The 144,179-nt window shown below is 39.0% G+C and overlaps 4 protein-coding genes across 11 annotated transcripts; 2 read left to right on the plus strand and 2 right to left on the minus strand.

The window, feature by feature from the left end:
* Positions 1-3,556: 3,556 nt before the first annotated feature.
* On the minus strand, positions 3,557-27,536 carry LOC136241555 (disco-interacting protein 2 homolog C-like). Its single transcript, XM_066032782.1, has 43 exons — positions 27,418-27,536; positions 27,136-27,198; positions 26,632-26,841; positions 26,035-26,351; positions 25,740-25,929; positions 25,623-25,690; positions 25,506-25,572; positions 25,311-25,381; positions 24,673-24,796; positions 23,778-23,863; positions 23,612-23,722; positions 23,435-23,561; positions 23,132-23,235; positions 22,860-22,962; positions 22,726-22,790; positions 22,467-22,560; positions 22,290-22,415; positions 22,122-22,236; positions 21,613-21,752; positions 21,207-21,343; positions 19,796-19,873; positions 19,349-19,561; positions 18,305-18,355; positions 18,198-18,245; positions 15,451-15,542; positions 15,357-15,394; positions 14,979-15,088; positions 14,839-14,919; positions 14,489-14,612; positions 14,397-14,438; positions 14,028-14,167; positions 12,134-12,295; positions 9,022-9,152; positions 7,445-7,536; positions 6,898-6,974; positions 5,306-5,473; positions 4,881-4,942; positions 4,774-4,831; positions 4,649-4,723; positions 4,225-4,399; positions 4,049-4,172; positions 3,883-3,997; positions 3,557-3,832 (listed from the first exon to the last, which is right to left on the minus strand). Exons 1-43 carry the CDS (start codon positions 27,479-27,481, stop codon positions 3,695-3,697), a joined length of 4,776 nt encoding a protein of 1,591 aa, XP_065888854.1. The 5' UTR covers positions 27,482-27,536; the 3' UTR covers positions 3,557-3,694.
* On the minus strand, positions 27,510-33,675 carry LOC136241557 (mutS protein homolog 4-like). 6 transcript variants are annotated; one of them, XM_066032785.1, is made up of 31 exons: positions 33,557-33,675; positions 33,381-33,504; positions 33,143-33,279; positions 32,989-33,074; positions 32,755-32,817; positions 32,585-32,708; positions 32,470-32,536; positions 32,368-32,392; positions 32,116-32,317; positions 32,028-32,066; positions 31,494-31,549; positions 31,416-31,440; positions 31,067-31,257; positions 30,900-31,019; positions 30,816-30,828; positions 30,711-30,770; positions 30,066-30,262; positions 30,000-30,012; positions 29,900-29,945; positions 29,725-29,849; positions 29,266-29,360; positions 29,169-29,216; positions 28,865-29,032; positions 28,791-28,817; positions 28,694-28,739; positions 28,574-28,638; positions 28,458-28,528; positions 28,391-28,409; positions 28,255-28,339; positions 28,122-28,210; positions 27,510-27,780 (listed from the first exon to the last, which is right to left on the minus strand). In XM_066032785.1, exons 1-31 carry the CDS (start codon positions 33,585-33,587, stop codon positions 27,583-27,585), a joined length of 2,655 nt encoding a protein of 884 aa, XP_065888857.1. In that variant the 5' UTR covers positions 33,588-33,675; the 3' UTR covers positions 27,510-27,582. The 6 variants fall into 6 exon arrangements, with proteins under 6 accessions (XP_065888857.1, XP_065888856.1, XP_065888855.1 ...); XM_066032784.1 differs by having other exon boundaries at positions 30,717-30,770; positions 33,336-33,504; XM_066032783.1 differs by having other exon boundaries at positions 33,336-33,504.
* A 159-nt stretch (positions 33,676-33,834) lies between these two features.
* LOC136241559 (uncharacterized) lies at positions 33,835-55,352 on the plus strand. Its single transcript, XM_066032793.1, has 5 exons — positions 33,835-34,003; positions 39,657-39,948; positions 41,491-41,712; positions 43,352-43,412; positions 54,742-55,352. The coding sequence occupies exons 1-5, from the start codon at positions 33,989-33,991 to the stop codon at positions 54,932-54,934; spliced, it is 783 nt and encodes a 260-aa protein (XP_065888865.1). The 5' UTR covers positions 33,835-33,988; the 3' UTR covers positions 54,935-55,352.
* A 647-nt stretch (positions 55,353-55,999) lies between these two features.
* Positions 56,000-64,082, plus strand: LOC136241558 (uncharacterized). 3 transcript variants are annotated; one of them, XM_066032791.1, is made up of 5 exons: positions 56,000-56,650; positions 56,747-56,820; positions 56,919-57,087; positions 58,454-58,565; positions 63,361-64,082. In XM_066032791.1, exons 2-5 carry the CDS (start codon positions 56,818-56,820, stop codon positions 63,929-63,931), a joined length of 855 nt encoding a protein of 284 aa, XP_065888863.1. In that variant the 5' UTR covers positions 56,000-56,650; positions 56,747-56,817; the 3' UTR covers positions 63,932-64,082. The 3 variants fall into 3 exon arrangements, with proteins under 3 accessions (XP_065888863.1, XP_065888862.1, XP_065888864.1); XM_066032790.1 differs by lacking the exon at positions 56,747-56,820 and having other exon boundaries at positions 56,002-56,650; XM_066032792.1 differs by lacking the exon at positions 56,000-56,650 and having other exon boundaries at positions 56,660-56,820.
* The last annotated feature ends 80,097 nt before the right edge of the window (positions 64,083-144,179 follow it).

Consider the following 144,179-nt stretch of genomic DNA (forward strand, 5'->3'; position numbering starts at 1 on the left):
TGACTTGCTTGTAGTTAAATTGTCTATAAGATTAACTGTTTGTAACTGAACTCCCTACAGAATAACTTGCAATGTAATATAATTCTATAATGAAGTAAGTTATAAACGTAGCTGAATGCTCTATTAGGGTGACTGTTCTATTAGAGTATCTCGATCTCGCATACGCTACGCGTAGTTGGCTTTGGAATCAGAACTCAGTGGTTTGTAATCCGATTCTTCTGTACTACTGCAAGGACTTTCTTTGATAATTATTGTATTTGTATTTGTATTTGTATTTGTATTTGTATTTTAAGGATAAAGGCTTATGCCTGTACATCCATTTTAAAATATTAAAAGATAATAACCAACGTTTTGACCAGTCAAGCAAGATATTTATGTCATTTTGCAGTACAAGGCAGTCTTCAGAAGAACGGATGGTACGATAGAGCTTTATATCATCTGCAAACATCAGTAACTGACTGGAGACAAGTGACGGCAGTTCGTTAACATATAGAGAAAACAATAACGGACCAAGTATTGAACCTTGTGGGACACCACTGGAAACCTGTATCCAAGATGACAAGACACCATTAATTTTAACACATTGACGTCGACCCATAAGAAAACTTTTGAACCAGCTCAAAAGTTGACCATTAATTCCATATGCTTGAAGTTTCAATAAAAGTCTAGTATGTGGGACGCTGTCAAATGCTTTTGAGAAATCAAAATAAACTACATCAGTAGAGAGACGTTCATCGAGTGATAAGGTCCAATCATTTAAAGCATGTAGTAGTTGAGTACAACATGATCTTCTAGGAACAAACCCATGCTGATTAGGTGAGAGTAAGTTATTGTCGGAGAGGTAATTGGACAGAGTATCCTTTATAATAGATTCAAATATTTTAATGACAATAGACGTTAGACAAACAGGACGATAATTATCTACTTTAGTCTTGTTACCCTTCTTGTATATAGGTGTTATGTAACCAATTTTCCAATCATCTGGTAGTACACTACTTTCTAAAGATTTGTTTAAAAGGATAGACAGAGGGACACATAACTGATCTGCACACTGTTTGAAAACCTCCGCTGGCCATCCATCTGGTCCAGGTGCCTTACCAGTTTTAAGAGAAGCCAATTTTTCAACCACAATAGATGGATCTATGGTAATACTGGATAATGAGACATTATTCCAGCTACACACCGATTTTCAGCTCACTGCTCTAAGCGGTTTGCCTGGTAGGCGTGAAAACTAATAGTTTTTTTATTCATAAAAATCGATCGCGTAATTGTGACACAGGTTGGGTTTGTGTCATATCTCAATGGCCTTTAACTGGATTCCTTTCAAACCACATAAAGGCGCTCCTACGATAGTTACTCCATCTACATAGCAATTTTCAGCTTATTCCTCCAAGCGGTTTACCCTGTGAGCGTGACAGACCTTCGACCTTATTTTATGCAAATAATTGGTCATAACTCCGTGAATGTTCATCGGATTCCTACCAAACATGGTACTGAGATTCGCCGTAATGAGCCCTGTAAGTGTGCCAAATTTCAGCCCGATTGGAGCACGCATTCGTGTTTTATGGCGGATTTTGCAAAGTGTGCGAAAAGAAGTAGAAGAAAAAAAACGAAGAAAAAAAACCAAACTTTGGCCGCTTGTATCTTGGAAATGGCTGGAGCGATTTTCTTCAAATTTGGAATGTGGACTGCCCTACCTAGCCGGCACTTCTGCAGCAACTTTGGTTTCAATCGGATAAGGAATCATGGAGCTGCAAAGGTGTGAAAATCGCGTTTACTTTCTTCTTGTAAATATACTCACGGTGTGGTGCGCCGGCTTCTTAATTGGGCTCTTGATATAGCTAGCTAGAGCCTAAAAAAACTATATTTTAGGCCCAAACCTGATCATGAGTTAGTAGTACATATAAACAAAATTTGCTTTTGCATTAGAATGACATATTTTGTATTTTGTGCTCTATAGTATCACAATTAATTGCTGTGTAGTGAAATGTCCACAGTGAAGGAAATGATTGAAGAGATTTCAGGGGCATGCATATTAATTTTAATTGCGGCAAGGGGAAACAATTTGAGATAACTGACTGAGATCTGGAACTAGGAAATAGCAAACAAACTTACAGTGACGTACAAGCCAATTCTTCAAATCAAACTATAGTGTTATATATTAGTTTTAAGGGTTTAAGGCAATTATTTTATGTCAATAGTGGACTGTGAAAATGACCATAACTTATAAGCTGCAATTTTAGTGGACCACAAATGGAAAATTTTTGAAAATAGCAATCTCAAGACTAGATCTTGAGGTACTTTTAGTCAAATTCCTTCTTTACACCGTAAACATGTACAGCACATGTAAAATTATGTAACTTTTGACTTTATTCTTTTCTGTGGTGCAGCTTGCTATTTTAGTCTGACTTTTATAACTAGCCAAAAGTCATTTACAACTAGCTGGCTAGAGTTGTTGTCTTGTAATTAGCCACCCATATGTTTGTCACCTGTATTTCAGTAGAGTTCCTTGTAGTCTGTGTTGGGTGTGAATTTATATCCTGTAAGATACTCTAATAGAGCAGTCACTTACTCTATAATACAACAGACAGGAAAGCTGATATACTTTAATAAAGCAGTCAGCTCCTAGCATAATTTTGAGCATAAATTAGGGAGCACAGAAAACCAAAGCTCAAGTGTATCACACACATGGCAAATTGACCTAGACAGACACCACAGTACTAGTACTAGTCCCAGACCAGAGTACAGGTCATGACAGAGCATAACTGACTGTCTTAGAGTAACAGATTAGACCATGACTCAACAAAATTAATGAAACTTGGTACATCCATTAAACTACATTTCTGCTCACTACTGACCAAACTTCAAGTCATAGCTTTTTCCAACCTGATGTTATGAATCATTAAAGTTGGTAAATTTGAAGGAAGATCCGATCAGATAATACTCTTTGTACATTTGCAAATACACACCTTGAGAATTACCTTTGCCCACAAAATTTACTCAGTATAATATAGTACATACTTTAATAAAACCTGGTGCCACAAGGGCCCACAAAACATCTTGCAGCACTTCATCAGCTCCCGATATAACACATTACACCAGTTTCCACAAACAGTTACTATTCACTAGCTGTGCAGTAGTAATAAATTACTGGCAAAACAAATCTCATCATAATTTACACATTGTAATGTTGTTCAGTACAATGCTTCTGATAGAACTAGTACACTTATTAATAACACAATCTTACTGCATGTCATTCATTTACTTAATGAACAGTCTATAAGATGTAGCTGTGTTCACAGCCTCTTCAGGTGGATCAATTCAATTCCAATGTTTATAATAACCCTTCAGTAAAAGCTGCGCTAAGAAAAAAAAGTGAATGATGCCATGCTTTGAGGGAGTAGACACCATTTGCTATACCATGCCTGGGAGGGGTGTTGGATTGTTCTATTAGTACTGTTTTGAATTGGCAAGTTTTGTATAAGTAGCAAATGATCATATTTCATTCCCACACAGCTCAGTGTGGTGTCAGTTATCTCACCTCACTTCATGGCGATTCAACTGGTACAGAAAATTATAAACAATTAATAGTATACCAAAGTGTGTGAAGGATAATAAAAAATGTTTATAACTATTAACCAACAAATCTCTTTACTGTTCTGGAACTATTATTACAGAAAAGATGGTCAATATTTTATAAGTTGTAAGAGACATAAATGGGATCCAATTCATCAGCTAAGAAAGAATCACGAAGGTGCATCCGCTGCTTCTCTCCTCTTGAATTGATTGGAATTGTACCAGGGTCAACTACCACCACAATACCAGTAACAATCTGTAAAGAATAACCACATGACAAGGTGCCATGTATTCTAATATTTTCACCTGGTGTTCTTCAAGCAATGAGCTGGTTACTACTGGTACTATGTCAAGAGCTGCTTTCTCATCAGCTCCCAGTTCTGCCACGACCACAAGCAGTTTGGTCCAAGTGAACACAGCACTACACAACACAACATCAATTTAGTACAAAAACACTACAGCATTGACCTACCTCTCCACTATGTTCTTGTGGCTACGAACAACTGTAGACTCAATATCCACTGGGTGATATCGTAATCCTCTAATATTCATGGCTTCATCTCGTGATCCAACCACATACAGGGAGTCAAAGTATGCTACAAGACACACACAATGTTGTATTACTCAGTACAACAGTATTGTCCTCACATCCATCGGGAGCTGTCTTGTCAGATTTCTTGATAAAGCCGAGGTAGCCAGTTCTGGCATATACGGTGGAAGGATCGGAGGTGATGGTAGTTTGAAAATGATCAGCTGACAACTGATCGTTGCTATCCCCAAGACCGTAATATCCTGAGCCATTGTGCGGACAACTGACCCAAATCTGTGAATGAGAAAAACAGTAAAATGTGTACAAGCTAGTTGAAGCTACATGGGTACAGGTAGAGTTTACACAGTTCAGTTCAAATACTTTAATAGAACATACACTTGAAAAATATTCTAATTGAACAATCTTTTAAAGTTCAGATAACAAGCGTACTGATAAACATTAAGCATCTCTTACTCCTATGTACACAGTCAAAGGTGTTGGATACATGTAATATACTACATTATATTAGTGGTGGGTTGTTACCTCTCCAAGATCAGTAATGGCACATGGCTGCTTGGTCTCAGGGTTCACAATGGCTACCTTAACACTTGGCATCAGCTGTATGAATAACATGGTGAAGACTGTGTCATTACATTAGGGTGAAGTACCTTGCCACATTCTTGTAATCCAACACTGTGGGGGCTTCCCCTCTCTAACACAGTTACCCTATAAGAAAGATGACAACACAGTCACTACAACAAGGTACAACTCTTACCTGTCAACTCTTAATGCTCTCTGATCAACATAGACTGTGTCTGCCTCCGGATTGTGTATACCCTAGTGTATTGGAAGAGATCATGTGATGTTTGTGATAAAAATATGATGTCACGAAACCTGCTCTAATTTGAATAGTTTTCTGAGCAGGTCACCACATTGTGTTTGTATACAAATGATACATTACCAAGTTGGTTGGTGACCTAATTAAACAGGTGGCTACAATAGATGTAAACAGGTGACCTTTATTAAGCAGGTGGTTACACTAGGCATTCAGTTTGTACAACACTCTGAAGTAGATATAGAACAGGTACCATTGAAGCTGAAAAAAGTATCTAAAATGCAATCCTTTCAATACCACTTCAAAAATATTGATTGAACATAACATGTACAACAGCAGACTATTAACACATATACCACTATTACCTGTAGACAGATTGCTGGGTTTACTCGGCAGCCAAAACTAGCTGTGACTGCTTTTGTGGACAATCCCAGCTGACTGAAGAGATGAGAAAAGGAGGACAACAGTGACATACGAGGACGTTCCTCTCCAGTCACTATGATACTACGAACACTGGACAAGTCAACTTTAGGCTATAGAAAAATAATAAATTAAATACACAATAAATACAGTACATCCACTATTATAATTACAGTATTATAATTACACTATTATAATTACAGTATTATAATTACACTATTATAATTACAGTATTATAATTACACTATTATAATTACACTATTATAATTACACTATTATAATTACACTATTATAATTACACTATTATAATTACACTATTATAATTACAGTATTATAATTACAGTATTATAATTACACTATTATAATTACACTATTATAATTACACTATTATAATTACACTATTATAATTACACTATTATAATTACACTATTATAATTACACTATTATAATTACACTATTATAATTACACTATTATAATTACACTATTATAATTACACTATTATAATTACACTATTATAATTACACTATTATAATTACACTATTATAATTACACTATTATAATTACACTATTATAATTACACTATTATAATTACACTATTATAATTACACTATTATAATTACACTATTATAATTACACTATTATAATTACACTATTATAATTACAGTATAGTTGGAAAATAAAACACATTAGGACACAGGGCAGCTATTATTTAATATAACAGTACAGGATGGAACCAGAAGGATTATGTAGTTATATGGTACCCCAACAGCCATGTTTCTAGCTCAAATACTCCAATACAATATACAGTGGGTGACAAAATACTTTAATTGAACAGCCACGAATAAATCTGTGACAGAACAGCAACACAACAGTTCGCTATAGACGATTTAAAAAAAAACATGAAAATTCACTTAGTGAATACATATAGAGATCCATGAACAAATGTATTATATTAAAAATGCTATTGAATAGAAAAATGAATAGTCTTTTAGCCAACAATTATGTTTATAGAGCTGAGCGATAGTGCAACTATGGTATCACAATATCACTACTAGTTATCAGAGACACTCAACCTCACCATGAATTATCCAATTACACATCACGTATCTGCTTTCTAACACTGTATTGGTAAAATGTGTTATAATATTACAAATGTAATCTTTGTTATGCACGCTCTACTGGACTTTCACAGTTACCTTAACTTTAACAATATCACGTTTACTTCTTTTTTGACCAATCATGATTGTTACTCACTATCATGATAATCAATAGATCACAACTATCGCTCAGCTCTATATGTTTAAAAGTGATTGTGTGTCTGCATATTTTACAAGTTAATTATTTAATTGTTTCAAAGGTAATACTAATAGTAATCCAATATCCCGATATGTTCATGCTATCCCCCAAGCCCTAAATTACAGAGATGTCACTTCACACACACACACGCAAGCACACACACACACGCAAGCACACACACACACACACACACACACACACACACACACACACACACACACACACACAGAAAGTCACTACCTTCATGGTACTAGCTGTACTGGCCAGTTCTCTGATACAAGTGTCCATCACACTATAGGAGCAGTAGCTATCCCGAACTGTGAGAATAATACAATACCACAATTAAACCAGATAAAACTATAATTATTAATACCCTGATGGGCCTACAGTTAATAGAACAATTCCACTACTCCATTAGTTTACAAAGCAAATAACCATTTAGTGCTGTCAGGTAGGGAATAATATGATGGAATCCATCTAAATCAGTCCTTTGAGCTGGCCTTAATAGTCGGGTGGCTGGTCTTTAGACAGGTGGATTATACGCTAATGTCCCAATTGAGGAATGTATAGTATGTTCTGGATCCTGGAAAACAGCTAAAAATGAAGTGGATTTTTTTCTCTCAAGAGAATTAACATTTCAGCCAACCAGATGGTTAAAGGTAAAGTTGTTAGCAACAGACGTGTGTGGTTTAGCTGTGGAACTCTTTCCCTAAGGTTAATATTGTGTGCAACAGATTCAGTCGCAATGGGACAACAGAACATCTTTTCGTTAACATCATTTAGTTACCTTTATGTTGACTGATGGTGCTCAACCACAACATGGGGTTGTTCTCCATCTCATACGGACTGATGAGGTAGGTGTGGTGACCAGAGTAGACACTGTGGAATAGTGAATATCACAATATGAATGATCACCTAAACTCCCTAATATAGCAGTTGCTACATTTAGTAATGGGAACAAAGTTTACAGTACTACTGTAATTCCAACTTATACATACATGTAAATACTACATGTAAATACTACATGTAAATACTACATGTACACACACTGAGCAACTCAGTAAAGGTACACTGAAATGGTAAAATACACTTTGGCTATTATTAATCCTTGCTATTAGTGGGATAGGTTGGTGCATATGTTTTAGTCAGATTTTGTTTTGCTTAGTAGATAATACATTTTTTAGTGTATTGTGGTTTGTCAATTATATTACATCATAACGTATTATACAAAGAAACTTTAGTACGCATGAGGTGCCATTAAAGTGACAGAAGTGTTCATGTACAGCTTGATTCACTTTAGTTTCACATCATATTTACCATAACAACTTGAAACACGGTAAGAATTTGTACTGCAGCCAGTCACAAGCCTATGGGAGATAGTTAGTGAATTTACGCTGGTCTTGTGGTGAAGAACGCTTGAGAACGTCTGCTAAAGGCTACACCTATCTGTTATATGGAACCCTTAAATGTATTCAAAACACCCAAGAAATAAACTTAGCACTTCGACCGCTGTACTGTTAATTTATGGTCTCAAGAAATGCGAGGAAAAACAATTACAATGGCACCACTGGACTGAAGAAAGTGTAACATAGATACCACTGTTTGTTTCATGGTACTGCTAACCCAGCTTTGTAAACAAACTGACTTCAGTGAAGCATGATGAGCTTCGATAGTGCAATGCACCCCAAGCAACTACAGAATAACTCAGCTATTGTATTGCAGCACACAAAAAACAACCTATTTATTCAATAAAATGGCAAGTGACTTTTCCATTTCAGTAGACCTTTAAAAATGTGAGGACCACAACGCCTGCCCCAAACATCTATACACTCCCTCAAACTTGTACATTAATTACTATACACACAACATACTCACTAGTGTTGAGCAGTAGTGTCACACTATGACGATAAATATTGAAGTATTACTCACAATACGATAATATCGCGATAATCACACTGTGATTGAGGAATAATGATCTTCAATGTATTTAATTGCATGGGTGGCCAAAATTTCAACAAGTTCTATTGAACTATCAATATTGTCGCTCAGCACTAAATTACTCACCCAGACAGACACCACACACTACTACACACGACACACTCAGACAGACACCACACACTACAGTAGGACCTCCATTATCTGAACACCTGTGTGCCAGTTAAATCATAAAAGTGTTTAGATAAGTGAATTTGTTTGGATAAATGAAGCCCATTCATTTACATACAGAGTTCTGTTCAACTACTCTAATAGAACATACACTTACTCTAATAGAATGATCACCTACTGATGAAACACTCTAATAGAGCAATCACTTATACTGTTCGGATAATCGAGGTTCTACTGTACTACACATGACACACTCACCCAGATAGACACCACAGTACTAGTCCCAAACCAGAGTATGGATCAAGACACAACACCAGCTCACGAGATGGGTACAACTCTGTACATTGTTTGTGTGCTCGACAGACATTGATCACTGCAGCATGTGACATCTAAAACACAAACAAAAAATGAAACAGCATTGTCATTTCAATATGGTGAGATATGCAACTTTATGTGTACTGTATGATGGTATGTATAGATTTAAAAGGCTCTACATGTCCTTAAAACTTAACATACACTGGAACTTGTTAATGTGGATACTTGAGGACACCTACATAATCCAGACACTTAGTTAAGGTCCCAAAGTATCCCTTACACCCACTACCCTCTAACCCTGGTAGCACATGGCATGGATTGCAGTGTAAATCAATCAGGCCGTGCCGAACGGGGTCCAGCATGGCACAATAAGGAGAGGTGGGCTAGTATGGGTTGGACCGGGATAGGATACAGTGTGAACGCATTCCGAGCTAGCCAACTCAGGTTAACAATATAACTTGTTTCTGTTGGCCACACAGCAAGTATATTCTATGCTCTAAAATTGTTCTTCAAAATGGCTACTACCTTGGCTATGACGTACCGTAGTTCTGGTAGACTTTGTGACAGTTACACTCGAATGACGCGTTAATATTCCTGGCAAAAGGAGCACCCACTAGCTTAAACATGGCGCCTGTAACATTATATGACTTATCTTAGCTGGTTCTACGCTTCTTCGTTACAATTCTAGTGCCTTTTTATTAAGCGCCTAAATAATCAAAAGCTTGTGTGCTTGTTTTAGCTAAATATTATTTGGAATTCACACTATCGAGCTTCTGTCAGATGCAGTAGTGTGAACAAGTGCCAAACTGAGTTCAATAACCTGAATTGAAAACACTCTGGCTAACCCAGGATAGTGTGAATGGGATGTTAGTATAGTGCTGGACATCATAACTTTCCAAAAGTTGTTTACTGCGTTTGTGGTGTCATGACTTCATTTGGGTTTGGTCTATGTCAATGAAATTTGGACAGGTGGAGCATGTAACCATTGTGGTTACACAAATGGAAGTTGAAGCCATACCAAAGTAAACTATTCGTGTAATGATGTAATAAGTCAGTATTTCACATCTTTCACTTTTTCTCACTGTAGGCATAGGCAATTCTAAGGGTGGGGGCTGAAAAACAACTTTTAAAAATCTTGGGGAAAAGTTGCAGTATAGATTGGCATTGTTATATTTAGCATTTAAAATGTTTTAGCATAAGTTTTAGGCTGCTTGCAAGCCTTTAAATTGCTACAGCTTAGACCCCCCCCCCCCCCCCCCCCCCTGAAATTCTACTTTATACTACAGTCGTACAGCAATAGTTGTGCTGTTCCCTACTTGCCCCCCCTACGTCAAGTCTAGAATCGCCACTGCCTGTAGGTACTAGCCACAAGCCTGCAACTCTGTGGGAATAAAGTACTGTGATAGCTCCAAAAAAGTGTAGATCAGATTTTTGATATCTTTTTTCATTTTGATTTTATTGTGAATAAAAGGCTAACACAAATGTCACTTTTTCTCAGCCAATAATCCAACAATGACCGTGAAATTTGCCACACAGACATAATTAAACATGCACAAAAAATCTGTAGATTATAACTAGTCAAAAGTTACAAGTTTTTAAAACATAGAAGAACCAGCCTTACCTTTAAAACCACTTATAGAACTTTGCATGGGCGAGATCAAAGGAAAAAGTGTACTTTAAATTTCATAAAGTACATTCTCAGCCGGCCAACTGCTTCATCGACCACAAAGAGTGCTTTATTGTACCACAAAGAGTGCTTTATTCGTTCAATAAAGCACTCTTTGCGGTGCAATAAAGCACTCTTTGTGGGCAATAAAGCACAGTTTCCCACGTGCCTTAGTGTAGGCTAATAGCCTATGGGGCTCACGCCAGTACGACTAATCACCCAAGCCGGTGAAGGCTGATAGCCTCGTCACGCTGAGTGATCAATCACCCCAGCCAATACGAGTTCCACCACTGGATTGCTTTTATAGACATACCTAAATGCTTCGATGATGGGTGGGAGAAGGTAACGTTGCTGTTACGTTTGTTAATGTAAACGGACAAGTCCTGGAGATATCACGGAAATACTTCACCATGTGACTCACAATAGAATCGATTGTGGGTTGCGAGCAAAACCTGCCAAAAGATGCAATGAACGTCTACTATGCCAAACTATGGTGAAATACGCGTGAGTTACTTTGTTAAACTAGTTTGTGTGCATTCAGGCTGCTAATAGTTCATGCAACGCTTTTTAATTACGAGTCCTAGTGTATGGTGAAGCTACACGACTAGAAAGTTCCATAAATCATTTAAAGCATAGCCGCGAGTGTTATATGAAAAATAAAGTACGAGGCGCACGGCTGAGTACTTTATTCTTCATAGAGCACGAGCAAGGCTATGCTTTAACATATACATTATTTTTTTGAGGAATGCTTGTTTATACAAAACAGGCTGAGCTATATGGCCAGGATACTTGGTCTTCCATTATCCTAATACCAGATATCAAAAGAAAGCTTATTCGTTAGAACTACTAGGAGAAGGCTAAATAACCACTGTAATAACCAGCTTACTTGTTATAAAGTGATGAAGAACAACAACCGGTTTTATCACAATGTCAGATTCCACGCATTGTCCACCATATTTACTAGCATTTGAATTACGTAATCTATATATGGTCTTACTCACCATTGAATGGCGAATCAGCCAGCGGTTGTTTGGAGTGAATGGGATCAACTGGCAATAAGTAATGGATCATTTTCTAAAGGTATGTAAAGGATTTGCGTTCCTATAAACTGAAATATATTTTCATGGCCTTATACTTTCATTGTAGGGTAAATCCCTAGGTATCATTTTAATCCTTATTACATCACAAGTATAATGGCGTCGATTGCGTAGCCATAGCATAAACACTTCTAAAATTACAGCACCTTGTTTACAACCATGCATAGCAGCCGACCAAATTATACAACGCTTTGCGTTTTTGGAAAGTTATGATGTCCAGCACTATACAACATAAACTGACCCTGGACACCTTGATAACCAAGCTGTCCATATTACACAGCAATACAATTACCTTTACTCCAGAGAGGATACCGGTGGTGGATACACTAAAGTCAATGTAGGATATCAGTTCAGCAGTTGGAGCTTTATAGTATCTCTCCAGTTTCTTTTTAGGAACATCATCTGTCTCAAATACTGGTGGAATGTTCTTCAGGTCAGTAACAGCTTGAGCCTCCTGGAGATAACAGAACAAGGGTAACTTAACTGTATGAGACATAAAGGCACAATGGCTAACACATACATACCACTAAAACTCAACTAACCAAACTCTACATTAACAAAACAGTGACTGTTCTATTAGAGTATTCTGTCAACTCTTGTACATCCTATCAAACACAGCACTAGTACTGTTTAGTTCTTCAAGTGAATGGCACCCACCAAATGCTACCTTCAAAAACCACCCTAGCAATATTATACGTGACAAGGAACAGTCTTAGCACATCTAACATCAAATCCAGCATTAAAAATAGAAAACACAAACAGAAGAGAAGTCTGAATATTAAAATTTTTTAAAAATCGTTAAACCCCATTTCGTCAAAACACCACAATAACAAAATCAATGTCTTTTCTGGTTCCAACGAATGTGTACTTTGTCTTTCCTTCTTCAATAAGCACTTCAATTTTTGGTCTCCAAATACTAGAGGTGTACCGATAATCGGATTGGCTGTCGGTTATTCTGCAACTTTTCAAACACACCTTATGTAGCTAAAGTCTTCAGCACTTGTGCTGTAAAGCATAAATAAATAAATATTGGCTATATCGGTCCTCAGTATCAGATCAGCAACATGTGCAAATCCATAGCCTTGTATATCATAACTATGGGCAGTATGGCACTAGTAAAGCCATTTCAAATTTGATGATGATGATGACCAAATACATGTTGTGTACACAATCAGAAATGTACGGAAATTTAATGTGTTTATGGTAGCATTAAAACATGACTGATAAGAGGGGAGGACCATTGCAAATATTTAATTCACTGCTTGAGAGAAAATCATGACACGAGAGTTGGAAGAACATGTCAGTGTTACAATATTAATGTGTACCATTATTATCTGCTAATGTAGTTAACCTCATCCATGGGATATGCTATTACAATATGTAACAAACTAGTGCAATAAGAAATTATTAATGTACAAAACATGAAATGGGTTCCAGTAATAAAAAGTAGTGAAACAAGTCATACGATGGTAGCTATTACAACACAGCTATGCATAGGCGGCGGAAGAGGGGATGATGGGGGTGCTCAGCACCCCCAACTATTTTACTGGGAGTGCTGAGCACCCCCAACTTAAAAGCTATATTGTGCAATAGTCATCATGTGAACTCCTGCAAGGTTTCCAGAAACTGGTCAATCACGATCGAGATACTCTAATATAGCAGTCACCCCAATAGAGCTGTCACTCTACTACAACAATCAAGCATGTATTAAAATAGATAACATTTCATTGACAGCTAAATCCACCAAAAATGCCCCCAAATTCAATCTCCTGATACTTAATTTTCACAATTTTCCTGGGGGACATGCCCCCAGACCCCCTAGAAATAGCATGCTTTGCATGCTGGGTGTGCTTCACATACTTACTACTACTAACATAAAGTTTGGGCACCCCCAAAATCTAGCACCCTTCCGCCTCCTTTGCTATGTGAGAAAATCTCTACATTGGTATTGAACAGATGGTGGTAAGGATTTCCCCACAAATTTATGTTGTAATAGCTACCATCATTATTGTCTTGTTTCACTACTTTGTATCATTGAAACCCTACTTCATTTTTAATGCAATGGTTAGATCTAATGCACTACCTCAGGTTATACAAAGAATTGGCTCTTGTACCCAATTTCTCTAAACACTTTGTGATTGAGGAGGGTACCATTACACCCTATATACATATTCAAGAGATATTACCTTTGATTTCAGTAACCGACAAGTATTGTGGGTGGTGAGGATGGCAACTGACTTGCTGATCTCCAGGGTGATCTTGATGGTTGGGAGTGCAGCTTGTAAGTTCTGAGCAGTTGGAGGTCGTATTAGAATGGGTACCATACCTGAATGGTGTGTGATAAATAGAACTGAATGGTAACTATAGAGCTGTGAAAACAAGACTTTCATGCTTTATCAGCAGAATAACTTATTTGGTAATTAGAGTAACTGCCTTATTAGGAAAAGAGTTTTCAAAATTCTACAAGCCATCAATAGTAAATCAGCTATATATTTGTACAAATGTTAAAAAAAAATTTGGTGGGTCAATTCACAGCTGCTACCATAGTAACTCACCAACATACAGACAAGCATAGAAGGACACAATCAGGTCAAGTCCTACAACAACACATCATAAACACTATTATATAACATTGTTAGCTGGTTACCAGGTGGATATAGGAGGGCTACGTGATCGCCAGAGTTACAACGAGCTTTCTCTTGTAAAAAGTGAGCTACTCTCTCTACCCTTTTGTGTAGTTGAATGTTAGTGACTTTCTGAGCAGCATGACCCTATAATATATAAGTAATTACAGTATACAAATGTGTATGTGTGTGTGTGTGTGTGTGTGTGCGTGCGTGCGTGCGTGTGTGTGTGTGTGTGTGTGTGTGTGTGTGTGTGTGTGTGTGTGTGTGTGTGCGTGCATATATATAGCGTGTGCGTGTGTAGTGTGTGTGAGCACGTGTATCACACTGTACATGCATGTAGTTGCAAAGATTATTGTTCATGATTAATCACCTTTCCATCAAGTTGTGTAAACAACTGATTATCTGGCTGAGCTTGTGCCCTCCATCTTAACACTTCAGCAATAGATTGCATCTTCACCAAACAACACAAAATACAATCCCACAATCAATAATAACACCAGTAGTCACTACCTTGCCGATTCCTTCACTGTCATCGTACACTACAGATTGATAATGACTGATTGACTCAGCCGTCCGTCCTGTCACCAAATCCCCGATGATTTGAGCTGCTCCACTAACACCTATTGGGGTGGGATGGTTGATAGTGACTAAAAGTTTACATTAAAAAATAGTATGTCAGCTTGTATGTACTGTCTTCTTCTCTGGTTGAATCTTTAGCTAAATGTTAGCATCTCTTAGTATCATGCTTAATAGTAAAACTAAAACTTGAATTCCAACCAAATACAGATTACAGTACTATTACTGAATTCAAAATTTAAAGTTATAGCCTTTAACTCTCCATGACTAGGATAACGGAACATTTAATACACTAATTGTGTCGTTGCTTACTTGTGTGATGTTTTGGTGTCGGCAGATTGGTGACACATCTAGCCAATGAAACGAGCTAATAAAGCAGCAACATAGAGGGGTGGGGCACACTTACAGATGAGGACACATCATAAGGTTTACAGATTGCAGACAACCCTCCTGGAACCTCGTCTTGGTCTCCTGTACATGTACCGCTCCTTTGGAGTCCTGTAAATATTAAACAGCTGAAGTCATGAAGGTGTTGCGTGAGTAGCGTGTGGAACTAGTGTTATGTGGACAGCTTGGGACCAGCCGATAGTGTCCTGTGTACCAAGGAATACTCTGTACAGTTCGTACAAGGCTTCCCAAGACATAGTCTGTTTTGCACTAAAAGAAATATTATGGTCACTTAATTAGTCTGTGACATGTTGACACATTTTAGTACCCATAAATTAGGTATCCCATAGCAACAAGCGCACACATCTTGCTATTCTACACCCTCTCACTTAAATTAGAACTACTCCATCATGTTTAATCCAATGGACATGAAATTTTCACACAAGCTACTTTAGTAATTTTTCCAAAGAAGAGTGTTTGCCATTTTTAAATAGCAAGTTCAGATGATGAATAACATGGAAGTAAAGAAAAGGATTTCTGGGAGTGTCAACCCGAAAGATAAATATGTGATGAATGAGAAGCTAAAAGACAAAAATAAAAACGCACAATGGTTTGTGCCGTTTAGTATAGTGTATCATAAAAGTATCAAGACTCTTGTGTGTAAACTGTAGGACTAGTTCTAGTATAAAGGGAAAAACTGTAACTCATGTTCTAAAGCAAATCTAGCAGTTGGGTTTGGACTAAACTGTGTACTAGTGTTAGCTTATATCCAGTAAAAAAGTACAGAACATTTGTTAAAACCATTTGTAAGTTATTTCATGGGAAGCCATATAAGCGGACTATACAGAGCACCCTAATAATTTCATGACGTTTAAGTACAATTCCACTTTTAATTAGTTAGTAGAAAATTATCAATACTACAATATAGCCTGCTACCTTGATAATTCTTTAATTAGTCCCACTCAAAACTGTACAACTGATAGGTCATCAATTTAACACCCACACACTACACAAAGGTGTTGAAGTAGTAGTAATCATGAAGTGTAGACTATATATGGCCTCTAGTGTCAACATATTAAGCAAACAAATAGCAAACACACTGAACTACAAAACCACAAGGTAGAGATGTAGGGCTTCAGTTATACCAGCACTGTAAGTGGTATACTGGTGTGATGGTAGTAAGAGGATATTACGATATTACAGCTGTCAATTGTTGATACTGCCTTTTTAAGAAACACCACCATACCCAAAATTAGTACCACTGCTATGGATTGTGAGATAAACAGCCTAGCCTTACATGAGTATCATTCATGAGTCACCTTGGCAGGTTGTTCGAATCTTTTGGTGCTAGTAAGCAAACTTCACCCACACAAATAAATGTTGAGCATAGTATTTTGTGTTACTACTTGCAATAGTCGTGATAATGTGCTCCACAATGGGAGTAAATTAGGCTTGGAACAAATATTGAAATTTACCTAAAAACATTTGCTAATAAAATGTTCGAACATTCGAAGCTTCAGTGTTAGCTTTCAAGTTTCAAGTTTTCTTGTATTTATGCACATCCTTCCTAAGTTTTATCTTTCTAATCCTATTTGATAAGTTTGTAAGCATTTGGAAAGTGCATAGCAGCAGTACTGAATGACGTGATCAATCGATTGCAAATGGGCGTGTCCGCTATACTACAATTATGCATAAGTAAACACCAACTAATGGCTAAAAGGACATTTTCCATGCATTATCTATCACTTTATAAGGTGTTTAAAGGCTAAAATTATGGTAGCAAGTTAAACTGCAATGGTTTAAAAGCAGGTGTGGCACATGATCGACTGTGAAGAGATGAACATCAATAACGCAAGAGGAATGAACAAGCAGCTGCAATAGAGATAACAACAATTTTTTGTAATTCTTTCGTAGACTATGAGTGCATTACAAAGCTTTGAATAATTTGAAGTTTACTTAACCTCCAACCCACGAAACATTCGAAGCTTCGTCCCAGCACTACAACCCTACCGCAAGAGGAGGTTGGGCACACCTTAAGCGCCACTTATTGCCTTTAATTGCATTAGTTTCATACGTGACCCTCAATAGTTGCAATACAAAATAGCAAATGATGTTAATATTCAGACCACTCTTCATGTAAGCTTTAAGGAGATGTTGAGTTACCAACATACAATTACAATAATGGGTGTGATGTCATACATGCCCACAGACAGTAGAATACAATCCCAATAAACAGGTGTAGCTCCATGCACATATGCCTACACACATTCTTGAAAGACAGGCGTAGCTTCACGTAAGTTTCTTGAGTATGTACGACTATATTTCCATCAATACAATTCAAGCTTGTTAATTTATGGGTTGTCTTCAGGTGTCTCTTCACTATACTTTATTTCTATGATCCCTAATCGAACTTAAAATTGTCTTGTGCTTGTAATGCTAAAGGACACTACATGGTCTACTCTGGTAAGCTTTACATTCTCATATTATTCAATTTGTGGATGGTAACAAATCAAGACCAAGTGAACATGAATGTTGGCCATAAAGGTTACAAGTGTAAGAACTAAAACTGAATGCTTAATGATGTCACCACAATGACAACACTCTTAGATTAACCATGATTATCACCCTAATAAACACACTCAGTAATTCTAGGCCATACATATGCGACCCATGATGCAGAAAGAGAATGTTAGACACACATACATGTTACATTGCTACTACAATGTATTGTACAAAGTACAGTACTTTCAATGAATGGACTCATACCTTAGGTAGCTTGCCGTTAGTCACCAAGAAGACACCATATAAGTTGAACTGTATAATGGCAACATCATGGTGACCTAAATCATAAGAATACACTTAGATGTACTAACCCCGTGAATGGTCTCCACAGCTTTCACCACATTGTTCATCCACTGGAACGCCTGCCACAACATACCAAATAACAGACAGTGTGGAATACAGTAGAAATAAAAAAAAGATTTGATAAAAAATCCAGGACACCATTTTTCATTTATTTTCTTTTAAACTCTCATTACATTTTAGTTCTAAAAGAGAACAACCACCACATAATTACTACATGCAGCTGCAGCAAATGGGTAAAAGCTATTGCTTCCAAAGTATGGTGGTCTTTGTTAGCTGTTCTTCACTTTCGTTCGCATACATATGGGATACGCCCTCTTTCCAACTTGAAGGGACAGGCTATTAAAGAGGTTTATAACACTGTCACAATAATGTGTACACACACTAAGGCTCAAACGATTAGCTGAATATTCGGATTAATATTCGTTTGCTTTGTAGCTGAATAATAAAATTAACAAACGATTATTCACATGTGATCATTTATATGGTGACACGTGATTAGCTGTAAGTAATCAACAAAGTGGAAGATGATGCTAATGAAAGTAACAAAAAGGAAAGGACCATGGCAAAGAGTAGTAAGGACCATGGCAAAGAGTAGTAATAGAATTAGACAGCCACTAATTGGTGAAGATGTACTAATTCAACGGTGAATCAAATCCCTGTAAACGCAAGACTTCATACGGATTTGTGGCTTACTCCAGGTACTTCTACTTTGTTACAATCACTTTCTATTACAGTATCGCTGTGACAATCCTTTCAGAAAGGGAACTATGGCATCTCTTTCTTAGTAGAAGCCACAAAGCTGTTTGTGGTTATTTGTAGGCTTCTTGGTATTGGCCACCTTCATTACTGAACTGCAATGAAACCTTACGCTGATTATTCGATTTCGTTAGAGCTGAGCGAATATTCGAATACAGTAAACCAGTATTCGTTTGAGCCTTCACACACACGCACGCACGCACACACACACACACACACCCCCACACACACACACATGCGCACACACCCACACACGCACTCACATGCACATGCACAGCACACACATACAAACTCACATCCTCGTCAGCACAACTAGGTTTCTGTTCAGCAGCAATCACAACACGTTCATCTCTCAACACAGTGATTGAGAACACTGCAATACGTCCTTTGTACACAAACGATGGTGGATCCACAGCAGTCACTGTAGCGATGAGATCCTCGGTATTGTGACGTCGTCCACTCACTTGTAACAACCCATCCAATGTGCCACATATAAACACCAGACCTCCCTATAAAGTGAAGTGTTAATAACTACTACAACACAACAATAATGGTGATAGCAAGGAGTGACACAAAGCTTGATGGGTCATTTAAAGCAAGTAATTTTGGCAAGTGGCTTCTGTACTGAAAAGGTACAGCAAATTTGTCTGACCAAAATGAGTATTAATTGGTCTCAGCCAAATGTTAGGTTAAAAATATGGTCAGTGGCCAACTCAACTCAACCACTACACTAATGTACTTACTGTTCCCATAAAGCCAAGGAATCCAGTTCGGACGTAGTAAGCATCAGCAGGCTCCTCTCTCTCATTGAGTAATTGAACCTGTGGAGAAACCATAACAGTGTTATGGTAACTTGACATGTGAGTAAAGCTGCAGTGAATCTTAATAGTTCAGGAATATGAACAGTTTAAAGTTAATGTGATCGAGCAATTAAATAACATATCTGTAATACTCACCAAGAGTTAAAGAACTTTGTGCGGGCAACATCAAGCAAAAAATTGTTCTTATGTTCCATAAAGCACAGTTCATAGCTAACCAACTGTACTTTATGAAACTTCAAAGCTAAATAAGGTACAGTTGTGACAGCAATTAAAATACAGGCATCAGCAGTTTGTGTAGTCAACAACCCCTCCCCCCGATGTGTAACTCAATGACCAACAGTTTAGTTCACAGAAAATTAGAACAGGCTTGTTGAACAAATTCACAGCCACACTGTTGTAGCTGACTGGTTGCAGCAGTGATAGTGAGTGTGCTCAAATGTTTGCTCCATAACTGAACATGCTTCACTCCTAACCTACTCATTAGAAAAGCAGTCACTGGAAGGGAGTCCCATGGTCCAACCAGCTATACCACAACTGGACAGTGTACCATACTCCCAACTGTACTGTGAGTGATACATGGACACCTTTGCAACCAACCAGAGAAGGTTGGATACACTTTAAGCACTGCTAAAATAAATTATACGGAGTGGAGTGAACAGTAGTGTTGGATATAAATTTAAGCAACGAGACATCATTTCTGTTTATGATTACGTAAACGATCAGTCTGTAATTTTAGGTGGCGCTTAAAGCATGTCTATCTTCCTCTGGAAACCAACCAACAGTGTTCTCCTGATCATCAAGGTGGTGTCCTGATTATCAAGGTGTCCTGATTATCAAGATGTCCTGATTATCAAGATGTCCTGATTATCAAGGTGTCCTGATTATCAAGGTGTCCTGATTATCAAGATGTCCTGATTATCAAGGTGTCCTGATTATCAAGGTGTCCCAATTTTCCAGGTCAGTTTATGTACTAAGAAATACTTTGGGACCTTAACTAAGTGTCTGGATTATGTAAGTGTCCTCAAGTGTCCACATTAACAGGTTCCAGTGTATTCTCTACATCTCATCAACTATCTTATTGGTCCTAACAGTTGAACATTAACAATACACAGAAGCTGACACACGTTCACATTCTTAACATGGTTGACAGAAATTGATCCTTGAAAAGGATAGCAACATCTTAAAACAGAGGCCTGTAAATTACCTGTTGAAAGTTCATTTGAACATGAATGGCTTCCAATAAGAATGTACTAACTGTCACACCATCAAACAAACTTTCCCATACATACAGACATGATTCAATCCCCCAATTGTGTCCTTACTAGTTACTCACCTTGAACGTGGCACTGGATTTCCCAGACAGTCCCCAGTATGCTGAACCGGTGGAAGGACTCTGGATAACCAATTCTCCGACCTCGTCTGTCTTGCAAATGATTGGACTACCTCCAGGTCTGACCACTGCTATACGAGCTGTAAGGATAACACAGTAACTCAAAACCACAATTATAACCAACTACAAGTAAGGGACCATCTCAAAGAGAATGTCCACTAAACAAAACATCAGAAGTTAGAACAGGATAATTGTAGACATAACTAATACACTAAAGAAACTAATCCGAATGAAAACAGCTCAAAAATACATTTCAACCATTATGTAACTATCCACTACTCTAATTATCAAAGCAAGAAGAAATTCAGGCTAGCTAGCTCTTATTAAAATTATTCTAATAATTGCACACCTCCAGGCATCACTAGACCAACATCTTGTAGGGTCAGTGAGGTCAAGTTGCCAGGCTCCTCCACCCTCACAACACCATAACTCAGTCCTGTCATCGACATTACTCCACGACCTGTTGTATTGCTACCAGACTTCATCGGCCTAGAAGTGAGATGTACAACAAGATACATAATAAATGGAATTAAGGAGGACATGATTGCATGTACAGGCCAACACCCTGCAGCCTGTTGTCTTGCTGACAGGTAATAAAAATCTATATAACATGTACCAGAAATGACTTGCATATCTCATAATCTATGTAGTACATCTGATTGTTAAAATAAAATTCACAAGACTCGATATACATTAAGAATATTAGTGATTATTAGCCTTCAAACACTGCTAGGCATCATAAAAGAGTATGGCTACATTATGGTATAGCACACAAATGAGATAGTCTCATATACGAGGCAACGGAGTACACACTGGGTCCATGGTTGACTATACAGTACACAATAATAGCTACATCACCTTCTTAGTGACAATGTGAGAGCCTCTGGTGAGCCAGCACAAGGACACATCGCATCTCTGCTCAATCCCTTTGGTGCATACGCATCAGCAAAAGCATCATTAGTAGCTAAAGACCCTTGAAACACAACAACATAAATGGTGAACAGATTAATAATAACAAGTGCTTACAAGGATTGGCACCATCTCCAAGCAGGAAGAACCTTACAGAGTCCAAAGTGACGTCCCTCATTTCCTTGTTTGCCACCAGTGATATACAACTACTGATGGCTCGGGATGAACTGACGATACAGGAAGCTGTGGAAGGAGAAGATGGATCACAGTGGGCAGGATGGAGAGAGCAGTTACCTTTATGTTTTGAGACTGTGTGCAGCCATGCTGCAGGCTGAGTGGTCATCACTGAAGGTGGTACAAATATTGCGTGCATTCCAGCATAGGCCGCCTAGATGGGAGTATAAGGAGTGGATGTACAGCGTAGTGTGTGTGTGTGTAGTGTGTGTGTGTTGTGTGTTGTGTGTTGTGTGTTGTGTGTTGTGTGTTGTGTGTGTGTGTGTGTGTGTGTGTGTGTGGGTGTGTCTGTCTGAAAGTAAACGCCACATCAACTCACAGTAATCACAGCATGCCACAATCCAATTCCACTCTTCTGATCCTCAGTACACACCATCACTTCTCCTATAAAAAGAATACACAATGAAGCAACTTTTACCAACAACACATACACAAACACACACACACACTGACCTTCTCTGTACATACAAGTAGAGACAAGAGCTCTAGTGTGGCTCAATACAGCACTTCTAGTGATCACTACTCCAAGAGCTGAGCCATCCTTTGCTGCCGATTGCTACAGTATTTTACAAAGAGTTTGTAATTCAATAGCAAGTTACACCAAGCCATGATATTAACTTTTAATGATTAGCACATAATTCAACACTATAGGAAGTCTGGTGTGATAACGAAACTGATAGAAATTTGATCTAGAATTAAACTATCATGTTACGATGAGCACATACCTCCATGTACATTGGAGAGTCTGATGCAGGCCTTGCTGGTGGGGTCCAGTCCTTGGGTGGCTTAGGAAGATGATCAGTTATCAGCCATGTTAGCTTTGGCCAGCCTGATAAGACAAACACCACACACATGTAACACACAACACACTGTAAAATACAAACAATCAAACAGTTTATTCCTACTACACTGGAATCTTTTAAACAGTATCCTAATTTGTAAACATCTTGATAATCAGGACACTTGTCCATGGTATATCCAGAATAGCTCAGGTTTCACTTATTCTATCTGACAAAATTTTATCTCACCTCTAAAGTGAACAATGTGATCTTTCCCCTCTTCCTTAGGTAGCACCTTGTTAGTTATATCACTGGTGAGAGCTACGGACACTCCCAAGCTGCCCAAAAGAAATCCAATTTGTGCACCACCAGGATCCTGTAATGTGATGGTACAGGATGGAAGGGACATACAAAACATTTCCTCACATCTTTAGTTTGTGGTGGCTCCACAGCAATAGGCACACAGGCTGCAAACACACAACCAAAGAAGGCAGATACAAAACTAGCTGGATCAGTGCGGCTATAAACTAGGGCCACCTAAAATTACAGCACATACCAGAATATAAGACACACCATGGCCAAAATGTCTTACCCTGTCACCTGGAACCAAGGCACGACCTCCACCCAACTTGTTGAGCAGGTAATGTGCCACTCTCTGAGATCGGCTAGCCAGTTTACCTGTAACACAAAACAAATAATTTCTTCCAGAATCACTTTCCAATCAACAATATTCATAATGAAAGAGAAGTGTTAATAACAATTACGTATTTATCAAAGAACACAGCAAATTATTTCAGATCAGAGTGAATGATATACTGATGAAATTAACACACACACAACCAATTAGTCACAGTAAGTGTTAAAGCATTTAAATTGTTTGAATGTTCCACTCACTCATGCAAACTCTTTGAATTAGCCCAACATGAACATACAAGGGTACTTCACATGGAACATAATACATGAAGTTCTATTGTTACTCACTACAACATATTCTATGACAGTACACACCAGCTGTTATGAATACTACCCACTAAAATGACACTTAGTAAGGACAAGAGATTAAGTGTTGACAGACTAGTGTCTGCCAACAACAATAAACTATTAACTCTAGGAAACATGAGATTTACACATTGTGAGAAACCTCCTAATTTGGTAATACTACAGTATTGTGTATCTCATTACTAAACTTGAAAAATGTGCAAATACACCAATACCTCTCCTATTTCAAAGAAATCACATGACTGAAAAGCAAGGAAGTGAACAACTTCACTGATGACCAAGCCACATACTCAAGACACTTGGACAAAGGTTTCAACATAAGTTGATCACTTGTACCTCCAAACATGTAGAATACACCCTAAAGCTTTTTATTACACATTTAAACATGTACATAACAAGCACTTGACACATAACAACATTATTAATATGACCATGTTTCATGTAATAACACAATGAGGGGAACTCCCTCTTCACAGTACATTACTTACTGAAGGAAAGAGCCATGTTACATTTGCCATGTTGGTCTACAACACTGATGGCAGGTTGTTTAGGTAGTGTTGTGCTGTACTGTTGTATGGCTGCCTCCAAGTTACGTGGCCAATCAGACCGTGACTGAGTGAAAACACACACACAATGGCGTGATATACAATTACTGTACATTCTATCAGATCTCACTGTACACACAAACACGCACACATACACACACGCATATATGCACAAAGCAAGATCTTTGGCTACTGTGATAACATGGTCACACCTACCCACTGAACCAGCACTGGGACACCTGTGCGCTACTCAGGTGCTAGGAGTCAGCACAGGCAAATCCTCCTAGGGCAGGACTAGTAACCCACAACAGGCTATACTATGTCTCACAAGAGAAGATGTGGGCACCCAAAGTCTCACCTGGACCTTCACTTGTTGTGTGAGACATGGACAGGTGAGCTGCTTCCTCAGGTCCCCAATATACCACTGGGTAGACTGTGAGTAAAGTTTCTTGCTCACCAATTTGGCATAACCGGCCATCGAACCTGGAAACTTTCTATTACCAGGCTGATGCTCAAGCCACTCCCAACCCATGCACACACACAGACATACACGTGCATGCTGAACACACACGCACACACACCTCTAAAGCAGGACCAATAGCAGGTGTCATTGTTGGTCCAACAGGTTTGGGTGCTCCAGGATCTTCAGGTGCTACACACAAGAAACCATACACCACAATCAATCCTTTGTATCACATTACTATACTATAACATAATACCCAGTAATTGAGTTATTTCAGTCTGGAAAAGACATGGCAATATTTTAATTTCCTTACCTACTCCATCAGTCGAGTCATCTTCCATGTAATACTCCTCAATTGGTTTACGGTTCTTTTTCGGACGCTACAAAAAACACACAATATACACTGCACTTATCCTCAGTATAACAATACCTTTAGTGTGTTCAGAAGTTGTTGGATCTTATCTGACACGCCTCCCTTACGAAGGTTGACTAAATTACCTGTAATAATGTAGTCAACACTTTATAAGAGACATGTGATGTCACGTACCTGGTAGTCCATCGATTACTGTTTCAGGACTTTGAGCAGGTGAATGAGATCGCTGGTGTTGTTGCTGTTGCTGTTGTTGTTGCTGCTGTTGTTGTGGATATCGGATAGACGGGGCAACCGCACGACCTGCTGCCCCTCGATTAAACCTTGGGCTGCTACGTCCAGTGGGCATGTCACCAGGTGACGCGGACTACACACAATAAGCAAAGTGATAATTCTCTCCTACTACTTTAAAACAGTAACCAACAAAGTAACTAACCAAATGACTGTACAACTATTACGCTGTGTTGCATACCAGATGATATGAAGGTGGTGGTTGATCTTGAGGTGACTGTTGCTGTGGATACTGTCCCCCAGCATGTTGCTGGTATTGCTGGGCAGGTGGAGTTGTTGCCACGGTAACAGGACTGGCGGATGGTTGATATGAAGGGGGAGGAGACGTGACTGAAGTGTTCTCCAAACTACTTGAAGATGGAGTGTTACTACCACTTCCTTGCTGTTGTTGTTGCTGCTGCTTATTCAGCAACGATGTTCTTCGATGGAACATCGGTGCAGCCTCTTGAGAAGCCACGTGCTGTTTGAGTGCCTGCTGTACAGCAGCCGCATGGGCCTCTGGAATATACCACAAGTTAAACATAGCATAAACATGTCATAAAATACTGGACAAGAATGTGAGACCTTGAAAATAGGGCTACTCACAGGAAGAAAAAGTATACAAGGTATGCATTAGCTACATTTGGGAGTTGTTTGGGATACACTGACATGATCATTATAATGAGGTACTCTTATTAATGAAGTACACCTAGCTATGTTTGGGACCTACTTCATAGAATGGCCTTATTAATGTGGTGGCCACTAAATAAAGTCTCATCACACAAGAAAAACCCCTTACTTGTGTGACCATGATGATGAGGATGGGGAGAAGTCTTGGGAGCTACAGGAGGAGGGGGACCATTTGCAGCATGTGACCTTCTTTCAAGACTACCCTGATTGCCAGCAGTCGTGGGTGTGGTTAACCGAGAAGGTGTGGTCGTTGTCGAAGTTGGTGTACTAGCACCACTACCGCCAGTTGTACCACCACCACCACCAGGACTGGCCGAGTCTGTATTGGGAAAGACACCATCACACAATACTATTAACAATCTTCAGTTTACTAAACACTAACAGATTTCTATAATAAGCAGTGAAAAGCCTGACAGTGCTACATTTTACGGCCAAACATTGTTACAACACATTTCAACATTCACACCAGATAACAATCACATTACAAATTGACACATCACATACACAAGCCTATGGCAAGATTATACATAGCAAATGTGTTGACACTAATGTGTGTAAAATACTAACAACATCACTGGTTAAGTGGTAAACATGTTAACAACAAAGTCATCACCTGATAAGTAAGGTGCTAGTAGTTTGTGCTTCTTCTTCTCAAAACCCTGCACAGTGATGTCACCTGTGGAAATCGGGACACTTTCATTCACACCCCGTTGAAATGACACACTCATCGCGTGTGCAGTCAACCCAATACACACACATACATTAATATCACTTCGTTTATCACACAATACTTCTTGTTGGCACATTCTAAGGTAACAGCGCGCTGTGATCAGTCAACATTTGCGGGTGACTGCCGCGAGGTGTTGTTTAACAAGCGTCAATGTATCTAATTTACCTTCGCTCAGCTCAACCTCGAGTTCACGAAGTTTTTGAAGCACCGAGTCTGGTATCCGCGACATCCTTTCCGTCACGACCCGAAATTCACCATTTTAATAATCACGTGATGATCAATAAATTAGATTTTAACAAGTGTGTGTGTAAGGCGTGGCTAAACACCAAATTATTCTTCATTGGTTTGTGTGGGTGTTACGTCAGTCACGCGGCCTAGACGCTGTAGATACTGGGTCTTGAGGTGTTTCATGTAAGACGCGAGGCTGGTAGCATCCAGTCGTGAGTTTCTTGCCACTTGTACCAGTTGCATTGCTAGCTGGAATCTTGCTCTTTGTTGTATCACTTCCTCAGGTTGTTGATGACTCCTCTGAAATATAAACAAGTTGAGATGTTAAGGCCTGAAGGAACCTCTTATATGATGGCACGCAAACTGAATATTCTAGGATCAAATAAAGGACACCTGAGATGTGGAATCAGGACTAGACCATATTCCCATGTGTCCTGGCTAGTTATTTATTATTACTGGTATGGGAAGACAGCAATCACCAATGCACCCAGGAGCCCTAAGAAACCACAACAGCTTTGAAAGGATATGTTCAGACCCCAAAGTATAGAGGGTCCTATTGCAGTAGCTGTTTAATTAACAATAGCAACTAACTCAAATGATTTGTTTCAAAAGTGGTTCCAGAGTCCAGACTGAGTTCTTACTTGTATTTGCTGTTGAACTAATTCTGCAATTCTTTTAGCATCGTCCACAACAGATCGTGGAATACTGGATACTTCCGCAAGTTGAAGACCTAAGGTTGACGTGTCTTTAACAAACATATGGACACTGGCATACCATAATGACGTTCTGTGGCCTTCCCTTTAGACAATACATGAGTGTAAGATATCTTCTGACAGTTGCCCTCCTCGCTAAAAGAATGCTAGGGTAGTGGCATGATAAACTGACATGTTTATCAAATCATGCTTATTACCTTGACCTCAAAGTGATAACTATTACAAGACCAATAACAACATGTTTGCATACACTAACACACTCACTTTTCAACGTTGGGATACAATGTCTCCAGATTGGTCAGCTCCATGAAGTGTGTGGCAAAGAAGGTGAACGCCTTGAATAGTACAGCATTGGCACGTACACACGCACACACACACACCTTTGTTTGCAGCAGACGCTCGCAAATGGCAAAACACAGTCCCACTCCTTCCTCACTACTTGTACCTGTTAACAAACATACCACTGATATACTTCCATGTATATGCTAATTATTTAGTACCTCTCCCTAATTCATCAATTATCAACAATGACTTATCAGTCACATTCTGAAATAAGGCCACTATGTAACACAACCAACTAACAATTCACACATGTACCTGTACAATATAGTTGATTTCTCTCATCTGTGATGGTAGTAATGGGATGTACACACAATGACAGTTAATATCACCTCTAGCATGAAGGTTGAGGCGTTGGTTTCAATGTCATCGTCCGATCCAATCCTACTGAACACCTGGTCAGCAACACGGAATGAGGCATATTCAGCTGGTACAAAGCAGCCAATTTGTGCCATGATCTGCATCAAGGCTATCTGCTTCATGTATGTAGACTTACCACTCTGTAATGATGAGATATGTAAATTTTTCTGCCCGATCCCTATTATGAATGACTGTTGTAGTTCGTGCTGATGTGCATTTGTATGTGTAATAGGACTTGGGTTGCTGTGTAACATAGTGTAGCATGCTCACACTCACCATATTGGGACCAGTTATAATGAGGAAGTTATTCTGTGCTGAAGTGTACTACACACACACAAACAGTACTCAACACATCAACAGCACAACCTCTTACTGTATTGTTGGCCACTGGTGGCTCAGGTGATAACTTGTCTAAGATAGGATGACGGCCATTCTTCACAGCCAGTGTATCAGTGAACTCTGGTCTAACTGTATGGGAGATACATGTAAGCAATACATGTAATGATTACGTACACACACACACACACTGCATGTGCATAGCTGCATGTCACACATGTCTGACAGACACACACAACAAAAACTGCTATTGCACAACCCACCCTGTAAAATCTTCCTAACCAATTGGCCTTGAATTTAGGCCAGGTGAGATTACCCACAGGGAGAATATATAGACCAGGGCCTGGAACAGGTGGTTATAACACCAGCGTACTGTACTAATAGCACAAAGTGTGTATATGCATGTCTTTAACTGTGAGGATTTCTTGCATTGGCCTTGTAAGCCAAGTGGTGTGTTACTGTGACTGACATGTGGAGGTTGATAGACCATACTCACTATAACTAGATAAGGTGCAGGCATGAGCAAAGCTGGTTAACATATCCAACACAGCCACACATTCAGTCAGTTTGTACAAACATCCAATATGGCTCCTTATCTCATTCAACAGGTCACTGACAACCCTGCATCAGGTATATTATGAACAATAGTGTAATGAGTTTAGTATACTCACACATTAGTCATAAGGTAGATCTCATGTAGTGATTCACGGATACGATCTGCACAGTACAGCATCACTAGCTACTATACACCAACACCAATATGACACATACCATTCAGTTTGATCTACGATAACACACACATACACACATGATGGGATACTAGCATAGTTAGCTCACCATGTCTGTAGTTGTGAAACTGATCGTATTCCTGTGTTTGGACGGTTTCATGAACTCATTTGGTAATGACTCGAGAGTGATACTCTGAACATCTCCAGCCCCTGGGCCAATGTATAGCTGGACGTGGAAGCCTCTAACGGTGTTGTATCCAGTCTTCAGTGGCAGGTTATGTTGCTCAGCTAACTGCTTTACAACCTCTGTGAATAAGGGAGGATTGTAACTGTAGTGAAACTTGTGTAATATGGACATCTTGGGATCAACAAATAGTATCCTGATTTTCCAGGTAAATTTACATGTTAAGGGACCTCAACTGGACGATGCTGGGGTTCCCTCATTAAGTGTCCCCATCAACAGGTTTCAGTATATTCAAACCTGTACATGGCTTGTCTAACATGGACACTTCAGCACTGACTCTTTGGCCTATTTATAAAGAGGTTTTTCTTTTATGAGGAACCACACCTGTTGAAACCAAATTTTCCCTATATTTGGAGAGCTTGCTGACTAGAGTTTCACTGCTTATAGGACTATTGTAGGTAAGGACAAAGGAGTGGGTCCATACACTTCTCACTTTAAAAGTGCATCATGTTATATGTTGGCAAGGGTACACTGCACACAGTCTACATATACAGCACATCCAGTACTGACTATAACCTGCAATATCATCCACCACTTCAGTATAAGTTCTTCTTGCAACATCCAGTAATCCTAAATGTTAGCAGTGAATGGTTGTGGGTTTATAGTGTCACTCACCATTAATCTTTGACTACCACATCAGGAAATGATGCAATATCAGGAAGTAACACATCAAAGGTGACATACACAAGTAAGTAATACCTTTACTGCAAAACACTTTTGTGTTCGCATGTTGAGTGCTCCTTTTTGATATCGTGTGTCATCGTGAATCACCTCTTGTATCTTCTCCATAATGGTGTGGAATCTTGGATCCCCCAGTGTCTACATGTCCACCTCAACACATGGTAAGGTAGATATTACATATGTACCTCATGATAAGCTTTGAGTAGTGAATCTTCACCATCAGCTAGAGCTGTACGAAGTGGCTCCACTAGCTCTAGGACATGCTTGAGGAATATGATGTGTGTTATCTTGTTCTCGGCTGTTTTGACTGTCTCGTGTTTGGGGATTTGAACACACAATGAAATGAGATGATCAACATCCAGGAACCGACTGATTACTAATAGGCAATAAATATAACAAGTCATATCAAGGAGGTAAGGAGCCTGTGGAATGTGGACACATTGGAGCCATCCTTAAGAGATACTTTGGGACCTTAACTAAGTATCTGGATCCTCAAGTGTCCACATTAACAGGTTCCAGTAGAGTGATCTGTACCAGCTTGAATGTTGAAGAAGAGGTCCTGTTAGTACAATATAACATGAACAGTTTGAGAACATATTAACAGGTTATTACCCCTTTCTCAGTCAGCTCCTGAACACAGTCTAACCTAGCATTGATCGTACCAACATCTGTAACACACAAGTGATCATTATCATACAGAAGTTGTCAGTCATCCACATGAAAATACACCATGTATGTAACTAACCATTGGCCCACTGACTCTCAATACTGGCTATATAACATGCACTGCAGTGGTGCCCCAACTATTTTTCAAACACCTTAAGGGGACCATAATACAGTGCCTTTACTAGCTGATTTCAGGCATGTGTGTACACTAATACAAGTAGGACCATGGACTAGTGTCCTGATTATCAAGGTGTCCTGATTATCGAGGTGTCCTGATTATCGAGGTGTCCTGATTATCGAGGTGTCCTGATTATCGAGGTGTCCTGATTATCGAGGTGTCCTGATTATCGAGGTGTCCTGATTATCGAGGTGTCCTGATTATCGAGGTGTCCTGATTATCGAGGTGTCCTGATTATCGAGGTGTCCTGATTATCGAGGTGTCCTGATTATCAAGGTGTCCATGTTGTACAACACACATACCACAAAGAGGTTGTAGGAGATTGGAGCAAAGATAACGAGCTACAAAAAAGAAAAATTATCAGTAAATTACAAAACAATTTCTAGTCACCTCCCAAAACTGTTTTGGTATAGTTCAATACACCAAGCAGAGAGTGATTACTGGAAGGATCTCTAGCATTACACACTAGCTCAAGGTTCCTTATCGTAGCAGCATCGATCATCGTAGTTTGCTCACTACCCTTGAACACAATCTTCAGTGAACTAGGAGCATAGATAATGTTCTGTATGAACTCCACATATTTCAGTAATGCCTGTAGTATGACTCTAACACTACTGACATGAAATGAGTAGAGTAACTTACAGAAGCTGTTGCCAAACAATAGTACCTGCAAAAATAATAAAATAAAACAACGATGTGTGTGTGTGTTTGTGTGTGTGTGTGTGGTTTTTACATAATACGTACTTGTTTGCTAGCTCCATTTCAACTGTATTGTATTCTGGCACACAAAGTTGTTTGATATACTGCAGCCCTACACACATCACCAATTTAACAACTGCTACTATACCCATGGACATACCTTTAGACTCGTTGAAATATTTCCTCTGTACGGTGGCAAGGTTGGTGTCAGCAAACTGTTCACTAATCAAATGGAATAACTTGGTCATGTTGCCAGCCTCACAAGCAGTGTTAGGCATGATGATCTGATGTCATGTTATAATGTGTGCACACTCTATAATGGCCCCTTACCTCCAATGGTTGTAACACATGCAACTTGGTCACAACCTTCACGTATGTCTGAGTGTCTGGGAACTGTGCACAACAGAGGGATGGTATAGAGTCTCTATTAATAACACAACAGGGAAAAAAAAACCTACGGAGAAAGAATTCCTGGCCCCATACATTTTACCTCCGAAAGAGAAAAACTTCAACAAAAATGGGTAAGGTCCCAATTAATGCATACATTATAGAAATTCACTGTACCTGTGATAAGACCAGTACTGGGTTCTTCAGGTCAATACTGGCCATGCCTATTTCTCCTCTAGCCAAACCTCTACCTTCAACTATTGCTACAATAACATTGAGTATGCCAATCGTAAGACTGTACGAGAAGTTGTGCAAATAGTCACTTGCGTACCAACTATGTTAGCATTCCTGTTAGCAGCTGGAGTGTTTGAAGTAGCTGGTGTATGAGTGGTAGAGGAGTGATGTCCACTAGTTGAACTAGTACGAGCATGATGTAGTGCTGAACGTGGTGTCTGCCTTGTGATGAAACTATTGGAGTACTCTCATATAAACTGTACATTAAAACACCCTAATACAACGCACACCTGGAACCACTTGAAGACGCTCTACTGTTCGTTCTCACGTTACTTCTTTGTATAGAAGACCCTGATATCTTGCTTCGTTCACTTTTAGAGTGTACTCCAGTGAAGGAACGCGAAAATGCAGACAATTCTGACTCTGTACTAGCATTTCGCGGTGTTATGTCAGCATAATCTGGAACACACCCAGCTTAACATAACACTCGTACATTAAAAAGGTCTCATACCATATTTTGGCAAGGTTGACTCTCGACTCATGCTTGTAAAAAACTTTCATGTTGAGATAAATATCCGAGAAAAAACGAAGCAACACGGAAGTAAGCAAGGTGAGGCGGAAGAGGGGAAATTCTGACGCGGAAGCGTGGTGGTTGGAAGCTATGGTGAAAGGTGCGAATTTGGAAGAAAACATCAAAGGTTTGAATAAAAAGTGTGCAGAAGCTTGTGTAAAACTGTAGATATTAGAGCCTACGGGACCAGAGTTCTCAGATGCTCATTAATTAGAATCAAGTTCAATTTGCGCGCCAAATTTTTCATCACGCTGCTCTCACGAATACGTCTAAATACTTTTCAGGGCGTTGCCGGTTCTTTTTCAGTGCTCAATTCGGTAGAAGAGAATCCTAATACCCTTTACTACAAATCCTAAACTACTTGAAGTTGAGATGCCGCTGAATTTGGTTAGTCTTTTGTTAATGTGTGCGTATCCCAACTTGTTGAGTGCTTTTTTGAATTGTGTCGCCTTATTGGTCAAAACATTTAGAGAGTAGAAACTAGTCAAACTACAGTGTCTACAATTTCGCGCAATTGTGCGCCAGTAATGTGGTGGTTGCGAAATATGGTAGAAGGAGGTTGTCGCTGTGGAATACCGCGAACCCTTCTTGTATATGCATGCAGATGCTATTAATGTGCGTGACAGTAGGCTTTTTGAAAAGGTATTGTTTGGGGTTCTGCCAGGCTGGCCCATCTTAGAACCATTCACCAATAGCATATTACCAAGAGTTAATAGTGGAGGAGAGAGTGTCTAACACTGTATAGGGCTGCATAAAATGAGCGCGTGGGAGCTAAAGGGCTTCACCACGGATAATCTCGTGTTTAGTCACATTCTCTACACTTGACAACTAGAACCAATCGTCACTTTTGTCAGGTCACATCAACGATGCTGCACAAGTTCATGAACACTAGAATCGATATTTGGGAAGTGCTGATAGTGGTATTTGGTTCCAACATGGCAGACCAGGTAACACCGCATCGCGTCTTCGAACGACGGTTTTCCTACTTCCCATCGAGATGATGTTTCTTCTTCCACTAGAATCTGTTTTCCACTCTCACGGGTAGAGTAAATTATCTATTCTCGGACACCATGTATACTCGGACACTCGTTCTCGTAAACTACTGGACGGAATCCTACGAAAATTGGTGTGGAGATACCTTGCATATAGCCCAACTATACCTCCAATTTTGAGCCAAAACTCTTGTTTGATTGTTGTGCTAGACCACATCAAAGTCGTTGCTCAAAATCATAGATTCTCGGACAAAATTAAAGTATTGTCGGACACCGGTCAGCAATCCTACATCAAATACTTTAAAGATTTACCACCAACATCATCTGTTAGGGCTATTCATTAGCTATCAGCAGAGCCATAGTTTATTTCTTTCTATCTCATTTGCAGGAAGCTGTGATCGGAAATGTGCGAGCATGTCACCACCTCTATTCTCGGACACGAGTTATCAGCTGGTTCTCATACACGGTTATATCAAATCGTACAAAAATTATTGTGGACATACTTTATACACAGCCTATCTGAACCTCCAAGTTTGAACTAAAAAGCTTTTATGGTTAGCTAACTAGAGCGGATTAAAGTTTCCACGAGAAAATTAGTATTCTCATTTTTCTCGGATAATAGCCAATGCTTCCTACCCCAAATAATTTAGCCACTTCCTACCACCACCATCTGATAGAGCTGTTCATTGGCTATCAGCAGAGCCATAATTTATTTATTTCCATCGCCGTAATGGATAGTTATGATCGGAAATATGTGAGTATGCAATTACATCTATTCTCGGACACATTGTTTCTGTGTTGTCTGACTAAATCTTGGCTCAAGCTATTTCTGGTGATGCAAAAAGGTAGTTCACTGGCATTACATGCTATTTAAAGTAGTTCAAGTCAATAAAAATTTAAAAAAATTCACCAGAAATAGCTTGAGCCAAGATTCAATCAGACAGCACAGAAACGATGCGTCCGAGAATAGATGTAATTGCATACTCACATATTTCCGATCATAACTATCCATTACGGTGATGAAAAGAAATAAACTATGGCTCTGCTGATAGCCAATGAACAGCTCTATCAGATGGTGGTGGTAGGAAGTGGCTAAATTATTTGGGGTAGGAAGCATTGGCTATTATCCGAGAAAAATGAGAATACTAATTTTCTCGTGGAAACTTTAATCCGCTCTAGTTAGCTAGCCATAAAAGCTTTTTAGCTCAAATTTGGAGGTTCAGATAGGCTGTGTATAAAGTATGTCCACAATAATTTTTGTACGATTTGATATAACCGTGTACGAGAACCAGCTGATAACTCGTGTCCGAGAATAGAGGTGGTGACATGCTCGCACATTTCCGATCACAGCTTCCTGCAAATGAGAAACTATGGCTCTGCTGATAGCTAATGAATAGCCCTAACAGATGGTGTTGGTGGTAAATCTTTAAAGTATTTGATGTAGGATTACTGACCGGTGTCCGACAATACTTGAATTTTGTCCAAGAATCTATGATTTTGAGCAACGACTTTGATGTGGTCTAGCACAACAATCAAACAAGAGTTTTGGCTCAAAATTGGAGGTATAGTTGGGCTATATGCAAGGTATTTCCACACCAATTTCCGTAGGATTCTGTCCAGCAGTTTACAAGAACGAGTGTCCGAGTATACATGGTGTCCGAGAATAGATAATTTACTCTACCGCCGCAATTTGATATCTTCGACTGAGAACCATGAACGGACGCCATTTTATAACACTCGCTTCTCACGTGAACTGCTATCGATACACTCTTTTCTGAATGAATATTGCGCCGGCCGCGTAACCATAATTGAATGCGTTAACACGTCGCTTGTTAAGATTGCTGAAGCCCTTTAGCTCAAACGCGCTCATTTTATACAGCCCTATAGAGCGTTAGACACTCTCCCCTCCACTATTATTAACTCTTGATATTACTGACACCATTGTATAATATGGAGCAGAAACTATGGTCAAAATTTTGTGCCAATGGACCCATAGTCATGAGTGTACAGTTGGTTTCTCTGTTAGGCTCTACTGTCATCTAGTCAACATAATTGCAAAACCATTGTTGTGTATTAGAGGTGATGTTTGATATTCACTGATAAGTCGTGATGTAGACATGTTGAGCCCAAGTAAGAGTGCCTGTTGTAAGCCATGGCAAAGTTAGAGAATTAATTTCATAGAACTAAAATTGCTTAGTTGCCAGGTGCTATTGTAATTACTAGTTTTAGTTATTTATAAAGAGAAAAACACGTCAACTTTATGATGCGTTGCACACCTCTATGTGAAGTAGATTGCTTTGACTTGTGGTATAGTAGACCCCAACACTGGTTGTGAATAAATAATTTGTAGAGAAGGTTGCTTACATCAGCACTACTGAAACTTATAGGTAGCAGGAAACATGTGGACAGGTAGTGTACAATTCTCTGTGAGGCCAGGGTAGCGATGTCCTCTCTCGTCCTTCTGGTCTGATGAGGTGATTGTTGGAATTTTAACTCCAAATGTGTTTGTAGTAAGTGATATATGTTCTATACAGTTTCCATGTACAGACTTGCAATGTACCTGCATTCAAATGAAACTTAACTGAAGATTTGGTTGTGTGCACGTGTATTACCTCTGATTAGTATTGTGTAGTGGTATTTATTCCTTCTAAAATTTATTACATCCATCAGTACTTCAGAAATCTTCAGTCATTTAGTCTCTATTAGTAGTTCTATACTTAGGAAGTATGATATATATGAAGGCTTGTGCGTGGTAAAATGCGGAATTCCGCATCTGTCAATTTCATCGTGTGATTCATATAATCGAGTCTAAGCATGATGTATTGGCAGAGTGAATACGTTTATGTCTAGCAGTATCTTCATTCTAGCATATTACATTACAGTAAAACAGTGTCCTGTTAAAAGTGGATGACACCACGAAGCAGAGGACCCCACAGCAGATGAACCAGGCAGACTTTTATGCTATTCTAGTCATGGTGTCTTTAATTACTGAAACTGTAAGTGCTCTCTTGGTAAAATCCTGGCTAAATTGCTAAGTGCCACAGAGAAATCCAGTGAATCCATGATGGAAAGAAAGGCACACCGTAGCTAGCTCAGTTGTACTCACTGAATTGTTGCTGTAGGCATGCGTGATCAGCATTGCAGGGCCTTTAACGGGGCTAGTGTATTGTTTACCGACTCCACCTCAATCGTGCTGAGCACCATGCCAGGCACTTTGCTGCTGGTTAGCTAAGTGTATGATTCTGTGTTTCTGTACTAATGAAGACTTGACCTCTGTTCATTCCAGCATGTCTTTATTGATTCCAGCTCGATGCACCATGTTAAAGACTCGTATGTATGAGTTGCATGATAAAATTAATGTGCATGGAATTCTGGAATTCCGCGTTTTACCAATACTCGTGTGTGTTTTCTACCAAAAACATATTGATTAGAAACAATGGTATACACTATTGTCTTGACCCAGCAAGTGCAATTTGGCATACCTCAGGAAGTACAATGCACAGATCATGTTTATTGTTCTTTGTGTCCCAATTAATAAACAATGAACCATTTATCGTGACAAGTTATTTATAGCTCCAGTTTGATTCTTCCTTTTTGAAACTATTAAATACAGTACACTCTAACAAGTTTCTGTGGATTTTAAGAGAATGTGGACTTAGCTACCCACAATGTCGTCGGGTCTCTAAATTGCGTGCAAGCAAAATCTATGCATATAATTTCCTCTGATGTCTAGAGGTTTAACAGAGTTACTATTCTTTGATGTCAGGAAGCTTAATGAATAGCAGCTAGCCTGTGATGTAGCTTGTGATGTTGTCAGCTCGTTCTAACTATACATTATGCATTAAATCTTCACATCAATAATAGCAAGAGTTCATATTATGAGCTCTTGATAGACATAGAGTCTTCGGTGAACAGAACTCTTGCACAATCCAATCAGCAACCATTAAGAAATACGTACGTACACCATGCACACCTGTTCAAAATATCCATACTCTGTTTCATAATCATTTTTCACATCGATACTCTTGATCACTATTGCACACAATAACCACACTGTGTAAATCACACAACACGCTTGTATTTATACCTTCACCTTACACACATACACTGTTGCTAAGCAACTGCATTATACTATACACACATGCACAACACACAGGATGTTTATATAGTTGATTGTACTACTAATCTCTGGTTTATCAAGATAATATTTTACATCCCAATGGAGGTTTCCTTTATACTAGCAGTCCTACTTGCACAACCAACTCCACATTAAACTGAATTCAGAACCATCATGTAGCATGTGCAGTGATGTTACTTTTAAGACTGCCTGCAAGTATACTGAAATGATGTGAGCATGTACGCAATACATATTGGTATATATCACGATACTGTACATGTGATACCGATACACATATTATCGTTTTGATGTTTTGATTGCGTGATTATATGGAAATATGAAGGTATAGTTGGGTAGTTTCATTATGAACTTGGCACTTAATGTATAGATGAAAATTTTAAAATAAAAGCTGTCGGTCAATTTCTAGCCAAACAGTACTGTATAACTGGAAATTTTCATGGGACAAAACTTTTGTGAGTTTTGATAGCTTTGTGAATATATAATTGTGAAATGTTTTTGGCTTGTACAGAAAGCTATTACCTTACCACAACCATTTCATACACTTCTGTGAATTACAACACACAAAAATCATATTTTACTTGGTTTAGCAAATGTTTCATCCCTCAGAAATTTCCCACTATACGGTATTATACATAGCTGTTCAGTTTTTGTAATGGGGATAGAGGAGATATGTTTAGAGTATAATCTTGCATTTGGTGAGCTCACACAATGATTAATCAATTCAGACCTTTTGTTGAGTTGTTAGCTACTGATCATGTTGATCACAACACTGTATGTAACTTGTTACCCTGAAGAAGGATTACTTTAATAAAAATATCTTGCTCCTTGGTTATCTAGGGTTCTTGTGGTGTTTTCATTTAATTCTCTTGTAAATTATGGTAGACTTTGTGTTCTGTTTCTTCCCATGCAGTTCAGTGAATCAGTCTACTGGGTGTACTCTGTTATTGTTGTTGGAGTATTCATCAAATTAATACGCCTAGTTTATTCACTGGACGACCATCAGGAAAACGAGTATGAAGGTGACCAGCAAAACAAGCAGTACCTTCAAGGTCATCAAGATGAGCCGAGCCTTCAAGAAATACAGGATCTTCAAGGGCACCAGGACAATGGCAACCATGACAGTCATGATGAAGGCAATGTTGAGGTAGCAGTGGCAGTTGCCTGTACTGAGCCTGAAGGAACGCAAGAATTGGTTTTTTCAGGTATGAATGAATGCATGTCCATGTGTGTTAATACTGAAACAAATTTGGAGCACTAATATTTTAGTAGTATGATATTGAGAATACACACTTACACACTAAACAAGTTGTGAAGGTCATTACTTGCTCATCTCCCTGGGGGCACTCTACTGGGTGTACTTTGCTATTAGCAGTGCTCCCGATTAGAATTCTTAAGCGCCAGGACACAATGTCCTGACAAATCCAAACTTGTCCGGGAAAATTTATACTTTGTAAGGACACAAGTGACCTATAACACTGCCTGCAGTAAGCATTCTCTGATGTAAGGCACTCTGGCTGTAGGCATTCCCTTTGTTGTGCTGAGGATAGACATTCTTTTATGTGCTGAGACACTTTTACAAGTGATTTTGTGAGGTTTTTGTATGGCAGAGGGGTTGGCATTGGTACATTAGTGGTCACTCTCTTGGGTGGCTTGAATGTTTAATCTCCTAGCAACCAAGAGACAGCTATTAGTAGTAAAGTAAACAGTAAACCAAATATGCTCACCCTGGGCTTTTTGGGCTCCTTTGATAGGACATTATGTCCTGCCAAATACAGTCCATTCTCAATAAGCAACCAAGGTATGCAATTAAGTTTATGGCTTCTGTGGGGTGCCTGCTTTTAACTGTGAAACCATGTTTTCCAATGGCTAAAATGTATTTTAGCTTTCTCTTTCTGCGCATGGTACTCAAGCATACTGAATTGTGTTGAAGGCTGCTATGAAGCTTTTTAAACTTTTGACACTGCTCTTTAAAACAGTCCATGTTGGTAGTTCATACCATGAAACATGACAAAAATATGCAGCAGTAGAAATAATTGCTCACATATGACAGCATTTCTGCAAGTAATCTAAAAAGCACAGAAGACAAAGGCTAGAACAGTAAGGAACCCTACCAGAACAGTAGTACAAAGAAAACGTCAATTACAACAATTAAACTTTAAGCCTTGATGGTTAGATTAAGGGAAACACCACTATCAACGCTACCACACATGAAAATTAGGTTCACTTAGATGGTGAAGCAATACAGCGCTTGCTAATGGCTACAAGGCCAGAAATCATTTTAAAACTTCACCACAAAGTGCCTACCTCACAAAAGAACTATCATTTTAGCTGTTTTAACTCCTCAAGACAACTCACACACAAATGATGTCATAATTAACAGGTTATCAATATCGCTGCATATTAACTTCATTAGAGGTCACAGCACTATTCAACAAGGATCAATTAATAGAGTGGTTCCAGAAGCTTTTGAAAATTTGTATCACTAATTGCTACACCAAAGTATACGAGATCAACAAATCAACGGTGATGTCAAAATACATTGGAGCCTATGGAAAACAGACTTTCGCGGTTAATTTAAGGCACCCCAGTAAAGCCATACAAGAAGCCAAAAAGTGCACTGCATACTTTAGCCTTATTGAAAATGGACTATTATGGTCAGACATTTGCTAATTTGTCCGGAAATTGTCCGTTTCCGACCGTTATCGGGAGCACTGTATTAGTATTCATCAAATTAATACACCTAGTTCATCCACTGGACGACCATCAGGAAAATGAGTGTGAAGGTGACCAGCAAAACAAGCAGGACCTTCAAGGTCATCAAGATGAGCAGAGCCTTCAAGAAATACAGGATCTTCAAACTGAACATGGGCACCAGGACAATGACAGTCATGATGAAGACAATGTTGGGATGGGAGTGGCAATTGCCTGTACTGGGCCTGAAGGAACACAAAAAATGGTTTTTTCAGGTATGAATGAATGCATGTCCATGTGTGACAAAATTGGAGCACTAATGTTTTAGTAGTATGATATTGAGAATACACACTTACACACTAAACAAGTTGTGAAAGTCATTGCTGGCTCATCTCCCTGGGGGCAAGGCTAGAGTCCAGAATAATATTTTTCAGAATGGTTGCAAAGTAGCATTTCATTTCAACTAGGAAAATAAAGATTTCACCATTCCAAATTTATTTAAGCTTTGACTCATGCAAACTAATATAACATCGCAAGTGTAAATGATAGAAAGGTCCCACAGCCACTACATTACTCGCCATGAACTCCACAATAAAATGACACCAAGCATCATTGCAGTGGGTAAAACTCCTTTCATCACACCACTTAGAAACAATGTTCTTCATCAAATGTCTGCCATGGGTGTACACTGCTTCATTAAACAAGGCATATCTCCACCATAGTTGGTGCTGTGGCCTTTAACTAAGCGCCATTAGAATCCTCATGTGCTACAGAATCCAGTGGTAGATAATGAATCACGTGATCTTATAATGGAAACTCATATCATTTAAATTGCCATCAAGATCCAGCGAAGACGACATCTGTTCATCGCTTTGTATCAAAAGTACTTTTTAGTGTTGTATAGAACTGTTTATATGTTATTGTAGTGCTTGAAAATAGGTTTCATGTATCATACAGGACAGTAGTACTGTATAAAACTGGGCTTTTCCAGCCAAAAATGTCACCATAAAACCAGCCTCAATTTGCCTTCATATAGGTTGGCAGCATACAGCCAAGCCCAAAAATATCTTCAGATCAACTCTGTGGAATTTTAATTTTTTTCTGTTTCACAGATTTTTACACTGACTAACTGATGCCTCTAGCCCAACATAAGTTTGGATAAGGCTACAGGCTTGATTTCTTCACTGTTTTACATTGCTTCATCCCGAGATGTGCCTTTTCACCAACCACAGTATTTACAATACACGCATCATGGACTTGCCTTTGTCCTCCTTTGAGTTCCAGGTCTTTTCACTGACAATACAAGGTGTCGATTCACGATAGCACGATGCAGCTTCCCTGTGGCTGTGTTGGCTATTATGCTTATCGCCTGTATTTTCCATAGCAACTGGATTGACTGCAGAGAGAGCATAGCTGAAAACAAAGTGTAATGGCCACCTCCCTTTCTGTTATGTAACTGATTGTTGGGGTGTGTAGTAGTCTGCTGGATAGCAATAGTAACACACAGATGAATATCGATTACAAGCCAATGTTCTACATTATGCACTACAAGCAGCATGAGTTCATTACATGATCACAATTATTATGGACCAACAGATAAAATGTCCATTATCTGTGAGGTATGCAGGGATTTTTCTGGGGGGGGGGGGGGGGGGGGCAAAGGGGCATTTTGCCCCTCCTGAAAATGATTTTGCCCCCCTCTGAATTCTGCCTCAACCAGCCTGAGTAAACAGGTGATTTAGCCCAATTTAAGTTCTACCCCCCTCAATTTCTGAAAAACTTGGATTGCCCCCCTGAATTTATTTTCTAGAAAAATCCCTGGCATGGTACAGCCTAGGGTTAATTAGATTTAGTGTGTGGTTTTTGTTTAATTATTGTAGTTATGAAAGGCTTGTATTTTATTTTATTTTACAGTTTCTAAATTGGTTGGAGTTACTATGCAGGTTCATAATCTTTCACTGGAAATTCCAGAAGGGTGAGATAGTATTGATTGTCATGGTTTATTAGTGGTGTTAACTTAATAAAGTGGTGTTTAAATGGTTTGTTTAGCTTTTTACACAAAACAATAGCCTAAATGGTGCATTTCCTACTCATCCATTTTCTTTACTGAATTCACCAAGGTTTTTTCCTGCTACATGCATGTATGCGAGAAGAGCCTTGCAGTGCTTATGGATAATAATGCCATACGTTCACTAACTATTGCACACTGAGTAGAATGTAGGATAAGTTACAATATTTGTCTAGGAACTCTAAATAAACGAATGTGCTTCATCCCAACTAATTCACTTATCTGAACACTACTTTCACACAGGTGTCTGCAAATGTCCTACATGAAACTAACGAATGCAAGGTCTGTCAATGAGTTAATGTGACTGAATTTGACAAAACCTGGCTTCAACGCACAAAGCTTCGTTATTAGATAGGACGATTTTAAGTAATCATTGTGTAGTAACTTCCCAGTCCCTAAAGGTGTAGAAACAGAATTTGCACCAATTGTTCATCTGTTTATTAGCTATTACTGTGTGGGTTTATAAGTTTCTGATGCCCAAAGTATGTCCTGTTTTTTTGGGCAGCTTTTTTGTAGAGCTTATATTTGAAATTGTTTCAGGCAATCATGTATCAGTGTACTGTAAGCAACATAGTTGGCCACATAGGCTACTAAGATGAAGAGTGGTCTATTTGGTAATGTCAAGGTATCATCCTTAAAAAACACTGAAAAGTACAGGGCCTTATGTAACCCATCATCAGTTTGTTTGCATTTTAGTGCAGTGGTGAAAGCTTGGTCCAGAATTTGAAATTACTGTATAAGGGAAGAGTTTCGATGGGCAAAAATTTGTGGTTGTGGACAATCTAGCTTATTCACAGTTAAACGATTGTGGTAGAGCAAAGAATGGCAGCACCCGCTGAAAGTGTTCCGTCCGTTTACCATAAACTGGGTGTAAACAAGCCACTGCCGTGTACGTCGGTAAGTTTTCACTATGCATCGATCACGCTGCTATCATTTGTGCTACTATGATTTCATCTCGCTCTTCGTTGCTGATAGACAGCAAAGTACGTGGGTTTCACTTATACAATGCAATGACCACGATCCATATGCTGTGAGCACTATCAAAAGAAGTCAGGGACGTATGCCCCGTTCTATATTTAGTGCGCATTTGAGAAGACATGGTATAATCACATGTGTATCATAACAGGTAGCCGAAAGCACTCCTCAGGTCTTGATCAAGTTGGGTTGCAGATTCCTTGTACTCTGTGCTTTACTGGTGATAAGAACTGGCTAAAGAAATTGGCGAGGTTGTTTAACTGTGGATGGTGCAGATATGTACATAGTTCCAGTTCTGTGAAACTTGAGCTGGTTGAGCTTGAATGTAAGCCTGTGAACAAGGAGGCTAAATTAAAGATAATTACCACCACAGCAGATGACAATCAGGCAAGCAGCAACGACTTAGAAAATGGTGTATGGGTCAAGTGTGACAAGTATATTTTAAGGAATGAAGATAAAGAGATTATTGAAACTGGTAGTGGTGGTCTATGTTCCACTTTGCTACAGAGCCGCCAGAAGAGCAGACTACCAGAGAATTCACTACAGGCAGTGCCAGTCACCACTGGATATTAGCTTCAAACGTTGATTGCAAAAAAAGGTGTAGTGAACATCTATGATTTGCTGTTTATTTCCTTACATGAGGAAACCCTGGCTACAACTTAGAGATATTTTGGTGTGCAAGGGAGCAAACGCAAAGTTCAATGTAGGATGCAAAATGTTCAGATGCAAAAGGGGAAAAAAAGATTGTGGGGCATTTACAATAGCTTTCCTTACCTCTTTGGCATACAACCAGGATCCTGCAGACAGTCCCAGTTGAACCACAGCTGTAAAAACACACATTATTATGCAAGTTTGGTTGCAAACGCCCCCTTACCAAACCATAATTTCTTTCTGCGTTTAAGTTATATGGCTTAGTTATATGGCCCATTAATAGCTATCACCAAGAGGAATTTCAAGATACCTAACACATGGTGGTGGTAATTATCTAGGAAGCGTTGTGACGGCAATCATGACCTCTGTGAGCTACGCGCATCATATTTTCTTTGCTAATACACTTTTGTTGCAAGCATTTTAAGTCTCCACACCCACTTTTAATTGATACTGCTGTGTTTAAACTTTAATTTCCATGCAGTGATTAATTGTGTCTCATTAGGCAAGCGATGTAAATTTAAAAAGTATGTAAAAGTGTTTAATACGTGCATTACGTATTATACATCTTTGTACTTTTAATAACAGCAACCAGACAATCTTTCCAATACTGCTGGGAGGCTATCTCTGGCATAGAAGAGTCATCCATGAATTGCATTCTCTGTGGAGACAGCACACATAGCTAAAAGTTACGGTATGACACTTGGTGAGAATCAGAACATACATACCTTGTTCACCATGTAGGCTCTGTTCCCACAATCAGTAGCTTGATTTGTAAGAAACATTTGTTAGAAGCAAAGAGATGCTTTCAGTCCCTCAATCACATACCAATCTGGAAGAAAAATGACCAAAAAAAAAAAAAAAAAAAAACGTTTCTATAGATGCATGCATTAATCTCAAGTGCAAAGCCTCTCAGGTGGATAAGGTTATAAAGCCTATGTTTGCTCCTATAGAGACACTCACAAAAATTTTAGGTGTCCAACCATTTGTACTTCGTCACAAGTGTTACAACGATACATACAGCACGATAGTTAGGTCTTGCAAACCTTGTTATTCATGTGGAACCACTCCAAAACCTGGTACAGTGTTCTGTCAACATAGCCCAATGCAGTGGTGGTATCACAGTACCTAATCACAACAGGCCACAATGTAGATTTCAAAACCACAGACTGCATGCCTTTGTTTTACCTGCTATAAAGTGCACTGCCCCATAATCGAGAAAATGAAATTGGAAAACAATGATGATATGCTAAACAAGACATAGCAAAATGGGTAAGCAAGTTGAGTGACACAAACAGAGACAGTCACAAAAGCATTTCTTGAATCTGTTATTTATTGCTCATCAGTTATTATCATGAGTTTGCAAGGTATTCTTACATGCATATAACAGCAGACACACAGGTAGCATTAAATCAGTTAAGTTGATTCTAGGGGTGGAAGAGGGGGAAGTGACATTCACATCAAGGTGGTTGTTACATCAGCTTATTACACATCTCAATACTTATATGCCATGAAGTTTGACACAATCCTGTATTGTAAAGGCATAGATGCTCTTATCAGCCTGTCATGGGCATTGAGTGGCATTCCTTTTGCTAAAGACAGTGATGATGAAAACCCTCCATCTACTTCTATACGTGATAACAAGACTGTGCAGCAGGGTATATCATAAATAAACTTATTCATAAGGAAATAGAGAAACAATACATAACAAAGAAAAATAGCCAGACAGGTGAACATGACCTTTTGTCACTAAATATTGATGTACAGCTTCAAAGTGTTGGCCCGCTTTTACTAGAATTTAGGACATCCATTACAACTACGGTGCATGAACATCAACATTCTATCCTAGGGAATGAGACTGACATCAGCAAACATGTTTAAAAGGTTAGAATATTTTGATGGCAGATGTAGTGGAAGTAAGTGGAGGGTCTCGTCAACTTATAAGAATTTTGAACACATTAGTCTGCACAACCTCAGCTGATACACATGATCATTTTGTAACGACTTACAACGGAAACACAGTACGTGGAGTGAATTGTCAAAGGACATTTTTGCAGTAGTTTTGATATGTTGCAAAGCTACTGTATTCAGCAGTATACAGGCAAATGCTACATACCTATGTTGCTGAAGTAAACCCTGCTGATTTGCTATACAACGTTTGATGAATTCTAGCATCTGGAATTCAAGAGTCTCGATCTCCTGAGCAAGTGCTCTCAAGAGTTCATGCACTATTACATGAAATCGATGACTTAGATAACTTTATGAAGTTTGTCCATCATATGGCAGATTTAGATGATGTATGGAAATTACGTGTCAACTTTGTGTTTGTAAACTGTTGCAGTTATGTAACTCTCTACCTAGTAATCAGGGGTAGGGATTGGAAATTACATGTATCTAGTTTGAAGCAAATAGCACCAAGTTTCGCAGCTTTTGATTGTGATATTTATGTGAGGATTATCCCAAACCAACTCATATCCTCAAAGAATTCTGCAGTATTTGAGAACATTCAAACAATGAGTTCATTCATTAACTATTCAATGTGCAGGATAGCAACAGGGGCATTGTAAATGTATTTTCGAATCAGGTGGCAATCCTGAACAAACTCGATACGTTAAATTTTCATCGAATTGGTTTACAAGCTTATCAACAGTATATCACTACCAGAATACTCCATAGTTCTAATGTAATGAATGTCCCCTTGTGTTGCCACCACTCGTTAATGATGTCATCTGTAACAAAACAAAGAGAAAAAGAATAACACAAGAGGCAAAACAAGTAATCAAATGCTTATGATGATGCCTGGCTACACCACAATCTACCATCCCACAAGGATGACAAGAATACCTTGAATGTAGGACATGCAAAAGAAGTATCATCGAAGCTATAGGGATCACCTTTTTACAAATAGAGCGGTTGTTACTCTCAGGCAATCAGAAGCTGCTGTTGGCAGGATGTTTTCTGGCAATAATGAAATCCTTGCATGGATAATAACACCAACTGACATAACACCAGAGACAAGACTAGAATACACTTCAACTGCAGTGGAGGCAGACAACTGTATTTGGTACCGTGCTACCCAGACAGAAGTAACTAAGGTTTTAATCTACTCCCCTGACACACTGATGTGTACACCATTGGATTAAGCATGCTCAATTACAGTGCATCAAAAGAATTTATAGGCCAACCCAACATTCACCACTCTGTAGAAAAAAAGATTTGTTCTTCATCTAAAAGCAGCCTTTTTGGATGAACCAGACTTGAGCCATATTCCTAGGAAAATTTATGCAGTCTTTGTTTATTAGCACAGGGTGTGATTTTGTTTTAAATCATTTGGTTAGGCAGCTATTAAAGATCACTTCTTTCAATATGCTACTTTTATATATGGAGCAAATATGTTAGGATGTTTAGAACAAACACTTAGCGCACCTACGTGAGCAGCAACCCCTTGCTCGTGGACCCGGTTCATGGTTGCATGCATATCTCCCATAGCACGTGCACCAGGCATAACACACAACATCCCATTCGCAGCAATCCTTCTGCAAACTTCAATTGCAACATAGATTTTCCATGCACCAGCTGGAACACCTCCTAGCCTTATCTTCAGGAACTCATCAGCCGCACTGCGGACTGGCTTTGGGACTCCTGAAACCCATGCAGCTGTTAAATTGGGCAAGTCTGGTTGTAGAACATACAACATATTTCTCTTTGAGACTGGATGGGCAGCTGCATACAACATTTTTGTCGTACGGCGTCTAGCTTCTTCTGCAACAGTGGTCCTGTCCTCTGGGTATTCTAGGCCAAGCACTCGAGAGACTTTCAGAGCAAACCCCTGGAGCCTCCCTTGTCCAGTGGTATGATTGATGCTGTAGTGATTTACAACACCCATAGCACAAACAAGAGACCCAGAGTGGGCAATCTCTTCAAATGAAGCCAAGAATATCTGTTCTGCTTCAGACAATACATCAATGTTTGGATCATCAACAACCACCCATTCACCTTCCACCTCCAGAGCTCCCAAAACGAAAGCCATGATGTGTGCAGATGCAACTATATCCACTTCACAGCCTTCCCAGCCTTCTCGGACAGCACCTCTGTGGTTAACAATTGCTAGGAGACCAAGCTGGTCTGAAGTGAGAGTTGCCTGCCTGACTCCCTCAATGGCAGCACATCGTCTCTCCTTCGATGATGAAAGGGGCAGCCTTGCCGACACGGTTATTTGCTTCGTTATTCCTTACAGCCCCAACCGGGTCACCTCCAATAGGTGCAACAGCCATCAAGCAGCTCCGAGGAACTTGCACATAATCAGCAGCTGCAACACCTACGTCGAGTGCAGCTTGTAGACTGATGTCTACTATCCCGTTACCCTTAAAGCTGGCATAGACAGCATCCAATCCTGCAAGCAGCGCAGCATTCATTGTAATGACAGAGTGAACACAAAAGACAAGCACAAAACAAAGCAGACAATCTAATTCTAGGATTTAAATCCGATGTTAGATCAGGGAGTGATTCTGGAGTCCAGCAGCCCATGAGCTAGTCCTGTTGTTCTAGTGGCTAAGAAGGATGGTACAAACCGCTTTTGTGTGGATTACCGGAGACTTAATTCTGTAACAGAGATGGACACATTTCCTCTGCCCTGTATTGATGATTCCCTAGAACTGCTGGCAAACACTGCCTACTTCAGTACACTTGATTTAGCCTCTGGCTATTGGCAGGTGGCTATGAGTTCGAAGTCTCAAGAGAAGACAGCCTTCTGTTCCCACTCAGGGCTTTACGAGTTTAATGTAATGCCATTTGGGTTCTGTAATGCCCCAGCAACCTTTCAAAGGTTAATGGAGACGGTGCTAGCTGGACTAGCTCGGAAGAAGTGTGTTGTTTATTTGGATGACATTCTTGTGATAGGCGAGAGTTTTGAGGAACACCTGGATAATCTCACGGAAGTGCTGCAGAGACTGAGGCAAGCAGGGCTTAATTAGATTCAAGCCAACCAAGTGTCACTTTGCCAAGAGGAGTGTTACATACTTAGGATATGTTGTCTCTCATGATGGTATCACCACAGATCCTGAGAAAGTGGAGTCAGTAAGGAATTTCCCTACCCCAGCCAGTATCAAACATCTACGGTCATTTTTAGGACTGGCATCCTATTATAGGAGGTTTGTTAATGGGTTTTCCAAGGTAGCAGCACCTCTTTTTGCTCTCACAAGAAAGGATGTTGTGTTTGTGTGGGATGACAAGTGCCCTGAATTACTGTGCATGAATCAGCCACAAAAAGAGAGCTCTTCCTAAAAGGTACAATAGCCGATTCCAAGTCCGAAACAGAAGGATCATCATGAATACAATGAAACAGTTATTGGGGACTGACTTATAACCAGTGCACGATGAATAGTACTAGACATCTTGTTACAATCACCACACGTGATGATTAGTTGGCTATATCCCACAATCAAATGTACCTTGTGTCGTATAGCTAGATGCAGCAATACTACAGTGTGTATGGGTTAACTATACTGATACTGAAATCGTAAGTAGCTATCTAGCTAAGTGCATGCACTGCTTTGAGTAAAGCGCTACCGCGTGCAGCACCTCGTATCACACAGCACAAAGCTATATATAGGTTCTGACCAAAGAAAGTGATCAGCTAGCTTAAGCTTGATTCAGCTCAAATTATTAATTGGTTCGGCAGCAGTCTGACCAACCAAACCGGCGTCTCTGGCTCTGTAACTGATCCGATACTGTACTGGATGCCTATCTGTCAGCAAATTTTACTAGAAATTTGATTATACACGACCAAGTTAGCATGTCTATAGTGCCAGTGGCACTGCAACAACAGCTGACAGTGCTAATAACAAAATTTCAATGATAAAGAATGCTACTCACACCATCTGGTGATGTATTTTCAAAGAATAACCAACATATCTGTTGTCTGTATCTGTTGTAAATAATACATTCTATATACAATGTGACTAGTCACCAGATTTAAGTTTCTTTACACACGGCTCAACTTCAATAGACCCTCTTTCCTCTGGCAGATCTACATGCAGCCATCTAAGTTTATCATGACAATTGAGACTGATAGTTCTGAAGAACACCTGCCTGCCTGGATATTTCTTGTAATCCTGATTTGTAGCATTCAGTAGCATCTGATAGACGACAGAGAAAAAGCTTGTGATGAAGAAGCAGCCACAAAAGCACGATTGCAGACTCATCAAAACTGCCAGAACTGTTTAGCCACTGCACAGGGTGGAGGTACAAGAGTATGTCCCTGTGACAATCATATAGTGAAGCTACAAATTCTCTAGATTTCCCACATATGCCAATAGCTGGGACAAGGGAATTTTGGTCTGGATGTCTATTAAAATGTACAAACGACATTACTACAGAATGTCCTGTGACTTGATTTAGATCGCCTAGTCCCAGATTAACTCTCTTAGCTTCGCATGTGGCTTTTCCTCCACTGGAAACACCAGAATCGCTATCATCTTCATCTTCAGTAGTATTTGTTACTACCACATCACAGTATCCATCGGGGGCACCACGCCACGTATTAGCTTCACCCATTCCCATTGGGGCCAGATCTGGCACGTACTCTATCTTCAGTTTGGAAAACAATTTTGTATTGTACTCTTTTGCACTGAAGCTAAATGTACCAGTTAAATTATGCAATACAGACGACACATACACAAACTGTTCCTTTTCATTCTCGCTAACTTCCAATCCTTTTACTAAACTCTTCCGTAAGTTTTTATCACCTAGTACCTTATTCAAACGAGAAACCACTGTACCTATCACTTCATTTGTACTTCCAGTTAAAGTTTCTGAAGATATATCAAAGAAGGACAGCACACTGGCACTGACTGGATACGGTCGATATGAAATTGTCTTTTGAAGAGAAGTAAAAGTACCAGCACATGGCGCTGAAGAGATTGAACAAAATTTGAACTTATGCACCTTCAATTTCTCCAGTATTTGCTTAGCCTTTGTCAATTCAAAATATTCATAGGGACTAAGCTTTTTTCCGACTGAAGGAGCTATTAACTAGTGCACCTGTGTTAGTGTTCCCTGATTTTCAGAGGGAGTTTGTGCTTGAGACGGATGCGTCTGGAGTTATTGATTAGTAAGCCTAATGCTCCAACCATTCGAGTGGCATTAAATCGTGTCAGACAATGTCCAAAAGAAATAGATGATCCTCAAGGGAGACTACTTCTGAAGAATTACTTGACAGTGATGAAGTCCTTGACACTAGTATGTTACAGATTGAAAGTCGAAATACAGATGCAGCTGTATTAGAATCAGAACATGTCAGTGGCTCTAGTAATGACTTGCGACGAAGTTCAAGGATAGCATCACAGGGACGTGATGAATGAGGATGGGGAAATGTAATGTGCCCCAAGTAACTCACCTTCATTGTATTGACTCATATTTTATTTATTATATCTTAGGACAAATGATCACCTTAACTAGAACTATGCTTTCTATTTAGAACTGTGTGTATTGTTTTGAGTCATGTGATGATAATGTTGCCGCCTGTTGCGTAGTGACCGAAACAGCTCTTGACAGCCATTGTGTTAGTGTCCGCCCAGGTTGTTACATATGGTATGTGTGTAATTTAGTTCAGGCTAGTACAAAATTGTTTACGAGTATGATATTTTATCCAAGAGTACCTTATACCATATATATACAACCATTGACAAAGGAATGGCGTGTGTACTGCCTACCATTTATTGATAAAGGCTTAATCCAGTTCCATCATCTGTGATATTTTGGAAACCATACGGCAATTTGGAAACAACAACAATACCTGAGAAAAAGAAAGTCATGAATTTACTTAATGTGTACTACAACACTTAGCATACTTAAGCGTTGCCAGAGCTGGTCACACGTAATGCACCAAGTGCTTCATATTCATTAATGCCATTTCTGACATGAGCACCCGTACGGTTTGCAACTAAAATTTCCGAAGTAATTACAGTTGCAGTTCAACTGGTCCAATTCAATATTGCCAGAATCAGTTAAGAAGTCATTTATGTGATGTAGACTAGTGGGAAACTTGTACCATTTCCCACATGCACTGTGACCTTATGAATATAGCTAGCAGACTATGTAGCTACCACCCTTTGTGTATAGCCAGTCAGTGTTTATCACAATTCTGGCAGCCTGAAATCCATTAGTGATTATAATTGGGTTGGCTAATGTTGTCTTTCACAGGTTTATTAACACTTAAATCTACAGGCTGAAGTTCTCCGGTGCAGTTAGCTGGAACATACACAATGTCTATACCATGGTGATCCAACAGTTTCACCACCTCACTTATACACTGAGCTCTGAAGCCGTCAATAATACACCATCACAATGCCTTAAGTAGCTTTAGCTCATCTTTTATTTTCTTTATGTAAGGCACAATAACCTTTTTTATGTAATTTCTTCATTACACCAATGGTTATGGGTGTAAGTGATGTGGCAGGAATCTGGAAATTTATTAGCTGGCAGACAGGCATAGATTGTACCTTTATAGATAAGTTGGGGTGGCAAATATCCCCTGCAATTTTGTAAGCAAAAACTGCAGTGATTTGGCATTTGTCATCTAACCCTGCCAGTCTGGAATCTGTCATATTACTTGCTGTTTGATCCTAGTTGAAAACAAGGCTCTCAGGTATTTCTTCAAGGCTGGTGAATGTTTCAATATCAAATAGAAACTGTTCCTTCAATTCTCAAAATCTTCGACTGTAAGTTTAGCCTTGGTATTAACTTTCCTCTTTACAAACCCCATTCTGTCAAGCAAAGTACATGCCCAATCTCATGTTAAAGCAATGTGGCCACTATTTTTGGCTAAAAGGTTCCTGTCTTTTGCACACAATGCCTTCAACTGCACCTATAGCAACATCAGAACCTGCTCCCTTACATGTGTCCAGCAAATATGCTTGGACTTGTTTATCTAGGACTGGTCCTAGTGTAAGGAGTTGTCCTATTTTGGCACAAGGCAGCAATTTCACCTTCAAGTCCCCTCCATTATTCTTCCTGATGCGAAGTTCCTCGAGGTAGGCTTCTTCCATCCATGTACTGTACTTTCTTTCAAAGTATTATCAGGAAAAATTGGGTCATAACGTTTACATTCTGCAGCATACTTCCCAATGATTACCCTCTCATCATCGGACACTCTCAAGTATGGCGTACGCTTTCCCGCCGACTGCAACGCTTTGGTTACACACAAGTTGGCCTCTCTGATAGACGAAGATAGTATAACTTTACAAAGTGGTCCATTCTCGTTGGGTAATATTGCAGGAACAGAAAGTTTCACTCGCTTTTTAAATATTCAAGTTGTGCCATTTCAATACTTTGTATACACAGCTATAGTATGTGCTACTTAATTTCTAATTGAACGTGTTGGACTAAAGTATTCACGGCAAAACTTTAGTGGCGGTTTTCAACAAAACCGCAGAAGTTTAGCCCATCGAAACTTTCCCCATGCAGTATGTAGTTGAACATTCCATTAGAGTAGTGTGAATTATAATATTGTTTTACCTTTCGTATGCTTGTATTATTATTGTATGTACAGTATGTGTGTGTGTGTGTGTGATTTTGTGTATTGTGTGTATAATTGTGTGTTCTTGTGTTAAAGGGACTTGACCAACTGTGACGATGATAGTGAGTCTGAGGATGAGAGCAACGTTATGATGGAGGAAGAACTACTTGAAGAAAAATTTTTGCTTGCAGAATTAGTTAGTACAGATGAAAAGATACCAGATGATGATACCCCTAAGCAGAAATCAGTAGTAACACTCCAGTTGAAGATAACCTCAGCTCTCCAGTGAGTACTAGAAGCCCAGTTGAAGGTAACCGTAGACTACCCCAAAAGATTGGAGCCATTGTTGATGCTGAAGAGGTGACCATCTTGCCGAACATTGTGACCTCTAGACCAACTTATGCCCCGGTAATGAACCATGCACTCTCCAACCCAAAGGTATCTCAACGTGACCAAGAAGACCCCTTGCTTGATCCTAAGAATAGAGCTCGTGTTAAAGAGATGCATGTAAAAAACAGGAGTATACAAGATGAAGGCACCAAATGTGTTCAATGCATGGACGATGTTCTCCCCACTGGCAAGCCCAACCTTGTCATAGCTAACATTTGAGACAACACTGCTTTGTGCTTTTGAAAAACAGTAGGGTTTTTTTATCTTTTGTGTTGTGTGTTTTGTCTTTTTTAACTACCCCATTTTTTGAACTAGAACTTTTGCGTGTTATAGTATAGTAGGTATATAGATAATTTGCTATTGTGCACACACACACATACAGCATGCGCATGCACACACAACACACTATGCACAGGCAGCCATAATATAGGTTGTATTATTTTATAGTGGTTGTCCTCCACATCAGTAATTTGGTTTCCAATTAGATCACTAGGATCAGTAGCTTTTATAGTCTGTTTGTCAACAATGTCTCATATGTAGTCAGTCCATCAACATCTGGTTGATTATCACCTAGATTGTCAAGTTTAAGATCATGACCTGATTCACATCAACATTGTCTTGTCCAGCTGCAGGTTGGTGGTCTGCTGATCATCTGTTACCTTGTTGATCATCACCCCCATCCTCAAGGACTGTTTAATTAACAATTTTGGAGGACAGCTTAGACACCAACCATACCAGTAGTATCCTGCTGGTTACATGTCATAGATGAACTCGTATCTGATTCTTCGGTGAGTTTCCAAACAATTGTTTTTACATCGCCACGCCCATTTTTGACATTTTGCTATGTGGTCGCGAGAGTCCGAAGATATATCATTTTAATGGTTCTATTCTCTCTAAATGGACCATGCCATGGCCTTGATTAGTCTTGATCACGCGAAGGTCGTCTGGCCCAGGAAGTGGGCATTAATAAAGTATACACCTGAAACCTAGCGTAGTAGTTGTCTAAAGGTCTCCTTCCCCGTTGATTGTTCTAAGTCGAATGCTAAGAAGGTTGTTTTCGTCCATAAAGTTTTAATCGTCATTCATTAGTCACTACAGCGATTTTTATAAAATTCCCTCAAGTGAATGAAAAGTTTATTCATTTGAATGTAAGCATGAATGAGCACAAGAAACATGTCAGTTTGTAGCAATATTCCACTAGGGCCAAGAAAAAGGACAGAAGACCTTCGCGTGATCAAATGCGTGGGTGGCTGGGGACCATGATAATAAAGTTTTTTTTCCCGGGCTAGATGTACTGCCCTTGCCTACCACCCCCAGCACCAAGGAGCAAGTGTGCTGGACAACCGAAAGAGAGACAACTAAAGTCCATAGGGCCAGCATGATAATAAAGTTGCCTAACATAGCGCGCACCCCACATATAAATTACTAGGCAAAAAAAAAAAATTACTGGGCTTGGCACACAGTGGTTTATTTTCCCGCCTTTTTTACCACAGTGGGCGACTTCTTTTACCAAAGTATTAATCTAATAAGAAGGGGTGCACAACAAGCTGATATTCCACTATCGCTGTTGTTTTTGAAGATGGACGAAGATTACGACGCGAAGATGTTAGATTTGGTGCGTTGTCAGTGTAAATAGTTCGAAATAGTTGCGCGCAACGACGCGCGTACAATTTCAAGTTTCAAGTAATGATAAAAAAATAATACGTACTAGATGCAAGACGAAGTAACTGGACGGCACGAGAGTTATCTGTGAAATTATATCTTGAAAAGTATGAAGGATCTATGGTAAAATTAACTTGCTTTAAACGTGCCTTTATTATAGTGTTGCTAGTACGTGTGTTAAATGATGATATTGTATATTCTGTTTGTACCACCCTTCATAGTTGGTATTCCTATCTCCAATATTCCGACTCTGTTGTCTCTACTTGGTTGTTGAGGTACTCTATGAGCTACTGGTGTTGATCTACCCACCACTGGCACAAGATGATGATGAAGTGGTGGAACCAGTTGACTGTAGTGAGGTTGAAGTGGCAGAGGAAATAGTGGTTGTGGGTATGTGAAATGTGTGTAATATATGGTTGAGTGTGTACATCTTAGAATTATTGTGGCATCTTTGTGTATTTGTGGTTGTGTAGCTGGTGAGTGCATAAGGTGTGGTGTGTGTTACACTGGGTGTGTGTAACGCACTACACATTCACACTGTACACACACTCACACTCAAAGTGCACCTACCCTGTAATTTGTGTGTGTGTGTGTGTGTGTGTGTGTGTGTGTGTGTGTGTGTGTGTGTGTGTGTGTGTGTGTGTGTGTGTGTGTGTGTGTGTGTGTGTGTGTGTGTGTGTGCAGTGGAAATTGTCTTACAGAACTTTCTGTATAAAGGACACCATTCATTTAACATCTCTGTAGTGGACCATTTCTGTGGCCCATATAGACCCCTACTAATGTAATTTTACCTCCGAAAAGGGACAACCTCCATACAATAGTAATATTTCATCAAAATCTTTAAAGCTACCACTAGTTGGTCCCTTACATGGGGTTCCACTATATACACATTGACTGTGTGTTGCATATGCGTGCTTGTGTAGAGTGAGTGAGTATTGGATTAATCATGTGATACATATACGGTACACCCTTTAATCCAGCGTCGCTCGAACAAGTTGCTCGCCATTAAATAACTCGCTAGTTAAGGGGTGTGGCAGCCGTTTTGCTCACAAATCTTCATCTTATGACTCGGGGGATGAAGACTCGCAAGGAAAATGGTAGCCACGCCCCTTAATTAGCGAGTTAGTTAATTTGCGAGCAACTTGCTCAAGCAATGTTGGATTAAAGCTATACCGTAGCTTGGTGGAAACTAAACTGTGGGTATAGAAAACCACATAGATAAGTAAAAATGCAAGCTTGCACTTTATGTACTGTAACTCTGTGTGTAGTATTTTCATCATTGCATTGTCCTAAAATGAACAGTGAATCGGTTGTTCAGAGTTTTGCCTGTTGTGGTTGCCATTGTATACCACAGACTCTCACTTCGCCTTATTAGTCAATGCTTGGATAATTGAGTTACCGATGCCATTTAATTTTAGACACTTGTCCATTGTATTAGTGCAGATCCTGAGATCAGGGTGCCTCACAAACAAGTGTATTTTAGCAAGGTAAATAGAATAGATGGGACCCTGTGTATTACACATTATAAAGAGCATCTAACACTAATCCTGTACCAAATGATTACACAGAAATTAAATTCTTCCTGACATACTTTATGTATTCATCATGGTTCATAAAACCTTACAAATGTAACCAAACCTGGGTTAAACTCAAACAAAATATTTTACGTTGTGTCTCTCTGGTATTGACCTCCTCATAATTGCACGTACATTGTGTGGTCCATTGTAAGTAATTTTTGTTGTTGTTATGATTTTAGCTAATGGATGGAGCAAAACCCTTAAAAGGCAACAGCTTGTTCAATGTCAACAACACACCTTTGTATCACTGCAGCCACAAAGCACTGGGTGTACTGACACTGGGAAGCAGGGGTAAGTCTGAAATAGAATTCTTCAACTTTGGCTATGTGAATTGATGGCTTAAAAATTTCATCAATTCTACAGTTTGTAATGAGCTGCATTCATTCAATACATTTGCTTTACTACAGTAAACCATTGCAAATGGTGTGTGGACGCTTTTCAATTACCACATTGTTCCAAGCATGGCTGACAGCTGTGGTTGCCTAGCAATTACATCATGTGCAAGTCCTCAATTCCTAGTACATGTGTTCCACAATATGTTGATTAGTGCTGAAACAAATTTAGCATTTGGGTACTGTCCAGTGTTAAAGTAATCATAAATACTAGCTCCTTTATAGGCATACATTGTTATGTTATATGACGTATTTTCTGTCTGATAATTTCAGTGTGCAGTTGCTCTCTCAAAGTACCATATTTAGCCACGGCTACCATAACTTAAAAACCATGTGACTACTATCTGAGGGCAACTGCTATGGACTTGTGTGACAGTAGCCCAATATTTTTATATGGATCCATGAATCCTTTAATATTATTATTCATTTTTAACTTCCAACTCTTTTGCTTGGTTTTCTGCTTAAAAGCATCTTTTTGCATCAGTGCAATTATTCAGATACAAGCCATGGTTCCTATCCGAAGGTGGTTCTTTTGACTAATTCTAGGCTGTGGAGCAGCTACTATATGGGGGTGGCTAAACCATAGCTATTAACCAGTCAAATATGGTAACCAATTGCCAAAATTCTTGTTCTGTTTGTTTCAGATACATTATAGAATTTCCTATTTTTCCCTTGTATATACACTGAACTGGTTTGTTAGCTCTTTGCAGCACAATTGACTGCTCAGTTTCGAACTGCTCACAGTACCATATAGGAAACACGAGGTCGACTCTCTCTTTATCACGCGATCACGTAATTATGTACACACATTAATAGTGTTACAAGTATGTACGCATGTAAGGCAACTATTACAGTTTACTGTTCCTACAATGTCCACTAGTATATCTGCAGGTGTAGGCAACCTCCCTTGTTTCATTATTTTTTAATCCCCCATAGCCAGCCTGTGTGGCCAGCTGTGGGCGTGCCCAGTTTCCTGAAATTATTTTCCAAATGAACATGTGAGATTTACATATATTTCTTTGTCTATATCCACACCCACATGTTAGTGTGAGAGTGCTCTATATAGACTGTGTATTATGTAGGTAAGCTTTACTCTGAGGCATATACATTGTGCCAGTTTGAAACCAACTGCAGATGAAATGAATATGGTGTGTATAGCCTTCCTAGTGGGCTGTACAGGTGTTGTAATGGCCAAAAAAAAAACAATAGCATGGGATCCTTATAGGCTGCTAGAAATTCTATATCCCTTTGAGTAGAAAGGGGCGTGTCTCTCCCTTATGGTAACGAAGAGCTCACTCCAGGCTTTGTTGAGAGAATTTTTTTTTACATACATGAACTATAAAGCAAATAAGAAGATAGCTCTGGGTGTTGTGTTTGTAGTTTAAACCAGTTTGCTTGTGTTATACTTCCTTTGCAACAAAAAATGTGAATTATGAAATACATGGAATAAATGCTGCATGTATTTTATAACAAATACACAGAAAAATTTGGAATTTTTCAACTAGAGTAGTGACCATAGCACATCAATAAAAAGTACTGAAACAAGTTGGAATATAGTGTGCGATATTAAATCGCAGTAAAACAATAAGAAGTGTTATATCCCTACTGTACATTTCCATTATGGTATCTTGAGCACAGTAGGGATATAACACTTCTGATTGTTTTACTGTGATTTAATATCGTGCACTACTCCCAACTTGTTTCAGTACTTTTTATCGATGTGCTATGGTCCCTACTCTAGTTGAAAATTCCAAATTTTTCTGTGTACTTGTTTGTTAACTCTTTTTCTAAATAATTATTATGACTGGTGGACCCATGCATACCGCATCTGAATGGCGCCGCGCACCCCAGCTATATTAATTATCATCTGAAAAGTGAAGTATCCATTACGCTTCGTTGTCTGCTATGTTCAACCCGTTACACAGCAGTACTAATCAAGAACTGTTCGAAAAGTACCACTGCAATCAATACAGCCACTACGAAAAATACAGACAATTTCCGTTACGAAGGGAAGCCATCACATGCTACCACCAAATCGACACTAAGATGAATGGGACACAAAGGAGGACACTGGTAAGTCCATGAAGAATGCATTGTACTTACTGTGGTATGTCAAAAGGCACCAGACGGGCCAAAGCGACGTCGAACAGTGAACAAATCAAGCCCATAGCCTTAGCCGTTATCAAGTTACGATTGTCTGAAGGTATCAGTCAGTCAGTTACTCATCAGTAGAAAATTCCTTTAAATAAAATTTTTTTTAAATTCCGTAGCAACTTGTTGAAAGCGTTTCGGGTCAATCTGAAAGCTTTTTTGGGCTTAGTTTTACCTAACCAATACTGCCTCATCGTCATCAGGGAAAATTGAGGCTGTTTTTTGGGTGATATTATTCCGTGGTCCACGCCTACTCTTTTGTGGTCCCTACTAAACAGTTACTATCGTACTGTATGATACAAAAGTTATATAGCTAGCTATATTAATTACATGGGTGCCTGCTTTTTAGAAGTATTTTATTAACTTGTTGTTCTATGATCCTTGGCCCCTTTTCTTAATGCCATTACACATGCGAAACCATAAAAGATCACATTTAGTGTTGGGTATGCTGGTGTGGACTGCGTGTTGCTAATGAAATCTGAAACTCAGCATAGAGCAAGAACCTTAATCTATACTGAAGACTTGGTTGTAAAGGGTGGATTTTTTTCCATTCCGTGATGTACATGGGAAGGCTATTCAAGATCAAAATACTCTAATAAAGCAGTCACCTAGATACTCTAATAAAGCAGTCAAGTGTATCTGAGAATTGAAAAGCATGCACTACAGCTATTAACACCACTAATAATGTTAATTCAGACTCTATATACATGATCCAGTTTGATCTCTTTCTTGTGTGTTCCTATGTAGAATGTAAAATTGTTCTATTCAAGACAATGTTCATTATCAGTATAGTTCCACAAAGGATTAATATAAAAATTATACACAAAATAAAATTTATTTTCAAAAGAGAAATAGGGATTGCTAAAAAAAAGCTGTGAAATGTAGCTGAACTCTCGATCAGGTGACTTGTAACATAGCTGAACTCTCTACAGAGTGACTTGTCATGTAACTAAATTCTGTACATGATAACTTGTTACATAGCTAAAGGGTGACCTCTACATGGTGCCATGATTGTAGCCAAAACGTTGAGTTGTGTGTACCTGATCTCTTTACAGGATGTCTTGCTACGTAGCTCAGCTGTTTATGGAGTAACTTGTAACATAGCTGAACTGGCTGGACTCACTTGTTTGCGGCTGAAATCACTTCAGGATGACACATTTGTATCTGAACTCTCTACAGGGTGAATTGTTATGTAGGTGAACTCTCTACAGGATAATCTGTTTGGATTACTACGGGATGACTTGTTAAGTAAATGATCTTTCTAGAAGGTGAAGCTGAACACTCAAATAGAGTGACGTATCATCATAGCTGAATGCTCTAATAGGGTGACTGTAGTATTAGAGTATCTCAATTGTGCACTTGCTACGCATAGTAGTTGGTTGGTAGTTACATTACAACTCAGTGGCTTTTACTATACCACTGAAAATACTTTCTATAAATATTAATCCATCTACATGCCAATTTTAAGCTTACTCCCCTAAGCGGTTGTCCTGGTAGGCAATGTATTTTTATTCATGAAACTTGATTGTGCAATTGTTACGCCTATGGTCTTTATCTCAATTCCTTCCATGCCACCAAAAGGCACTCCTACAATAGTTAATCTATCCACAAACCTACTTGCAACTCTTTCTGTGGTGTGGTTTACCCTGTAGGCATGACACAAGTTCAACCTTTTTATGCAAATAATCAGTCATAACTCTGTGAATGTTCATTGGATTCACACAAAAATTGGTACTAGTATTTACATTTAGAGCCCTCTAAGTGTGCCAAATCAGGTCGTGATCGGACTGCGTATTTGTAATTTTTGCAAAGTGTGCAAAAAGAAAAAACTGAAACTTTGGTTGCTTGTATCGCCGGATTACCAGAAGTGGTTCCTTCAAATTTGGCATGTGGACTACCGTACCAGGCAGACAACTCCACTGTAAAATTTGTTCCATTTAGATAAGGGATCACAGAATGACAAATGCGTGAAATTTGTGTTTGCTTTTTCCTGTCAATATACCTGCGGTGTGACATACCAACTTTTTGGGCCACGTGGCATACTACTGTGGCTTCTTGTCCTGTTCTTTGCTCATAATTCTGTGTAACAGGTACAGCATAGCTGAAAACAAAGCGAAATAGCCACTTGCTTTTCAGTAATTGAGTAATTGATAATTGGGAGGAGAGGGAGCATAATCAGACATGAAATATCATATACCCAGTATGTAGCTAACACTGTTGGAGTTTCCAAGATTTTGATCATTGCACCAGCAGCACACACACACACACGCACACAAACCCATTTCTTAACTGTATGTCAATTGCACATTAAAGAAAAGGTACTCCTCTAATAGAACAGTCACTTCGTTGCAATTGGTCTAACCTAGAATCTTATCCATCAACATTTACTTGTTAGTATTTATGACAGACTTACAGCCAGACTTTGCAGAGACATTGGGTAGTTTTAACTGCCTTTTCTAGAGTATTACATAGTCTCTTATAAACTTTTATTTTTGTCATTTTAGCTCCTAATGATGAATAATGTGTTTACTCTTTTTTTAAAGGAACCAGCAAAGTGCCAATAACGATGACAGTGAGACTGAGGATGACAGTGACCTGGCCAATGAGAACAAGGGAGAGGAAAGTGATGGAGAACAGCAGGTCGAGAAGTTAGTTGTTGAGGATGGATCGGTAGATGTCACAAGAGGAACACCAGATCCCTCCAAGCCATTAATCAGAAGTATAGCTCCACCTAATATCAACAGCTTAGTTGAAAATCATCTTGTGCCACCCCAAAGGAATGAGCTTGTTGTTAAGATGAAGGAAAAAACTATTGCTCGATCTGCTGGCAATAGCAAGCCAGCCTCTACTGAAACAAACCTCACCTTGCCTAACCCAGAAGGATTACAGAATGAAGGACATGGCCAGGAGCCAGTGCTTGGTCCTAAGAATAGAGTTGGTACTAAGAATAGAGTCCATATTAAGCCTCATGCCAAGGAGTGGCCATTAGGTGTGGGAGACTACCAACCAGGGGTACAACAGGATGAGTTCCCACGTAACACCAACTGTATTCAATGTTCTGATGTGGATGTGCTGCCTCCTTTCCAAAGACCAGACATTACTATACCCAAGTGACTGGAACAAAACTACCTTGTGTGAACTGACCTTTTATTTTTTGTGTATTTTATATTATGCTTTTGTAGGTTTATAGTAGATTGTACATACACTGCTCCTATTGATGCTGTTATTTTATACTATTTGTGTTATTATAGCAACTGCTACTACTACAAGCAAGTTATATATTTTGGGGGAGGTCAAAATGTTTTATAAAGCTTTAAGCATCTTATAATTAGCGGTGAGAGTAAAACCAGGTATATAGTGGGCTATATGATTTGTATAATATTACATATATGGTCTCGGTTTTATTATCAGAAGTGCTATTGTATCCCACTACGTATAAAGTCAAGGTCTTGGAATTGAAACTGGATGCAGAAAGGAATTCCAGAACAGGTGGTGACTTAATGTTAATGACCCTAGCCTGGGATCTTTTTCACTAGTTTCAGACTCCAGGCTGCTTCACAACTTTCTGTAGCCTGCTGGTCCCTATTTACTAATAAAAACAGTAAAATTCAGTAGTTCAATATTGTTCAGCTGCTTAGTATGTTTAAATTTAGAAAAGTTTTCATTGTACCAGAAATATTTAGCAAATGTATTCTCCACCAATAGTGACCAATTTCAATTTAGTGTAAAAGCAATGTTCCCTAAATACAGCTAAACATTTGATAGGCTACTTTTTGTGTCTGATAATATAAACTTCATTCAGGAAGTCATCAAGTCAAGGAAAATGATAAAGTTTGTGTGGTGTGTATCAGTGATATTGTTTGGTTGATGTGGTTGCATATTATTTTCTTTATAGATCTGGACAATTCACTGAACTGCCTCAGATCATCTTACAATTCAGCATTTCCATTGACAGATTCTCATAAGAGATCTCATTCTATATAGTCCATGGTTGAATTCTGTACATGCACATTGTGTGATTTGTGTCAGTATTGTAATTTTACAGACAGTAACATACAATGCTTACAATTGGCCTGGACTATATAGAATGAGATCTCTTATGAGAATCTGGTGTTTCCAGGTGTGCGTGCATATTGAATTGTAATTAGTTATACACAATACCACTTATAACAGTAATACATGCAGAGTGCATGTATACACGTTTCTGTACACATGTATGTTTTCGTGCTAGCATACAATACATTACCATTCTCCAGCCCCACCGTCATGCACCGTTAACACTTTATAGTGAATAAATATAATGTGTGTAGCAAACAAAGCAGTACAATAAATACAATAATTATTAAAAGTGTATGAAATAAGAGTCAGTTTTGTTCTTTAGTTTGCATGTGTGAGTAGGCCTAATACATAACAATACAATAATACAAGTTAGTAATGTTCCAGAAAAACAAATCAAGTTCAGAGTTCAAAGTTCGGTGGTCAGTTTCCGGTAAAGTTATACCTGGTAGCATTAGCAAATAGGGAGTCCAGTAGTTGGAAGAATGTGATGTTGAAGGAGCTCTGACTAACAGTTTCACTGAATCTTAACACAAGTGTACCTCTATCGAGATCAAAGTCAAAGCCTGTTAATTCTGGTTGAGTAGAGTCTTCAGTGAAGTTTCTTACTGGCAGTCCTTCAAGTACTCCTCTAGGGACAACAGGTCTTCCTCCAGTGTCTTGAGCTGCTTCTTCAGTGTAGGATAAGAATGTTGTACTTTCATTAACTGCAAGAGCAGGTCTTTGTTTGATCTTGTTGAGATCATCAATGGTGATAGATAGGTTGACAATGTTTCTTTCAACCCTGGTAGTGCTATTGGCAGAGGTGAGTGTGTAAAACAGGTTGGTGTCACTTGAATTAGTCAGCATCTCAACACTCTGTAGAGTTAGTCCAGTAGGATCAATTTCATCCGGCTTGACAGCTTCAGAGAAGACAATTATCAGATATCCAAGATTCATGTCTAAGTCAAAGTCTATTATTCTAGGTGGTGTTTCATCTGGAGGTAACATCATCACTTGTAAAGCATCATTAGGTGCAATTTCTTCAAGTGGATTATCAGCGTTGTCGAGTACAGATGAAAACTCAATGTCAAGGTAAGTGTCATTCACTGTGTTGGCAATTTCATCGATATCTTTAATTTGGTCAAGGTCTGATTCAGTCAAGTTGAACATCACTATGGTTTGGTAGATCATAGTAACACTGCCATCGGACACTGTGAAACTAATAGTGTCATTACTGTCTGAGTTGTTACTTCTTAGTGTTATTCCAGAGAAGTTGAGTGAAGTAGCATTAACGGCTTCAGAGAAATTTAGTGTAATTATTCCACTGTCTAGGTCAAGACTGAATGCTCTAAGTGTTGGTCTTGTGGTATCAGGAATAAATTCAGTCACTGGAGTGGCATCTGATGACAGTACTGGTACAAGTTGGTTGAAGTTGCTGTCATTGACTGCAAATGATGTCAGAGTTATAAAAGTGTTATTGGAGATGTTATACATTTCAAGTGTAGTGGCTAATTCAGTCATCAACTTAAACTCATTGAGATCAAAGTCAGTTAGATTAATCATTATGATAGGACCATCATAAGGTGACACATCTCCACCAGTCAAGTTGTAAATAATAGTTGTGTTCATGTTGTGTACTTGTTCATTCTGCAAACTGATTTCTGTGATGTTGACAGAAGATACGTCTACTGTTTCAGAGAAGGTAAGATGGAGTATACCCTCATTCATGTCAAGGGAGAAGCCCTCTAGAGTAGGCTCAACTTCATCATCAATAACATCATCTGCCACAAGGGCAAGTGTAGTGTTGGTAGGAATAACTCTATTAGAGTTGCGATCTTTGAGAGCAAATTCAGTGATGTTGATGAAAGTGTTAGATGTATTAGTGGCCAGGTCTGCTCTAATTTTCAGTTCATTTAAATCTGCTGTAGCAAGTGATATTGTAACAATTGGACCATACACTGATACAACATAGCTTTCTTCCGTCAGTGTATACTGTAGAGTTGGTGAGTTTGCTCTGTTTTGTAGTGTGAATTGTGTCAAGTTGAATGAATTGACATCAACAGTTTCTGAGAAAGACAGAGTCAATGTTTCATTATGTAAATTGAGTACAAATGATTGTAAAATTGGACTGGACATGTCATATGTGTAATTTCCCAATGGTACTGGATCAATGATGTTTCTTCGTGGTATAACTGGTCGGTCACTTTGATCATGTACAGTTTCATTACTGACTACAAGCCAAGCTGTCATATTGTCCAAGGCAATGCCTCTTGCCTTAATTATATCCAGGTCATCATTAGTTATCCCAACAGTCAATTCATGGCTGTCAAGTCCATACAGCAATGAGCCATTGGTCAGAGTATAGCTGGTAATGTCAGTGGCATTGATTTCTGATTGAAGTGTCAAACCAGTTGGTACAAAGCTGGATGCATTGACAGTTTCACTAAACATCAAGGTCAAGTAACCAAAGTTCATGTCAAGATCAAAGCCAATTACTCTGGGACTGCTGGTATCATTTAAGAATTCAGCTGCATTGACTATGATTGCATTCAGTAAGTTATTGTTCATATCAGCAATAAATTGAGGTTCAAGAGCAACATAAGAGTCCATCATTGAAGTCAGGAGACTTTCATTTGCTTTTATTTCATTGAGGTCATCATTGTTGAGGTTCAGAACAAGCCTGGAGCCATTTGTGGAATTGGTGAAGATTTCATCAATAGTGTAAATCACGCTACCATTGTGTCTGTCAAGGAAGCTCAGTGAGGAAATGTTGAGTGAATCAATGTTCACAGCCTCATCAAATAGTAGTATGGCTATGCCTGTGTTGAGGTCAAATACAAATCTGGTGAGAGATGGTGAAACAAGATCAGGATAGAACACTGATACATTCAAGTTCTGCTCTATGTTAGGATTATCAGCCATGTCAAGGAAAGTACTGTTGACAACTGACAGGTGTGTTGTAGTATTGTCTACTGCTAAGTTAGTTTTCAGTTTGATTCTATCCAAGTCTCTCATTCCAAGAGCAATTGTAAGTACAGTGGAGTCATTGCTAGCAACATATGATGAGTTTGAAAGAGTGACAGAGTTTTCACTGTCCATTGAGGACTGGATAGTAATTCTATCAAGCACTACATCAGGTGCAGACATTGTTTCATCAAAAGTCAGGGACAACTCATCACTACTGATATTCAAACTAAACTCAAGCAGGATTGGAGTAGTGGTATCAGGTATGTAAAGTCCTCGTTCAGCTGATTCTGTTGTCACCTCTACAAGCTCAAGTCCACTAGTATCATTAACAACATCAGATGTTAAAGAGATGTAGGTGTTTTCCATGCTAGTAGCTAGTCCACGTATTCTCTTTATTTCATTCAAATCATCTATGGTGAGGTTAACAGTAACTGTAGGTTGGTCAATAGTAGAACTACTGCCACTTGTCAATGTGAAATCGAATTCTGCTGCACTTCCACTGGATTGTAGAGTGATTCCAGTCACATTAAATGTGCTAGCATCAATGGTTTCAGTGAAGTTCAGAGTAAGAACTCCATTGTTCATGTCTAACTCAAATGTATCCAGAGATGGGTTGGTCATGTCTTCCATAAATGATCGAACTGGTACTGTATATCCATCTTGTAAGTCAATGTCATTGAAATACATATCGACCACAGAACCATTACTCAAGTAGATGTAAGTATTGTTTTCATTGGTGACCAAATTTAGCATGCTCTTTATGACATTTAGATCATCTTCATCTAATACAAATACCAGATTTAGACCATCACTGGCAACTGCTAAGCGTCCTCCTGTGAGTGTCACCATCTCAGTAGATGAGTTAATATGATCGGTATTGTGGAATGTGACCAATGTGGCATCGAATGATTCATGACGAACTGGTTCAGAGAAAGTAAGTGTTAGTGAGCCTTGATTAGCAATGTTCAAGTCAAATGATTGTAATACTGGTAGTGTTGTATCTGGTGTATGCCCACTTGATACTTTTGCATTGAACTCTGTTATGGGGTCTAATTCTTCGCCCACCACGTCAAATGCAGCTCCACTTACAATAATAATGTGAGAAGTAGTCTCATTTACTAAGAAGTTCATAGGAGCCTGCAGTTTAATTATATTAAGAAGGTCAAAGCTAAGAGTGAAGTTGATGATGTACCAGTCACTAGTGCTGATGTTGGTATTCTCAAGTGTTTCATCTGGAAGATTGTTTCTGTTACCGGGCTCTCTTATAAGAATAAAGAGCCTTCCATCTACAGAGCTAGCATTGATTGCTTCTGAGAATGTTAAGCTAACAATTCCAGCATCAAGATCAACTGAGAAAGTATCCAAATATGGATCGGTAGTATCAATTGTGTAGCCATCAGTTTCAACTTGTTTAGCATTTTCATTGTCAATATCAGTGGATGTATTCTGAACCATGTCCAATGCTGTTCTGTTGGCTAGGGATATGTAAGTATTGTCAACAGCTGTGGCAACCATCGGTCTTGACTGAATATTAACCATGTCAATAAAAGCTAGTTCTATTGTGATGACAAGTCCATTGGGTGGCAGTACTGTGCCATTGGTTAAAGTGTAGAATGACCTATCATTGTCCATAGATACATTTTGACTTGACTGCAGTGTAATAGTGGTTGTGTCAACACTGCTGTATTGAACTGGTTCAGAGAATGTCAGATAAAGGAATCCTTCATCCATGTCAAGCCTATAAGCTGTTAGTTCAGGCTGAGTTGTGTCTGGTGTAAACACTGTAACAGCCAATCCTTGAGTATTATTCAGAGTGTCTAAAGAATTGCCATTGATATCAAACACAGATGTGTTGATAAAACGTAAGTAGACAGTTTCATTGCTAACAGCAAGTCCTTCTAACAGTTTGATTTCATTTACATCTGACTCAAGCAATCTTATTCTACCTACAGTAAGGTTCCATTCAACAGACTGCAGACCTTGTAGACGATATTCTTCAGTAGTATTAGTAATATACTGTTCACTTTGCAGCCAGAATCTACTGACATTTAGCAGATTTTCATCTATGGTCTCAGAAAATTCAATAGTCAACAGACCATTGTTCATGTCCAACTCGAATGACACAATTTGAGGTTGAGTGAGATCTTCAATAATGTCAGCTACTATCAATGCATTGGACGATGGTCTGGGAACAATGTAGTTACCACTCATGTCCACCACAGTCAGATTAGTGAAAGAGATGTAGCCTGTAGCTTCCATGGTGTAGAAACGACTCAAGTTCTTCATACGATTAAGATCATAAGCTGACAGGTTCAGCTGAATAGTTGTAGAGTTTTCAAATGTGTACATATCTTCAGTAGTGACATTGAGAGTGCTTGTAGGGTCCATGAAGTTGTTTTGTAGCGTAATTTCAGTTGGCATAAAGGTGTTTACATTAACAGTTTCGCTGAATGTTAGCAACAACAAACCAATGTTGTAATCAAACACAAATGAGCTTAGTTCTGGTTGGGTTGTATCTGCAGTGACATTACTGGCAATTGTGTGAACATCAAGAGGTTCGATGTTGTTCCTTTCCATGTCAGCCAATGAACCATTCTCTATGGTAAGATATGTAGTTTCATTATTGACAGCCAGTGTGTAGTCTGCCTTGATCAAGTTCAAGTCATCTGTGCCAATCTGAATCATGATCACAGCTCCATTGGTCAAGATAACTGTGCTGTTTGTAGTGAGCATATATGAGCTGCTGCCATTAACTTCTGAAGAATGTAAGGTAAAACCAATAACATTGACAGAGCTGGCATTAATTGCCTCATCAAAACTGAATGTCAGCTCTCCTGTGTTCAAATCAAGTTCGTAAGAGTCTAGTTCTGGAGGAGTCACATCTTCTGTGTAATTGCTAGCTGTCACATTGACTACTTCTTCAATACCATTCATGTTCATATCCTGTACTGAATTATCAAGCAACAGGATGAATGTATCTATCAGATCAGTAGCAAGCTGTTCCTCCAGTTTAATTCTGTCCAAGTCGTATTGTGGTATAACAACAACTATTGTTGTGCTGTCATTTTCACTGGATGTGCTTCTCTCTAGGGTGACACGTGGCATTGGAGAGAAGACAATGTTTTCCATAGTGATATATCCAGTGATGACAGATGAAGCATTAACAGTTTCATTGAATAACAACGTCAATGTTCCCATGTTCATGTCAAGCTCAAACGATACCAGCATGGGTGGTGTCGTGTCTTCGGTAAAATTGGACACCTGCAGTGACATATCATCAGGTATAGGGACAACATAGTTATCAAAAGTGTCTTGAACTGTTAGATTAGTTAGTGATAAGAAAGTGGTTACATTTGATGTAGCCAATTCTGTCAGTCTCTTGATCTCATTGAGGTCAATGATGTCCAAGATCAGTACCAACTCAGTATCATCTGATGCCACCACATATCCACCTGTGAGGGTGTATGATGTGATGTTTGTAGCATTTTCCACGTTAGAAGATGATAGTGTCAGCTCTTGTGGAACAAATGACCTGTATGACACAATCTCAGTGAATGATAGAGTGATTGTTCCAGCATCCATATCCAAGTCAAATGCTAACATTACTGGGTTGATTTCATCTCTTGTGAAGTTAGTCACCATCAATGCCGAGCTGTTAACAATTGACTGGATAGGATTAGTGTTCATGTCAGTTATGAACTGACTTGTTATTGAAACAAATGTATTGTTCTCATTGGATGAAAGATTACGCAGTCTGTTTAGATTATCAGTATCTGATTTGGTCAGATATATTTTAACCACAGTGCTGTTTTCTTGAGAGGTATTGGTGCTAGTAATAATGTAGTACTGGTGGGGATAGTATCTGTTGTTCTGGATGGTCAGTTCTGAAGTCATGATACTATCTACACTGACAACTTCGTTGAAAGTCAAGCACAGCAGAGAGATGTTCATGTCAAGATTAAACTCTGACAATACTGGAGCAGCACTGTCATTGATAAACAAGTTTACTTGTTGTGCCATACCATTTGGTATTGCCACCAGCAGATTGCCTGACAAATCATATATTGTTCCCTGTTCAATGACTAAGAAAGTTGTTTCTTCACTAACAGAAATGTTAGTGTTCAATTTAATGGCATTGAAATCATCAACAGTAAAAGAGAGAGTGACAATTGTTCCACTAGCTGACCTCTCACTAATGCCACCATTTAGTCTGTAATAATTGAAGCTATCAATCACATTCTGACCACTCTGTATGGTAATACCAGTTGGATTAAATGTTGTTAAGTTGACAGTATCAGTGAATGTTAATATTAGTTCACCACTGGTCACATTCATAGTAAAGTTAGACAGTACTGGTGGTTCAACATCTGCTGTGAAATTCTCTGCTTGTATAGCCCTTCCATTTGTTATTGGCACAACATCAATACTAGCAGTGTCGTCAATCAAAGTGGCAGCAATGGTGATATAAGAGTCATCTATGCTTCGTGCCACTCCTGTATTAGACTTCAGTGTTAGCAGGTCATTATGTGACAGGTCTACCACAATGGTGTACCCATCAGGGCTTGTGGTGTTACTCTCTTCACTAGGGCTAAATGTGCGACCTTCTGAACGTGACATTGCATGTTGTAAGGTTATCGACGTCGGGTCCAGTGTTTCAGCCAACACCACATCATTGAATGATAATGTTATTGTTCCTTCAAACACATCTAGTGAGAAAGATGCCAAACTGGGTCTGGTTTGATCTGGAATAAAGAAACCAACTGGCCTAAACTCAACAGGTACCAATAGATTCTTGTTAGTATCAGTATCAGTAACAGCACCTGTGGTCAGGGATATGAATGTGTTGTCATCAGCAGTAGCAAATTGCAAGTTGAGCTTCAGGCTAGTAATGTCTGGTCTAGTCAAACTCAGTTCAACAATCAACTGTCCAACTCCGAGGAAGTCAGAATCAAATAAACATCCAGACAGAGTCAGTGAAGCTGCATCAACAGATGAACCATTGTGTAGGATGATACTACTGCAGTCGATGGATGAGGTGTCAGCTGGTTCATTGAATGTCAGTATTAACACATCACTATCCATGTCAAGTGTAAAACCAGAAAATTCTGGTCGAGTTGTGTCATTAGTAAAGTTTGAAGCCATTGTAGCATTTTCATTGCTGATAGGAATGACATTGTTTGGAGTAAATGCTGTATCAGTGATGGTCTCTGATGTGATGGCAATGAAAGTAGTAGATACATTCTTCGCATAATACGAGGCCTTGAGAGCATTAACATCAGCTGTGTCCAGTTCTACTACAATTACTCTACCGTCAATGCTATCGGTGAAGCTGTTCTCACTGAGTCGGTGTTGGTATACTGGACTAGATGTGTTAGACACACCTTGTAGTGTAATTCCATTGGCACTTAGAGATGATGCCTTTACTGGTTCATTGAATGTTAAAGTGAGATGACCATTGTTCATGTCCAGTTCAAATTCTAACAGCTCTGGGTGGACTTCATCATGGCCAAAGAACTCTACTATGTATCCAAATGGTCTGAAAGTTGATGGTTGAATTTGGTTTCCTACCATGTCTTGCACAAAATCTGCTGTGAATTTTATGTAACAGTTGCCTCTCTGTGTGCAGAGGAAGTTATCAGCTTGAATCCTTGTTCTGTCTTCAGGCAACAGTGTAAACTGCACTACATTGGTGTCATTGTCTGTGGTGAAACCACCTGTCAAATTGACAACAGTCAGTGGCCTCTCAAACAAGTCTTGGAAGGCAACAGTTATGAAACTGAAGGTTGAAGTGTTAACAGTTTCTGAGAAAGATAAAGTGACAATACCAGCAGCCAGATCAATTTCAGTAAATTCTTCCAGTACAGGTCTTGTCGTGTCATTAACAAAGTTATCAACTGGAACAGCAAAACCATCTGGTATGGGCTCAATTGGAATATCAACCATATCCCTGACTGCATCAAACTCAAATGATAGATAACAATTTTCAGGTTCATAGCAAAATTGTTTTCTTTTTATTTCATTCAGATCAAATATGCTAAATGTAATGGTCACTGATGCTGCATTCATCTCTTGCACTGTGCTGTCAGTCAGTGTGTGACTGGCAGTGATTCTAGTGGTGTTATCTTGTAGAGTAAAGCGTTCTTCTACTAGTGAACTGACATTGACAGTTTCATTAAAATGTAACCTCAAGAAGCCTACATTCATGTCAACATCAAAACTCATCAAGATTGGTCTTTGCATGTCAGTGATCAGGATGGTAACTTGTAATGCTTCCATACTTGTTATTTCCTCGACAGGATTACCACTTACATCATTAATCATACTTGGCATTACAGCCACCCACGTGGTTTCATTGCTCACTGCCAATTGGTCAAATCTTCTCAGTTCGTTTTTATCCATTACACTCAGTGTATAATATACTGTGAGGTTATCATCTAATATAACACTTCCACCTCTTAGAGTGTAAGACTGTGCAGGGTTTTGTGCTTGTTCACTGACAAACGTGAGCCCTGCTGGATTAAAGGAGCTTGCATTTACAACCTCAGTGAAGAAGAGCGTTAGAATATTGTATCGCAAATTGAGATCAAATCTGGTTAGAACTGGACGTACTCTGTCTCTGAAATACCTTGATGTTCTCAGAGCTGATTCGGTAGGTATTGGTAGAGCATCATTACCTGCCAAGTCTTCTACTATTTTTGGTAACACTGATAGATAAGTTGAGTTGCGGTCAACTGCCAGTTCAAGTAAATCTTTGATTGAATTGAAGTCATCGAAGGTAAGATTAACTTGAATCTCTGTATTAGTCAAGGGCATAGATGTGCCATTTGTTAGTGTGAAGTTTTGTTCTGGTGACATTCTATCACTTTGGAGAGTGATATACTCAATGAGAAAGCCTTCATGAATCACTGGCTCTGAGAATGTCAGAATGAGGTAGCCTTCATCAGCATCAAATGTGAAACTGTCTACAGTGGGTGGAACTAGATCTGCATCATTCATTGCTGCCTCTAAACCTGGAATAGTGATTGCAGTTAGTGGTCTGTCATTCATGTCTGAGACAGCATCTTCTGTTACTGCTAAATAGGTGTCGTTAACTATTCCTTGACCTATTGGAGGCCTCAGTCTAATTTCCTCCAGATCAAATTCTGTCACAGTGATCGTTATTATCGTAGAATCAAACAGTGAAACATTTCCATCAGTCAAACTGTAAGCTATTACACCATCTGGAGATGACCTCAGCTCAAACTGGGTCACATTAACTGAACTAGCATTGACAGTCTCAGAGAAGGTCAACACAAGCAGTAGTGGTGGTAGTGTGTTCACCATGTCCAGCCGATATGACATCAGCACAGGGCTGGTCAAATCCTCTATATAATCTAATGCCATTTGAGGAGACTCTACTGCTACTATTGGATTAGAAGATGTGTCATTGATAAAGTCAGATGTCAGAGTAAGCAGTGTACTGTTAATGTCAACTGCAAGAGAAATCATTTGTTTAATGATGTTTAAGTCAATTTCTGAAAGAGCAATGACTATAGATGGTCCGTTTGGAGTCACAGGATAAGATGCATTTGACACATTGTAAGCTGATCCAACATATCCATGCAGAGTCAACTGAGTAACATCCAAACTAGAAATGTCAACAGTTTCTGTAAAGTTCAATGTTATTTCACCAACATTCATATCCAGAGAGAAGTCTACAAGCAACGGTGCCATATCATCTTCAGTAAAGTTGGTCACTTGCCTGGTGGTAGGTATCACTGGATTCCTGTTCATATCAAAGATGGTCATGTTAGTGATAAAGACAAATGTATTGGTTTGATTGGTAACAAAGTTGGATGAATTCTTGATAAAGTTGGCATCATCAAATGTTAGATTGAATTGTATTACAGTAGCATCGTCAGATAATATTGTACCTCCTGTAAGCATAATTGAAATATTAGGAATCTGTCCACTGAAGAGTGTGATTTCTGTTAGGTTCAGTTCTCTAACACTGACTGTTTCACTAAAGTAGAATGTCACTGTATCATTGCTGATGTCAATGTCAAATCTTGTCAACTCTGGTGGTGTCAAGTCTTCAACATAACATGATGAGTTAACTTGAAGGGCTGTAGAGTCAATTGAGTTGTTGGCATTGTCTCTTACAAAGTTACCAGTGAAGCTGATGTACGTGTTGGCTCCTGATGTAGCAAGATCATGCATTCCCTTTATTTCATTGACGTCATCATGTAGCAAGTCTATCCTCACAGTAAGGCTGTCATTGCTCGACACATTTCCTCCATTGAGTGGTACTAACTGACTAGCAAGTCCATTCTGTACCACAATATTAGCTGGTACCACTGAACTAACATTAATGGTCTCTGAGAATGTCAGCTCTAAGAATGGTGATCCATCCATGTCTAAGCAATAGTTAATGATTACTGGAGGTGTAATGTCTGGTGAATGTGATGTGACACGCAGTGCATCATCAGCAGATATCGGTACAACTGGGTTACGATTCATATCATAGATGGTTGTATTAGTGATGTACAAATATGTGTCCAGTTCTTCTGTAGCTAACATTGTTAACTCTTTCAGGTTGTCAAGGTCATATTTTATGATTGAAATATTAACTACAACACCAGTATAGGATGGTGTGGGTATACCACCTGTCAGGGTGTAGTTTTCAGTGACTTCTGATATATTTTGTGCATCCTGGAACGTTATCTGAGTATAGTCCAATGAACTGATATTGACAGCTTCATCAAACACTAGTACAATAACTTCAGCATTTAAGTTGATAGAATATGCAACAAGGTTAGGCCTAGTGGTATCTTCAGTGTAATTAAAAGCAATGATACCATCAATACTAACAATACTTACAGCTGGATTGTTCCCACCTACGTCTCTTATCACTTCAGCTCCTAATGTAAGATAAGTATCATTAATATTAGTGGCCAAACCATCTCTCATCTTGATTGCATTAGTATCAGTTGTTGTAAGATTGATGGTCACCACATATCCATCTGGACTGCTGGAGTTCCCACCAGTTAGTTGGTAAATGTTATTCATATCAGACCCTTCCATGTCACTTTGTAGTCTAATAAACTGTGCATTGAGACTTCCAACATTTACTATATCATCAAATGTAAGAGTTATTTGTTCGGAGTCCATGTTGACTGTAAAGTTCAACAATTGAGGGCTGGAATTATCCCGGATGTAATTTAGTACTTGTGTTGGTTGAGTTGGGGAGACTTCCTCAAGATCATTTCCAGCCATATCCAAGATTACACCTTGTGGTAGGGACACATATGAAGTATCCATGTCTTCAGCTAACAATTTATTTATCTTAACATTTAGTAAGTCTAAACTGTTCATTGTGACTTCTATTGCTGACTTTCTTGAGCCCACAGTGTAGACCGCAGATCCTTGGCCAAGAGTATAACTACCATCACCAAGTGAGCTATTATGAAGAGTAATTTGGCTGGTATTGAAGGTGGTCAAATTCACTGGTTCTGAAAACGACAAATACAAAATACCTTCATCCATATCTAAGCGTGTTACAGCAACCAGAATAGGATCAATATCATCCCTCGTGTAATTTCTTACTTGGACAGCATTTTGTGAAGTTACCTCCACTACTGCATTTCCACCAAAGTCTTGTATCAACTCACGAGGGAATGATATGAAAGTGTCATCTTCAGAAGTAGCTAAGGTCTCAGCAACTTTGATATCAATCACATCATCATTGTCTAACTCAAACTCAATGTATGGGACAAATGCAAGAGACTGTGTGTTCTCCTGTCTCAGCACCATGGAAACAGTAGCATTAAATTCAGCATTTTGAAGTGTAATATCTCTAGCATCAAACAATCCAGAATTTACTGTCTCATTAAAATACAACGTGATGTTGTGATGTGTGAGATCGAAATCAAATGCAGTAAGCATTGGTGGTGTTGTGTCTGGAATAATTTCCAATGGTAGTTCTGTACTAAAGATTTCTCTGCTGTCATTGACTGCTAGGATCATATTATCAAATCTGTCTCTTGCAAAGGTGGATCTTAATCTTACAAAGCAGTCCAATTCATCAACGCAGAGACTGGGGAAGCCTTTAATCAAGTTTAAGTCATCGTTGGTCAGTAGAATGGTAACATTAGTACTATCATTAGACAGAACAGTTCCACCACTAAGTTGCACCTTCTGAAGGCCTGCAGTAGTGTCAACTTGATGTTGTAGAGACAGAGCAGTGACATCGATAGATGAAGCATTGATGGTTTCTTCAAACTGCAGAATCAAAATACCAGTATTAAGATCTATTACTTCAAACTGAGCTAGATGAGTACGAGTGGTATCTGCTGTGTACTCAAGTGGTGGCAATGGATCTGTGGCATCAGTTGGATGAACTTGGTTTTCCATACTATCATTAACCAGTAAGGCTGTATGTGATAGATAGCAGTCTGTTATGTTAGAACACAATGGTAATCGTGTCAATTCATCACGATCTTCTTTCAAAAAGTCGATAATAAGAATGTCACTTGTTCCTCCTCGTGGTACTCCACCAGTAAGAGTGTAGGTGACAGGTCCATCTGGCTGATCAAGGAATGTCACAGTTGTCAAATCTAGTGATGATATGTTGACAGCTTCTGAGAAGGAAAGCGTTATGTTGCTATGACTGAAGTCAATTTGGAAAGATATTAATCTTGGTCTGGTCTCATCTGGTACTACAAGGAAGGCTTGTAAGGCATCTTGATTTGAAATCGGTACCAGTGAGAGATTTTCTCTATCTTCAGCAGCGTTTTCTGTGGAAGCGATAAATGTGTCATTCTCTGAAGTTCCAAGATCTGACATAGCTTTTAGTGTATTCAAGTCAGACAGACTAAAGTACAGTGTAACCACGGAGAAATCAGTCCTGTTGTATGAGCTTGTATTTGTAAAGCTGAAAGTCTGGTAAGCTCCTTCCGTTCTTCTATTTTGCAATGTTAATGAAGTGATGTTGAATGTGTCTGGATTTATTGTTTCAGAGAAATAGAGTGTAACAGTTTCCACTTCTAAGTTAAGTACAAAATCTTCTAACACTGGTCGTGTCATATCACGTTCCACCATTACAGCTTGCCTGGCGTTGTTAGTAGGTATTGCTACAACTTGATTCTCTGCCATGTCTCTTGCGAAGAATCTGAAAAATGTTAAGTAGGTGTCATTTATGGTAGTAGCTAAATCAATCACATCTTTAAGAGCATCAGAGTCTATTCTATCAATATTCACAGTAATGTATGTACTGTCAGGACCCTCAGCATAACTAGTAGTTAAGGGCAGTACAGATGTAACACCATCTTGTAGTGACTGTGTATTCTGGAATATCATGTATGTTTCGACAAATGATGAGACGTTCATTGTTTCAGTGAAGAGTAGTGTTATTGTACTATCATTAATTGATATGCTGTATTCCACTAATTCTGGTCGTGTAGTATCTGGTATAAACCCACTGGCTTCTTGTGGAACGTTGAATTCTATTATTCCATTGCCAGCAGTATCATAGACTGTATTGGAAGAGAAATTGAGGTATGTTGTATTGGCTGATACAGCTAAGTCCTTGTAGAACTTCAGACGGTTCAAATCAGGGGTAGACAATGTGACAACCAAGACAAGATCATTGTAATCATCAACAGTACTGTTCTCGGTCAGTGAATATACTACCACTGGCATGGAGCTATTATCACTGACAAACTGAACTTGTTCTATAATCAGAGAAGATGCTTCTACAACTTCATCAAAAGTTAGTCTCAGGACACCATTGTCAAGATCAAAGTCAAAACTTTCCAATGTCGGTGGAGTGATATCACTTGTTACATTGTTCACTTGCAGAGCCATGCCATCATAAATTCCCACTAGTTCATTGCCTACCAAATCCACACAGCTTTCATTGGTCAACGTAATGTAAGTGTTGTTTTCGATGGTGGCCAATCCTAATATGCGCTTGAGGTTGTTCACATCACTGACAGTTGGCTGAAGCACATAGATTGGTCTGTAATCAAAGCCTTCTGATATGATATCACCTTGTTCTAGCATTGTGTATTGGAGTTCTGGCACACTAAGGTTAGCATGTTGAACTGTCAATGTGGTGAAATCAAATGATGAAGTTAAAATATTGATTACCTCAGTAAACGTCAAGGTCAAAGATCCCAAGTTGCGATTAAAGTCAAAGGAAACCAGTTCAGGTCTTGTAGTGTCTGGAATGAAGTCTGCAGCAGATAGTGCATCATCATTGTCAATTGGTATGATGGAGTTTCCATTAGTGTCTGTGCAGTCTCTGTCAGCAACAGCAATGTACAGTGTTTCAACGTCAATTCCAAGTTGCATCATTAGCTTGATAGAGTTTAGATCATCTGCAGACAATTGCACTTGAATTTCTGGTGAATCTATGGTAGATGATATGCTGGAAACCAGTTGGTGTGTTTCAGTTAGAGAAGTAAAGCGTCTTCTATTCTGCAAAGTGAAAATGCTGACATTAACACTTGATGCTAAAACAGTTTCATTAAAGGTCAAATTTAGCCATCCATAATTGACATCCAGCACAAATGATACAAGGCTGGGAGAGTTGGTATCATTAGTGAAGTCTGTAACCATTACTGTGACATCAGCCCCAGTTCCATTATAAATGTTTCCAGACAAATCTGTAATAAATCTTTCAGGAATGGCCAAGTAGGTGTTGGTTTCATTTGTTGCAATGTTAAAATCAGCTTTTAGTTGGTTGGTGTCACTATCGGATAAAATAAATGTCACAATATATCCATCTTCTGATATGAGAGTGGTTGAGGGTTCACTGATGACAAGAGAAGTGATTGCTGTTGAAATGATACCACCAGAGTATAAGGTCAAGTTATCAAGCATTAAACTGGACAAATTCATGCCTTCTGAGAATGTTAGTGAAAGCATTGCTGTGTTCATATCAAGACTAAACCCATCAAATTCAGGAGGTGTTAAATCATCAGTAAAGTTTTCAACTTGATATCCTCTACCATCAGTAACAGCAATGACATCAACTCCCTCAGCATCATCAACTGTAGAGGCAGTCATTGTCAAATAAGTGTCATTTTCTGAGGTGCCAACACCTAGAGTTGATTTAAGATTGAATAGATCAACAGGTCCAACGTTTACAACAACAACATAGCCATCTGGTGAAGTAGTAGAGCTTGAATCTGTAAGAGAGTAACTAATGTTTTGAGTTATACCATCTTGTATAGTAATTTCTGTGACATCGAATGTTGAGACATCCACAACATCAGTAAAAGTTAGCTCCAGTTCTCCAATATCGATATTTAAAGTGAATGTTTCCAAATGAACAGCAGTGTTATCAGTGATCAATACTGAAGCTTGTAATGGTTGTTGGTCTTGTGATGAAGTGCCTGCAGTATCTCTACACAGACCACTTGCAGCAGTGAGGTAGGTAGAATTGAGTGTCTTGGCAAGTATGGCATTTGTTTTAATGGCAACAATATCTGGTTGCACAAGTTCAATAAGTACAATCTGTGTTCCCGGATTGGTCGTGGATGGTATTGGCTCAACTATTCCACCAGTAAGTGCAACGGTAGCATTAGGAATCATATCATCACTAGAAACTAATGTTAATGCAGTCACATCCAAGGAATCTAAAGTGATTGTTTCACTAAACGTGACAGTTAAAGTATCACGGTTCAAATCTAGTTCAAACTCTGAGATGAATGGAGCAGTAGTGTCAATGATGTAATCCTCGGCTAGTAGAGCATCGTACATAGGTATTTCCATGATAGCATTTGGCACACGTGCTACATCAGTAGCAGCAAATGTATCAATACTGAGGTATGTATTGGATGTCATTTTAGCATAAGGTAGAGCTCTTATTAAGTTGAAGTCAATAGTGGAAAGTGTAAAAGTGATTATATCAGATGACACAGTACCAGGATCTCCACCAGTTAGTGTGAAATATGTAGAGGAATTAGCTTGATCTTGTATATGTATTCCAGATGGATCAATGGAATTGACATTAATTGGTTCACTAAATGATAGGAGTAAGCTGCCTGTTTCTGCATTAAATACAAATGATCGTAATTCAGGTTGTACATCATCTTCCACAAATTCCATAGCAATTAAGCCAGGGGAATCTCCAGGCAACTGAGGGATAATAGGATTTCCAGTTTGATCTGTAATAAAACTATCTGTGAATGTAAGATAGCATGAACCTTGACTGAAACAAAGTTGTGACAGTTCTTGGATTTCAACCAAATCAGTAGCAGACAGTTTGATTTGTATGACAGTTCCATCTTCACTATCTGAAGTACCACCAGTCAAGGTGTACTCTGCCAAAGGATCAGCAATGTAAAGTGACTGCAGTGTCACTGAAGTTACATTGAGTGACATGACATCCACAGTTTCTGAAAACGTGATATCAAAGGTACCGTTTCGTAAATTGAAGATAGTAAATTCTGTTGCAGACGGTTGCACATCATCCGATTGTAGTGCATTCACATATTCAGGTGGAGACAGTGTGATTTCAGTTGTAGCAAGTCCAACCATATCCTCAACAGTTTCATTCGTCAGTGTTATAATACAATTACTCAACCTTGTACATAAGCCTAACCTGGTTATTTCATTGAAATCAGCATTTGATAGAGTAATGGTAATCACAGCTCTATTATCACTTTCCGAAAAGCTCTCATTACTCAGACTAAAACTAAAGTTGCTGTTAGCATCAACTGTGCCATGTAGAGTTATTTCTGTCACCATCAAACTACTAACGTTAACAGTTTCGCTAAAAGTGAGAATCAGCTCTTTAGTGGCCAAGTTCAAGTCAAAGTTTCTCAGGGTTGGTCTTTCAGTGTCATTGTCAAAGCTTGAGGCCTGTATTGCTGCAGATGGTGGGACAGTAATCAAAGGATTGTTCATCATATCAGCGATGGCAAAGGAAGCAATAGCTAAGTATGAGTCATTTATAGATGTATACAAGTTAGATGCAGACTTGATGACATTAAGATCAGTTTCAGTCAAAACTAGCTCCACAACAGGTCCGAAGGGTGATGTGGAACTCCCACCAGTCAAAGTATAGTCAGCACTGGGTTGTCTGGCAGCATTTTGAACAGTGATTCCTTCTGGGTCAAGTGAAGTTACATTAACAGATTCTGTGAAGGATAATATCAATGTTCGTGTTGTGATCATTACTTGGAAACTGGACAGTTGTGGTCTCACTCTGTCACTCCTCACAAACGAAGCCATAAATCCTTCATCAGATGGTATTACTCTAGATGGATTTTCAGCTAAATCAAAGATTGCACCTCTGATGATGTTTATGAATGTGTTGCTCTCCATGGTGCCAAAGTCAGGTTCACTGGTTATGAAATTAAGATCACCTTCATCAAGCTGTATTTGAACAATACTGTCATTTGCTCCATAACTTTCAGTTCCATTGGTTAGTCTACGATATGGACTAGTAAATACCGCTGCAGACTGCAAAGTTATATAAGTGATATTCAAGGTGTTTAATACAATATTTTCAGACCATTGAAGAGTAAGCACTCCATTATTTAAGTCCAGTTGCATGTCAACCAAATATGGTAATTCAATATCTGCAGCGTAACTGCGTACAGGAATGGCTGAATCACTTGGTATTCCGGTCAGCATGTTACCATTAGTGTCAATAACTGTGCCATTATCTACTGACAGATAAGATGTAGTACTGTTGAACAAGAATTGTAAATCATCTCTGATCATGTCTGTATCAGAATTAGTTAGCTCGATCTGTAGATAGTCATTGGCTAACAGGGAGGTATTACCACCTGACAGCCGAAGTGATGGAGTCAGTGACATATCATTTCCTTGCAGGACAAATCCTTCAACATTTACTGAGTCCAAGTCAATAGTTTCAGTAAACTGTACTCTTAACAATACTGGTCTGTTAACATCATTGGTCATTGCAAGATCAAATGCGAACACCATAGGCGGAGTGCCATCTTCTGTATAGTTTAGAACAGCTGATGCATTGTCAGAAGGAATAGCTGTAACATTGTTGAAATTAGTATCTCTTATAAGAGCAGAAGTTATGCTAACAAAAGTGTCAGATTCATTAGTTGCCAAATCAGTGATATGTTTAATGGCATTCAGATCAAACCTTGACAACTGCACAACTATGATGGGTCCATCTTCTGAGCTGGAACTACTGTTGGTTAGGGTGTAGTAGGAGCCACTGGTTGTTTCATTCTGAATTGTTAAGGCTTGGACATACAGGGAATTCACCAGAACAGCTTCTGAAAAGTATAGTGTCAGATTACCAGTATCCATGTCCAAAGTATAGAATTCCAATACAGGATTTGTGTTATCTATGTCAAATGCTGCTGCCATCAGAGCATAAGTTGTATTTATGGATTCCACAGCATTTCCTCCGTTATCAAAAATGGTGCCATTCATTATGGAGATGAAGGAGTTAGATCGTCTTGTGAACACATCGGGGTTTACTTTCAGATAGTTCAGATCATTTCTAGACATCACTAAAGTGATGACAGTACCATGTTGTAGTGGATCAACCACACCACCAGTGAGAGTGTAACTAATGGTTGTGTTAATTCTTTTATCGAGGATTGTTAGTCCACTCACATTCAGTGATTCTGCATTGACAGTCTCAGAGAAGGTTAGCATAATATTATCTGCATTCAGGTTCACTGTAAACCTTATCAATCGTGGAGCTGTCGTGTCTAATATAACCTGCATGGCTACATAACTTTCACTAGGTGTTATAGCATCTATTCCATTTCCATTAGCATCATAAATTGCATTCTCTTCAAATATCAGGAAGGTGTCAGCTTCAGTGTTAGCAAGATTAGTTAACCGCTTCAGTTCATTTAGATCAGTAACATTTAATACTAGTTTTACTATGTAATGATGGTCATCATCAAACTCAGTATCATTTACTGCAGCAGTGCCACCAGTGAGATTGTACCTTGTGTATGTTGGTAGGGTTTCATCTTGTACATTGATGAATGCAAATAATTGTGGAGTCAGGGATGTCACATTTACTGTTTCCGAGAAATTCAGAAGTATCTCACCGCTGTTAAGGTCAAGAATAAAGTTGATTAGTGTTGGCTTTGTCATATCCAAGCTGTGGTTGAGAGCTGGTAATGCATTGCCCTGTGGAATTTCGGTAACAGGATTTCCACTCATATCAAACAATGAGGCATTTCTAACTGCTATGAAAGTGTCATTGATGTTTGTGGCTAGTTCAGTTAGAGCTTGTAAGGTGCTGAAATCATCAAAAGTCAGTGTGATGGTAAACTGCACATCGGTAAAATCAGGATTAGTAGTACCTCCAGTGAGGGTGTATTGCTGTGTGGGGTTAGTCATGTGGTTCTGAAGAGTTAAGCCACTGACATTGAGAGATGAGATGTTTACAGCTTCACTAAATAGCAAGGATAGTATCCCATCATTAGCGTCATATGTAAAACTCTCAAGATAAGGGTCAGTTGTGTCTGAAATGAAATCATCTACTTGCAGGCCTGTAGTTGTTATAGCCATTACTCCAAGCATGCCTGTATCCAAAATTGCAGATGCTGAAATAGTCAAAAATGTGTCATTCTCCCCTGTAGCCAAATCAGGGATCATCTTTATGCTGTTTAGATTGTCAACAGGGATGGTATAGTTAGCAAAGAACCCATTAGGGTTAGGTGATGAGCCATGTGTAAATGTGAAGCTGCTGGTTATATTGGCAGTGATTCTCATGTTCTGCAATGTGTATTGTGTGGCCATAAAGGAATCAGGGTTGATCACATCATTGAATGTCAGTCGCAGCAAACCAATGTCCATATCTAATGAATAGCTAATGAGACTTGGTGGTATTTGATCTGCTACATAGTCCATTACTTGGATTGCAACTAAAGTGTCTGTTACATCAAAAGTACCAATGACTGGATTTCCTGAAGTGTCATCGATAGCTCCATTGTCAATTTGTAGAAAAGAGTCTGTAGTGCTAGTTCCTATATTAGTGTTCCTCTTCAGTTCACTCACATCTGTTTCAGACAGGAACACAACTAGCACACTTAGATCAGTTGGATGGAAAGCTGCTCTTCCACCAGTTAGTGGTATCTCAATGCCGCTGGTTGATTGTGATCGAAGAAGGAATTTTGAGAAATCAAATGTTGAGAGTAGCACTGGCTCAGAGTAACTCACAGACAAGGTGCTAGCTTGTAATGAGAGTTCACTGAAGGCTCTAACAACTGGGGGAATCCTATCAGGAGTGTAATCACTAGTAACTGTAGCATTGGTATCGTTGAAGGTTGGTTGGATTCTGTTGCCGTAGACATCAGCAATTAACATTGAGTCATATATTAACCAGGTGGTCTCTTCTGAATAAGCTACAGCTAAATTGGCTTTTATACGTTCAGTATCATCAACGCCTAAAGCAACAGTAAGGGTGAGGCTCAGTTCAGATGTTTGCACAACAGAGTTTGTGGTAAGAGATACTGATGCTTCACTGGTAGAGTTACCCAAGAAGGTTAATGCTTGTGATGAGAACTCGGCAGGATCTACAGCTTCATCGAATGTCAAGATGACTTCAGTGTTGTTGAGATCAAATGAGAAATTTGTTAACAATGGTGGTGACATGTCTTCAATTAGTGTAGCAACAAAGTCACTTTCCATGGTATAAAAGTTTGTATCATCACTCAGGGGTGAGATCTGGTTGCCAGCTATGTCGGTGATAAATTGTGAGCTGTATCTGATCCAGCAAGTTTGCCTGCTGCGACGGTCAGTACAAAGTGTGTCTCTTTCAAACTTGATAGCATTAACATCATCTTGAGTTAGTTGAATAGTTACATTAGGACCATTTTGAGATACAACAGTTCCATTGGTAAGAACAACATTGGCTCGTCGATTGTCTTCGTTACGCCAGTTGGTGATGTTCAAAGAATCAAAATTGACTGAGTTGGCCAAGACACTTTCTGTGAACACAATGGTCAAGAGTCCTTCATCCAAATCTAGTAAATCAAAATAAGCCAAGTCTGGAGAGATCATATCAGGGTACAGGTCATTTATCAAAGCAGGTAGTGATTCATTTGATGGTATTATTTGATTTCCAGCAGTGTCACTTGCTAGATATTGTGTAAAGTCAATGTAGCAATTAGTATCATTGGAACAGAATGGGAGAACATTCAAAATATTGACATCATCTTGGTTAAATCCAACAGTCCACACCTCCATATTGTCTTCTGGTATACTCCTAGCAGAATCTACTGAAAACTGGACTGAAGAATTGTCAACATGTAGCAGAGAAAATTCAGATACATTAAAAGTTGCTCTATCAATAGGCTCATCAAAGTATAATATAATTTGGTTGCTGGTCAGGTTCAGATCAAAGCGTTCAAAAACTGGTGGAGTTTGATCAGAGGTGTAGTTGACAACTTGTAATGGCGAGTTGCTGAATACACGATAGTTCCTGTTCCCCATGATGTCAAGGACTACAAGATCAGTCATTGACAAGTAAGTTGTTACATTGTCTACAGCAAGATCTTGGTATGCCTTGATTGCATTAGCATCAAAACGTGAAAGTGTGACCACCACTTGAGAATGGTTGACAGTGTCAATGCTTCCATTGGTAAGACGAACAAATCTACTTGGATTCAAAGCTTCTTCATTTTGGATGACGATTTCTGACACTGTAAAGCTTGTGGCATTGACAGTTTCTGAGAAGTTCAAGTACAGCTGGTTAGTATTCATATCTAAGTCAAATGAATACAGAATAGGTCCACTAACATCATCTTCAAAGTCTAACACTCGCAATGGAGATAGTAGAGAAGGTCCAAAGTTACCATATATGTCTCTTATTGTTGCATTCGGATAAGACAGGTATGTTGATGAGTTGCTAGATGCAATCGTAATATCAGATTTAAGGAAGTTCAAGTCTACATTATCCAGTTGAACTACAACTCTTGATCTTGGGAGACCTCCTGGAGTAGAGGTAAATTGCAGCTGGTACCTGGAAGCAGTCATGTTGTCGAAAGTAGACAAGATTACTAATTGTCTAACAGCGAAATTCTCTACATCGATGGCTTCTGAGAAAGACAATATCAGTTCACTGTTGTTCAATGAAAGATTGAATGACTGTAGGTATGGTCCAGTAGTATCAGGAATGAATACTTCTACTGGCTTAAGAATTTCAGCTGCTTCTATTGGGTTCATGCTCATATCCTCTACAGCATCATAAGTGACATTGATAAATGTGTTATTGATATTGGTGGCTAATTCAAATTCAAGATCCAGTAATTCCCTGTCAACCTTGCTGATGTTGATAGTAACAATGTAATCATCAATGAGCTCAACAGTAGATGTGGATAAGTACAGTGATGCTGTGGAATTGTTTTCACTATTCTCAAATATGAATTGTTGCTGGTTCAAGCTTGAAGAGTTAACAACTTCGGTGAATGTTAAAATCAACATGTTAGAATCTAGGTCAAGAGTGAACTCTCTCAACACAGGTGCTGTCATGTCTTCAAACACTTCAAGAGCCATTCTGGCACTATCTACTGGCACAGCAGTGAAGTTGTTTCCAGATGCATCCTTGGCAAAGTTAGTGGTGGCAGCAAAGTAGGTGTTGTTTCTAACAGTAGCAAGATCAATTATCCGCTGTAGAGCAAATAGATCATAATCAGTTAACTTGATGGTCATGACGTTCAGCTCACTAGTAGCATTACCACCAGTAAGTGGGACCACACCAGTAGAGTTTGCATTGTTCTGAGAATTCTGTATAGTTACAGCACTTGGGGTGTAGCTGTTCGGGTTAACATATTCAGAGAATGTGAAATTAAATTCTCCAGAGTCCAGGTCCAATATGTAGTATCTCAGCACTGGACTTCTTTGGTCCTGGATAACCATTAGCGCTAGTTGGGCTCTCTCTGCACTGATCACTGTTGCGTTGTTCATACTGGTGTCCTTAAAGGCTATGGAATGAAGAGAGAGGAAGGTGTTTGTCAAATTGGTAGCTAAAATATTTTGTGATTTCAAAGCATCTAAATCAGCAGGGAGCAATCTGATAGTGACATTAGGGTCATTCGTGCTGTTCACAACACCACCCATTAGTGTATAGTTAGCAGTGACAATAGAAACATTGACAACATTCTGGAAAGTGATTCCTGATGGTACATAACTGTTAACCAAAATTGTTTCATCAAAAGAAAGCTCCACTAGTCCTTCATCAAGGTCCAAAATGAATGACCGGAGCCGAGGACCAGTGCCATCTCTTGTATAGTTTTCAGTTCTTTGAGCTTCCTCGGTTGATATCATAATGACATTGTTCAGTGCTTCATCTTCCGCTGTAAATGATTCTAAGGACAAATAAGTGGTGTTCTGAGATATTGCCAAGTTCAGAGTTCCCTTGATATCATTAGAGTCACTTTCTAGCAATGCTATTTCAATGATGGCTGGATCAGATGCCAGTCTAGTTACAGAGCCACCAGTTAATGTGACAGCAGTGGACATGTTGTAAGTGTCATTGGCTGTGTTCTGGATAGTAATTCCTGTGGTATTGAATGTAGCAACACTAATAGCATCTGAGAAAGTTAGAGCCAGCACTCTACTATCCATGTTTAAACTGTATGACAGGAGCTCGGGTCGTGTAATATCAGCAATGACTGTGGCAGCTTGAACACCCACAGTCACAGCAATCACATCCACATTGTTGTGGTCATCAATAAAGCTAGCTTCAAGAGTCACGTACGTGTCATTAATGTCAGTGGCTACACCTGGTATTCCTTTCAAGCGTGCTAACTCAAAGATGTCCATTACCACTACAACAGTATAAGTATCGTAGGTATCAACAGATATAGCTTGTGTTAGGGTGAAAGAACGTCCAGGAGTTGATGGTTCTGGACCATCTTGAATGGTGATTGAAGAAACTCTAGCTGTGTTAATACGGATGACATCGCTAAATGTCAAATTAATTTCACCATTGTTTGCATCAAATGTAAAGTTTACTAACATAACAGGAGTTATGTCCAGTTGAATTGAGTCTGCCATGATTCTTTCTGTCTCATTGATCAAATTAAATGAGGTATCTGACACTGCGTTAGCTGGTACCATCAAGTATGTATCTTCAGGACTTCCTCCAATGGAAGAATTCAACTTCAACTGTCTTATGTCTGCTTGTAGTAGTTCAATGGTAATGATACTGGAACCAATGAGATCTTCTTCAGTGTCAATAACTCCTCCCATTAGGTTGTAGACAAATGATCCAGCAGCATCTGGGTAGAGGCTGATCTCAGTCAGATTAACAGATGTGTACAGTACAGGTTCTGAGAAGGTCAGAAGGAGTTCACCAACATCTAAGTCCAATACAAATCCTTCTAGAGTAGGCTCAATAGTGTCTTCTATCACAGTTGCTTGTAAAGCATCATTTTCATCTATTTCTTGGACCTGATTTGGTTGTACTGCTGTGTCTGTGATAGTCAATCTGTTTATGGATACAAATGTATTGTTACTTTCTGTTGCAAACTGTCTAGACTTTAGTGCATCAATGTCTTGTCGTGAGAGATTGATTGTTATAATGTCACTATTGTTAGACTGAGTTGTGCTGGTGCTAAAGGAATAGGTGAATATTGTGTTGTTAGAATCTAGCCTGGCTTCAGTAAGGTTGGCAAAATTTTGCAGTGATATTTGTGTCACTTGCAAGCTGGAAGATAACATGGCGTCATCAAATACCAGTACAAGTTGATTTAGGGTTAAATCAAGGGTTGCATTGATCAACATGGGTCTTGTCAGATCTGGAGTGAAAACTGATGGAACAAGCCCGGGTGGACCTTCAGTAATAGAAGTCACATTGTTACCATTGAGATCTGTTGCAACTACACCAGTGATAGTAATGTAGCACGAGCCTCGTGATTGACATATCATTTCATTAGCTTGCAGAGTAACATAGTCATCTGGAGTAAGCATAAACATCACTTCAGGGCCACTTACATTAGATACTGTTGATCCACCTGTTAATGTGTACTTTTCATTTGGTTCATCAAAGAAACTCTGGAATGTGATTCCAGTGTAATTCAGAGAGTCAATATCAACTGCCTCAGAGAATGATAGTGTAACAGAGCCATCATTTATGTCTACATTAAATCCAATCAGTCTTGGATTGACAGCATCAGGTACAACATTTTGTGCTTGCAGTGGATCAGTTAGATTGCGCTCTTGGATTGGCATACCAATTATATCAATTACCAGCTGATCTGTATGAATTAGGAAACAGTTATCTATTACAGAACAGATATTCAATCGCTTAATTTCACTTGCATCAACTGTTGACAGTTGAAAAATCAGTACAGCACTTAACTCGGTACTGTCAATGGTAGTTTGCAGTGTGTACATTTCTGTAGCATTGCTGTAATCATTCAATAATTGAATCTGGGATGGATCTAAGGTTTGACCATTCACTGTTTCATTAAAAGTCAATATAATTTGTTCTGAGCTAAGGTTGACTACAAAACTTCTCAGGTATGGACGATTCATGTCATCTCCAAAGAAGCTAACATTGAGGGCCTCATCAGGTCTGATTGGTTGTAGTGCATTGCCTCCCACATCCTCAATTAGTTGAGAAGTTACTGAAAGGTAGGTAGTGTTATCTGACACTAGTAAGTCTGTCATTGACTTGATAACATTTTGGTCTGCTTCAGATAGCTGCAGCAACACTACATTTTGAGTTGGCTGAGAAGTGTTGCCTCCAGAAAGAGTGTACGACTGAGTTGGTGAAGATCGTCTGTTTTGGAAAGTCAGCTGTGGTGCTTCAAACGTTTGAAGTCTCACCACTTCTGTAAATGTAAGACTGACAATGCCAGAATTCAAGTAGAAATCAAAGGACACAAGTTCTGGCCTTGAGAAATCTGGAGTGTATTGTGAAACTCTGATGGCTCTATTACTTGGTATAAGAGTAGATGGATTACCATTAGTACCTCGTATAAAACCACTAGACGCCGATAGCCATGTTTCTCTGCTTATAGCAAGTTCAGTATTAGATTTCAGGCTGTCTATGTCTAACTGGCTCATCTGTACACTGACAATTCTAGATGATAACAATGAAACACCTGCTGCAGCTGCAAGCCTGTATGAAGTGTTGGTATCACTACTCATATCCTGTATTGTGACATATGTCAAATTCAAAGATGTTTCATCTACTTCTTCAGTGAACGTAAATTCCAGCAGACCAACATTCATGTCTAAATTAAAACTTGACACAGTGGGTGTAACAAAGTTCAAATCTGACACATCAACTTGCAGTGCATCCTGGTTTGAAATTCCAACTCCTTCATTGCCATACAAGTCATAGAATGCTGCATCAGTGATGGATAAGTGTGTAAAGTTCCTAGTCTCTAACAGAGGTGGCAGTAGTTTGATTGCAGAGAAATCAAACTCAGACGTGCTAACTGTTACAGTGCTGGAGTTTTCCATGGACACTATTCCATCTGTCAGTGTGTAGTTAAGAGTTTCAGGTAATAATGTTCTATTAGTTTGGAATGTAATCGATGTCACTTCCAGTGTAGCAGGATTCACTGGCTCAGAGAACCTCAGCATTACAATCACTGGAAGTATCCCATTTACCATTACCAGGTCATATGCCACAATTCTGGGTGCTGTTGTATCAGGCTCAAAGTCACAAGCTTGGAATGAACTATCTGATGGTATTGAGACCATCTCATTTCCTGATGCATCTGTAATGGCTGTTGAATCCACTGAAATAAATGTTGTGTTCAGTGAGAAAGCCAAGTCCAAGTTTTCTTTGATACTATTGATATCAGCTGTTGTGAAATCAATTTGAACAACACTATCAAGTCCAGTTTCACTCTCTACAACAGCACCAGTTAATGTATATGAAATGTTATCTGAATCATTTGCTGATTGTATTGTTATCATGGATGCATCTAGGCTTGATGTATCCACCGGTTCTGTGAAGGTCAAGAATAGCTTATCAGAATTAAGGTCGAGGACAAAACACTGCAATTCAGGTGCCATTTCATCAGCTTGAAAGTCATCTGCCATTAGTTGCACCACAGGAGATTGATCAACCCTTATTAAAACAGTGTCTTGTATGGTAATAGGATCAATAGATAGGAAAGTTGTGTCAGGTCCACCAAGATCTGATAGTGATTTAATAGCAGTAGAATCTTCATCACTAAGCTCTACTGTAATAACAGGACCAATTGGTGAAGATGTCACACTTGAGTTAAGTGTGTAATTCACCTCACCAGCAGGACTGCTGAGAACTATAATACCGTTTGGATTGAATGTTGATGGCAACACAGTTTCTGAGAATGTCAATGAAATTGTGTCATTATTGAGATCAAAAGAAAATGAAGTTAACATTGGTGGGGTGGTGTCATTGGTGTAGTTGTTGACTTGTACAGGATTAACTGTAGACTGAATCATATTACCACTAGCATCAAGTACAGCTCCAGCATCTAACATGACATAAGTATTCTCACGAGAGGTGGCCAGGTCAAGTCTAGCTTTAATTTCATTCAAGTCATCTACACTGAGATCAACTACTAGAATATGGTCTCCATCAACGTCTGAAGTTAGAGTAGACACATTTCCTGTTGTCAAGTTGTAATAGTCTAATGGAGAGACTACAGCTGGGGAGTTCTGTATTGTTATAGCTGAGACATCTAGACTGGACGAGTTCACAGTCTCTGAGAATGTCAACTGCAACACTCCTGAATTAACATCTAGATCATATCCTGTGAGAACAGGTGGGACCATATCCATTCTGAACATTGTTGAAGGCACTCCATCAGTGATGTTTTCATTCTGATTGTTGTTAAAGTCTGACACAAGTCCTTCACTTACAATCAAAAACGAGTTGTTGGCATTAGTAGCTAAGTCATCAATTCTGTTAATAAGATTTAAGTCATCTTCTGTCAGATAGATTGCTAGTTGAACAGCAGTGTCGTTTGGAACTGGAGTTCCATCAGTTAATGTAAACATTTCTGTTGCATTTTCTGCAGCATTCTGAAGAGTGATATGTGAAACATTCAATGTAGCTACATTGACAACTTCTGAAAAGACTAACATGATGAGGCCAGAATCAAGATTGACAGTGAAGTCAACAATTTCAGGTGGAGAAGTATCTTCTACCAATTCATCTGCTGGAAATATATTATCACCCAATACTATTTGTAGAAGGGACCCACTAACATCTGCTATCAGGCCTGGATTAACTTCAATAAACGTGTCATTGTCATCTGTGGCTAATAATGTTCTTTGTTTGATAGCGTTGAGGTCTGTTTCAGTTAAAGCAACACTTATTTCAAATCCACTATCACTTGTTGCAGTTCCACTTGTCAATGTGTAGCTATTATCATCATTAGACACATCAGCATCTCCTCTTAATGTTATGGAGGTGGCTTGCAGAGTATTAGCATCGACGACATCATTAAATGTGAGGTTAAGTACACCACTGTTAACATCCAGTGCGAATCCAACCAGAGATGGACTTTGATTGTCAGTGACAAATGTAGATACAGGAATGGCACTGTTGGAATTAATGGGCTGTAGAGATAGACCAGTTAAGTCTGTAGCAGAGTTTTCTAGTACATACAGGTAAGTATTGCCTCTTGCAGTTCCAGGTCCAGTGCTTAGCTTAATGGCAACTATGTCACGTTGCTGCATTGTAAATGTCACCAGAGTGTTATCTTCGCTAGCAAATGTGACATTATCTGCAGTAGCGAACATGTAAGTGTTTCCAGAGTTCATTGCAGTCTGCAAAACAAAGCCTGTGATATTGATTGACTCAAGGACAAGAGGCTCTGTAAACTGAACAGTAAAAGTAAAAGTATTTAGATTGAATTCAGTAAACTGTGCAACTACAGGTTGGGTGGTGTCAGTCTCAACATTGGAAACTGTAAATATGTCACCTGCAGGACCAGGGATGGGTGAAACACTAATACGAGATAAATCTTGTATCAATGCATCGGTGAATGTAATTGCAGTGTTATTTTCAGAAAGTCCAATACCCATGGCTTTCAAGAGATTAACAGTTTGTTCTGTTAATATAATGCTGAAAACAGGTGATACCACCTCTGTATTGGATACGACATCAGTAGTTCGTAGGGTATAGCTAATGCTGGAATTTAACCCAGTGCTAAATGTTAATGCAGTAGGGTTAAAAGTGTCTGGGTCGATGACTTCACTAAACACCAGAGTGACATTCTCTTCATCAAAATCAACGATTACATCAACAATGGATGGATTTCCTGTGTCTGGTATTACTGCCTGAGCATGTTGATCACTTGTGAAAGTATCTCTACTCAGTGCAACTACAAAGTTGGAGGTTGTATCCTGCACAAACTGTCTAGTGAAACTAACCCAACAACTTTGTCTGCTAACACATAGTCCACTAGTCATTTTAATGAAATTCAGGTCTTGGTCATTCAAGCGAATGATTAACATTGTTCCATTTACTTGTATTACATTTCCACCAGTGAGCTGGAGGGAAACAAAAGTAGGATCTGGTTCATACCAGCTCTGTATGGTGAGCTCTCTAAAATTCACTGTGTAAGATAGCACTGGTTCTGTAAAGTTTATTTGTAGTAATCCATTGTTTAGATCAAGGTAGTCAAATCTGACAAACTCAGGATCAATGATGTCCAGAACAAACCCACGTGGATTTACTTGAGCAATGTTCACCAATGTATCATAAACATTGCCAAGAATGTCTTCTACTAACATAGGGTTTCCTGTGATGAAGCAATTACTAGTGTTGCTACACAAATCGCCAGAGAGTTTAAGCTCATTCACATCTGTTGGAACTAAGTCAATGACTATTTCTTGAAGTGATTCCTCAGAAGGCACTCCTCCTGTCAGTGTGTACGATGAGGTAAAGTTGTCAACACTGTTTTGTATCACAACATTGGTAGGATCAAATGTAGAAACAACTACAGGTTCATCAAATCTGATAGTAATTGTGTTATTATACAGGTTGAGATCAAATCCAGTAATTCTAGGTGGAACATTGTCCTGTGTGAGGATTGAAACACGTAGAGCAGCAGTTTGAGGGTAGCCGCTTGCATTGAAACCCTTCAAGTCATAAACACTTGCATCTTCTACTGCAAGGAAGGTGGTATTAGGTGTTCTTGCTATTTCAGTGCTTGTCTTTAATGTTACTAGATCAGTTGGTAGTAGTCCAAAGTACAGTGTATTTGTAGAGTCCAATGAGTATGTGCCGTTTGTGATATTGACTGTTACTGTAGGATCAGAGACATGGTTTTGCAGTGACAGTGCCATCGGGTTGAACGTTGTTGTGTTTACTGTTTCTGAAAAGTACAAAATGAGGACATTCATACTCAGATCTAGATCAAATCCAGTTATCATTGGTCGCTGCATGTCGATGTACACAGCACTAGCAGCTTCAGGCATCACTACGGCTACAACTGGATTGTTGCTGGTGTCTGTAATTGCCCCAGTAGTGAGTACAAGGAATGTATTATTTTCTGTAGTAGCTAGATCAACTAATTGTTGCAGTTCAGTTTGATCAGCTGGGCTTAGCTGTATGATTATTTCTTCACCATCAGGTTCTAGTGCAACAGTACCTTCAGTTAGAGTATAGCTGACCCCTGGCATACCAAATGAAGCATTTTGTTGGAGGATAACTCCAGATGCATTTAAGCTACTAGCATCCACAGTCTCACTGAATGTAAGTGATAGCTGACCAACATTTGCATCAAAGAAAAATGCAACTAGTTCGGGGTCTTCTGTATCTGGAACTATTAATTCTACGGGAATAACTTGTTCCTGGAATTCGTTACCAAATACATCAAGTAAAGCTCCAGATGTGATGTTAAGGAAAGTAACATTCAATTGTCCAACTTCAGGAGTGGCTTTCAATCGGTTCAGGTCATCCTCTGAAAATGTTATTTCAACTTCAAATTCCCCAATTGCTTCAATGGTACTGCTGTTAAAAGTGAAGAGGTATTGTGAAGAATCGGAATCTGGTCCATTCTGAACAAAGAACTGAGTAATGTCAAGTGAATCTGGCACAAATCTTTCATCAAAAGTGACCACCAATGTACCATTTTCCAGATTCAAATTAAATTCAGTGATTATAGGTGACGCCCTGTCTTCTAAGTAAGTTTCAGCACCTTCAGCCTCTCCATCAGTTATGGGTACGATACTGTTATTGTTAAAGTCAGAAATAAAGTCAGCAGTGAAAGAAATGAAGGTATCATTTGGCCCAGTTGCAATTCCAGTCATGTTCTTCAAATCATTCAAGTCTGACAATAGTAACTCTAGTTCAACTATTTGTGTAGTTAACAGTATTGGTGTTCCGCCATTGAGCATGAATGAAATGCTGTCATCTTCTGAAATATTAGCACTGGACTGAATCAACAACTGAGAAATATCTAAGGTACTAATATTGACTGCTTCTGAGAAGGTGAACGTGATGGTTCCATCATTCAAACTAAACTCATATCTCATCAAAGTTGGTGCAGTTAAATCACCAATCACGTCTGTGGCTTGAAGAGCACTATTTTGTCTGATAACCACCACAGGGTTACCACTTGTGTCACTAAATGTTCTTCGCTCAACCGCAAGGTATGTGTTGTTTTCATCAGTTGCAATACTCTCATTGGAAATTATCTTCTCAAAATCAAATGCGGTTATACCAAAGTCAATCATTGCAGCATTTTCTGATGACAAGAGTGCGGCTGTGAAAATCAAATAAGCAGTTATGTTGTCTCCTGCTGAGTTCTGCAGGGTTACACCAGTGGGATCCACATTCATAATGTTAATTGTTTCAGAGAATGTTAACTGAAGCAAAGCACGGTTAAGATCCAGCACAAATGAGTCCAGCGTTGGTGGTACATCATCTGGTATTAACACTGAGGCTGGAACAGCATCTTGATTAGAAACTGGTGTTATCATATTCCCAGAACTATCTTGCATGGAACCAGGTGCTATTGATATAAATGTGTTGTTTGGTAGTGCACCCAACATTAGTAGAGCTTTAACTCCGTTCAAATCAGCTTCTGAAAATTGTATAAACAGAGTTGTACCATCACCCAATCTCTCAAATTCTCCTCCACCAAGAAGGGTGTAACTGTCACCTTCAGAAACATTTCTGCTGTTCTGTATGGTAATACCACCAACATCAATAGTGTCACTATCGACGACATCATCAAAGAAAAGAGTCAATTCTCCATCGTTAACATTAAGACTGAAATTTACAAGCTGTAATGGTAACAAGTCTAGGATTAGATTGGATACTCTAATTGCTTTAGTGTCTGTTATTGGAACATTGTCTTCACCAAAAGTATCATCAATTAAATCTCCTTCTGCTGTTAAGTAAGTTGTGCTGATATTATTACCAATTGTCCCTACAGACTTTAAGCCAAGCAGATCGGCATCAAGTTGGATGGTGATAATGTAACCATTGCTACTCGTAGAATAGCTGAAATCAGTTAATTGATAATATGTCCCATAAGATCTCGTCCTGTTTGATTGCAGTACAATTGATGTAACATCCAGGGTGTCTGCTTGAACCACATCATCAAAAGTTACATTAAGAATACCTACTACCATATCAAGATCAAATCTTGTGATGGATGGTTTGGTGGTATCTCTGATCAATCCACTAGAGGTTAGACGGGTTTCTAATAGTCCATTGTTGGAAGTGTCCATTACAGCATCTGGCAAGAGTGTCAGTCTAGCATTATCTGCAGTCAAGCCAACAAACAGATCACTCTTCAGAGTAACAATATCTTCAGGTAAGAGTTGGACGGTAACTTGATGTACATCATCAATGATGCTATCAATAACATCTCCACCAGTCAATGTAACTGCTGCAACTCTATCAGATTGTAATCTGAATCGAGTGAACTGTATTGTATCTGTGTCAACGGTCTCATTAAAGGACAGTGTTAAGGTACCTTCACTGACATCAATACTATAACTGACTAAACCTGGAATAGATGTGTCTGGTATTAGCATTCCATTAAGTCCATTGCTGCTATTTATCATCTCAACAGAATTTCCATCAAGAGCAAAATCTTTAGCTGTTCTGGAATCTAATGATAAGAAAGTATTCCCATCACTTTGACCGATTGTGGAATTCTTCAAAAGATTAGCATCTACAGGTGACAACTCTATAGCAATGATGGTACCTGAGCCACTCACAACGGTACTAGTAGTGAGGGTGTATTGCTCTGTGGCATTGTCAGAGTTCTGTAAGGTAATTCCAGAAACATCAAAGGAGTTAATATCTACAGCTTCTGTAAATGTTAGTATTAACATGTCATCAGTCAAATCTAAAGTGAAGTTAGTCAACACAGGCATGACAGTGTCTGGATAAAAGTTAGATACTATCAAATCAGCTCTGTTTTCGGCAGATTGTAATGCATTTTCAGCTGGATCATAAATAGCTCCACCAGTTGCTGAAATGTAACAGTTTCCTCTCCATGTACAGATATCAGTGTCTAGCATTAAAGCTGTGAAATCTTCATCATTCAAGGTCAGGCGCAAAATATTTCCATCAGTGACCAGATCTGTACTACTAAGCTGATGCACACTCAAAGAGTCATCAGTGAACAGTGCTCTCAATGCAAAGCCAGATGGATTAAATGTAGAGCCATTGATTGGTTCACTAAAAGACAAGACTAACATTCCTAATCCTAAATCAATAGACACAAAACTTTCAAGAACTGGTGGCTCCCCATCTCCTTGATATTCATCTACAGGAAGAGCTAGTTCATTAGTATGGTTCACTGTTCCAAGGTCAGATCGATCAAAGAATGAATTTTCTGTATAGCTCAAATAACAGTCATCACTGCTATCACACAACGGTAGTTCTTTGATGTTATTCAAATCTTCTGTTGTCAACTGTATTGTAATAGATCCCACTTCTCCTATAGCTCTAGAAACACTGGATATTAGGTAGTATTGCACAGCTGAGGCACTGGCAACATTTTGAAGTGCAAAGCCTGATAAGTTGAAATTTCTGATGGTCTCGTCAAAATAAAATATTAGTATTCCAGAGTTAAGATCGAGATTGAATGACCTTACACTTGGTGGCTGTGAATCACTAGACACACTCAGAGCTGGCTTTGCGTTATCTGATGGAATACCCATGAGGAGCAAGTTCTCTCTGTCAACTGCAGCACCTTCTGTTACAGAGATGTAAGTGTTGGTAATATCTGTTGCGATGGCATCACCCAAACTCAAAATTTCATCTCTTACTGCAAAGCTTAGATATATCTCAATTTCTGCAGAGTTTTCAGTTATTGGTGAAGCACTTGAGAAGTTAAAAGTAAAGGAAGGATTAATGGCAGCATTCTGTAGTACAAACTGATCAAGTTGTAAGCTATCTGCTACTACAGATTCAGAAAAGAATAGAGTGATAGGTCTACCAGGATTAAAATCGACTGTAAATTCATCCAGCTCGGGTCTTCCTTGATCTCCAAGGTAGCTAGTTGGAGTGAGTGCATCATCACGAGGTATGGCAAAAGATGGGTATCCAACAGAGTCCCTGATCAGACCTTCAGCAAGTGATATAAATGTTGTGTCATTTGATACTGCAAGATACCGAACTGCCTTTAAGCCATTGATGTCCACATCATCGGCAAACAGATTAATTACTGTCGGTTGCAAGCTGGTTGGTGTTCCGCCCAAGTAAGTGTAACTGGCATTCGGTGCAGTGCGGTGGTTCTGTATGGTAAGCTTTGTACCATCAAATGTATCCACAAACACTTCTTGATCAAATGTTAATGTGATGTTTCCATCGTCAAGAGAGAATGTGAAACTCAACAATCTGGGTGGTAGAAACTCAATTGCCACATCTCCGCTAACAGGTAATGCTACACTGGCTGGTATCTCAGTTACCATCACCCCAGATACATCTTCAACAGCAAACGATTGTACACTCAGATAAGTGGAATCAGCAAATGCTCCAAGTGGATATGAATTATTAAGTCCCAATAAATCCTCATTGCTGAGAATTATGACAACATCTTTAGCATATGGAACTGTAGGAAAACTAGACGTCAGGTTATATGAAATTCCACTTCCATCATCAGCAGATTGCAAAGTGAGCCCAGAATAAATTATGGATGAAGCATTAACTGTTTCTGTGAAGTTCAATATCAGAGCAGCTGGTGCTGACCCATTGTTAATGTACTGTATACTAAATGCCATAATCTCAGGAGCAATGACATCTGGTATGATGGTAGTGACTTGTACAGGGTCATCCACACTGGTGAATACATTTCCTTTCAGATCTGCAATGCTGCCATTTTCAATAGAAATAAATGTGCTGGTTTCATTAATTCCTACACTACCAAGTGCCTTTACATTGTTTATGTCTTCTTCTGAAAGTGTAATCGTCAAAACATTGTTAGATACTGAGGTGTTACCATTCAGCAACATATACACATCAGTCGAATCCTCGGCTCCTTGCACAGATATTTGAGAAACAGTAAAGTTATTTGCAGAAATACTTTCTGTGAAAGTAAGGTTTAATGTACCGGTGTTTAAGTCAAAATCATATTGCGACAAAATGGGAGGTTGAAGGTCAGGCCTGAGTGTGGTAACTTCCATATCTCTTATAGCCACAGAGTCCTGGTTAAGAATATCTGTAACAAACCCAACACCGATATCTAAATTTACACTATTCAGCCCTTGTATAGAGTTAATAATATTAAGATCTTCTTGAGGTACAATTACCTCTATTTCTCTTCCATTAGACATTGTAGTAACAATGGCATCCTCTAATGTAGTAAGTATTGTGCCATCAACTGGATTAGTGATTGAAACAACTGATAAGTCAATTGGAGTTACATTAGTGTATTCATCAAAGGTGAGTTGCAAGGCTCCACTGTTCAAATCAAAGTCAAATGAGATGACCTCAGGACCAGTTGTATCTTGAATAACTTCATCAGCTGCTTGAGTATGGATATCAGGTTGTGGGACAGCAAACATCAGCGGGAGTCCGGCAAAGTCTGTAATGTTTCCTGTTGGCAAAGTGATAAATGTGTTTGAACTGTCAACACCAATTGTTCCAAATAATTTAAGACGTTCTAGATCTGCATCAGATAGTTGTAGCATGATAATAGATGACCCAGGATCAGCAACAACAATAGCGTCTTCTGTGGTAAGTATTGTTGAACTGCTATCTTCTCGTGGTGATTCATGTATAACAACATCAATTATTCCTGATGGATCAACAGCTTCAGAAAAGTTCAATAGCAATGATCCAACATTAAGGTCAAGTATGATTGAATTCAGCACAGGTTGTATTATGTCTGACTCGGATGAAGCAGCTTCAATTGCATTACTAGATGGTATGGGTATAACAGAATTATTTCCAGTGTCTCTGATTGCTCCTTCTTGAAGAGCCAAGTACGCTGTATCTGATTCGGCAACCAAGATTCTCTGCATTCTGATACCATTGAGGTCTGCTTCGGTCAATGATATTATAATAATATTATTCAACACTCCTCTAGATGGTACTCCGTTTGTCAAAATGTACTGTCTACTGTTTTCTTGGGTGGCATTTGAGACAGACTCTATGATGAAGTATTGTGGATCGTAGCTGGTAGGATCCATTATTTCATCAAAGTAGAGTACCATTTCACCTGTGGTCAGGTTCAGAGTAAAGTTCAGTAGAGTAGGAGCAATCCTGTCAGGAATGAACACATCGACTTGTTGCCCAGTAGATTGTAGAATACCAAGGCCCTGAGCATGTACAACAACACTGGCTAGCATAGTAATGTAAGTGTTGTCCTCTGAGGTAGCCAATCCTGGCCTAAGCTGGAGTTGTTCAACATCACGGGATGTCAGTGGTAGCACAATTTCTTGCCCATCTGGACTGGGAGAGATACCACCAGTTAAACTGTATGTATTTTCAGCATCAGAGCCATCAACATTACTTTGGAGAGTAATAGAGCTTGGTGATAAAGAACTGGATACTACTGGATCACTGAATGTCAGAATCAATGTACTGGAATTCATACTTAATGTAAAAGCAGTTAGCATAGCAGCAGAACTGTCTTGTTCATATACCAGTACTCCTCTTGGGGTGGTTAAAGGAGTAGATGGATTGTCACTGAAATCAGTAATAGCATCTGGTTGTAAAACAATGAAGGTGTCCAAATTTGAAGTAGCAATCGTAGAGTCTCTTTGTAGTGCCAATAAATCATCAGATGATAGGATTATTCTCAATGTCTGTAAGCTGGTATCATCTGGACTGATTATTGTGGTACCTCCAGTCAGATTATAGCTAGTACCCAACATGTCAGCAGAAGAATAGAGTGTAAAACGGTCTGGTATAAAGCTCATTGGATCTACTGGTTCAGTGAAAGAAAGGTCCAAAAGTCCTTGATCAAAATCTAGTGTAGTGAATGACACAAGTGTTGGTACTGTAGTATCAGGTGCAACATATGTTGCCTGGGTAGCATTGACACCATTCACACGAGGAATAGCATCATTTCGGTCCAGATCTTCAGTCAGTGAATCAGAATATGTGATGAAAGTATCGTTTCTAGACTTTGCTAAATTCCTTGTTGCTTTAAGATTACTCACATCTGTTGCAGTAAGTGTAATATTGATGATAGTACTTGGGTCATCAAATGTCTCAGTAGGAGCAGTTAGAATATACATTTCTGTAGCACTGATGGCATCTTGTACTACAATTTCACTTGGTAGGATTAGTCTTACAGGTTCATCAAACACCAGGGATAAACTGCTTGATTCTAAATCGAGCCCAAATGATGTAAGGGTGGGGCCTGTCATATCTCTGTCAAACTCCACTGGTATCTCAGAATCAGAAGAAGAGAATGGAGTAACCATATTTCCAGCATAATCTGTTGCAAAACTGGCATCAATTTCTATAAAGCAGTTAAAACGTCGATTACAAATTTCTGCAGCTTTAATCATATTCAATGCTTCATCACTCAGTTGAATATACAGTTGTGGACTGGTGCTGTTAAGTACTTGGCTACCAGTAATTGCAACAGCATCTCGAACTCCACCTACCAGCTCATTCAATAGTTGCAATGACATGAAATTCACAGAATCTCCATAGATGGTTTCACTAAACTGCAGAACTAATAGGCCAGAGTCAAGGTCAAAGAAAACAAATCTACTTAGCACAGGGTGTGTAAAGTCAGTTCCAATAGTACTTGCCATTATTGTATCAGCCAAGTTTCTTTCTGTAGCTAAGTTTCCAAGGGTATCAGCTACTAGTCCATCACCGTATATCACAGAACAGTCTTCAGTAGTATTACAAATTTCTTGGCCTTTAATTCCATTCAAGTCATTATCTGATAATGTTATCATCAACACAGTGTCCATATTGGATAGCGTCGGTGTGTCTTGTGTTGTCAAAGTGTAGGTACCTTCAGCACCCACCAGAGTTATTGTTGTAGAATTGAATGTACTAGAATTAACCATCTCATCAAAATGTAATGTTAAATTTCCATTATTCACATCAAGTGTAAACGCAACTACCTGTGGACCAACAGTATCTAAAACGACTTCCCTAGCTCGGTAAGGTGACGCTTGAGGAATTTCAAGTATAGCATTTCCTGACACATCGGTGGTTGTAAGGGAAGTAAGACTGAGATAAGTGTTGTTGGTTCTGCTTGCCATTGTTCCAGCTTGTGCTCGTTCTTTCAACAAACTAATATCAGCAATAGACAATCTGATAGTCAGCACAGCAGTATTTCGTAATGAATAACTTCCAGTTGTAGGTGTCAAAATCAATCCAGTGCCATCAGACATTGATGAAAGACGAAGCTGGTCTATCCTAAATGACGACACATTTATTGCTTCTGAAAAGCTGAGTATGATGGTCCCAGTGGACAAGTTCAATGTAAAGCTCATCAAAGTGACAGTAGTGTTGTCTGGATATACAGCGGTTGCTGGAATAGCCATGTTAGGGGGTATAGCTGTGATGTTGTTTCCATATGCATCTTGAGCAAAATTGCTATCAACAGTAATAAAAGTATTAGCAGCTGATGTAGCTAAAGCATCATTAGCCTTCAGTGCACTAGCATCATCACCAATAAGATGGATTTCTAGGATGTTTCCACTGCTTGATACAACAAAGCTGGATTCTGTTAATGGATATGTAGTAGCTGGACTTAATGAAACATCACTTATTATGCTCAGTCCAGGGAAGTACAGTGAATCAACATCAATCACTTCAGTAAAAGTCAAGGATAATATTTCTGTACCAAGGTTTAGTGTGTATGAAACAAGTTCAGGTGGGGAGGAGTCAGTAGTTATGTTAGCAACTGGTACAGCAATGGATGGCTGCTCTACGATGTTACCAAAGATGTCTACAGTGGAACCATTTAGTAGTGAAATGAAAGAGTTCTGGTTATTGGTGGCTAAGTCTGGCAAACTACTGAGTTCATTAAGATCCTGTTGACCAATGTTGACAGATACTACGTTATCCATTATTGACTCAACAGAACTATTGGTGGATAAGACATAAGAACTGTCAGGATTCATTACTGCATTTTGTATTTGAATTCCTTCCGTGCTTACAGCAGTCACGTTCTCATCAAAGGTTAGCACCAAAGTGCCATCATTCAGATCCAGTGAATATGACAGAAGTGTCGGTGGTAAGGTGTCGGAAATGAACTGTCTAACTGGTAAGGCCATACCATTATTAATATCAACTACTGCATTGCCATTGATATCCATAGCCACACTTGTAACTGTTATATATGTGTTCCTTTCTGAGGTAGCAATAGTGTTTGATTCTCTCAGTGCACTAGCATCTGTAAATGAGAGACTGATGTCAATAACAGCTCCATCTGAAGATGTCACTTCACTGTCAGTCAAACTGATTTGTTCTGTTGTTGCTGTGGCAGCACCTTGTAATGTTATTCGGTTGACCACTACGGTGTTCACAAATATCGGCTTAGAAAAGATCAAAGTTAGTGTAGCAGTGCCCACGTTCAAATCAAAAGCTTCTAATTCAGGATCTGATGTATCTGGCACAACATCATAAGCCATCAATGCACTAAACTGTGAGATAGATGTAACTGGGAGATTGTTTAAATCTGAAACTGCTTGAACAGTTAAAGAAAGATAAGTGTTTCTTCTGTTGTCTCCAAAGTCCATAGAGAATTGCTGTAAAACTGGGATTGGTAGTCTGAGTTGTATCAAGTCTGAAGGCTCTTCACTTACAAGAACACTTTCATCTAATACAGCAAACTCAGTAAGACTTGCTCCACTATTAGCTTGATCCTGGAGTGTAATTTGTGATACTTGTAAACCGGGAATGTTCACAAACTCATTAAACTGTAATAACAGAATTCCTCTATCTCTGTCTAAGGTAAAATTGCTCAATCTAGGCCTGGAACTATCTGGTATAAATCTACTAGCTGGTAAAGCATCACCATCTAGAATTGCTTCAACGGGATTGCCTGATATATCAGATGTGGCATTACTAGAAATTGTGAGGAAAGTGTTACTTTGAGATGTTGCAAGTCCTTGTGTAGCCTTGATGCCATTCAAGTCATCATAAGACAGAGTAACTGTTAGTTCCAACTCATCGAGAACAGGTGTACCTCCTGTCAGTCTGTAAGTTCTTCCAGGTGTACCAATGATGTCATTTTGGAACACGAATTCCCTCAACCTTAAACTGTTGATGTTCACAAAATCAGAGAAAGTGAATGTTGCTACTCCGCTGTTTAAGTCAAGCATAAACATGGTAAGCATAGGAGCAATTAGATCAAATATAACATTTGTGGCTTGTTGACCTCTGCCATTGGTGATAGGCACGTTGTCCATGCCAGATACACTATCAATGGTGCTCCCCAGTATAGTGATGTATGTGTTATTAGTACCACTACCAAAGAATGGATTCAGTCTTATTTCTTGTGCATCACTTCCAAGATCAATTGACACAATGTATCCAATACTTACAATTCTCATGCTATTCTCTGATGTAAGTGTGAAGTATTGGCCAGTAATTCTAGTTGGTGCACTTTGTAATGTAACAGCAGTGACATCTAAAGTATCTCCATCAACAACATCTGAGAAGGTTAGTGAGAGTGTATCAGTTTGTAAATCTAGTGTAAACCCAACCAAAATTGGATTACTAGTATCTGACGTGAAGGTATCAACGTTGGCAGTTTCAGGATCTGATAAGTAATTTGTGGCAGTGTCAGCTAATGATTGAGGAGCTAATTCAATTGCCGTATTAGCATCAGTAGCATTTAATGCTAGCTCTGATTTCAGTGTGACAACATCTTCAGGGTCCAATAGAATTTGTACAGTGACCTGTTCATCAACTATGGTATTGATCACAGATCCGTTTGTCAGTGTGTAGTTGGTGTCTCCAGACTGTATCGTAATGCCTGTAAAATCAATACTATTAGCATCAATTGTCTCATCAAACACTAAGCTGAGTGTATCAGAATCAAGATCAAGATCAAACGAGCTCAATTCTGGTGGACTAGAGTCACTTGTGTAATTGCTTGCTGGCAAAGAGGCATCAGTTGTGATTGGGAGAAGGTTAACCGGATCTGTTGCTAAATCAAATGTTGTGCTTGCATCAACAGCCAGGTATGAGTCGTTCTCATTACTTGCAAAGCCCATTGACTTCAGCTGATTCAAATCATATTGTGAAATATTTACAACAATTAATCGTCCATTGGAACTGGATGTAGTGCTTGATTGTAGTCTATATCCATCGGAGGAATTAAATCCAGATTGTACAGTAATTCCTTGTGCATTGAAAGCAATAGTTGAGACTGGTTCTGAGAAGGTTAAAGTCAGTGTGGCATCTTCAATATTCAAATCAAAGTTTAGCAATTCAGGAGGAGTGTTATCTATTGCAAATATTTGAACTAGTCTAGCTTCAGCCACAGGGATGAGACGATTTCCAGCTACATCAGTGAATGCATCTGTGGTGAGCAATAAATAACAATTTCCACGGGTAGTGCACAAAAATGGATTTTGTACAATATTGTCAATATCTCTGTCTGTTAGCTCAATTGTGATAGATGGTGAATTGTCAGAAACATTTCCTCCAGTCAGTTGGTACATAGCCACATCAGCACCGGTTGAGAACAGTGACTGTAATATGACTCCCGAAGGATTAAATGAGAGAGAATCAATCGTTTCTGAAAAGGTAACATCTATGGTAGCACTAGTTGAGTTGAATATGTCAAAACTAATGAATCTTGGATTAGTTGAGTCATTGACAAGAACATTTGGAGGGAATCCAAATGATTGATTGAGCATAAATTGGCCATTAGTGTCTGCTATACCACCAGCTGTGTAGGTGAGGAAGCAGTTCAGACGACTTGTGCACAGCCTTCTAGCCTTGATGGCATTCAAATCTACATCACGGATGGAAACGGTTGCAATGGTAAAATCAGATACTCTGTCCAGCCTTGTGTTACTGGATAGAGTGTACAACTGTGAAGGATTCATAACTGTATTCTGAAGTGTAAAAGCACTGGCATTAAATGAATCTCCATCAACAGGTTCATCGGCATAGAGAGTCAAGATGCCAGAGTTCATATTAAGATCAAAGGCAAACACATTGGGTGGAAGTGTATCTGGTACAACTCTTGATGCTTGTACAGCACTTGTTGCTGCTATTGGAGCAATAGAATTCCTGTCTGCATCTTGGACGGCGTTTGACAATACAATCATAAAGGTGTTGTTAACATCTGTTGCTATGTTGGGGTTTTGTTGTAACAGCTGTTTGTCCTCAATTGTTATTCCAATTTCAATTACAGCTCCATTTGGTGACAAAACTGTTGCATTAGTGAAATCAAATATCACAGCAAGGCGATTCCTGGCATTCAATAATCTGAATCTGCTTGTCTGTAAAGTGGACACAAGAACTGCTTCAGAAAATGTTAAAATAAGTGGGTCATTGCCATTCAAGCTGATCTCAAAGCTCACTAAAGTTGGAATATTACTATCTCCCACAAAACTGCTTGCTTGCAAAGGATCAGTAACAGGTACAACTTGCAGTCGATCTAACCCATTTAGAGCACTAGTACCTAGATCACTTACTAAGCCTCTAACTAAAGTGAGATATGTTGTTGATGGTAAGTTAGCTAATCCCGGAATGCTTTGTATTCCATTAACATCATCTGAGGTCAATTGTGCATATATGACTGTTGAGTTAAAGTTGAAGCCAGTTCCTCCAGTAAGTGTGTACCTGAGAGTGCCACCAGTTTCTTCATTGTGGAATGTTACATCAGACAGATCAAGTGTAGAAGAGTCTATTTCTTTTGAGAAAACAAACACCATGCTTTGGTTGTCTAGGTCTAAGGTGTACGATAGCAACTCTGGAGGATCTAGATTACCAGGTTCTATAGCTGATGGTATTGCTACATTCTGACCAACTGGTATCACAGGTAATCCCTGCATGTCAGTGGCAGAAGATTCTGAGATAGTCACATAAGTAGTGTTAGCTGATAGCCCAAGAGGAGGTCTGTCAATGATGTTATCTAAGTCATCTTCAAGTATAGGTACCCTGATTATATTAGTATGTATGGGAGCAGCTTGCGATACCAGTAAATTGTACATGGCAGCAGGAGAAGCTCCCTGTTCTGACTGAAGAGTAATTTGAGACAGATCCACTGAAGTATAGTTAATAGGTTCAGAGAAGAACAACGAGAGAGTAACTTGTCCCTCATAAGCACCAAAGGAAACGTTCAACAACATTGGTGGATCTGAATCCTGCACAAGGTCATGTGGTGTTATGGCATCATCGATTGTTATTGGTGATAAAGAATTGTTATATAAATCTGTAATCAAGTTAGTTTCTGCTGTTAACAGAGTGAGTTCTTGTGTTGTTCCAACAAATGGTGTGGCTTTCAGGCCGTTTAGGTCCTCAGGACTGAGCTGCACTGTGATAGAATTAGCAGTTAAGGCTGTGGCAGCAGTGTCCTCCATGAAAGTGTAGTTATACAAAGGATTGATAGCGTTTTCATATAGGGTAACTGCAGTGAGATCAAATGTGGTAGGATCAATTGATTCTGAGAAAGTCAATGTAAAAGTACCATCATTTATATTCAATGTAAAGTTTGTCAGCTGAGGAAGAGTACTGTCAACGATAAAAGCAGTTGCTGGTATGGAGTCTTCTACTGCTAGTGGTGGTGCTGAGTTGTTAGACACATCATCAATTAGTCCATCATCTAATGACAAGTATACACTTTGTTGACCATCCAGCACATCATTGAGCCTGTTGATTTCTTCAACTGAGATATCAATAACTATTTCATTATTTGTTGGTGCAGAAGCATTTGTTGCTGCATCAGTTAGCGTGAACACTGGTGCACTGGCATTGTTTGATGCTGTTAAATGAATCGCTCCAATCATTAGAGTTGATAATTGTACAGGTTCATCAAATGTAAGAGCTAGTTGTCCATCATTAGAATTAACAGTATACGCTACAATGGATGGTGGCGTGGTGTCAGCAATGACTGCAACTTCTTGTGCACTGTCATCTGGAGTACCAGCCAATGGTAAATCACTGCTATCAGTCACAATACCATCGCCATACACTACAAATGTTGTGCCATTAAAACCTAAAGTGGTATCAAGTTTTAAGGCATCAAGATCACTTCTTGAAAGATTCAGTGTGATTTCACTAGTAAGGTTGGCTGTGACATCAGATGTTGCCAAGACAAGATCAGTAAATGGGAAAGTGTCCACTGCTGCTGTTTGGCTAGTTTGTAGAGCAAAGTTTTGATAGTCAAAAGCAGTTAAATTAACTACTTCACTAAATAACAACACAAGTTGTCCAGTGTCAAGGTCCAAAATGAAATTTTCCAGCACGGGTGATGTAATATCCAGTGTTACATTGGATGGTGTGAGAGAAGCCATACCAGACATTTCTGTGATCAGGTTGCCGCCAAAATCAGCTAAGGCTATTTCATCTAATGACAAAAATACATTATTAGGTGAAGTAGCAAGTTCAGTTAGTTGCTTTATTCGATTTGAGTCATATGTGGTAAGGACTACGTCCAGCTGGAATATTGATATTTGACTTTGCAATGCCATTCCACCTGTCAGAGTGTATGACACAACATTAATACCGGTGTCGTTTGCAGAATTCTGTAGAGTAAATCCATTTGCATTATATGATGATGGATCAAGTGGCTCATTTGCCAAGATAGTCAAAGTGTTGTTATTAATATCAAGGCTGAATGCCTCTACTGATGGCCTGGTCTGATCTCTGATGAATGAGGTGGCTGGTGCAATAGCTGGTAATATAGGTTGACCATCAGAAGACACTGTTACACCTACTACTGCAGAAATAAAAGTGTCATCTATAGAAGTGGCCAGTCCAATACGATGCTTCAACTGTAATAGATCAGATTCAGTGATGGTAACATTAATAACAAATCCCAAATTTTCAGTAGAAAGTGTCTCACCACCAGTTAATGCGTACACTTGAGTTGGACTAGCTGCTGCATTCTGAAATGTTATTCCACTGAAATTGTATATGTTAGGTCTAACAATATCGCTGAATGTTAGATAGAGTCGAGAAGTGTCCATATTGATTTCAAATTCAGACAAAAATGGTGGTTCAAAGTCGCCAACAAAAGTCCTTGGCAATTCCGAAGTTATTCCATCAGCATAGTGACCACTTGGATCTCTAAATGTACCTGTTTCAAATGTCAAATATGTTGAATCTCTACTAACAGCTAGCATAGTAAGATCTTGTTTGATGGTAAAGAAATTGGAAAGTGAAAGTTCAATTGTAACTTGTCTTGGATCAGTTCCTAAAGTAGCCTCTCCACCATTTAAGGTTATAGTAGAACCTCCACCGGCTTCACTGGAGAGTGTTATCAAGCTGAAATTGACAAGTACTACATCAACTGGTTCAGAGAATGTCAAAGTGAATGCACCAGTCTCCAAATTAAACACATCAAATGACTGAAATTCTGGAGCAGTTACATCAACTTCAAAGAAGGACACTGGCAATGGATTGACTCCATTTTCCCGGACAACTGCTCTGTTGTTGCTTAAATCAGCCACAAGCCTTTCACCATTGACCAAGTATGTATTTTCTGAGGTTGTAGCAATAAGTCTCTCCCTCTTAATACCTAAGATATCATTTTCAGTCAATGAGAGTTCAACAGCAGTATCATTTAAACTTGTGATAAACCCTCCAGTTAAGGCATACGAAGCATTTGCTACAAAAGCATCTTGAAGTGTTATCTGCCTGATATCAAATGTGAGTTCATTATAAATTTCATCAAATCTTACTATTATTGTACCACTTTCTAGCAGTAAGTCAAAAGCTACCACCAAGGGTCCTGTGGTGTCTCGAATGTATAATCTTGGATAGTGAGTCTCATCTGATGAAATTGTATTGGTTACAGCTGGAACATTATTGCCAAAGGCATCAGTGGCAAAACTGGATGGGAATCGTATATAACAGTTGCTACTAACAGTACAAAGGAGATTGTCTCTTTTAATTTCATTTAGGTCGGTAGTGGATAAGATGATCTGAAGGTTGTTGCTACTTCCATTCACTGTGCTATCTGATAAAGTGTACATGGTAAAGTCTATACCTGTACTGTCAATATCACTTTGAACAGTAAGATCAGTTAGTACAACTGAACTAGCCAGAATCGTTTCTGAAAATTCAATAACCAAAATGCCTTCATCAAGATCCATTTCTCTGAATCTGATAAATTCTGGAGGTGACATGTCACCTGTGAAGTTTTCTGCCATTACAGACAATCTAGGAGTGATGGAATTTCCAGCAGTGTCAGTGATGAATGGACTTTCCACTGCAGCAAAACAGTTGGTCATTGATGTACAGAGGTCAAGGGCGTTAATAGCATTGATATCTTGTTGTGTTAGTCCAATGGTAAGTATCCTTCCTATTTGAGTTATCTGAGTGTGATTAGTGAAACGGAAATTAATCAAAGGATCTGTTGGATTTTGTAGACTTAATGATGATATATTGACAGAACTAGGGTCTACAATTTCATTAAATCTCAACGAAACAGTATAGTTATTAAGATCAATGGCAAATGCATCTAGCTCCGGACTTGTTTGGTCTGCTATAAAAGCAGATACTTGTTGAGCATCGATGTTTGGAATACCTGGTGTTCTCTGCCCTAACAGGTCTTGCACTGTAAAGGAACTGAAACTTATGAATGCATTCTCCATACTTGTGGCAAGGGTAGGTCTGAGGTTAAGCATGTCAACATCTCTTGAGTTCAGTATAATGATGACAGTGGAGTAACTCTCTACCACTAAAGAAGTTGATGTTAGAACGACATATGAATCAAAGTCTCTTGGTGCATTCTGGAGAACTATCTGTGTCGTGTTGATGGAACCTTCCTCAATAGGTTCAGCAAAGTTCATGGTAAGCGTTGATGAGTTGAAATTTAGTACAAATGATAGTAACTGTGGACCAGTGTCATCTTCAAACAGCAGATCAGGTTGCATTGGTGTCAGTATGGGAGACAATGGGTTACCACCAAAATCAAAGAAGGTATTACTATTTATTGTGATATAAGAGTCTTCTTCACTAGTGCCAAATGTCATTGCTACTCGAAGAGGATTCAAGTCATCTACTCCTATCTGCAAAGTGATGTTGCTACCACTCTCTCCGATAATTTGACTTGCATCAGACAAAGTGAAAAAGATTGCAGTACTACTGGAATTGTGCAGGTTAATTCCAGATACATTGACAGCACTGATATCAACTGCTTCTGAAAAGTGGAACACTAATTGTCCATTGACCATGTCCAAGTCATAACTTAACAATTCAGGAATTGATGTATCTGGGTCCACTGTAGTAGTTCCAACAGCACTGTGGACAGGGACTAACGAATTACCAGCAATATCAGAAATGGCAGCAGTTGTCAGGTTAATAAATGTGTCATTGGAGCTTGTAGCTAAGTCTACAACAGCTCTGACTTGATCAAAATCTTCTAGGCCAATAATAACTTCAACAACATTTGCACTGGTTTGGTTAGCACTACTGGCTGCTGTTAGTGAAACAGTTTCAGTTGCATTGAATGGAGCATTTTGAATGTGTATCTGATCAAACTGTACTGATGTAGCATCTACTGCTTCATTAAAAGTAAATAACAGAGTTCCATTAGACAGGTCAAGGCTGAAATCAGTTAACAAAGGACTAGTAGTGTCTGGTACGACATTGCCATTGTACACAGCCTGCTCAGCATTTTGCTGTGCTGCAGTGCTTAGATCAGTAGCTGCATTTGCATTCACTTGAATTCCTTCAGTATACAGCGGTTCCAGCTGGATGGAATACGAGTTGGGTGGAAGTACCTGAACTTCAATTTGTGAAGAGTCAATAGTAGTACTAACATTGGAAGCAGTTAGCATTAATGGAGTGAGTGAAGCATTCGATGGACCAACAAAAGTTAACAATGCAGCGTTAAAAGTTTCAATGTTAACAATCTCACTGAATGTGAGAGTCAAGACTGATGAGTCAAGATCATATGTATATGCGGCTAGAGATGGTGCTGTTATGTCATCTACAACTGTGGCAGCTGGTAAACCATTAGTGGATAGTATTGGCATAACTAAATTATCAAAAGCATCTGTTGCAAAGGTAGCCTCAAAACTTAAATACGTATTCAGCATTGTTGTTCCTAAATCTGGAATGGCTTTGATGGCATTGAGGTCATCTGCACTTAAGGTTAAGTTAAGGTTGATGCCATTCTCACTTGTTACATAACTTGTGGTTAGAGATACTGAACTGCCTCCACCAAGAGCAGTATTCTGAAGTGTAGCTCTTCGAACATTGATGGAACGTGAAAGGATTGTTTCTGAAAACATCAGCATGAGTGTTCCAGTATTTAGATCAAGCATGAAGCCATTGTCATTTAGGGCTGGAGGCACAACATCTTCGATGACCCTGGTGGCCTGAATTGGATCAGATGTAAATACTTCTCCACCTTCAATATTATTTAGTGCACGAGGGGACAAAACAATGAAAGTGCTGGTGGCTGTTACGCCAACCATTTCCTCTGCTTTAATAGCATTTAGATCATCTTCTTCTATCATTAGATCAATTTGTAGTCCACCAAATGTTGACGTTGCTGTACCAGCAGTTAGATTAACAAACACAGTTCCTGTAATATCTAGCAAACTGATGTTTCGTGGCTCCAAAGTTGAGACATCAACTGGTGCATTGAACAGCATCTGTAGTACGCCGGTGTTCATGTCAAGTACAAATGATGTTAATGCTGTTCCATTTCCTCCTCCGATAAACTCTGATGCCTGTAGTGCACCTCCATCAGAAATAGTTTGAACTGGCTGACTATCATATCCTTGTACAGTAGTGTCCAACATAGTTAGGTAAGTGTTACCAATTTCAGAAGCAAGACCGGAAATGTTGGTTAGCTGCAGCCTGTCTTCTGCAGACAATTCTACAACTATAACTAATCCATCTGTGCTAGTTGTGTTGCTGTCATTGGTAAGCGGGTATGACACAGTTTCCAGTTGAGCATCTTGAATGGTGATTCCTGTCACATCGAAAGTACTTACTACTGCAATATCATCAAAAGTGAGCAACAATTGTCCAGTAAATATGTTCAACGTAAACTCAGCTAATGCCAGTCTTGAATTGTCTGGAACAAAGAGATCAGCTTGGCGAGGGGTTGTAATAGAGAATGTCAAACCAGACTGGTCAAAAATGGCACCATTGTCCACTGTTAAGTAACTTGTGGATAATGAGTTAGCAATGATCCCGGGGACCTTAAAGTTAACCAAATCTTCTGAGCTAAAGTCAATTTGGATGATAGTTTTTTGATTAAGGGCAGTCAAAGTGCCACCAGTGAGTATATAACTTTCACCACCACTAGCTGCAGAATGAAGTGTAAGGCCATTGATTCGTATAGTACTGTCATTAACTGGTTCAGAAAGTGTCAACACTAACCTGTTAAGACTCAAATCAATTTGATAACTCTCAAGTGTTGGTCTTGTCACATCGGCTCTATAATCAGTAACTTCAACAACTACTGGCTCAGCTGGATTGGATTCTGGTGAGAGGTCAGTGATGAAACTGGGCTGCAAATTGACAAAAGTATTGGTATCAGATTTAGCAAAATCAGTTGCTTTGATGCCATTTATGTCAGCCTCTGACAGCATGATGGTGACAATGCTACTAAATCTTGGACTGATAATACTAGCACTGGTTAAGCGGTAGTTTGGAATAGATGCATTTTCACTACTTTGCAAAGCCAGCCCACTTGGGATAATGGTCCTTGTGTCAACAATTTCATTGAAAGTAAGTGATAGGACACCAATTTCAATGTTTAAGTCAAATCTTTCTAACACAGGGGACAGATTGTCTCCAGTGTAGTCAATAACTCTTGCCCCAGGTGGTCCATCACTTAATGGAAGCAACTCATTACCAGACATGTCCATGGCTGCTATAGATGTCAATGTAACAAAGCATGTGCCAATTCTAGCACACAAAAATCCATTTTGCTTTAGTTCGACAGCATCAGTCATTGATAGCGTTAATGTGATAGATTTGCCATTGTCAGATGTAGTTCCATTTGTCAGAGTTAGCCTGTCTTCAGGATTTTCATAAAATGATTGAAGGGTGATGCCACTAAACATGATGGAACTGGCATTGATGGTTTCAGAAAAGTTCAGTACTAATTCTGCACTATTAAGATTAAATCTTGCAAATGCTGTAAGATAAGGATGTGTGGTGTCAGCAGTGTAGTTATCCACTTGAAGACCATCATTAGCCAACCGGAGTTGTACAGGCAAGTTGCTTGTATCGGTGACCAGTTGGCTGGTGTAAGATATGTAGCAAACAGGCTCTGATATACAAATAGCACGTGCTTTGATGGTATTCAGGTCATCCTCAGTAAGTGAAATCACAACCATTGGTGAGTTACCAGTGGTGGGAATACTATTTGTTAGTGAGTAACTTTCAGCAGAGGAAGCTGCTGTTTGCAAGGTCAACTGGGTGATGTCTAAACTAGAAATATCAACCGTCTCATCAAAGTACAAAATAACTGTGCCAGTATCAAAATTCACATCAAATGACAAAAGAGTTGGCACCATTGTGTCATTGCCAAACTGTGTTGTACCTTGAGCATCATCAGGTGCAATGGGATCAATAGCAAACCCATGAACGTCAGTGACAAGAGATTCTAGGAAAGAAATGTATGTATTTGATGACTGAGTTGCTAGATCTTCAAATGACTTGATGGCATTCAAATCTTCATCAGTTATATTGATCTTTAGCGTTGACGTGTCTACTGCAGCGTAGTCTCCTCCTGTTAAAGTATACATTTCTGTGCTTCCATTAATTCTGTTTTGTAGTGTGATCAAAGTGACATTGAATGTGGCAATGTCTATCGTTTCTGAGAAGTGAAGAGTCAGTATTTGAAGATCAAGGTTGATTTCAAACATGTCTAGTATAGGAGATGAAGAGTCATTGATATACAGAGATGCTGGAGCAGCGTTTGTGCTGGGAACTTCAATCACTTCATTGTTAGCAATATCTCTTATACCCAGTGAGGAAAATGACAAAAATGTGGAATCAACTGAAACAGCCAAGTCTTCATTTGCATTTATCGCATCGAGATCTGCATCAGAAAGGAAGACAGTAAAAACTGAACCATTAACCTCAATGTTTTGATACCCAGTCAAAGTGTAAGAGATGTTAGTGGAATTAGGTGATGCTTGTATTGTAAACTCCCTCGGAACAAAAGAACTAGCCTGCATCATTTCTGTGAATGTTAAAATCAAACTACCAGTGTTGATGTCAAAGATGAAGCCAATGAATTCCGGAGCCACCAGATCAACGGTATGTAAACTTGCTCTTCTAGCATCTGTTGTAGGTATTTCATCAATGGGACGTTCTAAAGTGTCTAATACTGCACCAGCAGCTATTGCAATGTATGTAGTATTGATGGTGACACCAAGAGGTGCTAGTGACCGCAGTGTTGTAAAATCAGCTTCACTTACATTGATGTTGAGGGTCTGGACATTGTCAATAGGAAGATCAGGGTCAGTTAGAATAAATGGAGTTGCACCCATTATGTCAGAAGCAGATTGTAAGGTAAGGTAGGATACATTCAGAGTGGTGATATTGATGACTTCAGAAAACTCCAATACAACTACTATGCCAGGTCTGTCTGGTGGAGCTTCATATCTAAATGAGACTAATTCTGGTGGAGACACATCAGGCAAGACTTGAGATGCTTGGAGTGCATTATCTGGAGGTATTCCAGTAAACATTATCTGTGCACCATCAGTAAAAGCAAAAGATGTGATTGAAATGAACGTGTCACTTGAAGCAGTGCCTAGTGTAGTGCTTTCCTTCAAAGCTACTTCATCTTCATCTGCCAAGTCAAGTATAAGTTGCAAACCATCCTGAGTGACTGTTCCACCTGTGAGTGGATAGCTGTCAGTGGCATCACTTCCATTACCGTTGGCTAGAATAAAGTGACTGAAGTTGAAACTTTCTAAATCAACTGGCTCAGTAAGATTGAAAAGTAAGACACCTCGATTGAGGTCAAGTGAGAAGGAGTTTAATTCTGGTTGTGTGGTGTCCGGGTCATATTGACTTACAGCGGTCGCATTAGTAGAACGTATTGGTGTTAAAGGGTTAAGATAGATATCAGTAACTCCACCTAGTCTGACTGCCAAGAAGGTATTACTGTCAGTTATGGCCAGTCCTGTACGACTCTTAATTCCAATGACATCATTGAGTGACAGTGGTATAACTAATGTTTCACTATCACCTTCAGTAGATGGAACTGAATCTTGCAGTTGATACGAATACATGGGATCAGTTTGAGAACTCTGTATGGTGAAGAAGGATGCATTAAATGAAGATGCTGGAACAAGCTCTGAGAATTGTATAGTTAAAGTGTTATTGTCAAGATTCAAGTCAAAGCTATCAAGAGTTGGTCTAGTGCCATCAATGAAAAATGCAGCTATTTGGATTGCATTAGATGGTGGAATAGCAACTGATGGAATACCTCTTGCATCCATTACTGTACCTTCATCAAGGCTGATGTAAGTATTATGCACGGACAAAGCAATTCTGTTGTCATCATTGAGTGCAGTTTGATCTGCATTACTCAAATAGGCTTTTACAACTGTAGAAGTTGTAGCATTCACAACATTTCCATTTCCAAGTCTTAGACTGGCAGTCTCTGAAGTTTGCACAGCATCACTTTGTATTACTATTGACATAAAATTTAAGCTACTACCTACAACAGTTTCATTAAAGGTGAGCTGGATAAGGCCAGTGTTCAAGTCAAGAGTAAAGTTAGTCAACATGGGTGCACTGACATCCTCCATATGGTCAAATGCTTCTAATGCATTATCCTCATCAATTGGTATAAGCAGTCGTCCTGCCATGTCCATTACAGTCTCATTGGTAGCAGTCAGGTATGTCTCATTTGTTCCAATAGCTGCTAAGGTATCCATTCGTTTGATAGCATTCAAGTCATCAGCAACCAATTGTAAGACAAGGTAACTAGTAGGTTCAAGAGATGACAATATCCCTCCTGTTAGTGAAACTTGTTGCGTTGGTTCACTGACTCTGTTTTGAATAGTGATTTGTACTGGATCAAATGAAGAAGACTCGATGACTTCTGTGAAAGACAAAGACAGCAGTCCTCTATTTATATCCAGAATGTACTGTAATATCTCTGGACGATTAAGGTCCCCAATATATTCACCAACTTGCAGAGCGTTGGTAGTTAGAATAGCTTGAACTGGGGTACCAGCAGTATCTACAATGGTAGCTCCATCTATAGCTAGGAATGTAGTATTTTGTGAGATGGCTAGAGATGGATTTGCTTGCAGAGCTTCAAAATCAGGTGTTGTCAAATTAAATTCTAAACTAAATCCAGCAGTTGTTGTAACAGGTGTGTAGCCGGTTAGCCTGTACATGTTCTCACTGGTTGCAGTATTCTGGTCAGATTGGATGGTAATGCCAGTTGGTGTAAATCTAGAAACATCTACAACATCACTGAAACTCAACACCACCACCCCTGTGTTCATGTCTAGTGAAAATGCAGCAAGGCGAGCAGGTGAAAAATCTGGAATGAATGTGACAACAGGCTCAGCATTAGATGCTTCAACAGCAACTAAGTTGTTACCAGCAGTGTCTGTAATAGCAGTAGCAGTCAACACAATAAATGTGCTACCCATGTTTGTTGCAACATTCTCATTCACTTTAATGTTTGTAAGATCATCATTGGACAATTGCACAGATATTTCTAGTATGTTACTGTAAGTGACAACGCCACTAGTTAGTGTGACACTTTCTCCTCCTGTACGACTACTTTGGATAGATATCTGTGTGAAATCAATGGAGTCAATGTCAACTGGTTCATTGAATGATAGAACAAGTGTACCAAGATTGAGATCAAGTCTACTGAACTGTTCCAAAGAAACAGTCGCTCCATCCATAACATACATTGAAATAGGCACAGCAGTGGACCCATTCAGTCTAGCAACATTGTTGTTCTCACTAACATCTTGAACTAATCTGTCAGTAGCAGTGATGTAAGTGTTGGTGTTATTGGTTGCTAAATCTCTTAAGAATTTGATCTCATTTAAATCTGAAGTAGTCAACTGCACTTGTACTATTTGTTGACGTCCAGTGGTTACGGTAGTGCCACCGGTGAGGGTGTAACTGGTTGTGCCACTAACAGCATTTTGCAAAGTTATGGCTGTGGTTTGAAGTGTATTTGTAAATACGATTTCATCAAAGCTAAGGGTGAGTATGCCATTTTGCAAATCTAAATCAAATGTGTTGAGAACTGGGCCAGTCATATCATCTGTGAAACCGATACTCTGTGCAATTGTAGCTTCAACAGGGTTTCCAGCCATGTCCATTATTAATGTACTGGGGATATTGATGTAGCAATTGAAGGCACCAGTACATACGCTAGATTCCAGTTTAATAGCATTGAGTTCAGTTTGGTCTACGAAAACAACAACTACAGTTCCATCAGTGCTGCGTGTAGTTCCAACAGTTAGTGTTACACTGTCAGATAAGGGATTCTGTGTTGACTGTAAAATTACACTAGTAAACTCTAGTGATGAAATCCTCACTGTTTCTGAAAACTCTAATGTAACTGAACCATTATTCAAATCAAACAGTACAAAAGATGCTAACTGAGGGCGTAACTGGTCAGGGGATATCACTGATGCATTCAAACCATTGTCAATGTCTCTCTCAACTACATTGTTTCCACTGGTGTCAACTGCAAGGTTTTCTGTGAAACTAGCAAAGCAATCTGATGCATTTCTGCAAAAGTCCAAGCGATAAACTTCATTCAAATCTGGTGAACTCATTTCCACGACCAAAGCAGCAATATTTGTGGAATGTGGTGTAACTATTCCTCCAGTTAAAGTGTGAACCAGTGATGGATCAGTGAATGAGTTTTGTAATGTAAACTCACTTAAACTTACACTGTCTATTTCCACTACCTCTGAGAAGAACAGAGTGATAGTTCCATTACCTCGGTCAAAATAGAACATATCTAACCGAGGTCTTGTAGTATCAATAATCAGAATTGTTGGAGGGAACGCCATATCAAATGGTAATTCAGCATTGAACAAACCATTAATTGTTCCAACAGTGTTATTAAACAAAGTAAGCAACGTAATGTTTGGATTAGTGAAGAGCTTCAGCTGGTTGACATCATTAAGGGCAAGCTGAAGAGTTAAAATATTAACATCAGCAGTTGCCATTGTATTGTATATTAGGGAGAATGATGTATCAGCTATAGTGTCATGTAACTGGATGCCAGAATTGTTTATATTTGATGTGGTTATCGGTTCGTTGAAGGTCAGTATCAGCTCATTGGTATTCAGATTAATATTATACTCTAACAAAACTGGACCAGTGGAATCTTCAATGACTTCTGTAGCTTCAATAGCATTTATAATTCCTACTTCTTCAATGCCATTACCATATATGTCTGCAATTGTACCATCTTGTAACAATAAGAATGTATTGTTAGTGTTTTCACCAAGTCCTGAAATAGACTTAAGGAATAGAGATTCATTCATGAGCAACTGAACAGAAATCACATCATTCAAAGCATTGATGTCAATCTGATCTCCTGCAAAAGTTAATGTTCTTGATGAGTCCACCACGCCTCTACCAGACACCAATGTCACACCAGGTAAATCAAGTGAATCCAAAGACACTGGCTCATTGAATGTTAGCATAAGTAAGTTTGAGGTTAGGTCAACAGTGAAATTACTTAACAATGGGGCAACATTATCAGTTATTATTTCACCCGTCTCTTGAGCTAGTGCTGTTTCATTTAGCCCATTATCATTCAAGTCATTCACAGCATCATTTAGAAGTTGTACAAAAGTGTTGTTAATGTTGGTTGCAAGATTATCCAGACTACCGATCATGCCTAAATCACCTACACTCAAGTTAATCACGATTACATCTGAGTCTGTTTCAGAGCTGGTACTGTCTTGAAGGGAATAAGAGACATTAGATCCATCAAGAGTATTCTGGATTACAATTCTGCTCACATTAACTGCAGAGGCATTAACAATCTCTGAGAAGGACAGTGTTAGTGTGGCTGTTCCCAAATCTAAAGTGAAACTCCTTAATGTCGGAGGAGCTAGGTCAGCAATAACATTACTAGCCCTTAATGCATTACTGACATTAATAGCCATCACCGGATTCCTTGAAAAGTCAGTAATTGCCATTGAAGTAATTGTTAGGTAAGTGTTGTTGGGATCTGTTCCAATCAGTGGATCTCCTTTTATCATGTTCAGATCATCATCGTTCAAAACTACATCAAGAATATCAGAATCTGATAGCCTTAATGAGGTGGTTGTTAACATGATATCTGATGTAGGGAGTTGGGAGTCAAGTAGTGTAAAGTGGGTTAAGTTTAAGGAACTTGCTAGTACAACCTCTGAGAAATTGAGCTGCAAAACTCCAGTGTTCAGGTTTAATGAAAATGCAGACAATTCTGGCTGAGCTGCATCACTAACAATTGTTGTTGCACGGATGGCATCAGAAATGAGTGTAGGTAAGAGCATATTACCACTTGTGTCAAGTAGTGCAAATGGTTGTAAGAGTATGAATGTATCATCTTCAGTATTTCCAAGCTCATCTAACAACTTGATGGCATTCAAGTCTGCAGTGCTAAGCTCAAATGATATTCTATAATCATTCTCTGTTATAGTACCACTAGTCAGGGTGTAATTGACTGAATCAGGCAAGGTTGAACTTAGCAATTGAATTCCGTTGGCTTGAAGTGAACTGCCATTCACTGTTTCAGAAAATGTGAGATTGAGCACACCAGTGTTGAGATCTAGGCTAAATTCAGTAAGCATTGCTCCAGTAACATCACTCTCAATGTTCACAGGCATAGCAAGGGTATCATTAATACCAGTGGCATTGTTATCAAAGAAGTCCAAGACTACTCCAGTATTGATTGAAATGAAAGTGTTGTCAGTGGAAGTACCAAGATCAGTTCTTCTGAGGACTTCATTTAGATCATCTACTGAAAGGACAATGTTAGCTGTGTTTCCATCTGGTGACACACTCACAGACCCATTTGTGAGAACAACGAAATCTGTTACATTCTCAGTAAAGTTCATGCTATTCTGGATGGTGATTCTACTCAAGTCAATGGTGGTGATATCAACAGCATCATCAAAGGTCAAATTCAAGCTTCCAGTGTTTAAATCTAGTATTACTGATTGCAGTTCTGGTGGAGAAGAGTCTGCTATATATTCATCGACTCGTAATCCTCTTCCATCAGTTATTGGCAGAATATCTTCCCTTTGGTAATCATCAATAAAGTCAGCTCTCATTATCAGGTATGTGGTGTCTTCACCAACAGCCAAGTTTTCTGTAGTCAACAAGGAGTACAAATCTTGTGGTGACAGTTCTAAAACGATAACATGGCCACTAGAGCTGTTGGAACTTGTATCAGCAGACAGTGTATGGTACTGGTTACGAACAGCTGTTCTTGCACTTTGAAGTCTAATAGCTGGAGCGTACACTGTACTGGCATTTACAACATCAGAAAAGCTCAGTATGAGTTGACCATTGTTAAAGTTTAGAGTGTAACTAGCAAGGGAGGTAAAGCTTACTGCCACATCTGGTGTCACTTCAGTAACTTCTCTTCCAGATGTAAAGCCATTAGGATTTGAGGATGTATCATACAAAGCCCCTTCATCAATATTCAAGAAAGTATTGTTAACATTTGTGGCAAAATTCCGCTGCAATTTGATATACGCAATGTCAGACTGATTTAACAGTACATTCAAAACACGTGAGGCATTGCCAGTGTTTTGTATTAGACCACCTGTTAGTCTCCTTCTAGCAGCTGATGGTGACATGGGATCAGACAAAAGTTCGAATCCAGTAAGATTTACACTTGCCAGTAGAATTGGCTCATCAAAAGTTAGTGACAGCACATCTGTCTGCAAATTCAATTCATAGGCTTGTAGTTGTGGCCCAACAGTGTCTGGAATAAACAAAGATATCGGAATAGCATTCACATCAGATATACTGTCAGCTCCATTAGCAGAATAGGCAGTGTCAAATATAAAGTTCTCATCAGCTGTCAAAGATATTGTTGCATTGTCTAAAGACAAAAGTTTAAGTGCATTCACATCATTGCTGGTCAGAGAGATTGTGACATTTACACTCTCAACCACATCACTTATTTCTCCACCGGTGAAAGTAAATTCTGTTGTATGATTTTCATTTACAGTGATCTGCACAGAAATCATGGCTAGCTGCAAAGAGGACACGTCCACTGGTTCATTGAAATACAGAACCAGTTCACTGGTGTTCAGGCCCAAATCAAACGAATTCAGAACTGGAGGCAAATCATCTAGTACAAAATCAAATACAAGATATCCAGGGAACTCTTCACTAGTTGGTATCAATGTGTTGCCATTTGTATCATTAAGGAACCCGTCATGTAGTCTCACATAGCAAGTGGCTCGTGTGCTACATAACCTTGCGTCCTGCTTAATAGCAACAATGTCTTGATTGTTGAGATAGACAACCAGTTCTGTAGATTCAATGTTGTTAACAGTGAAAGTTCCACCAGTCAAATTGTAGCTTTGAAGTGGATCTTCAAAGAGTGTTTGCAGTCTGATGGCTAGTAAATTGACAGACTCTTCATCAATGGCTTCATTAAATCTCAATGTTAACGTGTTGTTTCTCAAATTTAATTGAACAAAACGTACTAGAATTGGCCTGCCACTATCTGGAACATGCACTGAAACATTTAATGATAACCCGTCCATTCTTTCAACTACAGGCAGGCCAACAGCATCATATATGGTGGCATTTGTAATTGCCAAGTAGCAATCAGCACTGCTTGAACAAATGGAATTAAGTTTTAGGAGGTTTACATCTTCTTGTGTTAATATGATCACTAACGTAGAACCAATCACTTCAGCACTCTCGTAAGATGTGAGTGAGTAACTATTGTTGGAATCAGAAATAGTATCCCGAAGTGTTAATCCAGTAACATTCAAAGATGACACATTAACAAACTCATCAAATGAAAGAGTAAGCTGGTATGAGGTAGCATTGTACGTGAATGATAATAGTACTGGACTAGCTGTATCAATATTGTACATAGCAACTGGCAAAGCAGTTATTGGTCTAATTCCATTTCCACTTGTGTCTAATATTGCTCCCCTAACTACTGAAAGGTATGTGTCATTTTCTGATGTTGCTAATTCACTCATCATTTGAAGACCATTCACATCAACAGAATTTAAGCTGAGCTTCAGTACAGTGTTATTGAATGGAACAACATCTGTGCTTGTAAGAGTGTATCTTGCAGTAGGGTTTGTAGGTCTGTTCTGAAATACGAATCCTGCAGGATCAAAGGATGAAACATTGACAGTCTCACTAAATGTCAGAGAAAGTTCATTTGATTCAAGTGACAAAGTGTAATTCAAGAGACGTGGAGGAGTGTCATCACCTATGAAACCTGTAGCTGGCACTGCTTCATCATACAAGAGTCCTTCAATAACATTTCCAGCAAAGTCTGAAACAAAATCAGCTTCCACAATCAAAAATGTATCATTTTGTGATGTACCAACTCCATTCATTGCCTTGAGGTTATTGAGATCTGTGCTTGATAGCATAATAGTGATCTCAGATCCACTGAGTTGTGTGACAGTACCATCAGTCAATGGTAATTCTTGAGAAGTGCCAAGGGTGTTACCTACTATCCGTAAGCTGGTAACATTAACTGTAGTTGGATCAATAATTTCATTGAAAGATAGATAAACAATCCCCTGGTCTAAATCAAACTCAAAGGCTGCAATGGTTGGTTGTACAAAGTCAGCTGTAAAGGTGCTAACAGGGTACACTTCTCCAATACTGACAAAGACATTTCCATACAAATCACTGACAGCACCTGAAGTGATGGTAATAAAAGTACTCTCATTACTCTGTCCAAGAGGTGCCATACTCCTTATTAACTCTGCTGTGGAGTTTGGTAATACTATGCGTACATCAGTGGCTTGAGCAGGTGCGTCAATTACAGACATGCTTAGTGGGATTGAAATAGCAGAATCATCAGTAGCATTTCTGATCGCAATGTAAGAGACATTGAGACTGTTTGTATTGACCACTTCATCAAAATGCAATGTCACATACAATGGTAGAGTGTTGTTGTCCATTTGGAAGTCAAAGCTAACAAGCTCAGGTGAGCTAGAATCTACAATAAAGTTGGCTGTTGGAAGAGGAGTGCTTCTGTTAATAAGCATAACCTCATTGCCTGTAAGATCCACAAAAGCAGATGAGGATAGAATTGCAATAAATGTGCTTCCATTTGAGGTGGCCAAATCAGAGAGATTTTTAATTACATTCAAGTCTGTTTGCAAAAGAGTGATATTGAATTCTCTCCTGTTGGGTGGTAAAACTTCACCTCCGGTTAACATTACAGATGACATGGAATCAGCACCGCTAAGAATTTCAATAGCTTCAAAGTCAATGTCACCAACATTAATTACTTCATTAAATGTGACCTGAAGAACTCCTTCATTCAAGTCTAACACATATCCAACAAGTTCAGGTGAACTATTATCTTCAACAATGGATGAAGCTGAAATGTTAGGAATGGGCTCGATGCCATTGCTAGCATAGTCAAGAACAGTTTGATTCTCTAGAGAAAGATACACCACATTACCAAATGCATCTAGCAGTTGAATACTGTCAGAATCTTCATTGGACAACTGAATGTAAACTGTACTTTCGTTTCTTTGGCGAACATAGCTATCTGTCAATTGGTATTGAATGGTTTCATTGTCTACATCAAGAGAGTTTCTCAAAACTATTGCAGACACATTAAAAGTTGATTGGTTTACAGCTTCTGTGAACCGCAAAGCTATGGTGGATGTACTAAGGTCAAGAACAAAGTCTACCAGTTCAGGTGGAGTAATGTCTGGAACTACCTGAGATGCTCTAACAGCCTCAGTTTCATCAGTGGTTAATATTCCATTATTGTCGCTGTCTATGACAGATCCAGAAACAACTCTAACAGATAAGTCATCATCACCAAGCCCCAAAATTGGATTGCTTTTGATGGCATTTAGATCACTCTCCGACAATTGTATTGAAATACTTGCAGAAAATTGTTCCAATCCAGATATCACACTTGAGCTCATCAGTTGGTATGCGCCAGTTGCATTGCGTCCTAGTTGAATAATAAATCCATTAGCATTGGCTAATCCTGTATCGATAACTTCATCAAATGATACATTAATAAGTCCAGTATTCAAATCAATGGTAAACTCAGCTAATATTGGTGGATTGTTATCAATGACATGGATAGAAACATTTTGAGGATTGTCACGGGAAATTTCAGCAATTGAGTTTCCACTAGTATCCATTATGGTGGCATTGAGCAGTGACAAATATGTTGTGCTGGCTGTGCCAAAGTTGGCATTAGCTTTGATGATGTCAAGATCTTCCTGTAACAAAGTAACATTCACGACTGTAAGAGAATTACTGGGATTTATAACTCCACCAGTAAGTAATACAAAAGCATAGTCTGGTTCACCTTCAGCGCTGTTCTGCAGGTTGATACCTGAAACATTCAAACTATCAGTGTTAATGGTTTCACTAAACTCCAATACAAGTGTACCAGTGTTTAGGTCAAAATTAAACATTCGTAGCTCAGGATTTGAAACGTCAGCAATTACCAGTGTTGCTTGCCTTGTTGCAGAATTCAAATTGTTGCCAGCAACGTCCTGTAAGGTAACTGGGGTAACACTGAGGAAGGTGTTACTCTCATTTGTAGCTAAGTTAGAATTGTTCTTTAGAATATTCAAATCCATTGGTGACAGAAGCAATTCAATTATAAAATCTGCATCACTCAAAACCATACCAGAAGTTAACATGTATGTGATAGCAGGAGACGATACGGTGTTTTGGACAGTGATTGATTGGAAATTAACTACTGGTCTTACAATGTCATCAAATGTTAGCACCAGTGAACCATTGTTTAGGTTAAGTTGAAATCCCTCAAAATTAGGACTGGTCCTATCTGGAACAAGCCCACCTGTAGCAACCATCATAGTGTAATTGGTATCAAATGCTACACCGCCCAAATCATATATGCTATCTTCTTGGATGCGCAGGAAAGTATTAGCATCACTGGTTGCAATAGTAGTCGACGATTTGATTTGAAGTAGATCTTCAATCACCAAACTAATTTCTATAGATGTCTTATCACTTGATGAGTATGTAGCCTCACCAGTTGACAATTGGGTGCCATTTTCATCAGAATCAGAAGTTAAAATGGTAAAACCACTGAAAGTAATATTCTCAAGGCTGACAGGCTCAGAAAACTCTATGGTAATGACGCCCTCATTCAGGTCTAGTGATGTGAAGGAACTAACAACTGGTGGGGATGTATCTGGTACATAGGATCCCACCATTAGTGGAGAAGGCGGTGGAATGGCTTGAGAAGTAGCTGCTGGTTGTGAACCTGCTCCAAAATCTTCAGCCACATTAGCAGTGTATGTTAAATATGTGGAGAAATTCGAGGTCACAAGATTTTCATCAGCTTTCAGTGCAGTCAAGTCTCCTGGAGGTATTGTTATGTTGACAATGTTCCTTGTGACTGATGCAACAATTGATGACAATGTCCGACTGTCTGTACCATTGGCATCACTCAGCAAGGTGATGGCAGTAGTATCTATCATTTGAACTGGCTCATTAAACTCCAGCACTAAGGACCCAGAGTCAACATCCAGGGCGTAGTTCAATAATTCTGGCCCTGTCACATCAGGGTCAATTGATAACGGCACATGAGCTGAAGAAAGTTCACCATAGCCAACTGGAACGATTTCATTGCCAGTAATGTCTGTAAATGCATCTGATGTAAAGCGAAGGTAGCATGCAAGACGCAAGGAACAAAGAGTTCTACTGCTTTTTAGTTCATTAAGATCAGTAGACGAAAGACGAATGGTTAAGAGTGGACCCAACAATTCTTCCACTATGCCAGAGGAGAGAGTTAAAATGGTAGTGTTTTGGTCAGACAAAGCTGAAAGAGTTATTTGAGTAAAATTAATGGAGGATTGCAAAATTGGTTTTGAAAACTGAATGGTGATAGTTCCAGCTTCAAAATCAAGATTGAAAAATTGGACTAACTGTGGTTGTGCACGGTCTACTAAAATATCAGTAACTCCCAGGATAGAGGACTCGATGGAATTATTGCTAGAATCGTTTACAAGGTCATCTTCAAAGAAAACAAAACACTCGGACTCATTAAAACACAACCGTTGCTCAATAATTTCGCTTATGTCTGCAGGTGTAAGGATGATTCGAATAACACTGAAATCTTCAATAGTGGCCACAGAACTATTTGACAGTCGCAGGCTTATGAAATCAGGTAGGGTTGTATCATCTGAATTTTGTAGTATAATTTTTGACACATTGAATGAATCAAGGTCAACTGTTTCACTAAATGTAAGATTCAAGTTACCACCATCAACTGAGAATGTAAATCCTATCAATTCCGGTGCTCGTGAGTCGGCAATCACTGAAGATGCCTGCAGAGGATCAGACAATGGTATAGCTGACAGGCGATTTCCACTTGTGTCAGCAATGAAATCTAGTTCAGTTGAAACAAAAGTATTGCTGATATCAGTAGCTAATACTCTAGATGCCTTTAAAGTATTAAGATCTTCTGTAACCAAAGTTATGTTCACTAGAGTGTATTCAGTGATCACAATATCTCCATCTGTAAGTTGTAGTTGCTCCGTTCCATTTGATTCATTGATAATAATTAGGGAAGATATGTTGGCATTTAGCACATCTACGGGTTCTGAAAATTGGATTGACAACATTTCAGCATTCAAATCAAAAATGAAAGAAACAATTTCTGGTCTTATTTCATCTTGATGAACAAATGTGCTCATGAATCCTGGTGGCCTGATTGCTCTCAAGTTGTTTCCTGCCAAGTCAAAAGCAACATTGCCTTGAGTGATCAAGAAAGTGTCATTTTCAGAATTACCAAGAACAGTTGATGCCTTGATTCTGTTTACATCATTTGTAATGTTGATCATTACTCTAGAGCTGTTGACTACATTCAAAAGTGTTGATGATGTCAGATCAATTTGAGGTCCAGCAAAACTATCATTAGAGATTATGCTGATACCACCTACATTAAAGGAATCAATGTTTATAGGCTCACTAAATTGTAGAGTAAGTACACTGGTGTTCAAATCCAGGTCGAATTCTAGTAAAGTGGGAGAGCTGGAATCATCCACCACATTGTCAACAATTGCTGGATCGTCCATTCCTTCAAAAACGTTTGAATTAAAATCCACCACTATATTGGGTGCCAAATAAACAATAGAGCTGGTAGCATTTCTTCCAAAATTAGAATTCACAAATAATGCATCACTATCTTCTGGTGATAGTATGATAGACAGTACAGGTGAGTCCACTGTGGATGTGCTGCTGCTATTAAGAGTGATGTTTGTAAGACCATCACTGAATACGATTCCAGTGATATTAAACGAATCGGCTAGAACAATTTCTGAGAATGTAAAGTCAAATACTCCTGTGCCTAGATCTAATGTGATCTCCTCCAAACTTGGTGGTGTAGTATCAGCAATTATGAAACCTTGAAGTCCTGTTTCATTAGCTACAAAATTGCCATTGTAGTCAGCCACAGCCATATCATCTACTATGAGGAAAGTTATTTCATTACTCACTGCAAGTTGAGGATTAGCCTTTATAGCATTCAAGTCATCAGGTGTGAGGTATACTGTGAGCTCATTTAAATTCCTTGTCACATTCTCATATCCAGTGAAGGTGTAATTATCATCTCTTCCATCAGTGAGTATGATTTGTGAAAGATCTAATGTAGCCACATTTACTCCTTCTGAAAAGTTCAGGATTAACAACCCATGGTTGACATCAAGGCTGTAATTTAGCAATATTGGGCGAGTTGTGTCCTCGGTAACCATGTAAGGTGCAAACTCATCAGTAAAATTAATTGGTTTAATAGGATTTCCAAACAAATCAGTCCCCAAAGAACTATTTACAGACAGATAAATACGGTCAGTGGTAGAATCAACCATTTCTGCTTTCAGTGTATTAAGATCTTCATCCCCAAGTTCCACTGTGATATTTGTACATGCAGATGAAAGTCGTACATCGCAATACTGAAGACATATCCTTACCCTACGAGTTGCTGGTGAGTATACCTCCAAGCAAATAATATTAACACAATCATCTGGGAGTGAGTTTTCATCTATTGCTTCACTGATGGTGAGAATCAACCTGCCACAATCTAGATTCAGTGAATACATTTCAATTTCTGGCTGAGTAATATCCATCACAATCTCATCAACAGGTACAACAGTGAAATCAATTGAATTGTTTGTATAATCAGTGATACTGTTTTGCTCAAGCTGCACAGAAACTGTTTGATTAATATCAGAGGCAAACGCTGTTTTGATTGAAATCATCTCAGATCGACTAGTAAGGATAGAGATGCTCATAGCATCAGCACTTTGAGTATAAGAGCCTTCCTGCAGAGTTACTACCTCTGGAGTGCCATTACTAAACAGCAAACTCACTCCTGATAAATTAAAAGTGTCAGCATTAACAATGTCTGTGAATGTGATGTTGAATACTACTTCATTCAAATCAAGAACAGTGTACAATATCTGCTCACGAACAGCATCAACAATTACATAACTTGCTCTTAGTGCTCTCGTGCTTGTTACTGACACCACATCTGCTCCCATGTAGTCTCTGAACACATCAGCTTGAATAGAAATGTATGTGCTGTTTTCTTCTACAGCCAACATAGAATGACTACGTTGTAAAATTCTTAACCTATCTGTGTCACCAAGTGTAATGTTGATAGTATTACTGTTAGGTCCTTCAGCTGTAGAATCTTGAAGGGTGTGGCTAATGCCGTTTGTTTCACTGTTTTGAAGGGTCAAAGATGCAGGAATAAAAGTTTCATAGGCAATGATGTCATCAAAAGTCAGAGTCAATACCCCCACATTCATGTCAATACCAAAGCTAAGTAACTCTGCATTTGATTCATCAAAAATTATTACTCCGATCTCAAAATCAGTAACGTTTGATATAGGATTGTTTGCAACATCATACACTGAATTTTCTACAATGCTTAGGTGAGTAATTGTACCAGAAGGAGACTGCTTGATGGTGGATACATCAGGATTCGTGAGCAAAATAGTTACAGTAATATCTCCATTGGTAGTTCCTGTTGGAGATACAATTCCACCAGTAAGCTGCAACATAACAGAAGAATCAGCAGAGTGCAGTGTAATTCCAGCAACATCAACTGTAAAAGTATCTACTGGCTCATTAAAAGTCAACTGTAAAGTATCAGCATTTAAGTCAAGTATAACACTCACCAAAGATGGTCTAACTTCATCTCTGTACACAGCTGTAGCATTGATAGCTTCACCATTGTCAATTGGATTGTTGTTGTTTGGTATAAAGGCCATATCTTCTATGAGTGAACTACTAACAACAAGATAAGTGTTGGCTACATCAGTAGCATAGCCTGATGATTTCAAGTTATTGATGTCTTCCGTCAGCAAACTGATTATAAGAGTGCTGCTGCTATCATCATTCACCATAGAATATCCGGTTAGGGTATATCTTTGTGATTCACTCAATACATTTCTAGCATTCTGAATTGTAATTGCAGTGGAATCTAATGTAGCAGGATTGACTGGCTCATCAAATATTATTGTAAGAGTGCTATCATTGAGGTCTAGGGAAAATTCCAAGATATTTGGTGGTTCATTGTCATCAACAAACTGGTTGACCACCAGTCTTCCATCATCATTACTCACTGTAGATAGCTGATTCCCAGAGCTGTCTGCGATCAGTGTGGAGTTTACCCATACATAACAATTGCCTTGTGTGGTACACAGATTTCTATCTTGCTTGATAGCAACTATGTCAGGATCAAACAGTTGTATAGTGATTTGAGATGTATCACTGTCTACAATAGTGCCATTTGTTATTGTATAGGTGGAAATAGGATTTTCAAAAAAGTTTTGAAGTCTTAAGCCACTCAGGTCAAGAGAAGGTGGATATACAGTTTCATTAAATCTCAAAGTGATTACACCTGATGACAAGTTTAGCAGTACAAACTCTGTAAGAGAGGGTGGATTGGTATCTGGAATGAAGGCTGATATATTCAAGGCATTTCCGTCAACATGAGGGCCAACAGACAAGCCTGCAACATCACTTACTAGTGATGATGAATGACGCAAGAAGCAAGATTGATTACTGTAGCACAGTGCCCTACTTTTGATTGCATTCAAATCAGTTTCCCCTAACAGGACTTCAACAACAGCTGTGTTTTCCAAAACATCAACAACAGTACTTCCACCGCTGGTCAGAGTGTAGTTAGCAAAGTTGATGGCTCTTTCATCTTGCAAAGTGATATCAGACAGCAACAGACTTGATGTATTAACAGCTTCAGTAAAATAAAGCACCAACAAACCAGCATTCAGATCAAACTCAAATGCTATTAATTCTGGCATTGTTGTATCATTTCCATATGCACTTACTGGTATAGCATTCACCGGATTGATGGCTTTATTGGGTGTACCATACAAATCCATGACTACAAAAGATGTCATTGAAATAAATGTTGTGTTTATAGAATCAGCAAGTCCGACGATACCCTGTAAGCTGTTCGTGTCGTCATCAGTCAGTTGTATTTGAATAACATTTGTTATACCAGAAGAAAAATTTCCACCAGTCAAGGTGTAGGAGAGAGAATCTCTTCCAGGCTGGTCTTGTACTGTGATGTAAGTTGGGTCTAAGGTAGAAGTATTGACAACTTTTGAGAAAGTTAGAGTCACAGCTGCAGGATTAAACTGAAGTGTAAAATTAACAAGCGATGGAGGTGTATTATCTGGTGTCAGGGTAGAAACCATAAATCTTGAACCATCAGGAACTTCAACTGATTCTAAGCCGACCAAATCTTGTATAAAACCAGCATCAATAGTTAAGTATGTAGTAGCTTCTGAGATTCCAATGTTTTGTTGAGCCAGTTCATCAGAAACTGCTTGTGTAAAATCAAGGATAACAACTTCAGCTTGTTCGGATTGTTGTACAATTGTGTCATTAGATAGTTGAACAAACGCCATTCCCCTCAAAGGAGAAGCTTGCAAGTAAACTCTGTCAACTACTGCTGTACTGGCATTTACTGGCTCACTGAAGGTTAGTGTTACTATACCATTATCCAAGTCAAGATTAAATCTTTCCAACACTGGTGGAGCAAAGTCTCCAACATAGCCACTTACAGCAGTAACATTTGTTAGTTGTATTGGGTTGGATTGAAGATCATTAAAAGCTCCCAATTGCAGTTGTAAAAATGACGTTTCCATGGTCTGTAACAAGGGAGGCGATTCCAAAATGGCAGCAAAGTCAGCATCACTTATTGCAATCATGACATCTGTAGTTGGACTGGTGCTGAGGACAAAACTGCTATTGGAGAGGTTAAACCTTTCAGCAATTGTAATATTATCTGAACTGAAAAATTCTATAAAATCTAGTCGAATATCAGACACTCTCACTGGCTCATTAAAATGTACAGCTATCTGGTATTGAGTGCCATTGTGCATGAGGTCAAATCCAGTGAAAACTGGGAACAAAGTGTCCCTAGTGACATTTTGTGCTGGTAGTGGGTCACTTAAAGTGACTTCATATACCATGTTTCCATTGATGTCTGTTGCTACATTAGATCCAAGAGCAAGGTAGCATGTGTCAAGAGTAGTACAAATATTGTTTAGTATGATTAGGTCGAGATCTTCTCTTCCAAGTAAGACTTGTACAGTAGAAGTATTTGAGCGTACAGAAGCGCTGTCTGTGGATAGTGGAATATTGTTCCCTGATGAGTCCAGTAAAGTGATTCCATTTACATTCAGTGGGTCTTGAACAACTTCATCAAATGTTAAATGCAAAATTCCAGTATTAAAGTCTAGGCTGTAGTTACGTAAGCTTGGTCGAGTATCGTCGTCATCAATGTCTGAGGCCATAACAATGTCATCACCAATAAGACCATTATCATCATTGTCAAACACTGTGTTGTTCTCAATGGACAAATATGTATTAAATCCACTAGTACCAAAATTGTCAGCATACTTAATTGCATTAGCATCTTCTTCAGTCAACATGAGATACACAATCTGTCTTGTAAAGTTTGTCACTATGCTATTTGAAGACAATGATACTACTGCAGTAGCACTACTTGGGATGTTGTAGAGTGTGATACCAGAAGGATTGAGTGAGCTGGTATTAACTGATTCTGCGAAAGTAAGAATAAGGGTTGGTCCATCAAGATCAAGTACAAAGCCATCAAGTTGAGGTTGTACATCATCTCTGGTATAAGTTGTCACACAGATGGCATCTGCTTCAGATAACTCACGAATTGGTACATTACTAGCATCTGTCACAGCATTGTCTAAGTTTCTTAGACAAGTGGTTTCATTGTTTATCGCAAGTCCTAGCATTTCCTTAATACTGTTAGCATCTCGATTGCTGAATGTTACCGTCACAGTAACCCCATTTATGCTTGGTCTAACGCCTGATAAAAATTGGTGAGAAATGGATGAAGATGGCTGAGCTAATAAAATAAAATGATCAATGTTGAGGCTTGAAGCTAGTACAACTTCAGAGAAAGTGAGTACCAGTGATTGGTTACTGAGATGAAAGTCAAATGCAACAAGAGTTGGTGGTACTTCATCTATTCCATGTTGGGATGCTTGTTGTGCTGCAAGTTGTGTGATCTCATTGATCATCCTGCCACTGAGATCTTGCACTAACTGTGGTGTGATGGAAATGAAAGTATCATTTACACTGGTACCAAGATTTAACATGGATTTAAGAATGTTAAGATCGTATTCCGTGAGGGTCACAGTTAATACCACAGCAGAATCATTTGTAGATAAGGCTCTGTAGCCTGTCAAATAATAGTTTTCACTGAATGGAACAGTACTTGAGTCCTGGAAATGAACTTGCGTTACATTAAAGGTAGTTACATCAACTACTTCGCTAAAACTGAGGATTAGTACACCAGTAGTTAAATTGAGTACAAACGTTTCAAGACTAGGACGAGTGTTGTCTGGAGTAAAGTTGGTTACTGGAACAGTTTGTTGTACAACAGCCAAGCCTGCCAGATCAGTGATGAGATTAGCATCATAATTAATGTAGGTTGTAGTATTATTAGTAGCCAAGTTTCTCATTGCTTTAATGCCATTGAGATCCACGGGCTCTATATAAATTGTTACATTGAATCCATCAGTGCTGTTGTGGGTTCCTCCATTAAGTCCGTATGTCTCATTGTCAGGTGCCGAGGGATAAGGCAACAGGGTGATGCTACTGGGATTCAATGATCCAGCATTTATGATATCATCAAAACTAAGTGATATGGTGCCTTCATCTAGATCAAAATTAAACTGTCTCACCCTTGGCGGGGTTGTGTCTTCTTCAAAGTCATCAGCTTGTAATGTAATGGCACCTATAGGCACATTTGCCACATCTGTAATTGACCCTTCTCGTAGGCTAATATAAGAGTTAACCCTAGATGTTGCTATAGTAGTAAAAAGCTTTATAGCCTGCAGATCACTGTCTGAAATCGCTATTTCAAGTTCACGTTTGTCATTGGTGTCTACATATGAAACATTTCCACCATTCAATGTAATGTTGTCTCCTGTACTTGGTGTTTGCTGGAGTGTGATTCCTTCAATATCAACTTGAAGTGAAAGAGGCTCATCAGCTGATATTCTCAAAATTCCAGCATCAATATCAAGTATGGTCACTGCAATAGATGCAGGTGGGATCCTGTCTTCTTCATAGTCACCAACTGGAATGGCACTGGCATTAAGTATAAGGTTAGGCGCAGTGTTCCTTCTTCCTGCTCCGACATCACTGATAAAACCTGTGTCAAAGCTAATAAAAGTATTGTCATTGTTAGTGGCTAGGTCTGTGAGTGCTTTGATTGCTACTGCATCTGAATTTCCAATAGTAGCTGTCACCACATTAGTGGGTGCATTACCTGCAACAGTCAGTGTTGTAAATGTGAAACTACTTGTTTCATTGATATTATTTTGAATAGTAAGAGCAGATGAAGTAAGAGTGGTAGGGTCTACAATTTCACTGAAATTGAAAGTGATCTGTAGACTGCTCATGTTAAGGTTAAAAGATAGTAGTTGTGGTGGAGTAGTATCATTAATGATATTCATAGGAAGTTCACTTCGATTGAAGCCACTTGGCACAACCTGTATAACAGGATTACCAACTCTGTCAGTGACAAATTCTTGAGAAAAGCGTATAGCACAGGTAATGTCTTGTCTACACAATCCAGAGTTAACTTTAATGGAATTTAGCACATCATTGCTTAATACAAATGTTATGGTGTCACTGTCAAACAATGGTGAAATACTTGGAAACAATACCACTTGTACAGTAGAGTCAGCAAAGGAATCACGAAGCGTTACAGCAGAGTAGTTGAAGGATTCTACACTGACTGATTCAGAGAAAACTAGGGTAAGTCTTCCGTTGTTAAAGTCAAAGGTCTCAAACTGGATTAGCTGTGGACTCAGATCATCTGCATTAAAATCTCTTGCTCTCATGGCATCATCTTCAGGGATAGCAACTACTCTGTTATTACTAGAGTCTGTTGCAAAAGAGGATGTAAATGAAATGTAACAATTTCGAGTACTGTTGCACAAGGACAGTTGTACTATCTGATTAAAGTCATTTATGCTTAGTGAAACTGCAACTGTTGTAAAGTTAACCACTTCAAAACTTGACTCAGTTGTGATTCTGTGGCTAATGTTTAGAATGTCTTGTTGATTTTGCAGTACTAATCTGGTAATTTCAACACTTGCATCAGAGATGAACTCATTAAATGTCAGGTACAAAGTTCTTCCTTCCAAATCTAATTGGAAATTTTGTAGTACTGGAGATGTAGTATCTGCTGTTAGATTATTAGCTTCCAGTGTTGTCATGGCAATTCCATTTTCATGCATATCTTCAATGGCACTATTTTCTACAACAAGATAAGTGTTGTTAGGTACAGTGGCTAGTTCTGGGTTTGCTTTTAGAGCATTTAAATCATTGGGTACCAAAGTCAACTCTGCAATAGCTGAAAAGTTTCTCATTGATGTTGCAAAACTAAGTCGAACATTAGGTGATGAAGATGCATTTGAAGCAAAACCTATTCTAGTTGGATCAATTCGAGCAAGGTTTACAGTTTCAGTAAATGTTAACACAACCAATCCATTGTCTAAATCAAGTGTGTAGTTGAGGAGTGCAGGAATAACTTCATCCTCAGTATAATTGGTAGCCTGAAGTTCATTAGGCAATACAGGATTTCCAGCAAGATCTTGAATACTCCCTGCTGCAATGCTGAGGTAGGATGATGATAGATCTACATAAAGGTTCCTGTCAGCAGCCACTTCATTAAAATCAGTAGAACTGATTTCCACGGCAATTGAGACATTTGTGTCACTATCACTGTAACTTTGATCACTGAGTCGATGCATTGAAGCCCTATCACTTGTTTGTAAGGTGAGACCATTAACATCCAGTGTTGAGATATTTACTAGTTCATTAAATGTCAGGCTCAGGGTGCTGACATTTAGATCAACAGTGAACGATAACAAAACTGGTGAAGCTCTATCTGGGATGAAGGTTTGGACCATCATTCCTGCGGTAAAACCATTAAAAAGGTTGCCACCAAAATCTGCAATGGTATCAGGTGACAAGCTTATATATGTATCATTAGGACCAGATGCAAGATCACCCAACACAATGTTGTTGATATCTTCAAGATCTAGAGTAACCTGTATTATATGGCTATCAATGAGTGAAGCAATGCTGTTATTTAGAAATACAGTTGTGTCTCCTGGCATCGACATAGCATTTGGTTGCAAGTTGATTTGGTTGACCATCAAAGAACTTGCATTGACAATCTCATCAAATGTTAGTACTAGTATTGATGAATTCAAATTCAGTGTGAAATTTACAAGTTGTGGTGGATTCTCATCTGGTTGAATGAAGAATGCCATTTGAGCTATTTCTGCAGGAATAGGCTCAAGACGGTTACCAACAGCATCTCTAAATGTGCCATTCTCCAATACTATGAATGTGTTAGAAGTATTGGTGGCTAATTCAGTTTGTAGCTTGAGGTTATTGGCATCTTCAAATCTTAGCGAGATATCAATGATGTGAGAATCATTGCTCAAGACTGTACCACCAGTTAGTGTTACTGATTCAGATGGTCCCATGTTCTGTAGGGTCAAGAGAGATGGAGTGAATGAATCAGCAAGAACAACTTCAGTAAAGGTTAAAGACAGCACAAGGGTGTTCATGTCAAGGGTGAAAGAGTCCAACTGTGGTGTTGCAGTATCCGCAACAAAATTGTCAACTTGTCTGGCATTCTCAATTGGTATTTCGTGAACTGGGTTTTCATTAGTGTCTAGAATAGTAAAGTTTTCTAAGGAAATATAAGCACTTTGTTCATTGACTCCCAAAGTGAGGAGTGCTTGAATGCCAAAAAGATCATCTTCTGATAGATAAAGATTAATAGTTGTAAAATTTAATATACTTGCATTTTCGTTGTTGGTGAGCTGGTAAAATTCATCTGATAACACCCCAGTTTGACTTCTTACATTCTGCAAGACAATGCCAGTAGCATCAAATGTCGTGATATTGACAGATTCTGTAAACACAAGTGTTAGCAGTCCCATATTCATGTTGAGTGTAGACTCTGCTAATACTGGAGGGACGTCATCATTTACTAAGACAGAGATATTCATAGCTGAAGTGTTGGAAATTCCGATGACATTATTGCCAGCGAGATCTTCAACAGTACTGCTAGGGAAAGATATAAAAGTGTTGAAGTAATCTGTAGCAAGGTCAAGCCTGGACTTAATGGTGTTAAGATCATAGTCACTCAGGAATATGATGGCAGTAAAGCCGTCTGTTGATTGTACAACACTTCCACCAGACAGTGTAACATATGAAGCATCATTATAATCACTTGCTCCTTGTAAGGTAATTACAGTTAAATCATTTAATGTTGTAATGTTGATGGCCTCGGTGAATGTCAGATTCAATATGCCCAAGTTGACAAACAAAGCAAAGGAGTTCAAACGAGGATTGATATTGTCGCCTACAAAGGTTGTAACAGGTAGAGCATTCCCATCTGTGACAGCTCTAACATCAACACCAACACTGTCATCTATTGTGCTGGCTGTCATTGTGAGATATGTGTTAGATTCGTTAGTTGCCAGCCCAAAGATAGAGTCTAGATTAAATTTGTCCATTGAAGAGAGCACAACTGTTAGTTGATTGATAACAAGATCAGTAGCCTGAGTGCTGGAAGTAAGTTGGTAGTACAGTCCATCTTCTCTGAGTTGATCAGACTGGAAAACAATTCCTGTAGCTCTGAATGATGGCATATCAACAATATCAGAGAAAATCAGTTCCAATGTACCAGTGTTCATGTTGTAATCGAATCGCAGTAGAGACACGATAGGATTTGCTTCAACTAGCTCATCAGATTGGGAACACATAAACGGATCATTTCCATTACCAAACAGATCTGTTACAGCATTAGCTGACATGGTCAAATATACATTTTCTGTGGTTGTTCCAAATGTAGGATCTGTCCTAATTCTTGTGTAGTCATCTGGGTGTAACTGTAATATCAGTTCATTGAGGCTACTAGGTGGAGCAATTGTGTTGGGGGTGAGCACATACACACCACCACCACTACCAATTTCACAACTTGGACTGAGTACAAAGTCAGTAAATGAGACAGACAACTGATTGACTGGTTCATCAAAGAGAAGAACTAAAGTGTTGGCCTGTAGATTAAGAGTAAAGGACATTATCATAGGTGGAAACTCATCTGCAATGATTACAGCGTCAGAACCATTTACTGTAGCATCATTTCCTAAGGAGTTACGGGCCATGTCAAAGATAGTGTTAGCAGCTAAGCTAACGTATACATTCGATATGTTCAATCCATAGCCAATATCTTTAATGGCACTTACGTCACCATTTACAAGTGCTATTTCAACAGTTGTGGCACTAACTATCCTAGCATTTCCACCAGTTAAAGTGTAGGAAGAATTGGAACTAAGTGATTCCACTGCTGTATCTGATAGAGTGATTCCACCAATTTCAACTGAACTGGCAAGTACAGGTTCATTGAACATCATAACTAGAGTGCTATCATTAAGATTTAGTGTGGAGTTTAACAGGATTGGTGGCTCATTATCGTCAATAAAGTTAGTCACAATTAATCCTGGAGGACTCATTGTTGTTGGTAATACTGGATTATCATTTGTATCATCTGCCAAGTGACTGGCTATTACGATATAACAATTTCCACGATAGGTGCAAATGTGGGTCATACTTTGAATGGCCACCAGATCATCAGTGTTCAGTTGAATGGTAACTGTTGTAAGGTCTACTGCAGTCAAGCTGCCACCTGTTAAAGTGTATGATTCAAGTGGTCTCTCAAACAAACTTTGTAGGGTGATAGCAGTAAAGTTGAATGAAGAATTTCTAAGTGCTTCAGTAAACCGAAGAACAATCTGACTTGTTTGCAAGTTAAAAGTCACAAACTCAATTAATTCTGGACGGAAATTATCATTAATGAAAGTTGATGGTGCTTCTGGTCCAAATGCATACACACGATGCCCAACCATGTCAAGTGTGGAGTTTTCAGGAAACATCAGGAAACAATTCATTGAATCTGCATTGTCACACAGAGCACTTGTTTTTATGTTGGTGGCATCAAGTAGACCAATGTGAATAGTGATCACAGCACTGTCAGCAAGTACTACCTCACTATCATTTAGAGAAACACTAACGCTAGGTCCAGTAGCCATATCTGACAAGGTAAACCTTGAAACATCAACAGTCGATGAATTAACAGTTTCATCAAAAGTAAGGATGATACGTTCAGATGCTAGATCAAATGTGAAGTTCATTAGAGTTGGTCTCATTCCATCTCCGATAAATTGCCTTGCTCTAAGAGCCCTTACAGATGTTACTGGAAGCAACCTATTTCCATTCATATCATAAATCCCATCTGAAGCCATTGTTAAATAGGTTGTAAATAAGTCAGTGGCAACTTGGGTGTTTCCTCTCAATGCATTAGCATCATCAGTTAACAATGCAAACTGCACAATATTGGTGGGATATGGTGTTAAGAATTGACTGCCAGACAGACTTACTCTAGCACTGGCACTAGACTCTGAATTTTGTATGCTGATTAACTCAGCCATTAAAGAGCTTGAATTAACAGCCTCTGAGAATGTAAGAATGATTGTATTAGTGTTCAGATCAAGTGTGAAATTATTGAGAGAAGGTCGAACTCTGTCTGGTATAAACTCAGCAGCTGGCAACCCAATTGTCTGCTCTATGGCACTATTTTCAATGGAGACTTCTAAATCGACTGCTAATCCTCTGTTAACAGACACATATGTGGTATCCTGAGACACTGCTAGGGTTTCATCACTCTTTAACATGTTTAAATCATCACGGGTAAGACCCACTTCATAAATGTCCATGTTACTATTCAGTTGTGTAGCAGTTCCTCCAGTGAGCGTAACATTAGGTGTTGCAGTAGTAGCAATCCCTTGTATTGTTAACTGTGTCAAATCTATTATTGTGACTGACTCATCAAATGTCAATTGGAGAGTGCCTGCAGTAAGGTCCATGCTAAACTCCACTAACCTCGGGGGAATCAAGTCTACTCCGATACTTAAAGCTACAACAGCTTCTTCAGGATCGATTCCCACATAAGAATTACCAGACATATCTTGTACTGTATTGTTATTGGGGAGAAACATGTATGTGCTATTTACCCTCTGTCCAAGAGGAGGCTGTTGGAGAATTCCTTCTATATCTGTAATATTGCAGAGGATGGAAACCACATCAGTGATCAGTGGAGGCTGTAAAGTGGCAGCTTGTATCACGTATGGTGTAGCACTGCTTGATGGCTCAGAAACAAGATTGATTCCAGTTAGATCAAGAGTAGAAGCATTGACAGTCTCCGAGAAATGCATTTGTATAATCAATGAATCTCCTGTCATTGTTAATAATTCAAAGCCAATCAATTGTGGAGCAGTTGTATCATCAACAAAATCAGTCACCTGCTCTCCACTAATGCGTAAAATTTCATTAACTTGATTCATTGATGTATCATTCAAGGCATTTACACCAAATGATATGAAGGTAGTTTCATTGGTCACCGCTAAACCAGGGAAGCGTTTGATAGTGTTTAAATCATAGGCAGATAACACTATGATCACTGCTGTGTTATCAGTTATGTTAACTGTACTGTTAACCAGTGTATGTACTATATCACCAGTACTACTACTCTGAATTGTAAACGCTTGAGGATTAACAGTACGTGATGGTACCACCTCGTTAAAAGTAAGCAACAATGTTCCTGTGTTAAGATTAAAATCAAAACTAAGCAAATCTGGCCTATTGGCATCTTCAATAACATCAAAAGCTTGCAGTGCATCACTGAGGAAGATACCGCTAACACCTCTCATGCTGGTGTCATAAATGGAATTAGGAGCAATTGTAAGATAAGTATTGCTCTCCATTGTACCCAGTGAGGATGTCTGTTGAATAAAGTAGAAGTCTTCTAAGTTAAGCACAACGGTGATTACTGGGCTATAATCAGGTGTTACATTAACAGCTGGCAGCAACTGTCGATCGACACCAACTCTGCTGGTCTGAATATTTTGAACATTTTGGATTGTAATTCTAGACGTGTCTAAGGATGAAGCGTTCACAGTTTCTGAAAAGGTCAAGTCAAGTGATCCTGTATTCAAATTCAGTGTA

Source organism: Dysidea avara, chromosome 12, assembly GCF_963678975.1.
Source record: "Dysidea avara chromosome 12, odDysAvar1.4, whole genome shotgun sequence".
In the NCBI taxonomy this organism is placed as follows: Eukaryota; Metazoa; Porifera; class Demospongiae; order Dictyoceratida; family Dysideidae; genus Dysidea; species Dysidea avara.

What these genes read in the sequence shown, in the direction of transcription:
- LOC136241558 (XM_066032790.1), top strand. Translation starts at nt 56,615, where the DNA reads ATGGACGAAGATTACGACGCGAAGATGTTAGATTTG. An exon ending in ACGCGAAGATGTTAGATTTG is followed by an intron (nt 56,651 to 56,918) that starts GTGCGTTGTCAG and finishes CACCCTTCATAG; the next exon opens with TTGGTATTCCTATCTCCAAT. An exon ending in AGAGGAAATAGTGGTTGTGG is followed by an intron (nt 57,088 to 58,453) that starts GTATGTGAAATG and finishes TTATGATTTTAG; the next exon opens with CTAATGGATGGAGCAAAACC.
- LOC136241557 (XM_066032783.1), bottom strand. Translation starts at nt 33,587, where the DNA reads ATGAGTCGAGAGTCAACCTTGCCAAAATATG. An exon ending in TACTCAAAGCTTATCATGAG is followed by an intron (nt 31,020 to 31,066) that starts GTACATATGTAA and finishes GTGGACATGTAG; the next exon opens with ACACTGGGGGATCCAAGATT. An exon ending in GGCCACAGAACGTCATTATG is followed by an intron (nt 28,211 to 28,254) that starts GTATGCCAGTGT and finishes CGTCAACCTTAG; the next exon opens with GTCTTCAACTTGCGGAAGTA.
- LOC136241555 (XM_066032782.1), bottom strand. Translation starts at nt 27,481, where the DNA reads ATGTCGCGGATACCAGACTCGGTGCTTCAAAAACTTCGTGAACTCGAG. An exon ending in CCTTGGTTCCAGGTGACAGG is followed by an intron (nt 23,723 to 23,777) that starts GTAAGACATTTT and finishes CTGTAATTTTAG; the next exon opens with GTGGCCCTAGTTTATAGCCG. An exon ending in CACCATCAGTCAACATAAAG is followed by an intron (nt 6,975 to 7,444) that starts GTAACTAAATGA and finishes TTATTCTCACAG; the next exon opens with TTCGGGATAGCTACTGCTCC.
- LOC136241559 (XM_066032793.1), top strand. An exon ending in GCAAGAATTGGTTTTTTCAG is followed by an intron (nt 39,949 to 41,490) that starts GTATGAATGAAT and finishes TAATACACCTAG; the next exon opens with TTCATCCACTGGACGACCAT. An exon ending in ACAAAAAATGGTTTTTTCAG is followed by an intron (nt 41,713 to 43,351) that starts GTATGAATGAAT and finishes TTTATTTTACAG; the next exon opens with TTTCTAAATTGGTTGGAGTT.